Below are 143,070 nucleotides of genomic sequence, written 5' to 3' on the forward strand. Positions count from 1 at the left end.
TTTTTCATAATGGTGGCCACCTCCTATTAAAGCCCCAAACAAAACAAAACACAGTCTTTACTTGATTTAACAGGGCCCACATGCTTAGTAAGTTTAGTCGTGTTAAGACTGTGCCAAAATACTCTGGATTTTACATGTTACATAAGTAGCTTCTAGGCGTGGGTAATTAGAGACAGGCCTTTCACCCACCTGTGTGTCCAGTGGGTCATTCAGCATCATGTGCTGGTCCATCCAGCAGGATGTTGGACACCCAGCTTCCTGCCCCCCCGCCCACCAACCCCAGGCAAATGCCAGTTGACACCCCATTATTGTCCTAACCCAGAAAAGTCCCCGTCAATTTCCAAAATGTCACCTACAGGGCAGTACCAGCCACACTGCAGAGCATCGCCTACCCCTTGCCATCTACACACACAGGCCACAGGAATTCAAACAGAACTGTTGCTCAAAGGTGAAACCCCAGAGGCTCAGTGGGGCCAGCTCTCCATCCCCAGAGCTAATGCTCTCTGGCAGTAGGCTTGGCCAAGGAGCTGACCAAGGTGCTGGAGCTGAAGCATTAAAAGCAAGAGAGGATAAACATGCTGTCCTTGAGAGCTGGGAACATCTGCCACGGAGGGCAGCATGGCCATAATTATCAACATTTTAAATGTTCCCACCCTTTAACCAAGCAAGTCCACTTCTAGGAATTCATCCCATAGGTAACCTGTGCATGTGCAGAATGATGGATAGTCCAAGAGCCTCAGTTATTACTAAAAAGTATTGGAAACTATTTCAACTTTTATCAATAGGGCACTGGCTAGATGAATGAAGGCACACCCATTCACTGGAGTATTCTAAAGATATTGAGGCAGAGTGGTGCCAATAATGCAGGATGACCTCAACTGTGTGTGTATGTGTGTGTGTGTGTGTGTGAGAGAGAGAGAGAGACGGGGCGGGGGGGGGGGGGTGGAGAGAGACTTCTTTGATTTGCTTGTATGTGCGTAGACTCTCTTTGGAAGAATTTACCAGAAACTAGAGGCCCTCCTGGCCTCGAGGGAGGAGAAACTGGATGGTGGAAGGACAGGGATGAGAGGAGACTTGGTTTTCACTCTATACCACTCCTACCCTTTCCATTTTGAATTCTTTGCATTTACTACCAATTCAAGCCGTTTTAATTTCATTGTTAAGACAAAGCGTCTTCCTGATAAGGCTGTTTTGGAACAGCTGTGTCCTCAAGCCTTAACTCAAAGGAGAGGAAATGGAGGCCATCCAGCACCTGGTGGGCGGGTAGGTGGGACGTGTCTCTGCTGGAGGCTGGCACAGGGCAGGAACACACACCTGTCCCCTGCTGCAAGGGGCCAGCTCCCAAGGGAAGCTGTGACAGCAGGACCACAAAGACCCAGACTGCCCCTCAAGGACTTGCTCCCCCTCCATTCACTTTCCCCAAGTACGACCAGGGGGCTTCCCCTAAAATTTCTACAAAGGAAAGTGAGCCAGAGGACAGGTCTGAGGACACTGGCTGTCCGTTACCCCGGCAACCATCGCTGGAGGGCTTTCCAGCATTAGTTTGAAAAGCGAAGGTTCGTTCTGCATGGAGATCGATTGGCGGGGAGCTGACCTCTTCCCACTCCTGTCACCTATTCATAATGGGACTTCTCATTTCCAGTAGCTCTTACATCCCTGGCTGTAAGAAATCGTGCTAAAAACAGTTTACTAGGTAGCTATTTGGGAGTCAGTGACCCAGAGGAAGGCCAGCAAATGGCTTTTTATTCACCACTGTATGCCTTGTCAATGCAGTCAACTAAACCAAGAGTTGCTTATCATTATTATTGTTTATATTATTAATACTATTTATTCATCACTAAACATGTGTCCAGCATAATCCTTGCCCTGAGTGAATAAGTCACAGTGACTGGATATGTTCATATAAATGAAGGGTTCAGTCAACAAATATTTATTGGGTAACTGCTATGTACCAAGGAAATTAAGGTAAAATATGGTAGCTCTAACACTGAGTACCTACAAAGGATTAGCAGCAGGCCTGAGGTGCTAGGGAATTAATGACCCCTCCCTGGAACTGTTCTCAACCAGTGACTGACCAGAGTTGATGTACACATGCCTCAGCTCCCTTGGCCCCGAAGGTGACATAACTCTGGCGAAGATGTTCCACGCTGGCCCCACATGCCCCCCGGTGGGATTAAGTACCGCCCACCCGTGTCACGGGACATTTGTCATTGTGATGTCGCTCCTGCCTTTCTTAAGCCAGCCTGCTTCACTCCACCCGGTGGCGTTGGGATTTGTGACCCTGGAATGACAGTCTCCAAGGTCCTCCGCAGATTTAAGATTCCTTGAGTCCACCCACCTTTTAGAAACGCCAGTGAAAGAATGAGATACTCTTCCAAATCCCGGCAGGGTGCAGTCTGTCATGGACTAAATGTTCATGACCTCCCAAAATTCGTATGTTGAAGCCCCGACCCTCAAAGGAGGTGTGACCTTTGGCTGGTAATTAGGGTTGGCTAAGATCCAGGAGGGTGGGGTCCTCATGAGGGAACCAGTGCCCTTGTGAGAAGAAAAGCAGGGAGCTTGCTTTCTCTCTCCACCACGTGAGGACGCAGCGAGGAGACAGGCATCTGTAGGCCAGGAGGAGAGATCTCAGCAGGACCTGACTGTGCACCCCTCTCCCCATCTTGGTCGGGGCTTTTTGTGGCGCCACAGGAACAGGGAGGCATATTTGGAGGTGAAGGGAGGCTAACACCCTTGTAGCAGCTAGCGGCCAGTCAACATGCATGGGAGTTGGTGGGTAGAGGCCCCAGGCTCTCCACCCGGCCTCAGGTGGGCTTGTTATGGGGCAAGTTCCAAGAGGTACCTCACTGAGTCCCCAGGGGATTGAGGCCACAGCAGTGACCTGCCACTAACATGCACGGGGTTTGCTCCTCTCTCCCTGCACCCTCGCCCCTGCTCCATGAGATCACTCCCAAAGGCAGTTCCGGCAGCCACGTGCCGTCTCAGCCCTGCTTTTGTGAGCACGCAAACTAAGACAAGAGACTCTGAAGGAACTCATCCTTGCGAAGAGGAAGTGCTGTTCACCACAACCACCGTGACTTCTTTCCTTCCAGCCAATCAGTCCCTATATCGGGAGATGCCCCTGGCTGCGTGGGCCTTTGAAAACTTCTAAGACAAATAATGGCGTTTCTCACACGTGTCCAAGAGAAAAAAACTCAAGGCCCAAAATAGATGTTCTCAAACGAATCCGTCTCTAATGACAGCAAACAGTCCCCTGACCTCCTTTAAATGGGGATCACTTGTAACAAGTTTAAATTCTATGAATAATAAATTCGGAGGCTCTGGTATGTCCCTGGAAATTCCACTCAGTTCTCGACAAAGGTGAAATTCCTTTTACCCACAATCAGATGGAAACGTCTAGATTCCAAAGCCAGTCAACAGTCACAAGTTTCCTCTCACTGCTCCTCTCTCTCAAATGCCGCATGTGGAGGTGGTTCCCATGCCGTGGGTCCCCTGGGTGAAGGCAGGGACCCTCCACATCAGGGCCCCAGCCAGCCCGGCTCACTCAGCGAGAAGGAGGTGGGGTGGAGGGGACAGAGGGACAACGCCCTATCTAGTCCTTTTTCTGAGACAAGAGGACGGCGTGGGGTGAAATTGAATTACCATCTCCCCCTTGGTGAAATACAGAACCTCCAAGCCAGGTAGGTAAAAGCCCGTAGTAAGGCCCTGTCTTCATTTGCACAGAAAAGCAAACTTGTTCTTAGCAGTGAGGTCTGCATATCCACGAGCCTAACAGGGGCCTCAGGCAGGGCTGGCGCGTGTTCATGCCAATCCCATGCCCCTGCTCCACCTTCTCCCTGCCAAGCTTGGGGGGGGGGCACCAGGACCCCAGGAGAGCGTCCCCACAGTCCCACCATCCCGGACCCAAGGCTGAGCACAGATTCGGATTTTGAAAGAAATTCTCCAAATCTTTCTCCACGAGGCAGAGGAGGGGCAGGAAGGAGCTGAGGGCCCCGGGTGGATCGTGGATCGGATGGATCGCGGGATTAGTAGTGACCTCCAGGACCCAGGCTGGGGCGGCTGAGGACCTGTGTGCCATCGGTGAAATGGGGTTGGCAGAGCCCTTGCAGGGTCGCTGAACTCTGGCACCAGGTAGCAGATGTCAAAGGGGAGATGGGTGTGGCCCCCCCGCGGCTGGCTAGCTCGGGTCGCCCCGCTTCCGAGCCAGGGGCGCGATGCGCAGGGAAGGGCACACCAGCGCCTCGGGGTCTCCCCTCCCCGCTTGCTCAAAGCCAAAGCCGAGCAACCTGAGCCAGGCGAGCCTGGGGTGCGAGTGCTCGGGTCCTGGGGAAGGGGGGGAAGGGCGGATGCCGAGGGCAGCGGGGACAGAGAGGGGGGCTCTCAGAGGCGCTCGCTGGCGCCACTTGGCGACCAGAAGCCGCGAGCGCTGCAGGCGGGAGCCCCGGCCAGGAGGCAACTGGGTCCCGAAGAGAACCCAGGCCTTTCCCCAACTCTGAGCCAAGCCCGAAGGTGCCCCCTCCTGCTACAGCTGTGGGAACAGAGCCCCCGCGGTGGCGCCGCCCCCACTGACCCAGCGCCTCGGTCTCGGGGTCCAGGAGGCCTGCGGGGGCCTTTCCCGGGCTGAGAAGAAAGTGAAGACCCTCCTCCCTGCCCCCAGGAGACAGCTCCCTGATTCAGAGACCAGCAGCAGCCAGGGGTGCTCAGAGGGGCGACACACCCTCACGCTCAGCACTGCACTTTGCTGACACCCAGCCCTGGCCAGTGTCCCCCCAGTTTCCTTTCCAGCCCCTCGCGTCTAAAGGCGGGCAGTTTCTCATCCGGGACGAGATCCGAGTCTTAGGCTTCCCACCCTGGAGAGCCGGGTGCTGGACCAGGCAGGGGAGAGGGAGCAGGACCGAGCTGGGGGGGCAAGGGGCGGCGGGGCGGGCAGCTTCTCGGACCGAGCGGGGGCTGGGCACCGGACACCCGTCGGGGAGAGGTTCACCCGATGTCACGGGGCCACGGCCCCCTCTCTTCCAGGAGCCACTTCAATGGGCCGTCGCCCCCGCAGCCGCCCTCCGAGCACGTGCGCCGCGGGGCTGCGTCAGCGCGGGGCGGACCGCTGACTGGCCCGCGGCGCCGGGCGGGGCTATTTAAGCGGCTGCCTCGCTCGGCCCCTGAACTTGGCTGGGCTCCCCGCCGCTCCCTGCACAACTGCGAAGCCGGCGACTCCTCCTCCGCAGGTAGGTTCCCGCTCTCGCTCTCCAAGGGGAGCCCGCGCGGCGAGCCCCCTGGAGAGCGCTGTCTGCCCTCGGTGCCCCTCGCATTCCATGGTCCTGTTTTCTGTGCCGTCTCTCCTGCAACGGGAAGGACGTGTCTTACAGTCAGGAAAGCCGGTGAGGGCTGGGGGGGCGGGGGCCGGCGGGGGGGGGGGGCGCTGAGCAGCTGCGTGCTTCTGCAGGCGAGGCGCGGGGACGTCCGTTTGCTGGGATTAGCGGGCGCATGGGGGTTTGTCTGCGGGATGGAGCGCTACGTTACGGTCTATTCGGACGCACCACCGAGAGGGCTTCGAGTTAAGTTCATCCTGCTAAACGCTGCGGCGCAGGTCTTGGGTTTTTTATTTGTGTTTTATTTGCTCGCGGATCTGAAATACAGCGGAGCCGAACCCACCCCCCGGGACGGAGCCCATAGTTCAGACTTGTCTCAAACCCTGCCTGTGCCCATCCCCTAGAAACTTTATAAATATGGCTTTTACTTATCACTCCTACCTTTTAAACGGTGCTTCTCTCCCCTCCCCCCGCCCCCCATATACTCCCCTAGCAAAAGCTTCTTAGCTGTGTGGGAAGGTGCTACCTTCTTCCAGGGTCTGGATCTCCCGTCCGGCTTCCCTGTAGGAGATGCCCCCGCTGTCTTTCATCTCCTGCTTTGGCAGTTAGAAGAGAGACCTCTGCAAACACTTCCTCAAAGTAGAAGAAAACAGGACATTCCTTCTGCTAAACAGGGCGGAAGACGGGGTCTCTGTCCGCCCCCAGACAGCGGGGTCGTTCACCCAAAAGATAAGCCGGATGCGCCCAGACGCGCGTCCCGTGGCCGCCCGGCTCCGTGCGCTTGGCGAGCCCTGGCGCTTGTACCCGCCCGGAAAGTCTGTGGCGCCGCAGGTTTGACCTGAGCCCTCTTCTCCGTTCCCGGGGTGCCCCGACCCTCCGCGAAAGCATACAGCTGCCTCATCTTTTCGTTCACAGCTCCCCTTTGCTCTGGCAACCATGAAAAGCGGCGTGTGCCTGTGCGTGCTGGTGGCGGCGCTGGCGGTGGGCACCCTGGCGCAGCCCGTGCCTCCCCCGGACCCCGAGGGCCCTGGGGCGCAGCGGGACGAGGAGGCGCCCCGGAGACAGCTGAGGGCGGTGCAGAGGGTGGACGACGAGTCCCCAGCGCACCTGGGCGCGCTGCTGGCCAGATACATCCAACAGGCCCGGAAAGGTACGCTGCCTCCCCTGCCCCTCCTCACCTCCGCCCCTGCCCCTGCGCGGGCCTCCCCAAGCGGACCCTCTCTAGCGTCTGCCTCATCCAGGCGGGCAAACCTCCCAGAGCAAACACAGGCGACACCAAAAGGTTTTTCTCTTTTCTTTTCTCTCTCGAGGTAAACTGTCCGGCAGTGCAGTTTCCTGGACGTCCTTTGTGGCAAACAGTTATTAGTAAGGGAAACTTTTTAAAAAGAGCTTTCTTTAAACTAATTTTTGGCACGGTGTTGCTTAAAGTGCTGCACCATATTATGGAGACATGAAAAGAGAATTCCTGAACAAACTGCTGACTCAAAAAGGGCGCACAGATCCACTCAATAGCCTCTTCTGTAAATGCAGAGGAAGTGGGGGGGGGGGGCAGATCCTGGCACTCGGAAACCCCCAGCAGGAAGTGATCCCTGCTGCGGACTCCTGAGCACCGACTGCAGCAGTTTAAAAAGGAGTGCCAATGTGTCCGTTTCCGCCAAAGTCTGTAACTGGAGGAAAGAATCAGTAGCAGTTTTGAGTGCTTGGCGGTGATGGAACAGAATTACCCAACTAAGAGCCCCGCTTGTGATGTTGCTCTTGGAGAGATGTTCCCAAGTGCAGCCTCAGCAAAGTCCTTCTCCAGGAATCAGGTGGTCCAGGGGCTCGCTAGCTGAGTGGCTTACAGGACCCCCTGCCCCCCCCCCCCTTTGCTGGACCTGTCTCAGCTGTAAAGAGGGAGGAGGCTAGAGTGCCACCTTTGGTGCGTTTCAGAGGGAAGCGTGTCCATCTCTAGGGTCCTAAGGAATCGTGACTGCGACCGAGGCAAGTTTTTTCCATCAACTTCATCCACACGATGGTGACCACAGCGATCTGTGGGGCAGTCTGGACAATAAAACCACAGCAAACACTGTGGGAGGGCAAGGGTGGGGTCCCTCTCAGGAGGCTCACTTGACCCACTGGTGTGCCCAGGGCCTTGAATTGAACCCTGACTCCTGTCTCGATTAGACTGGGGGTGGGGAACTGGAGGGCTTCTCTCCCCAGAGTCTCCTATGGCCATCTCTCTCTGCCCATCCTCCTCCGATGCTACTGATGTGCTGAGTTTTGAGGTGCGACGGTGCCTTCTTCTTAATAGCACTTTAAAAAAAGAAGGTAGCTTTCAAATTAATAATTTTTAAACAGTATTTCTCTAGGTAGCTTTCAAATTAATAATTTTTAAACAGTATTTCCTGCGAGGGTGAGACCAGGGCCTTTTAGAGCAGGCGATTTCAGAAGGAAGGAACAGATGATTTGTTCTATTTCTTCCTCTCTTTGGGAAATTGTCCCAACTACCATCTTCTTTTTTTAAAAAAAAATGTTTTTATTGATTTTTAGAGAGAGAGGAAAGGAGAGGGAGAGAGTGATAGAAACATCAAGGAGAGAGAAACATCCCTGATTGGCTGCCTCCTGCACGCCCCCTACTGAGGATGGAGCCTACAAACTGGGCATGTGCCCCGGCTGGGAATCCAACCAGGGACCTCTTGGTTCGTGGGTCGACACTCATCCACTGAACCACACCGGCTGGGCCCAACTACCATCTTCTGCTTTACTTCCCTGCTAATTAAATGGAAAGAGGTGGACTACCAATCAGAAGTCAGAAAGTCTGAACACTTTGGAGGTTCCTAGTGATTGGAAGTTATTGAGATATCTGTCCTTAGATGTGGGCTGCATTTCAGCAGGGCCCATCTGGTATATCCTTGGCTTTTCACTGAGCCGTAATCTGGAGTGTCCTCCCCACTTTCAGGAAAGATGCCCAAGGAACAGTTCTGAGAAGGAAGTTAGTCACCACACCACTTCCCGAGAACTGACCTTGACTTTCTCCCACACATCTTAGCCTGGAGTCACGCTCTTCTATCTGAAGAATATGAACACAGAACAGATATTTACTAACATAAATACTATACAGTTCCTTTGATGATTTGGCATATTTTGAGATCAAATCAGATTTTTTTACTCAACTGTGGTCTATATTATGCTGAAAGATTCTAAAGAGATAATGCTCTCTTTGGGCGGCGCTGAGAAGCTTGGCATTAGGAATTGTCTGCAGACGTTTCAAAGACCTGAGGAGAAGCGGGTCCCTTGGGGAGAGAGGGGGCGTAACGTACACCGGCCCCATGCCCAGCAAGGCCCCGGTGCCACAAAGAGTGGGGACAGTGTTCCCCAATACAGTGGAACCACTGAGTGGTCCTTTGTCCCTCGACTCTCGAAGCCACCTTGGCTTTGCCCATTGAGGCCCCTGAGGGGCGTTTCGTGCCCCTTAGTTTGTACAGGAGAAGGCTTTATGCGGACTTCCCAGCAGGAGGCCACTGTCTGTGAACTCTGGGTGAGGACTGTGTCACATGCATCCGAAGAAGCCACCTCTTCGAGCCTCTGCCCCCTCCCTGTGCTGAGACACAACGAGACTCATTCTCTTCCTAAGGACTTAACTGCCATCCCAAAGGGCCCATTTCAGGTTCAGCTATTGCATTGTGGTCAAAATGACTGAATTAAATCATCTCTTTATTGCCTCTCTCTCTGCCCATCCTCCTCCAATGCTACTGATGTGCTGAGTTTTGAGGTGCGACGGTGCCTTCTTCTTAATAGCACTTTTAAAAAAGAAGGTAGCTTTCAAATGAATAATTTTTAAACAGTATTTCTCTAGCAACAGGACCTGACTCCGTTCTTTTTAACTATTCCAACAACATAATATTGTCATCGCATTATCTTGACAGGAGCCAGGGACGCTCAGGAATAGAAAGGGGTGAGGACAGACATGGGGGAGGACCGGGGAAGGCTTGGTGGGCGTCTGCTGAGGGCCAGCTGCATGAGGGGAAACACCCCTCGGGCGAGGAACAGCTAGGCAGGTCCCAGCTGGGAGAGGCTGGAGTCAAGAAGCCACCTGATCCTTGCCGATCAAGAACCTCGCCCATGACTAGTACATTCTGCCCTCCATCCAGTTACACAGATGTGGGTCCTTCTCTTCTCGTAGATTCTGGTCCAGCAATTTCACGGTCTCCATAGCTCTGTGATACCTTTAAGAGGGTGCACCCACCTATTGCCTGGCTCATTCCATCGTTCTCCTTTGCAAACGGAACTAGTGATGTTCTCGGTATAATGGCCCTGTTTCCTCCCCCCACTGCCCCTGCAGCTCCCTCTGGCCGCACGTCCATGATCAAGAACCTGCAGAGCCGGGACCCCAGCCACCGCATAAGCGACCGGGACTACATGGGCTGGATGGACTTTGGCAGGCGCAGCGCCGAGGAGTATGAGTACCCCTCCTAGGCCCCAGCCCTCGCCAGCACCCTCCTGGCCCCCAGGAGGCAGAATAACAAAACAATCACACTCACAGCTCGTCGTGTCTGAAGTCTGGCATTTTAAATGTCTATTTATTAAGTTCTCAATGTGAAAACCCTGTAAGATTGTCGGGCGCAGCCACGCACCTCAGCAGAATTGTACAAACGGGAAGGCGAATGTCTCCCTCCCCCGTGACCCCTGGTCCCCCAGTGTGGCTATGCTATTAAAGTGATTTCATTCAGTGTCCTTGCTCCCTGTGTCTCCCGAGGGCAGAGGGCCCCCCCAGAAGGTGGGGAAAGGGAAGGCTGATTCCATCTGCTGCAGATGGTCCCAGACAGGGCGAGAGAAATGGGGGGGGGGGGGGGGGCGGGGGGGGCAGGGAGCTGACTTCGATGCTGCAGGTGGGGGGTGGGGGGACATGTGTGTGTGTGTGTGTATGTGTGTGTGTGTGTGTGTGTGTGTGTGTGTGTAAGGACCGCTGCACCAGCTGCACAGCTCAGCCCTGCACCCCGGTTTCCGGGCTGCAGCTGGGCACCACTGCAGGAAGACAACCCGCCCTGCTGGGAGCGAGCCCCACGTGTCTGGGTGAAGCCCAGAGTGGCAGTGGGAAGCGGAGCCACAGCAGCGTGCGTGGGAATTTGAGGTGGCTTTGAGGGGACCTGGTGGAGCTTACTGGGCAGAGGTGGAAGGGAGCCTAAAGACCCGGCCCCCTAAGCCTCACTCAACGCCACCCCTGAATTCAGGATGGGCCCCTCCTAACTGCCCCGCCCTGCTCTGGTCTCTATGCCATGTGCCACCACAGGGACCAGGAACCAGGGCGTTTAGCCTGGCTCTCCCTCAGCCCTTTCTCAGGATTCTGGCCAGACTTCTGCAGCTAAGCTAGTAAGTCTCACAGCAGCTCACGAGCTCTGCTTTCAGGGAGCCTGGGGACCCCCACGGTCCCCTACCTCCCCCTTTTCCTCCTCTCTTCCACCCTCCCCCGCTCACTCCTCCCCCTCCCACCCCCCTCTGCCAGCTGCCCCTCTTGAATCCCTCCAGCTGGCAGGGCCTCCACCCCAGGCCCCTCCTCCTCCAGCTGTTCTGGCCATTTGCACCCCTGGCTCTGCCCATTAGGGCTGCTCTACAGGCTCCTTGTTGCTGATCCATTGAGATTTACAAGTTGAAAAAAACAACAGCTATCATTCTAGCCCAACACACACCCTTTCCCGACCCCCACTCCCGTTTTATAGGTAATAAACTGGCCTAAGACCCCGCAATGCACTGAGGATAGAGCCTGCAGCCCTCTGGGGAGTCAGCTCCTGGCCAGGCTGAGGCATCAAGCTGCCGGCGGTCCCTGCACTTGCGGAGGGATAGCTCTGAACCTCAGCTCTGAGAGGCCCAGCCTGTCCTGACTGGTGACCGCTCAAGTCTCAACGCGGTCAGCAGCTAGAGCGGGGACAGAACTCACTTTCCCAAGAGTTGCTTTTTCCTAACCCGACTGTAACACATCTCTCCTCTAAAGTGAGGGGGTCTTTACACCCCAACCTCCGGCCCCCAACGGCACCTTTGTGCTCAGGTTGTCGAAGGGAAGGGAGGGTGGGAGACATCTATGTTTATTCTTTTAACAAACAACACAAAAACACCATTTTTTTTTCTTGTCTCAGGGTTTAAGAGATAAAGGAAAGAATCTTGACCACTTAGCTAGACTTCCAGATTGAGATGGAGCCACACGAGCATATTGGTGTATTTTATCAGCATCTTCAAATTATTGCTAGTCCTGAAGATAAGTCAACCAGAAGTCAAGCCAAAAGAGAAAAAAAAAAATACTGCCTTGCTAATTTCCCCTGAGACGTCAGAGCAGGGTTAGCCAAAACCTTGGGTATTTCTTAGGGTGACTAAGTACCGCTGAGTAGACACCTCCCCCGACCCTGGGCTCCATCAGTGTGCTGTGGCCGTGTGGAGCTTGGGAGGTACGGGCTAGCAGGGTTCCTCAAACTTTTAAACAGGGAGCCAGTTCACTGTCCCTCAGACCGTTGGAGGGCCGGACTATAGTTTAAAAAAAAAAAAACTATGAACAAATTCCTATGCGCACTGCGGGCCCGGGACGAGTCGGCTGCTAAGCAGGACAGGCAGCAGCCCCCGGCGGGCCGGATAAATGTCCTCGGTGGGCCGCATGTGGCCCGCGGGCCGTAGTTTGAGGACCCCTGGGCTAAAGTATTAAAGAGTAAGGCGCCATGCAATCTACAGCCCACTTTCTCTGGGAAAAGCAAAGAGTAAAGTTATGCAAGGAAGAAGCGTTAAAATGGGGTGGACTGATTTCCACAGGTGAGGACACCCTAGTACAGAACATGTGTTGTAAACTATGTTTTGCTTTCCTGTGTTTCCTCCCCATTTTGTGCTCGATTTCTTCACGTATACCCCAAGCCTGTGCGTACGCTGCCCGTTGGCCTGGAGTGCCTTCATCAAGGCAAACTTGGCTCGTGCCTCATGACTTTCCTCAGCATCTCCGTGAGGCACAGCCACCTGCCTGAATCGCTTTCCAGGGAAAAGCCCACACACCTGATTGCAGGCTTCGAGGCTCAGGGCCCATTCCTTCCCGTGTTCTGCTGTCTCCAAGCGCCCTCTACTGGCCACAGAAAATACATTCTCTCAGGATATGATGTTTCCCAGCCGTGAGCCCAAATGTGCAACACACGAATTTTATATTTTTCTAAATCTTGACTTAATCCCTCTAATGAGCATCCAGTCCATTCAGATAATCCAGAATAACTTCCCCACTGCCACCAACTTCTCCCCAGGTGGCATCTATGTCCCAGTGCCCGCACTCGTTTGTTTCTCCTTCAGATCACATCAAATGGGGGCTGGCGCTGAGTCTGGTCCACAAGGTTCCTCGCAGACCCAGAAGGATGGGTCTCCGCCAACGTGTGACACCACCATTTCAACACGTGGCTTCAGGGGCAGGAAGCAGCATGGATTCTTCTCTGCTCACAGCCCACTGGCCAGAACACTCATGTGCCGTTGCCCACTACATGGCTGGGAAACAAGTAGACCAGATGGCCCGTTTGGTGAACACCCTGGTTTCTCAGCCACAACCGGGATTCATTTCTTTACTGGTGCCTTTCTCTCGGCTTTCCAAACACACCAAGTGCTTTCCGACCTTTGCGCCTTGGCACCCACTGCTCTCTGTGCGAATGCTCTTGTGCTACATCTCACAGGGTTGGCCCAAATGCCACCTCCCTCAGAGGCCTTCCCTGATATCCCAAGGTAGCCACCCACTCCCTCACACCACCCTGTTGTAATCCCCTGCTCGCCCTCATCATGCCACGTTTCCGTGTCTAGTGTTGCCTCTCTCCAGTGGCCTGATGGCAGGCACACTCCACGAGAGAAGCTGCTCGCTGGTTCATCACCAGATCCCCACTACCAACAACCGGGCACGTGGTGGATGTTCAAAATATACTTACTCAGCCGATTCATCCTAAGGATTCCTGTGCCCGTTTTCCAGGTTAACAAATGGAGGACCCAAAGAAGTGGCTGGCCCAAGGTCACACCACTACTCAATGGTAGCACCTGGTATAAAATCCACGCTGAGACCACCCACTGTTTGCGGGCATCATTTCACTGCTTCCCAACGTGGAGGTGGCAGAATAAGTTCTATGGGATCCTTTTCTCACAGTTCTCTGGCGATCCGCCACTGTGTTTGGTTTTTTAAATTCTCTTCACACAACTCTACAGCAATTTGGTAATATCAAGGAACCTGTCTCGCAGATGTGCTCACATATGCGGAAAATTACATATATGCGAGGTTTTTTCATGACCGTGCTGCGGTAGCAAAAAATTAGAATTAACTCAATGCCCAACCATAGAATACTGGTCTATACTGTTCATATTGGGTATGTGCACATGGTGGGGTAGTATACAGCCCTGAAAAGTAGGGAAGAGCTTCAGGTTATGATTGGAAAGTTGTCTAAGATATTGTATTATCCTATATGATAAAAGGCCAATATGCAAATTGACTGAATGGTTGAGTGACCTGATGTGCACTGACCACCAGGGGGCAGATGCTCAACGCAGGAGCTGCCCCCTGGTGGTCAGTGCGCTCCCACAGCGAGAGCACTGCTCAGCCAGAAGCCGGGCTCACGGCTGGTGAGCATAGAGGCTGTGGCAAACAGCCTCTCCCACCTCCACGGCAGCACTAAGGATGTCCAACTGAGGGCTTAGGCCAGGGGTGGGCAAACTTTTTGACTCGAGGGCCACAATGGGTTCTTAAACTGGACCGGAGGGCTGGAACAAAAGCATGGATGGAGTGTTTGTGTGAACTAATATAAATTCAAAGTAAAGGAGCGGAGGGGAGAGCAAGAGAACCCTCCGATCTTTCGGCTCCGTGGGCCGGATAGAACAGCCGAACGGGCCGGATCCAGCCCGCGGGCCGTAATTTGCCCACGGCTGGCTTAGGCCATCCCATAGGGAGTGGGCCTAAGCCGTTGGTCAGACATCCCTCAAGGGGTCCCGGACTGTGAGAGGGCGCAGGCCGAGCTGAGGGACCTCCCCGCACCCGGAGTGCACGAATTTCGTGCACCAGGCCTCTAGACTATATATATAAAAGCCAAGTGACCAGAACAGTGGAACAACTGGAACGACCAGTTGCTATGACGTGCAATGTGGCGGCCAACCGGCCTGATCTGGGCCCCGATCGGTCCCCCCAAACCTTCAGTGGCCCCTCCCCCTGGCCAGCCCGGCCCCTGATCGGCCCCACCCCCACTCCAATTAGGGGCGGGGCCAGCCAACTACCCACAGCCCCTTCCCCCCTCTGGCCCGGCCCTGATCAGCTCCCATGGGGCGGGCTGGCTGGACCCCACCTGTGTACGAATTCGTGCACCAGGCCTCTAGTGTTAAAATAAAGGGCAGGTATAACAGTATGTAAAGAACTGCATGGCTTTGCTTTCATTTCCCCAAAGAGCTGAAAACCTTCAAGTCTTACCTAAAGAGGTCATCATCTACCCAAGAAAAAGATTTTAAAAAATGCAAATCGGAATATCCTTGTGGTTTCCATCATTTAACTTATTTTATTGATATTCATTAGCAAAGAAAATCTTATTATTGATTTTTGATGCATTACAACACACTTTTTGAGAGTGGTTGCCCAATGTTGATTTACTACACTAAATACTGCAACCTCCGAATTGCTAATTTTCCCTTTGTGGTGATGGGTGGCTCCTCTCTCTGAATACATAAAGTGGTCCGTTCAAGGCATGGTTCTCATGTTCCTTTGTTATTCTACCTACTGCTTTAAAATACATTCAGATAAGAAGATATAACGTTCCTTGCATTGGGTGCACGCATACAGCCACGAGGGGTGTTGAAAACTGACCAACACCTTCGTGTTCACAGAATAAATAGTCTGAAATAATGGGACCGGGGTTTGCTCCTGGGGACTTTCTTACAGTGTCTCCGGGGGACATAAGGTTACACTCCTTCACCTGAATGACACATCCTTTGCCAAGTAGAGAGGGGAGTGTGTTGGGCGGGGGGGGGGGGGGGGGGTGCAAAATGGCAATTTCATTTGCATGTGATGTTATCCCTGCATAAATGTCGGGGACAAATGGCCACGGGACACCATGAGGTACGCTGTAGTCTTCAGAGTAGGATAAATAAATGACCTGCTTAGACGAGAGTGCCAGGCACTCTGTGACTGGGACAGGAGCGAGGGTGCTTGTTTGCTGTAGTCTTCAGAGTAGAATAAATAAATGACCTGCTTAGACGAGAGTGCCAGGCACTCTGTGACTGGGGCAGGAGCGAGGGTGCTTGTTTAGAGTACAGCACACATACGTCATAAATACAAGTTCCAGGCCCAGTCAGCAACAGCAACGGGACGGGGCCCCTTGCTCACTCATGTTTGTGTCACGAGCACCTTTATCTTTTCCTAAGGATAAAAAAGTGGCACCGGGAGGCAGAGGGCTTTCGGGGGGCAAAATGTGTGGGCCTCGAATGGCTGCCACGAAAGACCACAGGAGTGAAGGCGCCTGGACCAGACTCGGGCTTCAGAGTAAGGAGTGGACCCAGCCACAGAGGCCAAAGGCTCGCTTCTCCCGTGAACCAGTTTGGTATTACGTTTGCTTCTGGTTCTTTTTCCTTTGTTGGTATATTTCATTCATCACCTTTCCCCCTGTCCCCTTTCCTTGCAATGCTATTGTTGAGGTTGGGTCTGATCTTATTCAATTGGTTTGTGCCACTTGGGTCCCAGAAATAAACTGTCTCCTGAGCAGCTTGGTGTGTCTGCCACTCGTGTTTTGGTGTCGTAGAACCACAGAGAGAACGTACCCTGGGACTTCCCACCTGGGACCACTACTTCCCTGCCTATAAAACGTAGAAAAATGGAATAGGACACGCACAGCGGAGTGTAAACACGTTCTCTTTCGGGTCAGGTGTCTGGCCTGACAGCTGATCGCAAGACATTGAAGGATGACTTCAGGTTGAAGGCGTGGAAAGCAAAAGTCACGCCTCAAAAAGGAAGCGACCGTCCACTGAGGCAGAGTATGAAGGTCTTGAAGGAGCTGGATCACCCAGAAAAGAAAGAACAGCTCTCCCTCCGGTCCTGAAGGCCACGCCAGCTGCATGTGGCTGTGGATGGAGGCTCCTTACCCTCTTACAGGGTGAGCGAGGCAAGGCGCCCAACGACACGGGGTGGGGGGGGGGAGGAGTGGGGGCAGGGCCATTGTGCCCTGTGCCGTGTGACAGCTCATGACGGGCACACTGGCAGCCAGCCCCAAGTTCCCTGGTTCCCTATCCATGGGATAAGAACGCCCTGGGGAGTTTCAGTGCTTCTCAAAGGACAGAAGGAGGAAAGGACACAGGCCTGCCCCGCCCCCAGGCCAGCACGGGTGAAGTCCTCATGAGAGCAATGACAGTGCGGGGGCACTGCCCGTGGGATCTGAAGGAGGGGCAGGTCGGATACTGGTCTCCAAGTCCTATGTACACATTTTACAAAGTCTCCACTCTTCCCCCATTAGGCACGAGGTTGATTTGTCTAGCTCAGGAGGGGATGGGCAAGGAGGGAAGAGGGAGAGAGCGCAGTTCAGGGGGGAAAGCGAGGGAGGAAGGACAAGACTGGTCTCCTCCGAGGAAGGGCCCCCCTGCCACCCTCACCGCAAGCTAGTTTGTTTGGGGAGCTTAGCACCCATCAAGATGCCCGAGGTGAGCGTCCCGGGGGCCTTCATCTGCATGCTGGACCCCACCATGGTGGGGAAGCTGCGGTTCCGCCGGATGCCACTGTTGAGCTGCAGCCCGCTGATGGCACTCGTGACGGTGGAGCATCCGAGAGGCAGGCCCTCGGGTCCCAGGCCTCCAGGGACAAGGGCCTGTGCGGGGCCCGGGGGCCCGCAGAGGAGAGGCCCCTGATCCTCAGTCAAGATGGGGATGGGGGCTCGCCCTGAGTTCACCACCTTGGCCATGCCCAACCTCCTGACTTTGTCCACAAGGTTGAGGTTGGAGACAGACACGTCCGTCTGACTCTCGCTGCTGCGGACGGGCTGCTTCCCCCTCACCTCCCTCAGGATGGAGCTGGCCGGCTTGGAAGCCAGGAAGTTGTCGTAGGGCGGGCTCGTGCACTTGAACTCAAAAGAGGGTGGGGAAGACGTGGGAGTCTGCAGGGGCGAGTTGGGCGGGGTGGAGGGGATCGCGGCCATCCTGGGGGTGTAGGCGTGCAGGAGGGAGCCCCGGCCAGCCCGGTCCCAGCTCTGGGGGTCGTACACGGCCGCCGAGATGCCCCGCTCCTTCAGCAGCCACACCAGCCCCAGCGACGTGCTCATGGTGGTCGTGGACTCGCGGGTGTTGGTGAAGGACTCGGCCAGGCTCAGCCTCCGGGGCGTGCACGGTGTGGCCACCGGCGTGGACTTTAAGTGGCTGGCGCTGCCAGAAGCTGGAGTCGGGGCCGAGTTAAGGCTGAAAGGAAGAGACAAGCGGTCGTCCATCAGAAAATGCCCCCGAGCGCCAGGGGAAGGGGCAGTTTCCTGCAGGGGCGCAGGGCGGGCCTAGGACACGGTGAGAGGATGCCCCTTTCCTTCCCTGTCTGCGCCCCCCTCACCCAGGGGGCTCGGATTCCCTTCGGGGGTTTCAGTTCACAGGAAGCTGCGCAGGGTGCGCATAACTGTCCCCTTTGCCGGTGAGGAAACAGGCTCAAGGTCAGGTGGCTCACTCAAGGTCACACTTAGCTAGAAAGGGGAAGACCCTGGATCGAACCCAAGTATAGTGACCCCCAAATGGGGGAGGAAGCCCTTTGACAGAGAGGGTTTCTTTCTCTCAAAATTGGCTCAAACTCAGGAGTTCCTCCCCACTACCCACTTCCCTGAGGGCAGAAGTTCCTCAAGACTACGGGCTATGAGTTTATCTTGGAATGGCCAGAGCAGGCGGGACATCCAGGTGGGGGCGGGGACACAGAGGCTGAAGGTGCACATCAAGTCAGCGGCAGACCCCGCCCCCTGACTCCCAGGACAGTGCTCTTTCCTCTGCACGGAGCGGCACCTAGTCCTCCCTGTGGCCGCCCAAATCCATAACTCGACGAGAGCAGCTACGGGGTTGGAGGAAGCCGTGCTGTGTTAGCAGATCTGCATCTATGGAGCCACACAGACAAGGGCCGAGTGGGTGTCAGCCCTGTTACTGAAGGACAGCGAAGGTTCCTACGTCCACTCGTGTCAAGCTGGCTAAGGACCCACTATGTTCCAGAAGCCGGGGCCAGGAAGGAGGACAGACAGTGTAGAGGCCCAGCAGGGGGAATGCCTAGCTGGCTGCAGGTACCCCCGGGAGCAGGCCAGCAAGGTGGTCCCTGGGAGCTGGGGGCAGGGCCCTCTCTCCTCAGCCTGACGGGGGGAAGGACCAGATACCTTGGCCAAAGCACCAACGCAAGGAAAGGAAAGGAAGGGGACACGCTCCGGAGCCGGTTCCTGGAATGACCACAGCAGGGGCCCGGCCCCCTCGGGCGAGACCATCACAGGCAGGTCCAAGCTGCGGCATCAGCCGGCTCCACGCTCAGGTGACCTCGCTGCTGACTGGTCAGCACAGGGAGAGGCACGTGGAGCAGGCCCACCCCCACAAGCTCAGGCAGGGATGCTGGTGGTCAGGGGGCACTCGGGGACACACGAGATTAGAGACCACAGCGATTCCTAAGGTTAAAGGTGGGCTCTTCAAATGGTGCAGGTGGAATTCTACAAAATACTGATCTACAAGCAACGGAGGGCGAAGAGGCTCCAGGCGGGACATCTTGTTCCCAGGGCCGTTCCTAGGGAGAGTTTCCTCCTCCTCCGAGCTGCCATTCTTTCAAACTCAGGCAGAAGCCTTCTCTTGCTCCTGACTACCCAGGCTTCCCCATCCCCGACACGGCCCTGGGGATGCAGACGGGTGTGCAGGCCGGGCACCAGCCTCCCCCTGGGGGAAGCCCTGTCCCACGGTTTGAAACACAATCGCATCCTAAGAGGATGGGGAGAGCCAGGTTGTCCGGAGGCAGGAAGGGAGATGGGGAAGATAAGCTACAATGTGGAGATCCCTTCCGGTGAGAACTTCGGTTAGGCCTGTATTAGTGCTGGCGCTCGGCTCGACTGGGGGGTTTAGATGGTTAGGAGTATCCACCGTCAAAGCCGAGTTAGCCAGGCGCAACCACAGAGACACATCCACGCCTAAGTCCCGGGTTAGTGGCGGCCACGCGTGCACACACAGCCCTTTCCACGTGGGCCTGCCGGGGCAGGCACGGCTGGCGTGTGCTCACCCCCTGCCTGGCCCGTGGGCTCACTGTCTGCCCTACATCTCCTCTCAGCTCAACGGGGCATGGGGCTGCTTCGCCGTCCTCCTCACATGACCTGCGGAGAGTTATTCAGAGTTGAGGGTGCGCCTCGGGGCGACTGTTCCCTCCACGCTGGCCCTGCTCGCCTCCCTCCTTCTCGGCTTTACCTTCATTCCCCTGGCATCTTGCACCACAGAGAAAATGGGCCACTCCCTTTCACTGGAAGCTGCGGAAGGCCTGAAATCAGACCACGCAGACCACCCCAGGCCATACAAGTCCCCTCGCCAGCAGGTGTCAACTTCTATTGCTTCTTGGAGGCACCAGAGGGAAATGGACCACACTGGGCACATGGCCCGGTCTCCAGATTTGATCATTTCAATCTGTGGAGCTGTGGGGCATGGTTCCTGCGGTCTATTGCAGGGGCACAAGGGTTTGGGGGGCTCAGGGAAGAAACTCGGGGCTCTACTGGCAAACCTTAGGGTAAAACGCCAGTAGACATGGGCTTTGGGCCTGGGAATCTTCCGTGACCAACTGAAAGGGCAACAGAAGGTGGTCCAGCCTCTATCTGCACGGATCTGAATTAACAGGGACCGCAGGTCGGACGGAAACACGGGACCCAGTACAGGAGCCTGCAGGCGCTTACGAGATGGCTTCAGCTGGGCAAGGCAGTGTGGAGTGAGCCTCTCTACTTGGGCTTTCCTTGGCATTACGTCTCGCAGGGAGAGCCCCCACCTCACCCCACCCCTGCCCTGCTCACCCCCAGGCCTGGGGTCCCTTACCTTGGCGTGACTCGCGTGAGCTCGTCTGAAGGGTGCAGGATGCGACAGGTGGTGAAGGTGAAGGTGGAGTTGGTCTGTGACATGCACTTCCCAGGGTGGTGTGCTAGATTGGAGGAGGGGGGAGGGACAAAACATATTTCTTGCATCCAAGTACACCCACGAGAAAAGGAGAATCCAGCTCGGCCCTCAACAGATGCAAGAAGCGATGAGCTACCTTGTGAACCGGATCTGGGCCAGGAAGGCGAAACGCAAATGTTCTGGATCGAAGGTGGTCCCTCAAAAGCAGCCACACTTTTGAGCACTGGCGTGCAGGGCACGGACCCCAGCTTCCGACCCAGTCCGGACAGGGCTGCGCATCGCGTTCTCGGGTCAGTAGTGGATCCAGTGTGAGGGGCCAAGAGGCCCGTGGGGGTCAATTTGGTTTCCCTCTTCAGAGGTCAGAATCGGCTTCTGTCTTTGTGGCTTGGCTTTGCTTTGGGTGCCAAACTCTGCCAAAGGGAGGGGCGGGGCGCGGAGTGGGGAGAGGCTCACAGGGCTCCCTTTTCTGTTTGCACAAAAAGGGGCGTGGTGCGGGGAGGCTGGTTCCACTACTGCCTGTCTGTGGTCTGCAGGGGGGACATGAGCTCAGCTGCCTCAGCAACAACGTGGCTGAGACCAGCCCCGGGGCTGTCTGTGGTGCTGCCCGACACGGCAATGCGGGCAGCACCAGCCCCACCCCGGGGCCGCTTTCCTGCGTCTCCAGGATGTCTGATTTTCATGAAAATGAGACGGCAACAAGTTTCCTCCAATTTATTTCCTTTTGAAGGTCTCCAGAGTTATTGCTAAGGCGGCTGGAGGCTGTGAGCTGGAGCAGAGTAAATCACAGAAGCGTAAGGACCATGCAGCAGCGGGCGGGTGAGTGATGGGTAGTGAGGTCTACGGGAGACATCATGATTGTAGAGGTCATCCTCGTTCATAACTCAAACATTAAAAAAATAAAACAAAAAAGGAAAAAATGCTGCTCCAACTAGCATGCACGATGAAGGACCGGGGTCCCCCCGCCCGCCCCGCCCCCCGCCCTGCAGCAGCTCAGCCCCCAGAGACCTCCTGGGAGAAAACGGATTCGAGCATCAGAGGCCATGAGCGCCCTGAAGATTCAAAAGGCAGCGAACGAGAATCTTCCAGCTCTTTATGGCAAGTTTTCTCTTGGATTTGACCAAAAGGAAGGCAAAACAGAAGAGATTGGTGCTCCAGACCCAGATCCACACATGAGTGATGGTGTCTTTAAAAACACAAAAACAAAAACCAAAAAAAAAAAAACACCCCAACTGGAAACCAGATGAAACAAATAAACAAAAAATGTTGGAGACACGCAAACTGAAGGCAGGCAGGACAGAGCCAGAGCACAAAAATGGCGGCGGTGACTCAAGGAGCAACGCGGGGCTGGTTTGTCCTGATTATTATGGTCCGACCCGTCTCTCTGGGTCAAGGGAGGCTCCCGTGGCCCCTGGCGTGGCAGCCAGCGAGCCCCACGGCCACGGAAGCGAACTCTCAACCACAGGGAGCTCCAGGCCGCATTGGGGGGTGAGCGGGGAGGCACATAAAAATAGCCTTTATGAATCTGTGCTTCTCAACCAATAGATGGGATGGCTTAGGAGCTCGGATAACCGAGGAACTGCTGCGAGCAAAACAAAAATGGAATAAGCTGCGGAAAAAGGCAACCGAACAATCACGAGTCTTGGACTGCCATGAGGTCTAGAAACAAGAGCAACAGAACGGCTGAGAAAGGCACCCAAATAACGCAGGGGGTTGTCCAGGCGGGAGGGAAGGAAAAAGCGGTACACAGGAGTTACTAAGGCGAAAGAAGTGAGAGACAGGTGACGTGTGAAAAAGAAATCAAACAAAAGCAAGGCTGGATGTGAAACCAGAAGCGCGCCCCATTTAAACGCATGGCCAGAACATCAAATCAAGGGGACTCCAGGCCCACCTCCTCCTCCCCCATCACTTCTGGACCTTCGATTGCAACAGGGGGTGTAAGATGGACATTTCAGAGACACAGTTGCATCAGCAGAAGCAAAACCCATCGAATGCAAATGGATTTTGGGGAGAGGAAAAGGCTGCTAAAATTCAGAAGTCATTGTCCCCCAGAAGTAAGAGTTGGCTTTAGAAGACCAAGGAAGATCAACCCGCATCAAGAGTGCCAAAGCCAGAGTTTGGACCCCTCGGAAATACCGCTGGGACACCTGGACCCGTCAGCTCTCTCCGAACACGTCATCGCCTGCCTGGCCGCTGCAGCACCTCCCTTCCTTGGGACACAACACAGGGACAGTGAGTGAGTCGCTCAGGGCTCCCTGTGCGGCCACGGAGCAGCTCCGGATCGATTCCTACCACCCTGGGTGCAGGAAGAACACAGGGCAGGGGCGGGGCCGGCTCACTGCTGAAGTCCCCTGTCCCCACCGCACAGGGCCCTGCCGCAGTGCTGCTCACTCAGGGCTCTGAGGACACGGGTTCTTGGACTCAAGACATCCTACTTAAACCCTCATTCTTCTTCTCAGCCTGACTTTTTCTCAGAGTTGTACGGAGAGAGTAAATGGGCTTCATCAGGATTTTATTCAATAAACTCCTAATCCTTCATTAGTTTTATGAGTTCCTCCTTCCCCAGGTTCTGACACTGGCACAATATCCTCATCGAGCAGAGATCACCTTTACACTTAATTAGTCCTGGATTATTTGAGGTCTACGCTGGTGAATTACATACTGGTGGTAAGTGTGCGGATTTCTGTTCTGAAAGCCTGGCACGTGCAAGCACACACCCTTCAGGCAGCGGCCGTGGGCACTGGAGGGCTTGTAAGGGCGACAGGCACCCTGCTCACCACTCTCTGATCCAGCCAGCGTGTCTCTTTCTGCCTGGAGAGGTGCACTTGTGAAAGAGTTCTGAGTGCTAGGCTCCTCTGGGGGCTGTGAAACCTGGTACCAACTGGAAAACTGGGTGCTTGGGATCCTGCTGCTGCACCAGTCATGGGGGTGCTTGGCACACTACCCCTATCCCATCTCCAGCGATGGCCTAGAGGCCCCTGCAGACTGTGCTGGGGGTTATCTGCAAGTACACTACGTAGACCTGGTGATTGCTATTAGACCTGGTGACTGCTCCTAGACCTGGTGACTGCTAGTAGACCTGGTGATTGCTACTAGACCTGGTGATTGCTACTAGACCTGGTGATTGCTAGCAGACCTGGTGATTGCTAGTAGACCTGGTGATTGCTACTAGACCTGGTGATTGCTACTAGACCTGTTGACTGCTACTAGACCTGGTGATTGCTACTAGACCTGGTGATTGCTAGTAGACCTGGTGATTGCTACTAGACCTGGTGATTGCTACTATACCTGGTGATTGCTAGTAGACCTGGTGATTGCTAGTAGACCTGGTGATTGCTACTAGACCTGGTGATTGCTAGTAGACCTGGTGATTGCTAGTAGACCTGGTGATTGCTACTAGACCTGATGATTGCTAGCAGACCTGGTGATTGCTACTAGACCTGGTGATTGCTAGTAGACCTGGTGATTGCTAGCAGACCTGGTGATTGCTAGTAGACCTGGTGATTGCTACTAGACCTGGTGATTGCTACTAGACCTGGTGATTGCTAGTAGACCTGGTGATTGCTAGTAGACCTGGTGATTGCTAGCAGACCTGGTGATTGCTAGTAGACCTGGTGATTGCTAGCAGACCTGGTGATTGCTACTAGACCTGGTGATTGCTAGTAGACCTGGTGATTGCTACTAGACCTGGTGATTGCTAGTAGACCTGGTGATTGCTACTAGACCTGGTGATTGCTAGTAGACCTGGTGATTGCTAGTAGACCTGGTGATTGCTATAGACTCAGTGATTGCTACGTAGACCTGGTGACTGATACGGAGACCTGGTGATTGCTGCTGGTGAGACTCGGGCTTCCAGGGGGGATGGGCAAGAAAGCCCACCTTCTCCCCACGGCCCATGGCACTAATGGTGAGAAGAGGAAGGAAGCAGGGACAAGGCAAGAACACTGGTGGGGACCTGAGGACGCCTGGAACTCTTCAGTCTGGCCAGCCATGAGGTCAGATGTGTACACACCGGCTCATGCACGTCAGTCCTTTTGAATGGTGCCCGTCCACCCTCATCCACAGGGAGGACAGGCTGGTAAGGTGCTGGGAGAGCAGACACTTTCCTCTCTAAAGTCCATTGTGGCATCCGGTCCTTAAACGACCCCTCACATGAGCCCACACAGCTGTCAGATAGAAAATGCTACCAGAGATGAGGTACAGCCCCGCATGGCCGCTGTCCGAAGGCTGCCATGATCTGTCTATCTGTATGAGCCTATTTTAGGGTATCCCCTTCCCCTTTAAATGGACTCCACATGTCTGAGTATTAACATAAACTGATCTTCACTTTCTTCTATCTCTGTGGCTTTAATCCCACCTCCTTCTTTCCTTTAAAGATCAAGGCATTCAAGAAAATTCAACTGAACTGTCTGTCCAAACATCTGCCATCATAGCTGCATACTTTAAAAACTCTGATCTAATCCTTTACCACACGCAGGCTCTTCCCTGCTCATGAACACATAAAACTCAGAGCACAAGCAATACAAGAAGACTCCTTCTTCTGATAAGGTGCCCTTTCTCGATGAATTAAATGATAAAATGTCACTGAAATAAAGTAAAACTATAATCTAAAGTTGTTTTAAACAATCCACTTTAATTATCTAAATTATTTACAAATATGAAAACAAGGACTCATCGTTTTCAAGACATGTGATTATTAAAAAAAAACAACCAGCAAATAATGATACAAAAATAACACATGAAAACACGTTAATAATTTTTTTTCAATATGCACTCAAAACTTTTCCTCCATGAGACAGCAGACTCTAGACAAAAGTGCCTGATACACAAGACTTCCCAATTTCCTTCCATCATCAAGTTGCAAGAAAAAAAGGTGAATCACCTTTGCCTTCTAAGTTTCTCCCTACTCAGTCTTCCCAGGCAGGTGGGAAGAGCCCGAGCATGGAGGGTGGGCCAGGGCGAGGACCAGACCAGCCTGGATACAAACGCCAGGACGGGGAAGATGCCCAGGCCTTCCTGACGAAGCTCAGGGGCCACCCTTGACTCCAAGATTGTGTGCCTCGTGCCCCTCGGGGCCTCTGGGGTCAGTACTCAGAGTGACCTGCTTCTTTCATTCCAAGAATTGGAAGGGTCTTGTCCTTCCCATTAATAGAAGAAAAAAAAAAAAAAGAGCCAAACCATTGCGTGTGCCTTTCCTTTCTGCACTGCGCTTTTCACGAGTCTCACCCAGAAAACAAGCCCCTGAAAACTCTGGTCTAAACAATCAGACCTTCCCTAAAGTCCCTTCTGCAATCCACACACTTCTGTTGGGTCGCTCACTTCCAACCGCTCCTCCGAGGTGCTGGGATGGATCTGCTGCCGGGTTTGAGTATGGAGGGAAGAAGCAAGAACTACATCTCTGTTTTGGTAAGAAAAGCCGTCAGGACTCAGGTCCTCATCCTTGGTCCCCTCTCCCCCTCCATCTTCTGAGAGGAGTTCTCAGCTGACTTGCTAAGCTGTACTCCTTCTGTACAACTTAAAGGTGCTTCTTTAAACTTCCAGCTAAACCTCTGCTCCAGGTGTAGGGCTGCAGGGAGGGGCCATCACACGGGACATGATTCCCTCCCGCTTCAGCCACAAGGATCAGCAGGCCGCTGTGTTTCCGGAACTATTATCTGCCTTCCTGGTGCCCCTCACAAAGGGAGGTAACAACACCCTGGGCTCCCTCTCTGAGGTGTGAAGAAACTACACAGTAAGCATTGTCATCCCCTCCACGCTTAACCTGGTCACTTAATTGCTACGGAAAAGAAAATAAGCCATAAATAAACCCGTTTGCCAAACAAACCCTTTGAACTCGATGAGACCTCTAAAGTTTATGTTAAAGAAAAGAAGAAAAGTTGGTCCCCCCTAATGTCCCTTGGCCATAGGCCTCTGAACTCAGCCAGGGGCTGGGAGATGCTGCCAAGAACCTCGGCTCTGTCGGGCCTTGCACTGCATAGGGAATGTGGCGGCCTTCACGAATGAAAATCAAGACCCACCAAGATGAGTGAACTGTCATGAGAATGAAGACATTGGTTGACCCATCCTTTTCTGGGTCTCTCCCCTTATCGTATCAAAGCTTCCCTGCCTTCCTAGCGCAAGCAGCCAGGAGGTCCTGGAGGTCTGGCCCCTGGACCCAGGCCCCGAGCACGAAGCTGTTCAAGCCAGTGCACCTGGGACGTGGGCAGTTCTATCAACTCACGGCCACGGCTTGCATGCTTGTTGGGACAGTGTGAGAGGTTTAGAGGGGAGACGGGCCATGAGCTTTTCAGATTCATCCTGCGCTTCTCTCTGGAACAGCTTCCTGCCATCCTTCGGGCTTGGTGTGGTTCAGGAGCATTGCTACACTTCTTAAAAATCTACTCTGAGCAAGCACGCTGGGAAGGGGCACGGATACCTGCATTCAAGTGAGAAAAGGACCAATGCTGACCGAGTGGCGCCTAAAATCCCGCACACTTTCTGGGCTCTCTCCTACTCCAATGCAGCATGCAGGTAACGGGGTCTCCTTCACCTTCGGAATGATCCAGAACTCATCATTTCCCCTGAAACTGCCCAGCTCAGCTCAGCGTGGAAATGGCCAGGGGACTCAAGGATCTGTCCCTCAGACACGGGGAGAGACCCATAGCAGGAGCGGGGGGAATGAGGGGAAGGAGGGGGAGGTGTTCTGGGGGGGATGGGGAGGTGTTCTGGGGGGAGGGGACAAGAATCCACTTCCTTTTAGCAGCCTTTCCTGCTCCGGTGTCCAGAGCCCCGCTGGGCGTGTACCTCCAAGATGGGCAGGGAGCTGGACCCATGTGTTACGAAAGGAGGCATCCGACTGTGCGTTAGGAACAGAACTGCGCAATGGGAATGCTTCCATCATCACCCACACGGACGCGCGGAAGCTACAGACAGAGAGCCACTACGGATGGTGCTCGGGACAGAGGTGAGAATGGCCCAGAACGCTGCCTCCGGTAAATGTGCCGGGTGTACAGGACTTATCTCGGTGCCCTCACCAGACCCCTCCTCCTCCTCCTCCTCCTCCTCCGCGGCCGCTGGCTCCTGCATCTCTTCTGGGAAAGCCTGAGGCCGGCTCGGGGAGCTTCTGCCGCCTGCGACAGTCACGTGCGCTCGGGACCTCTCACCTGAGGTCTCTGGGTGCTGTGCTGGCGTGGAGGTAGCTAGGCCCGGGGGGGAAATGTGGTCACCTGTGTCATCTTCTTCAAAGTCGTTAAGGCAGTACACTTCGTCCACGTCTACATCCAGCGTCCGGAAGCCCTTGGTGACCACACCGGGCCGGGGGTCCAGGATGCCCCCGAGGTGAGGCTGGGCCAACTGCTGCCAGTGGTGAAGGGTGGCAGAACCTTGCAGGAGAGAAGGCGGACAACGGGGCAGGGAGAAGAGGGTTAGGAGGCAAGTCTAAGCCGACGGCCGCTCACCACCCTCGGGGCCCCAGCAGGACCTGCCCCGCAGCAGGTGGACTCTGGGAGGGACACAGGGGCACTGCCTCCCCCTCCCTCTGCAACAGCAGCTAAGACACCCAACCCCACCCCCACCGCCTTAGGGGCACTGATTTAAGGAATAAAAAAAATTTTTTTAAGTAAAATTCATGCCATACTGTGTTTGGGACAAGCACTTTATTTTAAATCAACTGATGTTAACCCCCAAATCCAACACAGAATCACTTTAGAAATAGAAGTGGTAAAAAATAAGCCAAAATGACACAGAAGGGGGTTGGGGGCGGGGACAGCCTGTCTGACCGGGGAGCACACACTGCGGGGGGCAGGAGGACACAGCAGAGCAGGCTGGGACAATGTCAAGCCGAGCCCAGGCGCCACAAGGAGAGAAAGGCAGAAAGAAACAGAAGCAGCACACGATGGGGGGTGGGGGGGGGGCGGGGGGCACCGCCATGGCCTCCTTTACTTAGTTGTTCTGTATCTGCCGGCGACCTCTGGTTTAGGGACGGGGACCAGCCTAAAGGGTTGTGATGGAAGGACTTGGCCAGTCCTCACAGAGGCCTGAGGCCGAGGAGCCGATCTCCTCAGTGACACCGGAGCCCGGGACTCAGATGACACCATGCAAGGTCTGTAATAACACCGGCGTGTGTCCCTAAGGACCTAGCCTCGTCACAGGTGCTACAAGGAGAAGCGTTCCAAGACCAAGTGTGCTTGGGATGCCTGGGTTCAGACGTGCATCTACGGAGGATCATCCCAGAACCTTTAGTACGTTGCTCTGGGCTGCGATTCTGCCCCCTGGGAACGCCTGCTACACCTGGTGTGGCCCTGGTACGCCGGGTGCACGGCCCGTGAGGCTGGGCGGTCCAGCCCCATTCTCCAGATGTAGTTAACCACACAAATACATATTCTACACGCCGGACAGACTTTGAGAGGGTCTCGGGCACGGGCAAGCAAGAGCCTTCCGCACACATGGCCTCCTGGACGGTCACTGCTGGGTCACCAATGGTGTCCTCTGTTGGGGGGGCAAGAACCCCTCCAGGCCACCTGGCTGCCCCATCAGAAAGGGGAGCGGAGGACGCAGGAGCCAGCAGCTCAGGAAGTCAGGATGGAACGGAAGGGACAGGCGGGCGGTGAGGTCAGGAAGCCAACCAGGAATGTGACCGAGAAGCAGAGAACCCTCGCTCATCCATCAGGAGCTCCAGATCTGGGGGGGAGGGGGAGGCAGCGAGGGCCCCACCTCTCATCACAGCTGGAACGTAACTTCCCGTGGGGCAATCTCAACCACGGAGCCATGAAGAAATTTCGTCAATGGGCCATTTCAAATCCACGTAAGAGCACAACACGGGCCCACACTGCCTGCACATGTTTAGAAGACTTCCGGGACCCGCTTTGAGGTCTGTCTCATTTGCACAAGAACAGTAGCAACCTACTTACCCAGAATCTATTGGCCTCTGATAGGAAATATTCCAAATGCAAGGAAGAGAAGTAGTATCGTAAAAAAGAGGTGACTATCGTGCCAGAGGGCACCACACACCTGTTCTCTCTCTTAGAGCAGTGGTTCTCCACAGGGACATCTGGAAATGCCTGGAGGCATTGTCATTGCCACAGCTGTGGAGGGAAATGCTAATGGCATCCAGTGGGCAAAGCCGGGGATGCTGATGTCCATCCTACACACACAGGACAGCCCCCACGACAGAGGATGACCTGGCCCCCAAGGCCAGCAGTGCCGATGGGAAACCCTGGCCTCTGGCGGTGGGCCCCATTCTCAGATGCTTTGGGAACCTCTCCAAAGGCATCTCACATAGAAGCGTCGCTGTGTGCACACGGCCAGGGCTTTGCACACACGCTGAGACCCATTTGCGGGATCCTGAGTCCCAGGGGCCGCAGCACCACATTTACAAAGAGCTCCCCTGTACTGAGCACGCCTGCATGACAGCTGGCTTTATAGGTGTTACATCAACTCACTCCTCAAAGCTGCCCTGCCCTACGAGGTAAGTATTATTACCCATTGAGGCTCAAGGAAGTGACATGACTTTGCAAAGTCACTGAACTAGTGGTGGCACAGCCAGGGTTCAGTGCTAAAGGCCAGGTTCTTTCTGCAATCTCTGCCCCTTCCCCCAACACCCCAATCCACAGGTCTGAAAACAAGCAAGGACATCAGCGCTCCAGCCAGCGAGATGCATAAATGGTGGGCAGTAACCCTTCCAGGTGGGTGTCCAGTGCCTGCCAGGAGACACACTTCTGCTGATGGATTTCTCATGCCCCGCCCCCGGGGCCCCCATTCATCACCCACAATGGCCCCCTGCTTATGTGTTTGCTGGAGGCACAGACACATTCCTGCAGCAAAGCACATGGGGAATACGGTCTCCAGCTCGGACTGCACGTATGGGTCTTAGAAGGATGATGAGACACCCCCAGGAGCGACGTGGCCACGTCACCTCTACTTGTGGAAGGGGAAGAACGGGAAAGTCGACATTGTGTCGAGAAAGGGGCTCGAGATGTTTGCCATGTTCTGGGGAAGAACTCGGTGAGGCTGGAGGATGGGCACAGAGTCCATGCAGCTCGATCTTCCTATCCAACGGACTGGCCCCATCTCCCCCTCCCACCACAATATATGGGCTACCGAGAGAAATGAAGCTGCAAAGAGCCTGCTTTTGGAGCTACGGAGGCTATGGAAGTGCAAGGGGTTACCTGCATTCCCTGACAATACACAGCCCAGGAAAGGTGGTGAGATTACAAATGAAACATGATGCTGCAAAATGATGCATGGACTTAGATTTTTACCCCAAGACTCAGGCCGCCCTTACTCATCAAGCAGCTAACTTCTACTAAGTGCCAGGCACTCTCCTTAGAGGTCTACACTGATGAACTCACTTAATCGTCACGATAACCCTGCTGTCCCCATTTTACAGACGAGGAAACTGAGCACAGGGAGGTAAGTTGCCAGAGGCTGCACAGCTGGCCAAGGGCCGATCTGGGATTCAAACCCAGGCTGGCTCCAGTGCCCACCCTCTGAACCACACAGACTGCCTCTCGGCCAGCAGCCCAGAGGCCTCCCAGAGGCGAGTCTCGGGAGTCAGGTCGACAACACACCGGCTCGGCAGTTCCAAGAACCTACGGACCACGTGAAGGGAGGACTGACCGCGCTCTCAGCTACCTCCCACTACCACCCCCTCCTCCTGCCCCATGAGAATGCGGCTGCGGCCAGGCAACAGGGCAGGGGGAGAGAGGAACCTTCGTGCTTCTAGTCGGCACCCAGATGAAATCCTATGAAACAAGGGCATGGGCAGTACAGAAAACATCATATGGTCACCGCGCCCTCCCCCCGTTTGCCTTCCTTTCACACCCCACTGTTGGAACTAAAACAAGTATTCACGTCCTCGAAGAAGAAGAAAAGCAAACCCATTTATGTCAGAGAGCACCCGGGGCCTAAAAGTTAGAACTAAATCCGCTGGGTAATGTACCGCTTAGAAGTGTGTGCTTTTCCCTAATGCCATAGTATCTTGTTTATTTGGAAATACTATCTTGGTTATAATTAATCCGAAAGGAAGAGCAAAATTCAGGGAGGGAAAAACACTGCCGACTCATCTTTGCAACGCACATGGATCTCTTCTAGTCCGAATGTTCTGTCTGTCACCTGTTTAAGACACGTAAGGTCAGTGCGGAAACAAGAGTGCCCGCGTGCTTCTACACCGAGCCCGGCACGTTGGCCGACTCCCACAAGCGGACAGCCAGATGAATGAAGCAGCCAGGGAGACAGCGATGGAAGACGCAGATCGGCTATCTGCTGTGATCCCAGCCACTGTCTCCAGGGGCCTCCCCGCAGGTACAGTTACCTGGGTCACTGGAGGTCACGGGAATCCTACCAGCGTCTGAGTGGGCCAGTGGAAAGAGGTGATGTCAGAGCGTGGCCCCAGCACAACACGGGTCCAGGTCTCAACACTGGTAAGGCCACCGTTAGACCTGAGCTGCTAGAACGGGGATCAGTTTGGGGAGCCTAAGCTTTGATGAGCACCAAGTAGGGTGCTGGGCGTAATACAAAACACATCACGTTTACTCTTCATGGCAATACCGTGTGGCAGATGCGAGCCCTACTTCACAAATAAGGGAAAGCGGGCTCAAAAAGGTGAGGTGACTGATCCACGGTCACAGTTACAGCCGCGTTGAACTCACTGTCGGGCAGATTTCCATGCCAGCCATACACCTGGGCAAAGTCAACTTAATAACACAAAACGTAATTGTGGGGGGGAGGGAAGGAAGAAATAAAATATCAGTTGTGTTTTCAACAACAAAGAAGTCCGAGAACTACCGAATGGAGCCAGAGGGACTTCTATTGTGAGGATGTATTACAGGCCATAGCGATAAGAGATGACTTCTTAATGGTAGTGGTTTTAGCGTTTGGACGAGCAGGGTACTATAGATGAAATTTATCTTGCAAGTCTAAAGGGATTTCCTCTTATTCCATTAACTTATCACAAAAAGACTGCTGCCTAAGTCACAAGACTAAAAGAAAAAAAAAAGATGTATTGGTCAAAATAAATTAAAAAAAAAAAAATCTCTTCCTGCAATAATGCTTGGAAAATGGATCCAAAAACATATTCTTCGATGAGCTAATGAAACACAAAGTCAAATATAGAAAGCAGACAAGATAGAGATGATACACTCCAATGATCTTTGAGCAACAAAAGAGAAAAATAAATAAATAAAAGATAGGCAGAAAGCAAAATTGCAGAAATGGAAGGTTTTATTGAAAGAAAAACAGACATAATCATGGATCAGAAAACAATCACCAAGCTTACAACTGAATAAACATGAAAAGAAGAAAAAAAAAAAAGAGCCATCCCTTTTTTGAAATCTAAGAAGGACCTCACTTATACAATTAAAAAATAAGCATGGTAAAAAGAACATAACCCACCCTCCTCCTTCCTTCGGAGAATATGGAACCCCGCTTATCTTGGGTCTTCAACAAGCACAACCTCAGCTTATGGCAGGAATCCCCAACAGGGGAGATACTGCCCCCAAGGGGCTGAAGACGGGTTCTTGTGGGGTGAAAAGAATCTACTCTTTTTAGGCACAGAGCACAGATATACATGTAGCACATAAACGTTGTATCTGTGGTATTACATTCTCAGGGGGAATAGACATCTACATCGGCTCCTTAAAGAGGGGAATTTTTTTTTAAAAGTTGAGAAATACTGCCTCACAGAAATTCTGATTTGACTTTTCAACAGAAATGTAATACAGAATTCTAAGACACCTTCTCAAACTCACACGGGTTTCCAAACCACAGGGGTAAAAAAATGAAAAATACAAAGATGTGGCAGGGAAAGGGTAGTGGCAGGGAAAGGGCAGACAATGTATAATGCTTAGAGGAAACAGAAAGAAAAACAGGTGCGTTTTTCCAGGAGTTTCATCATCTGGGGTGTCCCTGGTAGCAAAAAGGGAATTGCCCCAGGAAAAGGCAGGATGAAGAAGGCACAGAACTCACAGGCCTCACAGCCACCCCGTCCTGGCCCCCAGAGAGTGGTGGTCTGGGAGCCTTGCTCAGAACAGGAAGAGAGCCACACTATTTGAAGATCGAAGCAGAACATGAGCTGACAAATTGCAAAGACAAACTGCAAATCGCTTTCCTGTGGTTACTGAGAAAACTTAGAGCGTTGGCTTTGCACCCCTCCCTCCCTCCCTCCCTGACACCAACATTTCTGAGAAGCCAAAGCATGAATTCTCCACGCTGCTCAGACCTAGGGGGCAGGGCCCAAGGAGTTTCTGAGCCCGTGAGCAGTGCCTCTGGCTCTCAGAAATATTTGTATTTCTAAGGATCTAAATGCAAAAGCGAAGAGAACTAGAGAGCCAACACGGGCACGTTCTTTTCGCTGGCTTCCTGGCCAGGGTTAGACGTGGGTGCCTGTGTGTGTGCGTTTCTCCAAACCTGCACGGGGGCTGGGGGCCTGGGCCAGAGTCCCTCAGAGGAACTCAAACCAGCAGCGCGGGTGGCTGTCCCTGAAGAAAAAGGAGTAGGCGTGACAGATACTCCCCGAGGGCCGGTGGTGGATCAGAGACCACAGGGAGTCCCCGAGCAGGACAGAGAGGGGCCGGGGGCCCTGGTGATCACCTTCCAGCGGCTTGACGATCTGGAGTTTCTCGGGCAGGTAGGAGCGGCTGCTGAAGGACATGCCCGAGAAGCCGGTGAACTCGGAGAAGCGGGAGTGCGTGCCCAGGGACATGATGCTCTCGGTGGGCGTGAGGGAGCCGCTGAGCAGCTCGCCCTTCTCCGCCAGCTCCCTGAGCTTCCTCTCCTGCTCCTCCTCGAAGAACCTCCTCTCCGACAGGTAGTTTTCCCGGCGGAGGGACAGCCGCCTCAGCGCCGTCTCCAGGTCGTGGGAACCTGGGGTGCCCGGTGTCCCCGGCTTCTTACTCTGCTCGTTGTTTCTGGAAGGAGGGGAGACGGGTGAGCGTGGCACACCCAGCAGGGGGCGCTGCACAACACACAATGAGGCCTTCCTGCTGAATGTGTAAGGGTGACGACGGGCATTCTAAGGAAACCAGAGCGAGCCGCTGAGATGGAGGCAAAAATGGGGGAACAGCCCTGGCGGGTGTGCTCCGTGGTTAGAGCGTCGGCCTGTGCACTGAAGGATCTGGGGTTTGATTCCCAGTCCCGGGCACGTACCTGGATTGCGGGTTCGTTCCCCAGCCCCTACCGGGCACGTGCAGGAGACAACCAATCAGTGTCTCTCTCTCACATAGATGTTTTTCTCTCTTCCCCCTCTCCCTCCCTTCAACTCTCTGGCAATGGAAAAAAGATCCTCTGGTGAGGATTAACCCCCAAAAAGGGAAACAATGCCTATCCTGAAGAACTAATTCCCTCTGTTGGTTTTTTGGGGGGCTGGGGGAAGGGGGAGCAGAGGAAGAAAGCACTCAGGCAGAATGAAAATTTGCACACACTACGTAAAATCCAATCCCCGCAACACCTCCCTGGGGAAGAAGCCTTCTTCCGCTGCGGTTCCCAGTTACAGGAAGGGCAGCGGGCTCAAGGGACTCCCCTCTTTCTTCCTGAATGTAAGGAGCTGAAAGCTCAAAGCTGTCCTGACCGAGCAGTTTCCCAACCGTCTGACCCAACTGGTCAGAAAAACCAATGTTACGAAGTCACAGGAATCGTGTGCACACAGCAGACAATGTGTGGGGGGCGGGGTTCTGAATGGCTGGAGAGAGGCGAACCCTGCAGAGGCAGGGCCACCCAGGGAAACAAACCAGATTCTGGTCATGAGCTAGAACAGCCTTGGGCAAACTACAGCCCGCGGGCCGGATCCGGCTGTTCTATCCGGTTCTCTTGCTCTCCCCTCCGCTCCTTTACTTTGAATTTGTATTAGTTCACACAAACACTCCATCCATGCTTTTGTTCCGGCCCTCCGGTCCAGTTTAAGAACCCATGGTGGCCCTCGAGTCAAAAAGTTTGCCCACCCCTGAGCTAGAGCCTGAGTGCTCCTCAACCTTTCGAACGCCCCAGCCACAAAAGGGTCCATGAAACACATGTCTAGGCTGTAGCCTTCCCAGTGAAGACGAACAGAAACACACATTCACTTATCCTGCCCGTCCGTCGGTCGGCACTTTACAGAGCAGCAGACTTCCTGCCGCATCCCGTCTACCCCCTTAGACCGGTGAAAAGATCGGCGTCCAGGCTAAGCAGGGGCTCAGCGGGTCGGTGAAACACATCTGAGAACTGAAGCGCCCGTAATTTTCAGGCGATTCCTATCGGTCTCCTTCCTCTGATGACGGAACCTGCGTTCACTCCACACCCATCTGTCTCCAAAACACAGAAACACCAGCTCCTGCTGCTCACCCCAGGTTGGCCGACTCCGCTTCCAGGATGATGCTGTTGGTCTTGTTGTCCAGGACGACGTTGCCGACGTCGCTGCCGTAGAAGCTGGACCGGGGGGTGCTGACGCAGCTGGACAGGAGGGAGTTCATGGCCGAGGACTGGTTGGAGCCGGGGATGTTCATGGGGGAGGGCGTCAGAGACCTCTGCTTGACCACCTGGTTGATGTTTCTCACCGTCTCGAAGACTCGCTTCTGGTGACTGGGGAGAATGCACAACATCATCCGTGAACGAGCAAGTGTAGGAGCGACCCTGGAGTTAAACCCTCCCAAAACGATCAACGGAGAAGCCGAGAAGGTAGCTGGCCCACGTGAGCGCCCAAGCAACCTGCCATCCCGCGCCTTCCAGGTGTTTCTCAGGGTGTTGGCTGGAATGCAGGAGACTCGCCACCCACTGATGTCAAGGCTCTAAACAGGGGTCCTCAAACTACAGCCCGCGGGCCACATGCGGCCCGCCGAGGACATTTATCCGGCCCGCCGGGGGCCGCTGCCTGTCCTGCTTAGCAGCCGACTCGTCCCGGGCCCACAGTGCGCATAGGAATTTGTTCATAGTTTATTTTTTAAACTATAGTCCAGCCCTCCAACGGTCTGAGGGACAGTGAACTGGCCCCATTTAAAAAGTTTGAGGGCCGAAACCGGTTTGGCTCAGTGGATAGAGCGTCGGCCTGCGGACTGAAGGGTCCCGGGTTCGATTCCGGTCAAGGGCATGTACCTTGGTTGCGGGCACATCCCCAGTAGGGGGTGTGCAGGAGGCAGCTGATCGATGTTTCTCTCATCGATGTTTCTAACTCTCTATCCCTCTCCCTTCCTCTCTGTAAAAAATCAATAAAATATATTTAAAAAAAAAAAAAAAGTTTGAGGACCCCTGCTCTAACACATGCTTGTGTCCTAACAGGGATGCTAGCAGGAGAGATACTGCTTCCATCCCCCGTAAGCTTGCCTACAAATAAAAACACATAAGTAGTGCTGTTTCCCGCCTAGTTCTCTTCTTTCATGAGCGCCGCTAGAATGCAAACCCCAGGGGGCAGTGTTTACTGCTCTGCACCTAACAGGGCTCAGCAAGTATCTGTAGAGTGAGCACGTCCTGACTATTCACACACAGTCATGTGCCGCTCAATGACAGGGCCACATTCTGAGAAATGCTTCATTACGCCATTTGGTCATTGTGCGAACATTGCAGAGTGCACTTACACACACCTGGATGGTGGAGCCTATTGCTCCTCGGCTGCAAACCTGTCCCGCCGGCTGCTGTACAAAACAACAGGAGGTTAAATCAAACCATGCAATCAAGGGATGCGGTAAAACGGGGGCATGTGAGGCTGCTGTCGGCGTGACCTGGCACGCCGTTTAACAGCGAACTTGTTTTTTTTAAGTAGAGAGAGGACAGTCTAAAAAATGATAAAAAGTCTAATAAATACAGAAAACCAGTAACCAAGTCACCTACTGTCATTGTCCAGTATAAAATATAACTGTATGTGATACTTTTATACGAGAGGCAGTGCAGTAGGTCTGTTTACACCAGCACCGCCACAATGGTAATGCGTTGTGCTGTGACGTTATGACAGCTATGATGTCACTAGTGGTAGGCATTTTCAGCTCTTTTTTAATCTTATGGGACCCTCGTCGTATGTGTGGTCAGTCATGGACTGAATGTCATTAAGTGGCACATGACTGTATAAAAAAGCAAGACTTCAAGTTAGCCAGACTTCTGAGATGATAAACATCAGATGAGTCTGTTTTTAGAAACTGCTATTTCTAAGAGCAGGGCCACACATTTTAATGCCCATTTGTCCCCTTTTAAGGAGAAAAAGGCACATTTCCATAACGGATGCATCTTTCTGGGATGGGGCCGAGGCTCTGGATCAGGGGTCCTCAAACTTTTTAAACAGGGGGCCAGTTCACTGTCCCTCAGACCATTGGAGGGCTGGACTATAGTTTAAAAAAAACAACTATGAACAAATTCCTATGCGCACTGCGGGCCCGGGACGAGTCGGCTGTTAAGCAGGACAGGCAGCGGCACCCGGCGGGCCGGATAAATGTCCTCGGTGGGCTGCATGTGGCCCGCGGGCTGTAGTTTGAGGACGCCTGCTCTGGACACTAGGCACGCCCAGGATCCATCCCTCTTCGGTTCTGCCTCTGGGGTTTCGGTACAGAGAAAACACGATGAAATCGGACCCACGGGTTCCTCATCGCACCTCAGGGCAGGCCAGGCAGGAGGTCACGAGTTAGGGAGAGAGATGGCAGAGGCCAACATCCCTAAACGGATCCAGAAGGGAACAGACGTCTTGCTCACACCCCTGAAGGCCCTCTGTATCTCACATCCTACTTTTCCTCTTCCTAAAAGATGTTAACATTTTTTAAATAATGGTCTTCACTGAGAGTAAAGATGAAAATGAGTGGAGGTGTCAAGACGGCACTTGTGTGGAGATGTTAAATACATCTCTCCGGTCCCAACCTCCTGGAAGTTCATAATCTATCTTTAAACGTCACAAGAGGAGCTGGGGGGTGATGTCAGCTGTGTCCTCTCATTTCCCTTAGTCTGTGGAGGGACCACAGTGATCACTGTTGGTGCCTGAGGCCCAAACATTGCTCGTTTTGACCACCACAGGCCGCCAGGCGGTCCCTTAGGGAAGCTCAGAAGTAAGGCCGTACGCGATGTCCGGTGACTCGGGCTCTTCCAACTGTAGCTCCTTCCGCATCGTCCCCTCGATCTCGGCTGCCAGAGAGTCCTGGGAAAAGCCAGAAGACACGCGTGTGAACTGCAACCCCAACGCTCTATCTCTAAAAGAGGCTCGTGCTCAGGCTAGCCACAGAAGGGTAAACTGAGGCCTCAGAGCCCGCAGATGTCCCACAGGCAAGGTTGAGAACATTTGCATGGTCAGAAGCCCTGGCTGAGCAATCCCCAGGCAGGTTCTGAACACGGCAGGCACCGAACGGCACCGGGTATAAAGCTCCTTCGCTTCCACGCGGCTGAGGGTCTGAAAGCAAACCCTACGCTCCCTTGGCCAAACCACAGAGCCCCAACTGTGGCCACAGGAGAGGGGGAGAACTTAGGGAGGGAGAGCGGGCTGTTCAGAATGACACGGATGGGCAAGTTCCCATGGACCGCCACGCTTCTGAGCAGTCAGATGAGGTCATGCCCACAGGGGCTGCTCTAAGCTATTGTCCTCCCCATCTGGGGGCTGCTAACTGGTCAGCTCACACAGGTTCTGAACCGCCCACTGCTTCTCACTGTGTGAGGTGGAGCCTTACAGACAATCCCACACATGGATACAGGGAGGCGCCCACAGAACCAGGTGCGGGCAGAAGAGCACCTGCGAAGGCCTCAGAGGAGGTCAACCTAAGGGCTAAAGCCGTGCTAACCACCAGCATCCCCGCGACGCCGGGAATGCTCCCTTTCTGACCAGCATGGGCCACCAGCCACCGGGGCTGCTGAGCCCTGGAGATGGGGCCCGTGTGTCTGAGGAACTGAATTCATGATTGCATTTAACTTCAATGGATTGACGTTAAATTGATTTAAGTACCTTTAATGCATCATGCACTTTAAAAATAGACCTCTTCAAACACAGAGCTGTGCCATCAGCTACAGAAAGAGACAAACAAAAGCTTCATCTCAGCAAATAGGAACGCCGAGACTCTCTCCAGAGGAAACCCAGCCACAGATTTCCAATCCCACTTTCCTCAGGCAATGGTTTCAACCTGAAAAAATACAGGTCTGTCCTGGAGGGTGGGGAGTGCAAGGAGTGAATCCTAGGGCCTGGAGACCATGCGTCCTGGTGAGAAGCCAGGAAGGAGGGAAACTGAGGCGAGAAGTGTGCAAAGCTACGCAGGCGAGTCTGGGAGCCGGTGTGGTCAGCTCTAGTCGAGGAACTGGGGTCAGAACGCTCATCACGGGGACACCTGGAATCCTGGATCGCCGGCCTGCTCCTTGGGGAGCTGACTATGTTGTGTGCTTTTCTTTTTGGTCTCGGTAGATTTCAATCAGGTCGAGAGAAGACGGGAAAGAGTGCTAGCCTGATTTGGATGTGTGAAAGCAACAAGGAAAAAGAGGTCATGATCTAGGACAGGGGTGGGGAACGTCCACCCACAGGCCGTGGAAGGCCCTCGAAATCATTTGGTCTGGCCCTGCCCAGGCAACTGCAAGAGGGACTCGAAATTCAATAAATTTAGAAGCTTTTTTTTCATAGCAACATAAATTTATATTAAGTGAATGATAGTAAGTGAATGAGTTATAAACATCCAAATGGCCCTTGGCAGGAAAAAGGTTCCCCCACCCCTGATTTAGGAGGAGTGGGCCAGACAACAAGGGGTGGGTGAAGGGAAAGAGCCCCAAGGAAAGCCAAATTCGGAAGGGACCGAGCTCCACAAACACACGGCCATCCACTGCCACCACGTTCAGGGGAATTTCTCCCAAAAGTTCACCACGTGTCACGTGTCACGGGACGTGACCAGCCAGGGCGACGGCCCAACCACGAGAGGGCGAGCTGACCTCCTGCCAAACTCCTTCTCGGCCTTGCTCCCTACAGCCCGACGGGAAACAAGTCAGGCCAGGGCTGAACAATGAGACGGTGGGGAAATATGGAAAACATAAAAATGCCCCCCCTCACACAGAGAGAAAGATCTCTTCAGATCACAGATACTGATGCCACCAGCATAATGATTAACCAGCGGACAAAGAGCCAGCAGCACCGCGCGGGCAACTCAGGGATTCTGGGATGTACTGGCGAAGCCGAAGTAGCACAGACTCTCATAAGATCAGAAAAAAATAATGTATAAATAACATCTTCCCAATAGCTGAGGTTCCTACTCCATCTAGTTCCTACTAAAATCTCTCTCGTCAAAGCAGGTGGAGAAAAGATGAGAGTGCGAGGGATGGAAAATGAAGAACCCGTCTGTCTCGCGTAGCTAAGAGGCCGCCGGCTGGGCTCAGGAGCCCGCGGCTCGAACCCGATCCACGCTGCAAAATGAGAGGACGCCCCCACAGACTCAACCCCAGCCCGCCTCTGGGTGGGAACGGGGTGTCCCGCACAGCAGCAGCAGCAGCAGCAGCAGCAGCAGCAGCATTAGCACGCACCATGGGGAACAGGCCCAGCGAGTGGTAGCGCCGGGACGTGGTGTTGGGCACCGTCTTGTTCCGGAGGTTCTTGAGCTCCTCCTGCGCCTCGTGGAGCATCTCCATGCACTCGGCGTACTTGTCCTCCAGTTCGCGCAGCTGCAGGGGACCAGGGAGGCATCTTGTGAGCACTGGGCACCTGCCCGCGCACCCGCACAGCCAGAAAGACAAGTGCGCTCCTTAAGTTTCTGTTTTTCTTTCACGTGGAACATGCTTACCGACTCCGAAATCTCCTAAAACTCTAACCAGGGGCAACTGAGATTAGGAACATCCATAACCGAATGGGAGAGCTCACTGTGACACCCTGGTCTCAAGGGTCTTTGAATGGACGCCCTTCACGGGTGTGCTCTGTGTCATCTCTTACTGGACTGTTTATCAAGCACCCGGGCGTGCCTGGCCCCCAGCAGGTATAGAGCCCAGCCTCCCAGGCGCTCACAACCAGTAAGTGCATCAGCGGGAACCAGCTTAGGAGTAAAAACCACCTTCCATTCGATATAAAAATGGCTGTTGAGGGGAACACAACCCCCATCCCATCAGGGGGGCTGATGCCCCCGACCTGGCATGGGGGGCCCTGATGAGATGAGGGGGGGCCGCTTACCTCGGCCGTGAGCTGCCGCTGGGCATCCTTGGCCGCCCCCAGGTGCTGCACGAGCTCTTCATTCTCCACTGCGCACTGAAACGCACAGGCAGTCAGCTCCTCCTGCTCCTGCAGGCTGCTCGGAAACGCCCTGCTCCCCCAGCGACCCGATCCCGTAGGACCCCGGGCCCTTCCACAGGGGCCCTCATCTTACACTGGACGACATGTCGTCTGCTATAATTTTGAAGGCAGTCTTTCCTACATCCATGCTCATTCTCTGTGGCCCACCCCACCCCTGCCCCCACCCACCCCACCCCCACAGACAGCTGATCTCTGGAAGCATTTCACCCCACGCTTCTAGCAAAGGCCAAACACGGGAAACCGGATTGTCTTCTGGCTGCTTCATCTTCCACCTGAAGGGGACACTGACTGCCGCAGAACACACAGGTGCGGGTGTAAAAACAACTACTAGACTAGATGATTCAGTTCCCAAACTCCTTGCTACAGCAGCTTTCGTAGTGAATCCTATAAATTTGAAGATATTCTGAGGAGGAAAGTGGTGGTGAGGAGTATAGTGTTAAAGCTGCTAAGCTCTTTCTCCAAAAGGCAGCCACCACTCCTAAGATATGAAAGGAAGGGCACTGTCTCCCGGGTCACATGCCCCTCTCGATCGCAGAGCGGCCCCTCGGTGTCGGCCAGAACAACAGCTTACCGCTTTGGCCTTCTTCTGCAGGTCAACGATCTGAGACAGCAGGTGCGTGATCTCCTCCTGCTGGCGGGCAGCGTCCTCGGTCTTCTTGGCCAGTTCCTCCGAGATGCTGGCGATCTGCACGTTGGCGTCCCCTTTGACCAAGAAACAACAATCGCGAGGTGGAGTCAGAAAACCCCACGTGCACACCAAGAGAGGATGGTTTCTTTGTGGTTTGTACAAGGGAAAGCACCTCTGTTCTGAGATGGGGGTGCAGTGGGGGAGATGGGGAGCCAAGAGGACATAGGAAGAAGGGACTTGGAGTGCCCGTTGTGCTCGATGGTGACGTAAAGCAGAGCGGCTCCCCTGGCTCCTTCTGCCTTGAGGAGGAACCTGGCTCCCAGCTGTGGCTCCTGGGCTCATTGTGAGGGCCCAACCGCTGACCCAGGCTGCCTCCCCAGAGGAAATCAGGTAGCTCCCAGAGCCAGCCAGGAGGTGCCACACCCCTACCAAGGTGCATCTGGCCAAAACCCACTCTCCACCCATGAACAAGTCCATATATTCCCAGGAACTCTTGTTCACCCTGCTCTGGAAAGGAAATCCTGCCGTGCACAGCGCAATTCCCTTGGGTGTTTTCCACCCACATTCAGAGCCATAACTCATTTTACTAGGTTTGAACATAGGGTGTGTTTCATTTACTTAGTATGTTGCCAAAACTCAGAATATTCTGTTTACCGCTTTGTCTAATCTTAACTTACAATGGAGAGGGCAAAAAGAACTCTCACCTCAACTTTCACCGATCAGATGACTAGAAAGCAGTTTTTCCCTATCTTCAACACACGACTCTGAAGCTATACCGTACTGAGCCGTAAAATAATTCCAACATTCCAGTAGAAAACAAAATTAAAATTAAATACCAGGGAGAAATTGAGACAATGTATGACTGACGATCTAGCCCCCAATTTCTCATAAGTAGGGGCAAGGGGTGCCCCAAAAGACCTGGGGGACCTCTAGTTTTAAGGAAAATGCTACTGAGCCCCAGCTGGCAGGGAGACTGTACTTGGTCGGGGGATGTGAACCTGGGTGCTCATAATGAGGGCAGGTGCCGAACGAAAAAAGAGGGAACAGGAGTGGGGCGGGGCCAGGGACATACTCAGCTCCTTCACGCAGTCGTTGACCAGTTGCTGCTCCTTCTCTTCGTAGGTGATGGTCTCCGTCTTCAGCTGGCAGGCCTGTGTGTGGACAAGGCCCAGGTGAGAGGCCCGTATTCACACCTGCACTGCTGGGGCACCCTTCAGCACTTCCCCACCTGTCACCTGCTGCACCCTCAACTACAGAAAGTCAATCTGAATCCCCTCCTTAGTGGGTGCATCTCAGGTTCTCAAAGCTGGAAAATGTACCACTAGAAGGCGCCCCTCAAGGCCATGTGCACAAGAGCTGTACACCCTGCTTCACTAAAACTCTGCGAGCCATCCTTGCGCCCAGTCTGTCTGTCTGTTCATCTGTGTCTGTCCTGGCTCACAGCCTGAACCCCTTTGTGACTCAAAAAGTGCCTAGGACACAGCTCTGCCTCCCCTGGGCATTCTAAGGATAGCCACAAGGAGAATGGCTACAGGGGTGGGCAAACTTTTTGACTCGAGGGCCACAATGGGTTCTTAAACTGGACTGGAGGGCCGGAACAAAAGCATGGATGTAGTGTTTGTGTGAACTAATATAAATTCAAAGTAAAGGAGCAGAGGGGAGAGCAAGAGAACCAGATAGAACAGCCGGATCCGGCCCACGGGCCGTAGTTTGCCCACGGCTGGAACACATTCTCCTACAATGTGCTGGGCACTGTCCTATGAAGTTCTAAGTTGGAGTTAAACCTCTTGCATTCAGCTGAGCAAAAACAAGGTACAAGATGGAAGCATTAAAATTCAGAGGCCCGAGAGCCATCCCACGACTCTGTATAGCTTGCTCCTGGCTAACAAGGTGGGAGGCGAGAGATCTGAGCACCCCAGTTAGACAGAAGGGCCTGGCCCCAGAGACACCACCCTCCTGAAAGCCGAGGGGGGGCAGCAGACTCTCTGGCTGGGATCAAATTCCCTGGGCAGCTGCCCGCGCACCTGCCCGCTTTAGGTGAAGACTTAGACGGAGGGGCCATTGCTATGTGCCCAGGACTAGAGTGTCTACCTGGGGCAGACAACACTGGGAGGGGAGCACCAGACTCAGAATGGGGAACATTGGGCTAGTCTTGGCTGGGCCACTGGCTGGCAGAGAGAGTTCAGACAACCGCTCAGTAAACGTGGGGCTGGAAGAGGTGAGTTCTGAGACAGCATGACCCTTTCCTCATGCCTCAGTGTCCCGTTCAGCCCAGACGTGAGGTTGTTTCCAACGTGTGGGCAAGTTCAAGGTGACAAGTGGTCTGCCCTATTGGATGAGCTTTGGGGGCGGGGGCGGGGGGAGGATGTGAGGAGCCAGCTCAGGTGGGAAGCAGCCCCAATTTGACAAACAAGGGCCTGATAAACAGGCTGTACCACACCTCTGGCTAGAGAGCAAAAACACTGATACTTAAGACAAAAAAAAAAAAAATACTAAATTTGCAGTGTTTCTAGATAGAGACAGGGGGTGATGGGAAACAGTGTGGGGTCTGAAGTCACGGAGACTTGCAAATCCTGGCTTTGTCATCCACTGGCATGCATGGCCTTGGGAAATCAAAACTCCATGAGACAGAGTCACCCGCTTCCAGCCTGTGGTGAAGATTTTTTTTATTTATTTATTTTAAAATATATTTTATTGATTTTTTACAGAGAGGAAGGGAGAGGGATAGAGAGTTAGAAACATCGATGAGAGAGAAACACCAATCAGCTGCCTCCTGCACGCCGCCTACTGGGGATGTGCCCGCAACCAAGGTACATGCCCTTGCCCGGAATCGAACCCGGGACCCTTCAGTCCCCAGGCCGACGCTCCATCCACTGAGCCAAACGGGTCAGGGCTGTGGTGAAGATTTTAAAAAGCAATGCAGCTCTGGCCAGCGTGGCTCAGTCGGCTGGGCATTGTCTCGCGCACTGAAAGGTTGCCAGTTCCATTCCCGTTCAGGGCACATGCCCAGGAGGCTTAGGGCTCAGTCCCTGGCAGGGGGTGTGCAGGAGGCAGCCAATCAATGTTTCGCTCTCCCATCGCTGTTTCTCTCTCTCCCTCTCCCTTCCTCTCTGTCTAAAAAAATCAATAAAAAACACTGTTTCCTGTCACCTGCGGGGACATGAAAATGAGGCCTTCACACGGGGCCTCCGCGTCATGCCCGTAGAGCTGGAGAACACCATGGAAAGACCCCCTTCTTCCCTGTGGAGGGGGACGGGTGGCCACCCTTGCCCCTTCATGCGCTGCATAATTCACCAGTGGGTCCGCCCCAGCCCTGGGAGGCAACAGCCAGCACAGGAATGAGCCAAGGTTTGGTGGTTCTTACAGAGAACCTTTGAGAAGGGCACATAAGGTGAACAGGGCCGCCACCCTCCAGAGCGGACAAGAGCAGGGTGCGCACATCACCTCGGATCGCAGTACAACGTTCTCCTCTTCCAGGTCCTTCAGCTTCTTCTGAAGAGAATCCAGATGGAAGTAATTCTGGACGGAGGACGACGACTCATTCCTCTTCAACCTGGGGAGAAGGGAAGATCACGTTCTAGGGAGAGACACACTCCCCCCGCCGCCGGGTGCACCACGGGGAGGCACACGGCCCTTCTGCAGGGGCGTCGGGACACACGCAGGCGTGACCATGGCCCATCCGGCTGCTCCCGCACCCCCAGGACACACAGGCTCGCTCCTGCTTCAGATGTACAACCCAACCCTTGTCCATAATTTGCAGTTGTCACGTGGCCTCAGAATTCCAGGAAACCAGCTCTATCTGAAGCCTACACCATTCTGAATGCCTGGGAGTTTAATATGTATAATGCGCTTCTGGGTGCCAACCGCTGTTTTAAATGCTTGTTTTAACTCATTTAATGCTCACAGCCCTATGAACTCAGTGCTGTTCTTATTATTCCCATTTTACAAACTAGGAAACAAGCACAGAGAGTTTAAGTAACTTAGCCAAGAACACACCGCTAAGAAGCCACAGAGCCGAGCCGTGAACTCAGACCATCAGGCTTTTGAGTTCATGCCACTAACATGAGGCTCTGCAGGCTCTCAGAGAAGCGCCCACACCTCCTGTCCCCAAGGTCCCCCCACAGCACCTCAGACTTCAGAGCCCTAACAGCAGAGCCCACCCTGTCACCTTCTCACAAGCCAGGCCATGCCCGTCTCAACTGATAAACGAACAAGAAGACCCAGTAAGAGGAAGGCAAAAATCCTGTCCCTCCACGTCTCGCTGAAATGGTGCAACGGTCTGTGCCAGGCACTGGGAGGTGCCTGGTTGGGAAAGGCCGGAGCGGCTGACCTGCGCTGCTGGAGGAGGTGGCCGACCCTGCCTAGGCAGCTCCAAGGACATGGACGGCGGCCAGCCCATGCTGTGACCCCAGACGCCAGGGACTTACGGGGTTGAGCACACGGACTCAGGCTCGCTCTCCTCCGCGGCACTGGTGTAGAACTGGAGTAGCTCATCCTTCATGGACAGCTCATGCCGGAGCTGAGACACCTGCACAGACAGAGCCGGGGCCCGTCGTTCACGCCCCACACAGGACCGTGACCCCACTTGTGCTCAAACACCTGCTGCTCAGTGACAGGTTTGAAACATTCCTCCTTAGCCTGGCCGGAGTGGCGCGGTGGTTGAGGGTCAACCTGAACCAGGAGGTCACGGCTTGATTCCAGGTCAGGGCACATGCCCAGGTTGCAGGCTCGATCCCCAGTAAGGTGCGTGCAGGAGGCAGCCGATCAATGATTCTCCCTCATCATTGATGTTTCTATCTCTCTCTCCCTCTCCCTTCCTCTCTGATATCAATAAAGAAAATATTTTAAAAATCATTGATCCTCCTTAAAAGTGAAGGCCTGTAAATGATTTTGTTCTATTCATAGAAAACGAACAGTTAAGTTTCATCCTCTCTGAGAAAAATACAATGAATTACTCTTTGGCAAAAAAAATCCCTCTGCCTCAATTTACAATTTTTACTTTGGTATGGAGAAGAGGTGAGAGGGGGCGAGAAGTTTCTAGAATGATGTCTGGGGGCACAAGATAGCTTAGCAAGTAAGTAGCTGGGCAAATGCCCAGAGACATGGGTCATCTTACCAAATGGGAGACAAGGCCCCGCTGTGGGCAGGAGGCACAGTGAACAGGAGCTGCAGGAAGGCAGCGTTCTGTGTCCAGGTGGCCACTCGAGAGCAGGCAGCTCTGGGCTCAGGGCTTGGGCGAGCCTCGACGGCCTTTCCGAAGGGGGCCCTTTCCATCACCCCGCCAGCTCCTCACCTCCTCCCGGATGTGCTCCACCTGCTCCTCCAGCAGCTCGTTCCTCTCGGTCAGGGTCTTGTTCTTCTTCAACAACGACTGGCCAATCCGAGCAGCCAATTCTAAATCCCGCTCTTTCTGGGAAAGGCGGAGGGAGAGCAGAGATTTAAAAAACAACTCAGGCTTCCTGAAGGAGCCCGCGGAGGAAAACAAGGGCATTTAGAAATAACCAAGGGGTTAATAATTCACCATCCGTTCACCGGCATCGGACACCTGTTCAAAGAGGTGTACACTCTGCCCACGTAACCTCAGGAGTTACGCAGACCCCAGCCCTGGAAGGACACCTTGACATCAGATGAAAACAAGTGTCTGTTCCAACAGGAAAAACCTGCTTCCAAAACAGTTCTCTGCAGCTGCTTTTGGTATTCGTGTAGTCATTGGATAACCATCTCTCCGGGAGGCCTGAGGGCTGGGCTACCTGCATTGCCAGGTACCAACACATGGAAACACCCAGTGACCAGCTGCTGGATGAATGAACGAACGCAGAAATTACAAAGTGTTTCTATGAGAGAGCCACGTAGAGACGCCGGGAGGCAGTCTCTTCGGCACATGTTAAGCTGGAATTGACCCAGTGCCTTGTATCTGCCTCCTATGACACAAAAATGTTTCCGGACACCCCGAAATACAGCAACATTTCTTTTACTTAATGGAAAGCTACTTGGGCTTTGTTTTATACATATAATTATTTCAGAGAGGAAGGGAGAGGGAGAGATAGAGAGAGAAACATCAATGATGAGAGAGAATCATTGATCGGCTGCCTCCTGCACATCTACTGGGGATGGAGCCAGAAACCTGGGTATCAAACCATGACCTCCTAAATCGTAGGTCGATGCTCAACCACCACTGAGCCACACTGGCTGGGCGAGGCTTTATTTTTCTAAAATACTTTCAGAATGGAGCAACAAAGCATAAAGGTTGCCCTACTTCAGAGTCAGAGGTGTGTCCCTGACACAGACGTTTCTGTTGGTTCAGCTGGTGACATCTCTCAGAGCAGAGCAGGGCACCGAGGAAAACCTTGTGGGGCCTGTCAAGGGGCACCTCCCTTTCTGGGAGGAAGCTGTCCCCCAACAGTGGAGACAGTGGGCGGCCGCCATCGCCAGATGCAGACTCCCTGAGCCCGCCGGAGGGGCTGTTTGCCACGGGGTTAGACTCAACTTGCTCACGTTTAGGTGGCAGTTGGCAAGGGGAGGAGACCTCTGGGAACTAAATTATTCCAGAAGCCTGTGCTAATGATCCTGTTCACCTGGCGTGAAAAGCAGAGGAATGGGAGCATGTAGAGTGGCAACATAAACGGAGCCACTCTAAAATGGAGCCGGAGCTGCCACCCCAGAGGAACTACTGATGGAACTGTCCCCATTTCTCATAAATACCCCTAAACTGGAACATTATTTAGGTTTCTGCCTAAATCAGTGCTTCCCGAATAGCTATTCTTCTTTGTTGGTTTGTTTTTTTAATCTCAAATAAATGCTTGTTGCCTCTCACTTTGAAAAGCCTTTTATTTTTAGGTTCATGTAGTTAAGATCGGGGCGGGGGCGGGGGAGGGGAAGCTGGGCAGGAGTCAGTCGTAGCTTCTGATCGGCTATTAGCTAACTACGCAGCCTCAGGTCAATGTCCCTGCTCTGCGAGGATCAGGCACCCTCCAGGTTAGCTTTCTCCAAAGACAGGCAATAACCCTTGAGCAGGTCGAAAATCATTGTCGTAGTGGCAGCCCATGATTCGGTTTAAAGAAGTTCAACAGCACACAAATGAAATACCAAAGTGCCTTCCACGTAATAAGGGTACGATTTCACACATAAACTTTTGCTTGTCATGTATTTACTTATGTGAGTACTGGGTCACAACCTAAGACGCATTTCTTACAGCAGGTACGGGTCCAAAGTTTACCTGCTGCAGGTGAACTGTTCAACTCTGAAACTGTGAGAGTTCGGGTTCTGATGGAACATCCCTGGGCCTGGGTGTCTGTCAGATGGAGGAGGGCAGAGGGGCAGACTAGCTGAGATACCCTTGAAAAAATCTTCCAGCTTAATGATTCACTGATTTGTATCATTAAAAAAATCTATATATACTGCCCTAACCGGTTTGGCTCAGTGGATAGAGCGTCAGCCTGCGGACTGAAAGGTCCCAGGTTCGATTCTGGTCAAGGGCATGTACCTTGGTTGTGGGCACATCCCCAGTAAGGGGTGTGCAGAAGGCAGCTGATCGATGTTTCTCTCTCATCGATGTTTCTAACTCTCTATCCCTCTCCCTTCCTCTCTGTAAAAAATCAATAAAATATATTTTTAAAAAATCTATATATATAAAAGCCTAAGTGACCGTCCGATTGGCCAGTAGCTATGATGTGCACTGACCACCAGGGGGCAGACACTCAACGCAGGAGCGGAAACCACAGGCATGGAAACATGGAACAGACTGATGAATCTCAGAGGAAAGGCAGGGAGAGGAAAGAGGGAGGGTGGGAAGAGAGTAACCAAAGATCTTAAATGCATACTAGAGGCCCAGTGCATGGATTTGAGCACCGATGGGGGTCCCTTGGCCTGGACTGCACCCTCTTGCAATCCGGGACCCCTTGAGGGATGTTGGACTGCTGGTTTCAGCCTGATCCTTGCAGGCCAAGCCGAGGGACCCACTGGTGCACGAATCCGTGCACCGGGCCTCTACTAAATAAATAAAAATCAGTAGCTTTTATTTCTAACTTCTTACACATTCACCAAACTTCTCTGTGCAACAGCAGCACATTTTCCCTTGGTTTATCACAGGCGTTCCACTGAATGACTGGAGGTCAGAGTGTAATTTGGAAAGACTCTGGATTGACAGGGATTTGGCCCGCCCCTGCCCCCCTCCCCTCCGCCCCCCCTGGTCTTTGACAGTGCTAAAGCCCATAACTGCTGTCTCCACTGTCCCAGAAGCCAGCTGGGTGTCACGTCAAGTGAGCCGTAAATACCCCCAGCTCATTCCCACAATTTGTGTCTCCCCAGCACTCCCTCCCATGGAACAAAGGTGGCCAGTGAGTCTGCCCACTCAGCCAAGATGCTCATCTCTGTGTAGGCATCCACGCCAGCTACAGTGTCTACCAAGGAGGGTCGTAGCTCAATGGCCCTGGATCACTTCTCAGACACAACGGTGGTGCCTGTTTGGTACCAGGAGAAAAGGACCCAGAGGGATTGTGTGAGGGAACTTGCACACCTACCTACCTGTCTAGAGGCTGTAGTCCAAGTGGTTTCCGCCGGCTAACACTCAGCTAAAACTGCAACGCAAAGTCCATTTCCCTTTGGAAGTGTGTTCTCCACCAAGGTCACTCAAGTCCACTCGATTTCACTCCTAGAGCAAGTCCTCAGACTTGTATCCAACAGGTGCTTAATGCCCACTGGCTCACTGCCTCACTGTTCAGCATCTCCATCTTGCCACTCTAGGGGTTCAGAACGAGTCACCCCAAGGTGTGCCTTTGCAGTATGCAGATTGTTTTGTGCTAAAGGCAACTCCTGCCCCTCCCTTAACTATCTAGAACTTACATTAGAGGCATTGCCCACAGTAAATGATTAGGAGCGATAACCTCTTTTGACGTAACTAAGTGCAGGACCAACTTCTATTTACTAGGCATCTGCTCTTCTTCTCATCCTACAATGAACCTTGGAAGCACCAAGGCCCCCTATCTCATCCTAGCTCAGGATGTCTTATATGTCCACGGTCCCTTTCTGTCTCCGATCCTCTCCTGCATGTGGGGTCTCGGACTCTCTCGTGTATGTGGGGTTCCCATACGTGTGTCGGATATTCGCTTTGGTTATTTTCTCTTGCTGATCAGTCTCACGTCTATTTGGTTACTAGGCCAGCCAGAAGAACCCTGAGTGGGGAGGGAAGTTTGTTCCTTCCCCACACCTCCGAGCTGCGGAGTTCCAACAGGCACAGGCATTGGCTGAGCCTCAGCCGCATTTTGTACGCACATTCCACTGCAAACAAGTCAAGCAGAAATGATAACAAGGAAGACCGGCTGGGAAAGGCAGCGCTAGAGCAGGGGGAGGCCAGAGCCCAGGAAGACCAGGAAACAGGAAGGGGAAGAAGAGCAAGTGGGCGGGAGCTCAACAACCACGCCCCTCGACTTCCTCATTACATCCCAGTCCCCACCCAGCCCTGCCCCACTGACCCAGCTCTCACCTCCTCTGCACCAAAAACCTAATCCATATAGGAACATAAAGAAAACTCTGCCGGGGGTGGGGGGGGCGGTGGGAGGGGGCGGGATAAAAGGCCAAGACACTATAGTAAAAATAGTTACGGATGAAATGAATACAACAACAAAAAAGTTACTGTCCGTAGTGCCTCCGGCTTCTCTTTACTAAGGTGGCAGGCTGGCTGAGTGTCTCGTGGAGAATTTTAAGAATGAAAAAACTCCCATTTCTTACTACCAGCCAACCATGTTTACTTCTGAATACAGGGAAGCAGCTAGGAAATGAGCACTGGATTCAAATATGGTGAGAAGACAAGACTACAAGTAAGTAACTTGGGCCCTTCGACATAAGCTATTAAAGAATGGGTTCTTTCAGTCCCCGGGAAAGGTAGCTGGGTGGACTCATTCTAACTGCTCGCTCCCTCTTCCCAGACAGGCTTTGTTTAAAAACACTGTGACTTGTGTCTCAGCCCCTTTAACCAATGAACACAACCCTGGAGCTGGGGAGCACCCTGCCCCCCACCCCAGGCAGCTAACCCATCTCATTCACCAATTTTAGGATAAACAGCGTGACTAAGGAGCCCTCGGAATAACCCTCTGGGGAGGAGGCAAGCTTTGCCCAGAGGTAAATTCCGAACAGCAGCAAGCCAGGGCAAGCTGCGAATCCGGTTCCCCACAAACCCACACGCAAACGCTCCACACTGGCCGTGCTTGGGGCCCTGTGCACCCTCCTCCCCACCCCCCTCCCAGCACCCCATCTGCATGGGGCAGGCGTGCAAACCAAAGCAAGCGATCAGGGTGGGAGGGAACGGAACCAAAGCCAAGACGAGCACACACAGTACAAGGGTCACATGCCTGGGGCAGTGAGGCGTTCACCAGGAAACACGCCCCTTCCAAAGAAAGGCAGCGACTCAGCTGTGATTCTTATCCTGATTCTTATCGGGACCAGGGGAAGAACAGCAGACTCAAAACACACCGATAACACACGTCCACGCAGCCAGCCACGAGCCACTACCGATGAGACCAAGGTGGCACGACACAGCCACCTGAAAAACGGCCCCAGGGCATTCTCTTCAGGAACTGGGTGATTACACCAGACAACAGCGCGATCTCCACGCACTGACACACAGTTAGGAAATTCGCTGGGGGAAGTGAACTACTTTTGACCAGCATCTGCATAAAGGGCTGGAGCCCCAGGCTCCTTGGGAAGAGAGCCTCGCTGGGCTGGTCGCTGGTCGGAGCAGAGCGGATGTCACCGATGAAGGCCCCCAGCACTGCCAGCTCAAACTCCCCCAGAGCCAAGCCTGCGGGCAGGGGCCACCCCCTAAAACACACCACTCGGCTCATGGTTTTAAAGCAAAAATGTCCCAGTGACATTCAACTAACCATGTTCCCCAGAGCACTGGACCTGCCACAGCCAAAGCAACAGTCACGCCCCCTGTGGGAGGGGCCTGGGCTGGAAAGCAGCCGGGCCAGTGCCATCCGGGTACCTCTGCGCCCTCAGAATCAGGTTCCTAACTGAACAGACTTGGAAACTCACTGGGAATGGGGCGAGGAGCAGTGGCTGGGAACACCCCGCATCTGGAGAGGATCCCAGAGAGCTGGCATTCTTGGGGAAATGGACACAGCAGAGAGGGGTCCGTAACAAACCATTTCCAAAAGTCAGTGGTGGCGCCACGCTAGCCTCCCACTTGGCTAACGCCAGCCACCAAGATGGCGGTGACTGGAGCACCCGCAGAAGGCCTATGCCCTACAATGCCTCACCGCCAGCCCTGTCACAGCCAAAACACCTAGTATCACTCATTTGGGGCTGAGTTTGTATCTTCTCTGCCATGCAGGTGGCCAAGCAGGTCTCGGCTCCTGCCCCCACTCCACTCACCTGGGCCTGTTAGTGGGTGGCCCTCAGGAGAATGGGGGAGAGGGGTCGCAGGGCAGGTGAGCCCTCAGGAACCCAGAGGAAATCAATCTCAGACCCTCAGAGCAGATAGGAGATGCTGGATGTGCAGAAGGGAAAAACACGGGAAAGGAGAGACAAAAACTGGGGTAAAAAGATGCCCCCCCCCCAAAAAAAAAAAACACATACAAAACTCTGGTTCTCACTACTGCTGCTTGGTCTTGTGTCTCAACTTTGTCCTCTAGTGGCTGAAAATGACGACAAAGATTCCTGTGCCTCCCACATCCTTCTATTCTTTTCCTGGAGAAGGGCTAAGGAGTGGTCACATGACCCCAACTCAGTCTCGATTCCAGAGCAGAAACAGGGTCTAAAGGTGCCTGAAAGGCCTGATTTGGGGGTTGGGGGTAGGGGTGATAATATTTAAAGATGGGCACTTACTCAACAAATACATCCTAAGCACCTACCATGTTCTGGCCTGTTCTAGGCATGGGAATACACACATTATACTCATCTGTTTCTAGAGGCGTCCCTTCATAGCGCCACAATTCTCAGATGCAAACAGAGTGCCAAGAAGAAACTGACGAGACCATGTCTCTAACATGCCAGCAGCTCGTGTGAAATTACGCAAGTTTCCTAAGTTCTTCCTGCCATGCTCATTTTGGTTATCTCCCCGTGACACTACCTAATAATATTCCCTTAACCTGATGTAAGTAAAAAAGAATACGTTACAAAGAGATGGGTAATGATAGATCTTTTCTGATATTTTTTGGACACACTGAAAACATATTGTGGGAACATATTTTAAGGGTTTTTAAAAATCTGACACTGGGTATTCTAGCAAGTATTTCAATGCTTACCCAATTCTGTATCATTAATACTAGCACATTCATTGTAAAACCTAAAATACCATAAGTAAACTTACAGCCACAAAGAACTACAAAGCTATCGATACAAAAAATAAAGCTACTAAGTGATTTCCCGAGAAGGCCCCATTTCGGAGATTCTGCACCGAGACTTATAATAATGCATGCTTTAATCAATATAAATTATAACCGGTCAATTATAAGTGACCCTTTCCCTTCTCCCGAAACACTTACCTCCTCAAGAAGCCGAGTGACAGCATCAATGTCATTGTATGTCTTAGTCATCTGGCCAACTCTTTCAGCACATAAAACTGCAAGAAATAAAAATGACAATGATCAGACAAGAAATAAGAAGTGTTAGTGAGGATGTAGAGAAAAGGGAACTCGGGTGGGAATGTAAATTGGTGCAGCCACTACAGAAATGCAGGTTCCTTAAAAAATTAAGACTATAGCTTCCATATGACTTTAGCAATCCCTCTTCTGAGTATCTGACTGAAAAACCTGATAACACTTATCTGTAAAGATATATGTACCCTCTGTTCGTTATTTACAGTAGCCAAGACATGGAAAAAAACTGAATGTCCTTCGACACATGACTGAATAAAGAAGCTGTGGTACATATATACAATGGAATACTACTCAGCCATGAAAAAGGTAAAATGCTGCCATTTGTGACAACATGGGTGGGTCTTCAGAGTATCACTCCAGGTGAATTAAGTCAGACAGAAAAGGACAAGAACCATTTCACTCTTATGTGAAATATAAAACAAAAAGCAACAAATGAACAAATAAAACAAACTCACAGATACAGAAAACAGAATGGTGACTACCAGAGGGGAAAGGGAGTGAGGGGAGGATGAAGAGGGTAAAGGGTGTCAAATACATGGTGACAGGAGACTGGACTTCAGGTGGTGAGCATATAATGGAATATACAGATATCCTATCTAATAAAAGAGTAATGCAAATTGACCGTACCTCTGCTATACCCACAAGCCATGCCCATCAGCCAATCAGGAGCGAGTATGCAAATTAACCCACCAAGATGGCTGCAGTCACAGAGCGAGCAGGAGGCTTGGGTTTCCCCAGCAATGGAGGAAGCCAAGCTTCCGCAGCCCTGGCCTGCCTTGGCCTCCGCTCAAGGCTACAAAGTTTTGATTATAGAAGATAAATAAATCCCAACAAAAATGGCTGTGGCCACGGAGCAAGCAGGAGGCTTGGCTCTGCTCAAGGCTACAAAGTTTGAATTATAGAAGATAAATAAATCCCAGATAAAAGGGCCTCTGCTTGGGTCGCCGGGGGGCGTGGCCGGCCTGCAAACCACCACAGGCCACCCCACACCCCAAGGGAACCCCCACCCTGATCTGGGACACCCTTCAGGGCAAACCAGCTGGCCCCTACCCGTGCACCAGGCCTCTATCCTATCTAATAAAAGAGTAATATGCAAATTGACCATCACTCCAACACACAAGAAGGCTGCCCCCAGGTGATCAAAGATGGCTGCCCCCATGTGGACACAAGATGGCCACCACAAGATGGCCAGCAAGGGAGGGCAGTTGGGAGGGATCAGGCCTGCAGGGGAGGGCAGTTATGGGCAATCAGGCCAGCAGTGGAGGGCAGTTGGGAGGGACCAGGCCTGCAAGGGAGGGCAGTTGGAGGTGATCAAGCCTGTATGGGAGGGCAGTTAGAAGTGACCAGGCCAGCAGAGGAGGGAAGTTGGGGGCGATCAAACCTGCAGGGGAGGGCAGTTAGGGGTGACCAGGCTGGAAGGGGAGAGCAGTTGGGGGGGACCAGGCCTGCAGGGGAGGGCAGTTAGGGGTGACCAGGCCAGCAGGGGAGGGCAGTTAGGGGCAAACAGGCTGGCAGGGGAGCAGTTAGGCATCAATCAGGCTGGCAGGGGAGTGGTTAGGGGGTGATCAGGCTGGCAGGCAGAAGCGGTTAGGGACAATCAGGAAGGTAGGCAGGCGAGCAGTTGGGAGCCAGCAGTCCTGGATTGTGAGAGGGATGTCCAACTTCCTGGTAGGATCGGGCCTAAATGGGCAGTTGGACATCCCTTGAGGGGTCCCAAATTGGAGAGGGTGCAGGCTGGGCTGAGGGACACTGCCCCCTCTCCCGTGCACGAATTTCGTGCACTGGGCCTCTAGTTGTGTTATAAAGCTGTAACCTGAAATTTATATCATGTTATTAACCAATGATATCCCAATAAATTTAATTTTAAAAAAGAAAACAAATGACCATGAAACTACCAATGACCCATCTGAAAAAGCAGTTTCAAAACTGTGCTGTGTATCAGGCACAAAGGGACGTTGGTTTTACCAAGTTCAACCCACACAGCACTCAGCACCACCCGGTTTCATTTCGCAGTTCCAGGGAAGAGCCTGAAGCTCTGAGGAGGTAAGGGGGTGGGGGGATGATCTCAAATTTCTGCAAGGCCTTGACACTGTGTGTGACATATTTAGAGGTGGTGCCAGGGAAGAGGCACTAGGTGGACAGGGATCTGCCTCATACAAACTGAGCAAACTAAAATGGGTCAGCAGCACAGCCACCAAGTTATCACCAAGACCAACAGGAATCACAAACCATAGAGACCTCACAAGCTATAGAGACCCAGCCCCAGGGACAGAAAGGGACCCTTCAGAAAGCAGCTATTGGTACAATCATTAAACAATAGTCTTAGCTGGTAATTTCATGATGACACAGCCCTCCCCCTCTCCAAATGGCCTAAATTCTAAGGCTTTGCAACCAGATTCCATACCATGAAAACTAGGGTGACAGAGGTTTTTAACCCATGCCCAAAGGACCTCTACTATTACTGAGGCACATGTGACAGAGTGAAATGCTCCCTCTATTTGACTCTATCTTAATTCTAGCCTGCATTTCTCCCAGGGCCTTCAGGGAAGTAGCTCCTGCTATGGATGTGCTAATTACAGAGGAATTCTGCTTGAGGCTGAGCTTTCTGCAAAGATTTGCAGGAGCCTCAAGACCAGACACAGATCAGCAGGGGTCAAGGGACCATGGAACTAGGAGATTTACAAATTTCACACTCTTCCTTGGATCCCTGCTGGTGCCTAGGTGTCACACACTCTTGCCCTGCCCATTCTCCCTTCCCTTGACATAAAAGAAGCCTGAATTCTGGGCTCTCTTAAGATGGATTTGCGGACATTTTAAGGCAACTCCCTCCCATCTTCTCAAGCTGGAGCCTTCTTGATCAACAAACTTTTCCTAAACCCAAACTCTGATGTTGTGAATATTGGCGTTTATGAAATGCCAGGCACACGATCCTTGAATCGGTAACACACACGCACACAGCAATATTTCATAACATGTATAATTTACGGGGCTCATAAGAGGCTGCATGCAGGCCACTTTGGGACGGTGTACCTTTGTTCTCCCTTCCACTGGAGAAAAAGCTCGTGCAATGACAGAAGACTTTCGTCTGCTGAAAAATCTCAGGGTTGTTTTATTTTAAATCCACGGCAAGGAACTGGTTTGCAGTTCGACAAACACCAAGAAGGTAGCACGGGCTTTATTCGGTGGAGGAAGGAGTGAATGCAAATGGATTTAGGGCCCAAGTATGAACTTTTTTGAAACCTGCCACTTTCGGGCTAAACAATAACTTCTGAGTTAACGCTTCTTGACTAGGATGCTCGAGAGTTCGGCTTTGTGACAGCCCACGCGAGGCATCTGGGGACTGTGTTACCTGCCAACCTCAGGAGCATCGCTAACGGCCGCTGCAAGTGAAATGCAATCGGTCTCTAAATATTTTATTAAACCCGAGTGGAGATCATCTTAGGGAAGGTGCTCAGAGAAATCTGACCCGCTGGAATGATTTTCTAGCTTTAAGAAGGTGACCTAAAATCTGGTTCCAAATCTGAAACCCAAGCAAACACAGAGCCCTAGCGGCCAGGAGAGGGGGCTCCCCTTCCCCGCCTCTCCCCTACGCAGCCTCTCCCCCACCCAGTGCTTCAGGGCAGGAGCCCTCACCCTCACCCCTGCTGCAGGGATGGCCCAGCCTCAGGCACTTTCCTTCCCCTCACCTCCCTTGGAGCTGCCAGGTTGGAAAAGGCAAGGAGAATGTGTAAGGGTTGGTTTAAACCAGAATTGAACGGGATGGAGGTGGAGTCCAGCTCAAATTGCTGTGAAAAGTTCATCAGTTCGAGGTCCTGAGAAATCTTTAAGTGGAGACTCCTAGGCTGCCGACAAGAGTTAATTTTCCCGCCGAAGGGCTGCCATGCTCTGCCCAGAGCAGATAAGGTACACGGAGCCCTCCAGCCAGCGGGCGGTGGGCAGCATCATGGAAACAGACCACAGCAGTCACCGAAGGCCCAGAGAGGTTAAACAACTCATCCAACACCACGCAGCTAGCAAATGGTGAACTTGCACATCGAAAGGGCCTCCTAACAGGGAAGCAGACATCATTCATGAAGTCCCTGACGGCCCTGGAATTTAATGTGCTTTCTCGGTTGATCCCCACAACTCAGCCGCACTGACTTTACTTATAGGTTATTTTATATTGATTAGAACATTGTTTTTCCACTTTTTAGAACCCGACCCCCCGTTTCCCCTCCCCAGTCATTTCTCTGCTTATCTTCTATGCCTCAGCATCCGTGTTTATTTTTTAAAGTACTTTTTATTTTCTACACTCTTTGTTGTAAAAAGTATAGGAATGTTGAATAACTTTCAGAATAGGCGTGTGCCCCCTAGAAATTCTGATGAGTCTGCTCGAGACAGGAGCTGGGACCTGGGTGTCAGAGCAAAGCAGGGTCCACAGATCCGTGAACTGTCCCTTCTCACTCTGACCAGCAGCAGCAGGTGTCAGGAAAAAAAGCACCCCTAAATCTGGCCCCTGATCCCGTGGGAAATAAACCTCGTAAAAACTGTCTGCCCTGTTCAAAGGAACAAGGGGTGGCAGGCTCCCAACCTTAGAGCCACAGCTAGAGAGCTTCCCATAAATTCTAAATGAGCCGCCCCGATGCCAAGTTTCCAGGCGTTACGAGATGTCCTTCAAAGCTGTGTCCACGCTCTTGAACCGAATGTGTCAATGCTCTGCTTACAGACCTTCTCCAGCTCTGCCACTGCCTACCAGCGGCAGCCTCAACCTCTAAGACACGGGGACCACCCTCACCTGGCCCCGGTCTACCTTTCTCGCCTCCACACTGGCCACCTGTGCCCATTTTCCACCACAGCTCATCAACCCCCAATGATACCTCTCAGGTGTCTGGCCTGGCACTGCTGTTTCCTTCTGTGGGGACTTTCTCCCACGTCTCCGTCTGGGGACTTCCTGCCCCTCCCCACGGCCCAGCAGGAAGGTGGTAGCTGACCCCTATCCAAGTCTCACCTCTTGGGTCCACTATTATAAAACCCGTGGCTTTTACAGGCCTCTTCCCTTGGAAGTGTGAGAATAAACAAATCATCTTTTCCAAATAACAGTTTAGAGTAGACAGTCGCCATTTTGGACTGTCTGACTTGGCAGCCACCATGTTGGCCGCATGGCTTGCAGCTCCCCTGGGGGCTGCCATCTTGAAACAGGAAAGGCCAACCCCTCCTTTTGAATTAGCCAATCATGAAAGACTGTGTGCCTGAGCTCCAATCAAGAGCAAAGGGCAGGTCACGTGCATAAGGGATTATAAACCCAAGCAGCCCTCCTGCTTGGTGTGCACGTGCTTCCAGACCATGTGTGTGCACCATTCTACGTAGAAGTAAATGTGTTTGCCTTGCTGCCTGGCTCCCGAGTGTTTAATATTCTACCAGAACCCCCGACTTGGGGGCTAGTCTTGTTTCTAACAGAAGCCATCTGCAGACATCTAGACGGGGCCCAATTGGCAAAGTGCTTTCGAGGGGCCATCACCCAACTGCACGGCAGCCAGGCCCCCTTATCCTGGTCAGACACGTGCTGGTGGGTGGGACACGTGTCTCCCAAACTTGATGGCAGGGAAACTCGGGCTCTGAGAGGTCAGATGACTCAGCTAAGGTTCCAAAAACTTTAGAAGTCTCCTGGGCGCCTACCCTAGAGAAACAAAAACATATGTCCGTACAAAAACCTGTACACGAATGTCACAGCAGCATTCCTCATTATAGCCAGAAAGTGGAACCCACCCACATGACCCCCAAGTGCTGAGTGAATAAACAAATCTGGTATAGCCACACAGTGGAATATTACTTGGCCACAAAAAGGATGAAGTACCCATTCATTCCATAACACGGGGGGTGGGGGGGGACCTCAAACACCTCCTGCTCATAAGGCTGACACAAAAGACTGTACATTGTACAAGGTAGCCAGTCTAGGCAAATTAGAGGGACAGAATGAGGATCCGTGGTTGCCTAGATTGGGAGTGGGAACGGGATGGACTATAAACAGGCTTGAGGGATCTCATGGGAGGAGGGGGATACAAATGCCCTAAAACTGAATTAAAGCGGTGATGGTGGCACAACTCAGTGAATTTATTAAAAATCATCAACTTGTCCACTTTAAAATGGGCGACTTTTATGGTAGTAAATTGTGCCTCGATGTTTTAAGTTATCAAATAACACGCCAACAAGCAACCCTGAACTGCATACGCCATATCCCAGCCACTTCCCCATTACACAACAGTGTAAAAGCGTTCTTTATTGTCTCAAGCCCGACCGAGCCCTCCTCAGCGGTGTTCTCAGGTAACTGTTAGGAAGAGCCCATCAGCCAATGAAATACACGTAAGGTACTAGTCTGACCCAAAGACACCGGGCTATTGTTAACGAGATAACTGTCATTAAAACGTGCTCAGACGGCAGAACCATTTCATGACGGACCCAGAAGGAAACCAAGGCCGACGCTCTCGGCTTTCTGAGAAGAGCCTGACTTTGGACTTTCTTCTGAGGCACAACACTCGCCTGCCTTCTCCCAAGTCAGGGCCACCTCTGGGAGGTTCAGCCAATCCCTCGCTTAGCTGTTGTCCTCCAATATCTACAAAAGAATTTAGACTTGACCCAACAGCCCAAGTAACCTACTAAGACCCATAAGACCTACATGATTTGGTTTAGAAAACAAACGAAATATAACTATTTTCATAGGGCCCTTGAAATAGCGACAGCTGCAATGAACCTAATTCTTACCAGAGTCCCGTGTCCCTTCCCACCTGATACTTTAAAAAAAGGGGGAAGGGGGGAAAATTTTGTTTTGCTCTCAGACCAGTTTTTGCAAGGAAAGGCTCACTTCTAACCAACACCCCAGAGAGGGGTGTATTTCTTATCACCCCGAGATAAGCACGTGTCCTGGAGAGTCCTGAGAAAAAAAGAAAGGGGCAACGTCAGGTCCAAGGAGACACAGCGAGACAGGGAGGCAGAACGTTGCTAAGAAAGAAGCTGCATCAACGAGAAAGGCACCAACGGGTGAGCACCTGTGGTCTGAAGCCAGCAGCCAACAGGCCGAGGGAAGGTGCTGGTTTTTCAGGGCAGCCTCTGGGGTGCCCAGGTGGCAGAGCCAGCCCCCAGGCCAGCCCACTACCAAGAGCAGTCTGCTGGGCCCTCGCCAGCATCTGCACGGTGCCTGGTCTATGAGAGAGGCGTCACACGCCAAGAGAAGTGACCTGACAATAACGCTCTGGCTACATCTTCCTGCTCATGAGCATCATTGACTGAAATCTCGGGGTGAGGATTTCATTGAGAAGGTAAGACACATGCACAAATTAGCATAATTCACAGGCACTGGCCTGCGTGCCAGGGCCCCAAGGCAAGTCACTGAAGAAGCAGAGAGAAGCAATGAAATGACCATTGAGTACCTACAACGTGCCAACTGCCACCCTGGGCATTTTACAAATATTATTTCACTTAAAACCCAGAACAACCCCATTATATAAATATGGTCCCCACTGAACACACCAGACAGAGAGAGAGGCCAAATGGCTCGTCCAAGGTCAGGCAGGACATAGCCATGGACTTGAACCTGGTCTACTAGATGCCCCAATCATTTCCTCCCCCTACCCCCCAGGCTGGAACACTAATTGTTGATCTAAGGCGGCCATTCACCACCAGGGTAGTTAACAAGGGCCTGCGGGTGATAACCAAAGGGCTCTTGTTTACATTCATCCTGGGAGCAAAGTGTTACTATTGTCCACCTTGGAGACTTGAAGAAAGTGCCCAAGGTCACAGAGCTGTTAGGGAAGGGCCCTGATCCGTTTGACCCCCAAGCTGACACTCTAAACTGCTGAGTAAATAAATGAATCCTACCCTCAACCAGTTCTTGGCCTAGTTGAGAAGGTAAACATGCATAAATTAGCATAATTCAGAGGCACTAGCAGGAAGTGCATGGTGAGAGGTGCTCTCACCATGGGGAGTTTCAGAGAAGGCTGGGAATGGCAGGGGGTCAGGGGGCAGGTGCCAGACGTGGGCAGAGCAGCAAGAGGACCCAACATACACAGATCATGGGTGAGCTTTGCTCATGGCCAGCCCTGGGGTGACGCTGGTACCCGCACCTCAGGAAGAGGACCACCCTGAGCAACGGACATCATTGGGAGCCTGCGTGGGGTTGCCATGGACACTAACAACGAAACCCCAGGCTGGACCCAGGTGATAAACACCATCAGCAAAGAGACCTTTCAGCAAAGAGACCTTTGGAATAGTGCTGAGGGCTGAACTGATAATCGGGGTCAGCTCCCTCCTCATCTGTGACCCAAGGGGAGAGAGTCCTGCATGGCACCCACATGTGCTGCTGGCCACACTGTCTACACAGCCACAGGGCGGGAGGTGTCACCTCTGGGACTCAGCACACCCGCAGGCAGCCACACCAGTGAGGCCAGGGCTGCCCTCCAAACAGGAGGATGGACTCCATGTGTGCAGTTTCTCGTGCTGGGCTTTGGAACCCACTGGAGAGCGTGGATGGCCCAGCAGGTGCAGCTGCAGCTGCGGCTGCGGACAGAGACTTGTGGGACTGGACCCAGGCAGGCCCTCAGGCTCTGGGTTCCCACCGCCAACTGACGTTTGTTCATCTCTGCTTCTCTTGACGATGTCTGGCTAGTACTCACCACCTGAGAGCTACCCTTTGTGCAAAGGGCTGATGCTGCCCCCTGTTCTCTGTCACCCCTAAGGACCGGGCCCACTCTCTCCTGCAGCCAGGGCGCTCCGAAAACCTAACCCTGCGATCGGGGCGCTTGGGAAGCGCAGACCATCCGCGGGCTCTTCCCCAGTCCTGCCAGGGACGGAGTGACTGCTCTTGCCCCTGGGACGCAGCCTCAGAAGTGCCCCGGTGAGGAAAAATCACCAAGCTGCTGCTTTAAGCATTTCCTTCAGAAAGCCACGGGGATCTGCCACGCGGCAAACCACAGGAACGGAGGGCCGAACTTCACTGGCCTCCAGTGTTCCGCTGGCGCCAGGGGTGGGGCTGGGACCAGGGGTGTGACCTGCAGCTTCCCTCCCAGCAGCCCAGCTGGAGCACAGGGGCCTGGGAAGCAGAGCAAGGCCGCCCCCCTGGGCGCCACTCCGCATGACCCTGCCTGGGGCCAATTCCAGTTCTGCACCTGCCAGCCTTCGGGGAAGACACGGAGGCGAAGACACGGAGCGGATCGGATCGTCTCTCTCCCTGAAGACTGAGCTACGGGGAGGGAAGGGACTCCATTCGCGTAGGGCCTGGGTGTGGCGGGAGGCAGGGCGAGGGCCTGCCCTGTGCCTCTGGGACTCTGGACAGGGACAACCTACCAAACCTCAGTTGCTTTGACTGCAAAGGGGAATGGCTTGATCTCAAAGGCTGTTCTGAAGATGACACTGGGCGACATTAAAAAGTGCCTATCACCCCACGAGGTGAGCGGGAGAGGACGGGTGTCTGCTGCATCCGTCGCTATCAGAGCAACCCAAATACTAATTGGGCCCTTTGGCTTTCAACCAAGAGCATCTCTTTGAAACCAGTTAGTGTAGAAAGCCACCTGAGAACACGGCATGTCCACACCCCACACACGTTTTCATTGTTCACAGAGCACTTCTCTCCCACACATGGCATTTGCTTCCCATGAACAAAGGGGGGTGTGACGGTGTCAGAGGAAAACGGGTTGCTCGGGTTTCCCCGGAACGCTGGCCACAGAAACCGACCCTTCCCAACCAAACCTCTACCTTCCCGGTCCACGCCACGACTTCCCTCCGACCAGGAGCAAGCCTGGCGAATTTCACTTTACCAAGAGAGCTAAGCAGGTTGGCACTGAAGTGTCTTTTTTGTTTTGTTAAGGTTACTGTCCTGAAAATATTATTAACTCTTCAGAACCACAGCCTTTAGTGCAGACCCAGCAGGTCCAATGACAGGTGTTGTAAAAATCATCTTAGTATCTTTTAAGGCAGCTGCGCATCATCTCATGCTTTCACATACACAAGAACCCGCTCAAGGTCCTGTTAAAAGGCAGGGAGGGGTCCGCGTGGGGCCCAGGAGTCTGCATTTCCAGCAAGCTCGCGGGTGATGCGGGTACACAGGCGGCACGCGAGGCAGCCTGGCTCTGAGGGACAGAGCTGATCCGTGCCACGGGGCTGGCCCTGGCTCCGCGGGAGCAGATGGGCGCCTTTCCCTAGAGCGCCTCCAGGAACCGGGCAAATGCACAGTCCCCCTCCGTCTGTCACTCCTCCCTTCTCCCCGTCTCCCTGTCTTTCAGGAAGAGGCCCGGCGGGGTGCCAGCCCTCAGCAAGGTGCCCCCTTGCTCGCTTCTGGCTGTTCGCCTCGCTTCCCCCCTTTTTCCAATTCAATCCGTTTAACTGTCCTGAAGCATTTATATTTTCAAAATATATACCTTTTGTATGTGGCCAATTATAAATAATTCCAAAAGGAAAAGTTATGCGGAGACATGAAAAGAGGCCACCCCCGTGCAGAATTCTGAAAGGGAATTCCAACTGTGTCTACTCCAGACCTAAAGAACATCCATGCAGTCACTGTTAAAGGTCCTGTTTTAGCCCCAGATCCCTTCCTCCGGGCTGTGGGTTAAAGCCCCACAAACCCACTTAGGAAACTGACACCCAGCACATGGGCACACCTTTATTTAACTAACACCTTCCCTCTTCGCCAAAAGCAGCACCCCAATACAGCACAGCACCCCAATACAGCACAGCACCCCAATATAGAACAGCACCCCAATACAGAACAGCACCCCAATACAGCACAGCACCCCAATACAGAACAGCACCCCAATACAGAACAGCACCCCAATACAGCCTGTGGTGGGCTCCCAGGTGATGTTAGTGTCAGCCTTGGACTTTTGTACCTGAAATATTTCTAAACTTCTTTTGAAATCCCCATTTCAAATTAGTCATTAATAATATTTTAAAATAACGCCAGCTTTATTTATAATGACTCAGCCTCTTGCCCATTAACTTACTATAACTTGTTCGGACCCAAGAAAACAATTAAAACTCTTAAAACAGAGTATTGGAATGCCACAAAGGGGAAAAAAAAAAAAAAAGGTAACCACTGATATTTGCAACAACCAATATGAATTTCAAAGACCTTGGTTAAGCCACAGCAGCCTGATAAAATTACACACGGTTTGATTCCATTTACATGGATCCCAAAACAAGCAAAACAAATCTCAGGTGACCCAAGTGCGACGTGGGTGGTCTCCCAGGAGGCAGTGAGCCAGGGGACTCGCCAGGGGGCTGGGAATGCGTCTCCCATGGTGGCTTCACAGGAGTGTCCCCGAGCCCCTTTCCGCGGGAGATCCCTGGTGCTTGACGTTACAGCTCAGTAAGAAAAGGAAAGAGCGCTGTGAGCTCCGTGAAGCAGCCAGGCCACCTGGACACTAACAGCAAAAAATTACCCTCTTCCGCCAGATCCAGGGTGTCCTGCTGCTCCGGAACCAGCTCCCTCTCTTCATCTTGGCCGTCGTTGCACTCAAAACATTCTTCTTCCCCTCCCTCGTCTCTCAGGGACATTGCCAAAGTCGCCCCAAAGCCAACACATCGCCCTAAGGGGCTGTGGTTGAGGGAGCTCCTGGCTGCCCGCCCACGGGAGCCATGGGGGCGCAGGTCCCCCGGGGCACTCGCTGGGCCCCAGCTGGGGCCTGGGAAATGCCCCGGCTGGGCTGGAGTGAAGGGTGTGCACAGGGCCTTTGGCCCAGCATCGCCCAGGCCAGACCCGGAAGGGGGTGGCTCCCCTGAGCTGGGAGGAGGGGCGAGGCAGGGTGGGGCAAAGCACCTGCCTGGAATGGAAATGCCCTGCCCGCCCTGGGGCGACCCTGCCAGGTGCTGTGTTTTCAGAGGGGAGGCAGGCAGGCTGGTGAGGCCCTCAGAGCAAGCTCTCCGCCTTGAGGTTTGTCCCCATCCCCCCTCCCAGACACAGGGACGAATAGTAGCCTCCAGGAAGTCTCATAGCAACTGCGCAGGGCAACACCAACGGGGCCGTAGGCAGGTGCACCTGTACCAAGGTGGGGCTCTGGCGAGCAGGTGCCAGTGAGGGACTGTCCAACGCCCTCGGAGGAGGGCTTTCCCGTGGTCTGCTTCGGAAGCAGATATAAACCTGACTCTGACGACAGCCTGACTCAGTGCTGAACAGAGAAGGAAGCGATCCTTCTGAATTCTAGCAGAAGGAAAAGGAAATTGCAGTAACCATTGCCCGTGCTAAGCTTAATTCATCCCAGTCTTTCTTTGGTAATAATAGATTGCGTGTGCTCTTTTTTAAAGTGCATCTAATAAATCTCACCCTCCACTGGTGTATTCACAGCGCTTTAATTGCTGGGATAAGGAAAAAAACACAAACACACACAAAAATCTATAGCCTATCAGCTTGCAACATTGCCTGGAAAAGGAACCCGCCGTGTCAGCGCATTTCTCATTGCCGATTCCTCAGCACCGTCTGGCTTGGTCGGTGACAGTGAAGATGGCAGGTTCCTCCATCAAACCCGCTAAAACGTGGCCCAGGGCGCTCGTGTCTCAGAGCATCACGGCACATTCTGCAGTTTCGGGGCTTCTGCCGCCTCCCGGCTGCACGATGGCAGGTCTCCCGGCTCCTGACAGCCACACGGAGACACCTACCCGGCCTCTCTGCCCACTCACCGCCCTCACCCTGAGGAATTCTCTGCACAAGGTCAGCAGCTAGGTCTCGTTCACGCACGAGTCCCCTGCCCAGGCAGCTAGAAACGCCTGCTAAATTGCCTTGCTACCGCCATAAACATGAACGGAAGACCCCCAACGAGGGCCTCTCCCTAGAGAGCCAGAAAGTAATACAGATTTTATTTAAAGATGAAAACCCAGAGAACCTGCTACCTTTTATAACATTGAAGACACATTCTTTGTGGGGAAAAAAAAAAAGGAGCTTTTAGTAGAAACCCAGCCATCGCATTTGACAACACCTGCGTCAGTTTTAGACACAATGTTTATAAAGATACACATTCAGGAAAAAACGATCTCTCTTTGATCTCAATAAATGCTATCAAACTGGACCTGTTCATTCAATTCAAACGACAGTGAGTGTGGAGCCCTGGGAGGGGAGGAGGGAGCGTTTGGCGGCACGCATTACTCATTCAGCGAGGAGCAGACCGATAAGATACACAGGATACTGGGCTGGGCCTCGTGTAGGTTAATGAAAACAAAGGCTGGTTTCATATCTTAGGAAACAGTGTTAGCTGATATGACTCATAACCAAGTTGGTTATATTCACCCTTTCACTGAAATCCAGGCTACCCTTAACAAATGGTGTCCAAGCCTCTACATATTATTACATAATATACATTAAATATATCACATTTTTTTAAAAAACATTTGGGATGTGGCATTTTGAACACAAGACCACCCTAGACTCTCCACGCCACCTCATTTCTCTAGGTTTTATCATTTTTCAGGCTATCCATCCCTCCGCCACTCGAATCTCCCCTCCTTCCCTCCCTCCCTCCCTGTGGGATGTGAGGGAAGTCTCAAACCTCATCTATAACTGCATTCACTTCAAGGTTAAAGGCAGGGATGGGCCAAAGAGCGTCCTCTCCGACAGAGCGGTCTGTCCAAAAGCCAAAGCCAAACGTGACCCCTAAGGACCAGTGAGAAAGCCTGGGACTCTGTGCCAAGCGGAGGCAGTGACAGGGCATGCGGGCCCGGCCCAGGCCTGGGAGGGTCAAACAGCAGGTGTGACTGTTGCCCCAGAGGCAAGGACCAGCCGGGGGCCCAGAGCAGGGAGGCAGGGAGTGAGCTCCTGACCGCCTCCCATGGGAAGGGCCGAGGCGGAAGGTGCCACCTGCCTCCTGCAGGGCCAAGGGATGTCCTTCTGTGCGTGTCCCTCTCCGGATCCCCTCGGCCCTGTGCTGTCCAAAGAGCAGCCACAAGCCACTGGGGCCATTCGTGTTTCCGTGTAAACAAAATCCAAAATGCAGTCACACCGGCTACATTGCAAGCGCCCCACAGCCACTCTGAATAGCACAGGAGAGAACATTTCTATCGTCACAAAGAGGGCCCTGCTTTTCGAGAGGTGAGCTCTGCACTCCTTGGCCTCCCTGCCTGGGTCTCCCCGCGGCCTTTGCTCCCACCTGACACCCCCCCTCACACACACACACACCTGTCCTCTACAGAAACACAGCTCTAAAACCGTGGCTTCACTCTACCAGGGGTCCTCAAACTTTTTAAACAGGGGCCAGGTCACTGGCCCTCAGACCATTGGAGGGCCGGACTATAGTTTTAAAAAAAAAAACTATGAACAAATTCCTATGTGCACTGCGGGCCCGGGACGCGTCGGCTGCTAAGCAGGACAGGCAGCGGCACCTGGCGGGCCGGATACATGTCCTCGGCGGGCCGCATGTGGCCCGCGGGCCGTAGTTTGAGGACACCTGCTCTAGACCTCCGCTTCTACATCTGCGGGAAAACACCCCTTCCACTTTAGCAGAGCTAGTAACGAAAAACTCAGTTACATTTTACAGTTACACTTCATTCCCTTTCAAAAATTTTACCTTAACAGCCATCGGAAGAGTGCTGTCCGGGAAGGGAGACGTGAACCCCTTCCTCCAAAGGCACCTCCACAGAGCACAGATGGAAAGAGGGAGGCGAGGCCTACGGACACTGTTGGTCACAGAGTGCGGGGAAATGAGAAAAATCATCTCAGAGACCCCGTCACAGCTTCCCAATGAATGCTGACAATACCTCTGACACAACTTCACTCACACGCCAGCCACCCTCACCTTGGGGTGGCATTTTAGAGGTCACTGCCATCTAGGGAGCAACAAGCACGCCTGACTGCTCAGTGTAAAGTCCGAAGTCCTGTACAGGACCGGCTCCAACCACCTACCTGAGTTTCCCCATTTATAAAATCACTATTAGCGACACCATCTCCTGCCCCGACATTCAAATCTCTAACATGTGAGAGGAGGAAAGGAGGCTGGATTAATGCAAAAAAAATAACTGCCACCCTGGCCCGCCTGGCTCGGTGGGTTGGGCTCCGTCCTGCGCCCCGAAAGGTTGCTGTTCGATTCCCGGTCAGGGCACATGCCCGCGTTACAGGCTCGATCCCTGGAAGGGGGCATGCAGGAGGCAGCCCATCACATTTTCTCTCTCACATCAATGCTTCTCTCTCTCCCCCTTCCTCTTTCTCTAAAAATCCATTTAAAGGGTTAAAATAACTGCAGCAAGGAACGGGTAGTCAAAATACTATACCTTGTTCCATCGACCCTGTGCCTTTCCAAAGGGATTTTTAAAAGGAACTTAATAGCTAGTACTATTTCTGAGGAAATGCCACTATGCGCTGGCCCGGCATGCCACTGTTTACAAAGAGCTCTTGCTTCATGGACATGCTCTCCCCTCTTCGCAACATCTACGCCGCAGGCGTCCTCAAACTACGGCCCGCGGGCCACATGCGGCCCGCCGAGGACATGTATCCGGCCCGCCGGGTGCCGCTGCCTGTCCTGCTTAGCAGCCGACTCGTCCCAGGCCTGCAGTGCGCATAGGAATTTGTTCATAGTTTTTTTTAAAACCATAGTCGGGCCCTCCAACGGTCTGAGGGACAGTGAACTGGCCCCCTGTTTAAAAAGTTTGAGGACCTCTGACTACGGTCTGTGTGCTTCTCCCCGTTTTCCAGGTGGAGCATCTGGGTTGACAGAGGCTCCCTGAGGTCCTGGGAGGCGCCCCCCATGCCGCCACCGAGAGCACAAAACAGACCTCAAATGAAACGCCAGGCCAGTGCTCTGCCATCCCATCTCTTTCTCGAACAGCGACAGAAGCGCGCCTCGCTTCTTTAAGAGCGGACGCTTAAACCCAAGCCTTTTTGAAAATTAAAAAGCCCTCCCTCTCTTTATAAGAATACATTTTTTTTTTTTTTGAGTGGCCAGTGTCGCCAAGCAACAACATAAGATCCTGCAGCAGACCCGCGCAATTATTTCCAGACCCCCGTGCCCGGGGCTGGTCTCCACTGACAATGGCCCCACGATTCCTCAACAAGCCTGCTGGAAGCATCCCTGAAAGCAGGTGCTAAAGATTCAGATTTCCCGGAGCCTCTCGGCTCTGGCGTGGGTCAGAGAACCTGCTTTCTTATTGAGCGGGTGATGTTCATGATCTGCCAGGCTTTCGAGGTTCTGCCATTAGAGACGGGACACGTGCCGTGTCCTGAACCATAACCCTGCTTGACACCAGAGTTTACACTGTACACGGTGGACATTCTGTGACGGCGTCGGCCGGCTAATTCCAATCTCTAAAAATCACCTAAGGTACTGGGCAGCCAGCCCCTCCGATTTCTTATTATCCTAAGTCCCGGCCCTTCGTGTCCCTCTGGGGTCGTCCTGTGTGTTTGACGGGTGGGGGATGGGGTGTAAGATGCCACAGCCGACACTGGGCAGGGAGGAGAATGCAGCCATCCCACAGGGAGCAAAACACCCCTAAAGCTCAGAGGTAAAAAACAAACAAACAGCAGCAGCCACTTCTCCTGTCAACTTTCAAGGAGGGGCCATAATTGTCCTGCGGTTCTGTGTCCCACCCACCCACCCACGCTGCTTTTTTCAGTACTGACCCTGCGATTTAAGTACGAGTCAGTAACTGGGACATATATGATGATGTTGCATCTTTTCCTAAATATTTGACTCAGCCTTTGGTATTCGTATGGAAAGTTCCCTAGAAGTCTTCCTCATTAAGTACTCAGATGCCAAAGGATAAGAGAGGCCCCGCCAAGCTGTGTGTCTGCTCCCACCCGGCCTGCTCCCGGGGAAGGTGAGGACTGGGAGGTGAAGGCTGATTCGCAATTTCCAAGCAGCACACAGACAGAGGCAAACTGCATTTCCAGACAAACCCGCCGGGAAGGAGTCCAACCAGTTAGAACCATGGAAACAACGACAAAATCAGTGTGTACTTGAAAGCCACCCCCTTTTTCTGTGTGGGTTTCCTGAACTATGTATTTCTGGGCTTTTGTTCTCCTTCCATCCCTATTTGCTATCGTTTTCTCTCTTTTTAATTGACTTTTAGAGAGAGACGAAGGGAGAGGGAGAGGGAGAAACATCCATCGCCCGCCTCCTGCAAACCCCCTCCCAGAGGGGAAGCCCACAGCCCTGGCATGTGTCCTGACCGAGAATCAAAACCAGCAACACTTGGGTGCACAGGATGACGTCCAATAAACTCTGGTGTTACTGGCTAACGCTCTTCACAATGGGATTGTGAAAATGCCCAGGAAATTCCGTCCCAATGGCTCTCTCCCTTCATCCAAATGGAGATGGAGGGTGAAGGCCAGGCATTTTGCTCCACGCACATCCACACCATCACTACAATCGACATGTATTTACCCGTCAACAGGTGAGCCACCTCTTCTTCCATTTTCCTTTCCTGTTGCAAGAAGAGAGACCCGGCCGCCTCGGGGCCAAACGACTCAACGGAGAAACGACTGGGTAAGAAAATCCTTCCGACGGCCGCGCAGATAAAGCAGCCTCCTCTCGCCTCCAGATTCACCGGCACGGGGACCGGCTTTATCTCCACAGACAAGGGTGTAAAGAGAGCTGGGCAGCATAGCAACTGGGTCAAGACTGTAAGGAACCTTCCTCCCCCGCTTCTAGGATGGATCCGTATGAGCCATGGCCACACCCAACGCACCCACAGGCCCAGGGACAGGTGCTCGGCTGTAGCCAATGGCCCACACGTTAAAGAGTTAGGGAGCCCCGCCAGTGTGGCTCAGCAGGTGAGCATCAATCTATGAACCAGGAGGTCAAGGTTCAATTCCCGGTCAGGGCACATGCCCTGGTTGTGAGCTCAAACTCCAGTAGGGGGCGTGCAGGAGGCAGCTGATCAATGATTCTCTTTCATCATTGATGTTTCTCTCTCCCTCTCTCTCTTCCTTTCTGAAATCAATAAAAATATATTTAAAAATAAAATTAAAAAGTTATGGAGCCCAGCCAGTGTGGTTCAGTGATTGAGTGTTGACCTATGAACCAGGAGGTCACGGTTTAATTCCTGCTCAGGGTACATGCCCAGGTTGTGGGCTCTATAGGTCATAGGATGGGAACTTGCTTCCAGAATAATATATGCAAAAGAAAACAAGAATCCAGTCACCTTATCCCCCCGCCGCGACCTCGAGAGCTGCCCACCACCATCATGACTCAAGATACTTAAAGACATACACAGACTCAACATGACACTGTCTTCATCTAACGCTGGGGGCCGGTGGGGCTCAACTGGGGAGGCTGCTTGGCACATTTCAAACCACCCCCCAGCACCCCAGGAGAGCCTCTGGGCCCCTCTGCTTTGGCCACGGTCAGGGCAGACATCAGCAGATCAGAGATAATTATGCAATTGCTCAGCTTCCTAACGAGGCCAGCTCCCGGCCTGTTACATCATTCAGGTTAACCAAAGGTACCACCGTGCGAGCCATCTGCAACTCCCTCTTCAATTAAACAGCAGCCACCTTACCTATGCAGGACTCACGTGGGGATGGGAACAGGTCCTCCCTGGGAGACAGACCCTCAATGTGAACATGTGCATTGTGTCCTTTTTGTGTGTTGCGTGTGCATGTGAAGGCATGTGGTTTGAGGGTCATTTTAAAGACGACGGATGAGCTATGACAGACATGATTTCAATCCCCAACACCACAGGAGCCTGGGACCCCTCCCCTGTGGCCTGAAACCTCCAGAGTCCGGCCACAGAAGCTCCACCCAGCGTCCTCTGGAATGTGCCACGCCCTCCATGCACAAACTGAGACCTGGCAGAAGGATGCAGGCTCTCCCTGCCCCTCCCATGACGCCCCCCCCCATCTCTGTGGATCCCATAAGCAAATTCCTCTGAACCACCTGCTACATGGGAGCTGCTGCCGCATCCTCTCGGGTCTCCCTGGGCGGCAGGTCTGAGCTCAGGAAAGGGCAGGTTCCCCCGGGCCTGCTGCAGCTGGTCCAGAAAGCCACCTCTTAAACACACGGTCCCCTGGCCGGCCCCTCTGACAGCGCGGAGCACAGCAAACACATCTCCGCTTGCACACACACGCACCAACGCCACACTCACACCTCGCCCCGGAGACAATCCAATGCAACTCACAATGCTCGCGAGCCCAGCACCGCAACACCATCTCCCCTTCCAAGCCAAGACCGGGCCACCGCAAAGGAGCCTCCCCCGGGCGTGAGCCCTGCCCACCTGCCATCCCCCACCGTGCCCGGGAGACAGTCAGAGCCACGCATGTCTGCTGGCGGCGCTGCTTCCAGGGCCCCCTCCTTCTGCCCTCCCCCCTCCCGGGAGACAATGCCCCTACACATCCCTGCTGTGCTGTGCTGGGCAGGGGCCGTCATTACCGTCCGAGCATTCTTCATAATACCAGTCTAGTTCATAATAATCCGCCTCGATGAATTTCTGCATAGTCAGTATTCTTGCCGAGAAAAGGGTGGACTTCACCGCGCCATCCACGTCAAGGAGAGCGCTGCCATGCCGCCCTGCCCTTCCAGAGCCCGGGGCGGGAGAGCGTCCCGGAACGCACCCCGATTAAGCTGTGCATGCTCAGTGACAGTCTGCAGCCCAAACAGAAGAGGGGCGATGGAAAGAAAAATCCGCGGGAGGGTGGTCGGAGGAGCAGGCAGGGAGGCACTGTGCAGGGCTAACGGAGACCCTGGCAGCCCTGAATGGGAGTAGCCAGAGTCATCCTATCCAGGCGCATGGAGGGTGACGTCAGGGACACACACCACCACCTCGCGTCCCGCTCACCGCTCATCTTTCAATCTCTCTGTTGCCATAGAAACCGGCCGGCTCTGAAAAATGATGTGGAGATGGAGACAATGTCTCCCAAGGATGCTGAGAGCAGGGGCTGAGAGGTGCCACTCAGGGAGGAGGAGGGTGCAGGCGGGGGTGGGGGGGCCGGGGCTTCACCGCAGCCCTCACCTCCAACAATGCCAGGACAAGTGTGCGTGCTCCATTCTGGGCCACCACAGAGGCTGCATTGGAAAAGGGCCACCTTTTAAAATCTGCAACCGTTCCTGCCCGCTTTCTTTCCTCAATCTGAACTCAAAGGTGAAGCATCTCTCCAGATGTTTGACTGCCGCTGAAGAAAATGCCAATCACGTAGGAAAGGGAAACACTTCCATTTGGACACCGTCCTGCTCTCTGCTCACGCCTTTGCTCAAACTTCTGGAAAACCAGCCTGCCGCATAAAGGGGGCCGTGCCCCAGGACACACGATGTCACAGACACTCACGCGTGGAGTCAAAGTACAAAAACACACACCCGAGGGGACGGTTTGCCTTCAGAAAGGTGGTTGCCTTCAGGGAGGGAGGGAGGGAATGGGGCTGTGAAACTGTCCTTATAAATACACCCATAATGTTTTATTTCCTTTTAAAAAATGGAGTTAACAGTTACTAGTTCTTGGTGTTTGGCATATTTGAAATATCTCATTAGAAAGAGCTACTGGATAGGCAGACAGACTTTAGAGCCACTGCAGGTCAAACCCTCCCCACAGCAGGATCTCTGAAGCTCAGCACCACTCACGTTTAGGGTCGGATCCTTCTGTGCGGGAGAGGAGAGGGAGAGGGATAAGGGGGAAAGGGGGGGCTGTCCTGGGCATCGTAGGGTGTTTAACAGCAGCCCCGCTCCACCCACTTAGATGCCAAGGAGCACCATCCTCTCTCCTCCAAGAGTGACACCCAAAAATGTCTCCAGATGCTGCCAAATGTCCCCCAGGGGCAAAAACGTCTGGGTTGAAAACCATTGCCCTAAAACAAATCTGTCACAGACCCCCACTGCCTGTTGGCCATCACAGACCCCCACTGCCTGTTGGCCATCACAGACCCCCACTGCCTGTTGGCCATCACAGACCCCCACTCCTGTTGAATATCACAGACCCCCACTCCTGTTGAACATCACAGACCCCCACTGCCTGTTGGCCAAGTACGGTCACTACGTGTTGGGCCAATGACAGCAGTGTGGCCTTGGTGCCGTTTCCCTCTTAATTTCCCACTACGGACTGTGTAACGTGCAAAGGAGCCGTAGTACGTGGTCCCTACACCACGCCCGGGAGGGGTGCTTCTTTTCTCCCACAGTGACCGTATGGACCACTTCCCTCTATTCTTCCCAAGGCATTGAGTGCCTCGAGGAATAAACTTCTAGGGAGAGACACCCACCTAGGGCAGTGGTCGGCAGACTCATTAGTCCACAGAGCCAAATACCAACAGTACAACGATTGAAATTTCTTTTGAGAGCCAAATTTTTTAAACTTAAACTTCTTCTAACGCCACTTCTTCAAAATAGACTCGCCCAGGCCGTGGTATTTTGTGGAAGAGCCACACTCAAGGGGCCAAAGAGCCGCATGTGGCTCACGAGCCGCAGTTTGCGGACCACGGCCCCACAGGAAGGCACTGCTGCTGGTCTCCAGACCCCTCTGTGAACGGGAAGGCTCTTCAAAGGTTGGCTGAACGAATGGGGAGAGGGAGAGGAGGAGGGGAAGGGCGGGAGAGAGATAGTGATTGTGTGTGTGTGTGTGTGTGTGTGTGTGTGTGTGTGTGTGTGTGAAGAGGAAATGTTCTAGTCATACTGTACCACCATAAAAACAAAAAATAATGGATGGACAGATGAAAGGATGGACTGAAGGACAGATGGACAGATGGAAGGACGGACTGAAGGATAGATGGACAGATGGAAGGACAGACTGAAGGATAGATGGACAGATGGAAGGACGGACTGAAGGACAGATGGACAGATGGAAGGATGGACTGAAGGATAGATGGACAGATGGAAGGACGGACTGAAGGATAGATGGACAGATGGAAGGACGGACTGAAGGATAGATGGACAGATGGAAGGACGGACTGAAGGACAGATGGAAGGACGGACTGAAGGATAGATGGACAGATGGAAGGACAGACTGAAGGACAGATGGACAGACTAATGGCAGGTGATCTAACGTCATAGTTAAGAGCATGGGCTTTTGGAGTCAGATGACCTGTTTGGTCCAAGCTCCTCGTTCACCTTCTCTGTGACCTTCTTAGACCCTGAGTCTTATCTGCTGATTGGGGTGATCACAGTGCCCGCAGCACACGGCGAGGCTTTCATGAATGCACGCACGGCACAGCGCTCAGCACAGTGCCTGGGACACGGCGAGTTTGCGATCATCTTCCTCACTAGTTCTTTAAAACAGGAAACAAGCCAGCGCGAGCTATTAAAGAGAGAGTACAATTTTCTAAGCTATAATTAGGGAAATGAAGTGTAAACATTATTTATTAGATTTTCCCAGCATAATTAGTTCAATGGCACCGAGTTCGCAGTGATGAGCAGGAGTGACTGTGGGGTGGGGAGGGGCGGCATTTCTCAACAGCAATGTGCTATGGAACAAAACCTACATCAAGTCCAGAGCCTGCACAGATCCCATGGACTTTTTAAGAAAACGAGAAAGAAAGAAAACAGAGCGTGTATCAATAAGAGGGGACAGGAGGTCACCGGTTGATTCCCGGTCAGGGCACACGCCTCAGTTGCGAGCTCGATCCCCAGTAGGGAGCGTGCAGGGGGCAGCTGACGATGTTTCTCTCTCATAGATGTTTCTATCTCTCTCCCTCTCCCTTCTCTCTCTGAATAAATAAAAACATATTAAAAAAGAAAATGTCAATGTGGCTTTGTGGTTTTAAAAAGAAATGTGACTTCCAGCTCCATCAAGAAAGTAGCCCAACAAGGAAGCATTACTGTCGATTCCATGCTCAGGGCGGGGAAAATCAAGACGGGGCCTGCAACACCTCCTCGCAAGGAGGCAAAGACTGCTTGCTCCCCAAGGCCTGCGATAGAAGAGAGAAGGCACCAGAAGCCAGCTTAAAAGGACAACCAAGGGCCAGGGAGTGGCAATTCGAACATCGAGAAGAAAATACAGTTAGTAACAGTTAGAGGAAACAAGCTGAGTCTGTAAAGGCCGTGAATATCAATGAACATCAAAACGAAAAGGGCAAGTGACATAGAAAGGGAAAGGGAATAGAACAGAAGATATTTTTCATCCACTTTAAGAAGCAGGGGAGGGTGGGTGGGTGTGACTCTTGTCTCTGCCACTGTCTGTTTGACACGGCACTGTCTGCCATTTCCGTACCCGGGGAGGCTGCCGGATAGGGAATGAGGAGGCCGGGAAGAGACAGAGAGCCGGAGGCTGTGGGCACAAACCACACCAGGTGGGAGGAGGGCCTGCCCCTGCCACGGGGCAGCCTGGTAAAGTCTATGCTCTCTTTTGTCAGAGAATCTGATCGATCCTGTCTGCGAGCTTAAGGGGAATCTAGTTAAATACATTTGTAATCAAATTTAAAGGTTTAAAAGACTTCAATAAAATTTCCAAGTTTCTAATTATTAGTTGTGGGAGCATCGGAATTAAAGTCATATACATATGTACAATTTTATACATATAGTTGTATGCATGCAACAATTTTCAATAGTTTGTCATTCAATACAGTTGAAAGGTGAGTAGACTACTAACAACTGAGGATCGAAGTTATGAATTAGGAGTTTGCCCCAAAGGGTCCCAGACGTGACAGATCTTGCCGCAGGCCACCTTCCTCCGTGGCCCCTGGTGATCAGCACAGGCCACACCGAGGCCCTAGCTGCCCAGTGAACAGCGGGTGGTTCAAGGCCGGCTCCCTCGGCCTCTCCCTCCTGCTTGAAGCTGAGCCCCTCGGGCCCCAACCCCCTCTGGAACGTGCTCCCAGTCTCCAGAGCTTTCCCCTCCAGGAAACAGTACGGCCGGCCTTCCATCCGTAGCAGAGGACAGACAGCCAGGAGCCTAAGACAGAGCGTAAGCCCCAAAGGGCCCTGGCCTTCCATTCCAGAGGGGGCGGCGGGGCCCTCATGAAACACGGCCTTCCACGCAGGCCTTCTCTCCACGTGCTACAGAAAATCACCTAACAGGATGCTCCTGCAGCATTCTTCTGATTTTTAAAAACATTGCGGCTGCCAGTCACGGAGCGCCCGCGGCAGAAGGAAGGCAGGCTGCTAACGAACAGCTTGCTGTCAACCACCTCCCAAACTGTCTCCACTTCATTTCGGGTGCCCGTCCCACCTCCGGGGGGAGGGGTGGGGGGGGGGGTGGCGGTGCTGGGGAGAACAAAGCCTGGCTTTCAGAGAAGACACCCCAAAGCAGGGACACAGCATTCGGTGGAGCACCGCGCAGCCAAGTGCCCCTGGCCTCGGGGTGGTTACTAAGTTCACCGTGTCGGAGAAGGGGCAGAGAAGGAACGGGGTTTGGACGGGCCGCACACCCAAGTCTGCTGCCTGCAGCCTGGGAGGGCCACTTGGGCACCTCACTCCTGGGACCCGCAGGTCACGTAGCAGATGTCACAGGCTCCCGAACACCAACGCCAAGGGTCCCCGATCATGCGCCTGCTGTGACTCTGGACGGCGGTGGCCTGAGCCCAGTGCCCAGGAGCAGTGGACGGGGTGCAAGCTGAGCCGTCATGTCAATTTCCCAGCTGGGCCCGTTCCAGCTTCGTCTTAAAGATGCTGGATGAACATGAAAAGGAAAACGGTCAATCTGTACGGAATCACTTGCCAAGCATTTTTGTTTTTAAAAGGAAGAGAAAAAAATAATGTTGGAATCGGGTTTGATGAGAAAGAATGAAAGCTGCCAGGTGGCAGGTGATGAAGTAAGTCTAGAGACCACGTGGATAAATCTGGCACCATGACCATGTGAGGCACCATGACCATGTGTGGCACCGTGACCATGTGTGGCACCGTGACCACGTGTGGCACCATGACTATGTGTGGCACCATGACCACGTGTGGCACCATGACCATGTGTGGCACCATGAGCATATGTGGCACCATGACCACGTGTGGCACCATGGCCAGGTGAGCACCATGACCACATGAGGTACCACGATCATGTGAGGTACCGTGACCATATGAGGCACGGTGACCACGTGAGGCACCAGGACCACGTGTGGAACCATGACCACATGTGGCATCATGACCACGTGGGACACGAGGACCATGTACAGCACCATGACCACATGAGGCACCGTGACCACATGTGGCACCATGATCACATGTGGCACAAGACCACATGAGGCACCATGACCACATGAGGCACCATGACCACATGAGGCACCGTGACCACGTGTGGCTCACATGTGGGAAATGACTGTGCAGCCAGGGCTCCTCTGCTCCCACCTTCAGCTCTGCAGACATCTGTGCAGCTAAAAGTAGCCAATTCAACACCGCAGTCGGGCCCAGCCTTTTCCCTGGCATCGCACGGACGTTTGCTGAGGCTGTGACCGTCCTGGTGCTGAGAGGGATGCACTCCTATGACTGGTCTTCAGTCCAGCTCACCAGCCACTTCCCAGTGTCGGATGTGGGCTCTTCTCAAATCCCCATTGGTCTCGTTGCCCTCAGTGAAGCAGACCTTTCACCAGCTCCCCTGTCTTTGTTCTTGCTCTTCAAGGTCATAGCCTTGGTGACAATTTGTACTTAATTTCATGTCATGGGGATGTCAAGTACAACGTTAGGGACACAGTCAATAATCCTATCTAATAAAAGAGTAATATGCAAATTGACTGTCACTCCAACACACAAGATGGCCACCCCCATGTGGTCAAAGATGGCTGCCACAAGATGGCCTGCAGGGGAGGGCAGTTGTGGCCAGTTAGGGGTGACCAGGCCAGCAGAGAAGGGCAGTTGGGGGAGACCAGGCCAGCAAGGGAGGGCAGTTGGGGGGGGACCCAGGCCTGCAGGGGAGGGCAGTTGTGGGCGATCAGGCAAGCAGGGAGGGCAGTTGGGGGAGACCAGGTCAGCAGGGGAGGGCAGTTGGGGGGGACCAGGCCTGCAGGGGAGGGCAGTTGTGGGTGATCAGGCAAGCAGGGAGGGCAGTTGGGGGTGACTCGGCCGGCAGAGGAGGGCAGTTGGGGGAGACCAGGTCAGCAGGGGAGGGCAGTTGGGGAGAACCAGGCCTGCAGTGGAGGACAGGTGAGAGGGACTCAGGCCTGCAGGGGAGGGCAGTTGCGGGGGACCAGGCCTGCAAGGGAGGGCAGTTGGGGGGGGCAGGCCTGCAGAGGAGGACAGTTGGGAGGGGGACCCAGGCCTGCAGGGGAGGGCAGTTGGGGGGCACCAGGCCAGCAGGGGAGGGCTGTTCAGTGACCGGGCCAGCAGGGGAGGACAGTTAGGGGCAACCAGGCTGGCAGGGGAGTGGTTAGGGGGTGATCAGGTTGGCAAGCAGAAGCGGTTAGGGGCAATCCGGCAGAGGCAGGTGAGTGGTTGGGAGCCAGCAGTCCTGGATTGTGAGAGGGACATCCCTCAAGGGGTCCCAGATTGGAGAGGGTGCAGGCTGGGCTGAGGCACACAGCCCCCTGTGCACAAATTTTGTGCACTGGGCCTCTAGTATTGTATTAACTATGTATGGTACCAGATGGGTACTGGACTGGTCAGGGATGATCACTGCATAAGTTATATATTAATAATACAGATCAAAGAGACTTAGAAATTGTCACCTCTTCAATCCCAGTAAACCAATTCTAGAAATACACCTTAAAGAAATCATGAATTGGGTGGACAAATGCATATGTAGAAGGATGTTCATATATGTGTTATTGACAAAAAATTAGAAACAACCAAGGTTCCTTATAATAGACCAAATAGTTAGATATAAATGATGGAATATTAAGCAACAGTGATTTTCAAGAATTTAAATGCCATGGGGAAATGGTCAAAATACACCATTAAGTAAAAAAAGCCTTATGTTCCCAAATATGTGATATGTTTGTTAGAAAGGAAAAAGCAACAACAAAAATCTCAAAAAAATGTAAGTAGTGGTTGCTAAATTAGTCATCTTTTTGTCTTTATTTTCCAAGTTATCTACAATCAGTGTGCTGTTATGACCAGTGTGCTGTTATGTTATTTCTAAAACCTAACTCTTTTAAAAACCACGTTCATTAAAAGGCCAAGCACTAAGGCTGAGATATGGGGTAGGCTCCATAAATCCATAAAGTAGTACCAAGCACCCCTGGTTTCTGACTGTGGAAATCAGAAACAGACACTGACGGATGAATGGGTGAACTTGTGGTGTGTGTGTGTGTGTGTGTGTGTGCGTGTGTGTGTGTGTTGTGTGTGTGTGTGGTGTGTAATGGAATATTATTCAGCCATAAAAAATTAGGCAGTCCCACCATTTCCAACAACACGGCTGGACCTTGAGAGCATTACGCTAAGTGAAATAAGTCAGACAGAGAAAGACAAATACTGCTATGATCTCATTTATATTTGGGGGGAAGAATTAAAACCCAAAACCAAACTCATAGAAAAAGAAATCAGACCCATGGTTATCAGAGGCAGAGGGTAGAGAGGGCGAATTGGAGGAAGGTGGTTATAAGGTACAAACTTCTAACCAAAGGCCTGGAGACCTTCCTGCGTTGACCCAACCCAGTGCAAAGTCCCTGGTTAGATAAGAAAAGAAAGTCAATAGTCCAGAAGACGATTTCACTCCCTTCGCCAGAAAACCTCAGCTGGAACTCAAACAAATCAAGTTCACAAAAGATCACGGGTGCATACCAGGCACTCGATAAATACTTGGCTGATTCATTCCGGCAAAAGCAAACAACGCAATGATGTCTCATAACCCTTATTTGCTTCATAACCTTCTCTTCTCCTTAGGAAAAGAACTGTTTGGGTGCCCTCATAGGCGAGTGGTCAGCAGATCATAGGCACCTGAGACATAGAGAAATTTCTTTTCTTGATCCATGTTCCTCAAACAAGAGTTACATAGCATGGCCCATGGAAAGAGGAACCAGAAGGAGCCGCAGCCACCTATACATCAACACGGCGACCTTCATGCCTGCTGTCTGCTGAATGTCACATGACTGAAGGTCTACAGCACAGCGTCATGCCCACCTGAGGTCAGGGGAGCGTGACCTACAGACCACAGGAGGGAGGCAAACTTCACAGGGAAGAAGGAAACCTCCCCGTGAATCCAAGCTACGTCAGGCTGGGCCTCCCTTGGAACACTGACCTTGAATGAAAAGTAAATTTTGGCCCGAACTGTGTCGCTCAGCGGTTGAGCGTTGACCTACAAACCAAGAGGTCACGGGTTTGATTTCTGGCCAGGGCACATGCCCTCGATCGCCAGTAGGGGCCGATCGATGTTTCTCTCTCATCGATGTTTCTATCTCTCTATCCCTCTCCCTTCTTCTATCTCAAAAATCAATAAAAAAATATTTTAAAAATAAATGTTTACTATATTGGATATATAGTTTATAAATTAATAAGCTACTGACATATTCAGAAACTGAGGGTGTGTTTTTTTCCATTTTTTCAAAATGAGCTTTATGCTTAAACTAGAATTTTTTTTCTCGTGTAGCTACTTGGAGAGTGGTTAAGAGACGGAGTCACACCAGTCAACCTAGGTTTGAAGCTCAGCACCCACCTTGCTGTGTGACTGAGCAAGAGCCTCAGTCTCCCCATATGTGGAATGGGGACAGCGAGACAACTCAAATCAAGGCCACTGTGAGGATTAAATGAGCGACACGTAAAGCACTAAAAGAAAGTCCCGGCCTACAGTAAGCACTAAACGCCGACTGTCATTTTTGCTTCCTGTTGGACCATCTAACTCTAACCGCCCCACCTCTATGGGCACATTTGTGCTGTGGGTCATGTTCACCTTCTGTGTGTCTCAGACTCATCAGGAGCCAAAACATCCACCTGACTGCGGAAGTGTTGAAATTTTTCTAAAAAGGCCATTCTACCGTATGGTCACATGGACACCCGAAGCTTCTTGCCTCTTCTCAACAAGCCAGGTGAGGGCCAGATTTCAAAGGCAAAGTGTCGTTTCTCCTCTCTGGAGGATGACAGGTAGGGAAGGGGATTGAGTTTTATCCCTGCTCTGATGTGTGTAGAAACAGCATAGGTGACTCGTTCATTCGTGGTCCACACCTGGGGAAGCTACTAGAACCCCCGGGGAGCCCCCTCATCGCCACTCACACCCACCACATAGAACCACGGCCCCAATCAGTGCAGAAAAATCTAAATTGAGGGAAGGGTGCTGTTATCTTCTCACACACCTCACAAATGACTTAACACACCTGTGAGTCACAGGGCTGTGAGTCACGGCATCTCCTGGGTTACACACGTGTAAACAAACAAACCCCAAACAGCCACCACAGACAGAGCATGGCTAGCCTGTGCCTCCCAGCGACCCTCGGCCAGGTTGGCAAGGCTCACGGGCCCTCCTCAGAAGAAAGGTGTGAAGACGAAACGTGGAGGACTGCAAGGAAACTAGCTGCGTTGTGGGCAGGTACTGAGACTGGAAGAAAGCCTGTGATTGATGTGCTTCTTTGTCAGCCCAAGAAATACCAACACTAACAACGAAGATATTTTCAAAGCAACGATGAGTAAGGTGATCGGTCAATGTGTCAGCTTCTCCTTCAGCACAACATGAAAATATCCGTGATTCCTACTGGCGGCCAAGTCACAGATTCTGCTAATACCCTTGTGCCATTTTCTACGCTCATAATGAAAGGAAACACTGCATTTCAGTTAGAAGCTAATGAAACTAAAGATGTACCTTTTCCCTTTACAAGTTCGCAGAACCCCTCCTCTGTCTCTCCAGACACTCTGGGGGTCCCAGAACTTGCCTTGAAAGCCTTGCTCTCGGGAGTGCTATGTTTAAGTTAACACCTGATCACTCGTGTCATCGGTATCTAGCAAATCCCTCTTTCGCTCTAAGCACGGGTACCACAGAGGAAAATACAGGATGACAGTAAGACTTGGATGCAACTGTACTCCAAGAACTTTCAGAGTCGCTGCTCAGTGCTGATCTTGGTTCCTCTGGTTTTATTACCATCTGTGTTGTCCCCTGCCAAATCTACCAAGATTTCTTCTATTGTTCTCTCTTAAAGATAACTAAAAGCAAAGCAAACTAACCACAAATAAGACGCAGGGTCTGGTCAAGTCTGCTGCTCATGGATTTTAGAAGCTGCGGATGGGTGCTCCGGGAGAGATACGGCGAGTCCCCCACGCTTCCACCTCCCCTAGAATAAAACCAGCCCCACCAAACGGTAGACACTTGACAGGATGACATGAGGCAATTCGTGGGAAAGTTCTCTGGAGAGAGTGAGACCGTGCCCACGACGGTGGTCCAATGACACCGTGAACATCGTGATGACTGATCAGCACGTCTGAGGGGGGACTCGGGAGCCTCCTGCGGCAGAAACAGCAGTGAAGCTCCTGCAGAATCTCAAGGTAGAGAAAGTAACACGCAGGAAATCTGCAAAAAAAATAATTCCGCTGTGAATTCTCCTGTGAGGCAGTCTGAAGGAACCAAATCCAAGCCTACCAAGGAGGTTGCTCTTGTCCCCCAGGTCCCTGTCAGCACAGACACTGGGAGTCACTTGCAAAGAGACGCCTGTATCTCCGAGACACACCGCAAGGCCCACCGCGCCAACCTGAACATGAGCACAAGCCCAGCATGCTTCCTCTCTGCCTTGCTGTGGATTGGCCTATTTTTATTCCCATTGAAACTGGCGATCCGCAGTGCCCACAGACAGACCGGGGGGCGTGTGTTAGTAGGAAAACTCAGGTCGGTTTAAGCAGCATTCCTTTCCTATGAACCTCTGATGAGAGAATGTGAACACGGCCTGAGAGACACTAACGGAGACACTGCCCGTTCTGACGTGTTGATTATAAATGATTTCACAAATTCACGAAAACTGAAGACCCGTCTATGGAGGAAATGACAGGAAACTTGACAGGTGCCGTGTAAGCCCGCTTTGAACCACGTTATCTCCAGGTAGAAGCAGGATCGCCATGCTTTTGAAGGTGACACAAGGATACACAGGGAGGTCCATGATGTCACTTTGAAAGGAGACTGGTCAAAGCCAAGGAGACTGGTCTGCCCCAGCAATGTCAGAGGGCTGCCGCAACTCTCTCAAGAGTGAAATGTTTCTACCAAGGCACCTCGTGAATGAACGTCAGGAAGATCACTGGAATGCATTTTTTAAATCGTGACTTTTTTTCAAGCCTGTAAAATCAGGCTCCATGCCCTCGTCATCACAAACACACTGAAAACCCCACCTAGTGTACTGCCCACCCTCCCAGGTGGGGCTCTGCAGCCCCCGCAGGCCTGGCTCACAGCCCCAGGGGCATTGTGGGTCTCCTGAAGGACCAGCTTCTGACACGGAAACCATCAGCCTTGGTCTTGCTATGTCATATAAGTACAGAGTGGCCAAGATGTTCCCCATATCTTGGGTTTAAATGCTGACACCCTCCTTCCCAGTAAGAGTTTCTAAGGACTCAGTGGTACTTTTGGTTTGGAGGGGTAATGGGAGCACTTTCAAATTCTTCTGTACAGTTAAGAGAAAGTCGGTTCAAATGGAAATTTGGGCCTGGCCGGTTTGGCTCAGTGGATAGGGCGTGGGCCCACAGACTGAAGGGTCCTGGGTTCGATTTTGGTCAAGGGCACATACCTCAGTCACAGACTCATTCCCCAGCCCAGGTCAGGGTACATGTGGGAGGCAACCAGTTGGTGTGTCTCTCTCACATCCGTGTTTTTCTCTCTCTGTCTCTCCCCCTCCCTACCACTCTCTCTAAAAATCAATGGAAAAATATCCTTGGGTGAGGAATAACTAAAAAAAAAAAAAGGAAATTCGTATTTGTTCCCCATAACTCTAAAATTTCTCATCAGAACACTCAAACTCCAGGCCTTTTATGGGACTAAACCAGGGGTGGGCAAACTTTTTGACTCGAGGGCCACAATGGGTTCTTAAACTGGACCGGAGGGCCGGAACAAAAGCATGGATGGAGTGTTTGTGTGAACTAATATAAATTCAAAGTAAAGGAGCGGAGGGGAGAGCAAGAGAACCGGATAGAACAGCCGGATCCGGCCCGCGGGCCGTAGTTTGCCCACGGCTGGACTAAACCTTACAGCCATGCTTCCTGACCACCTTTCATGCCAGCTAGGCTGGCACAGGCCTTGTAACCAGGAGGACCTCAGGTGAGGCTGGCTAAGAAGAACTGGTCGTCATGGTGCCCCGCGAGTGGATCGACTTACGGAAGTACTTCAGCGTCTCTTCAATTTGCTCGGTCGTGAGGTCAATGTTGGCGTCTGGAGAGATGAGGGGGGTGTGGAGCCAGTCGTCGTGGTCATAGCCGTAGATGGTGTCGGCCCTCAGCTTGTAGTGGGGCAGCTGCTCCTCCAGCAGGCTGATGATCTCGACTTCCGGCAGGTCGGTGCTGTTGCACACGTCTAGAGGGAAGACGGAGAAGTGAGAGCCCACACCTGGCGACGTCCTTGCTGCTGCTCGTTAGCTAACCTTGTGGCTGAGAGCAGGTACCTCTGGCTATTTCCCCCCGGCACGGAGTGGCCAGACAGGGCCACATCAAGGGTCTTTATCAACTCTAAATTCCACTCTCACAACTTAGAATTGTGCACGTTTAGTGCCAAACACTGCCTGCAACAGTTCCTGCCCCTTAGCTGCCCACTTCCTGTGAAGAAAAGGCAAAATCCTGTGCCTTCAGCGTCTGGGCCAAGGCTTTCTTTCCAAGCCTTCCTCTGGCCACTCTCTCTCCATCACTCCTAGCTTAAGCCAAACCAGTTATAATTTCACCAAGATGCCTACCTCCTTTCTGCCGCTCTCTTACCATTCAAGCTGTCCCCTCCACATAGGGTCTCGCTTTCACTTCACTCATTCATTCATTCATTCATTCATCTGTTCACCCACCTACATTTCCTTCCATGCATCCATCCAAACATGTCCTGGGTACCAGAGACACAGGAGATACAATGGTACATGCAACAGCCATGGGCCTGCCCTTGCAAAGCTTGGGTGCTCATGGCCTTCCCACCAGGAGAGCACTGGGTGGCTCTCCATCAAGGCACAGCTCGAATACCACCTCTCCTCTGGCACACTGGTGCTCTGAGCACTGTGGGCAGAATTCAACTGTCTTCCCGCTTCCATACAATCAGCCCTCCACAGCCACAGGTTCTGCATCCGCGGATTCGGCCAACCACAATGGAAAATATTTGGGGCGGGGGGAGGGGAGTAGTTACACTATTGCTGATGTGTACTCTGTGGTTAGGCCTACAAAGGTTGTATCTGTACTGAACAGGCATGGACTTTTCCCCCTTATCATTATTCCCTAAACAACAGAGTGTAACAAGTACCTCCATAGCATTTATACTGTATTAGGTATTAGGTATTATAAGTAATCTAGGGATGACTTAAAAGTATAAGGGAGGATGTGCGTAGGTTATCTGCAAGTACTATGCCATTTCCTATAAGGGACATGAGCATCTCTGGACTTTGGTATCTGAGGGGGTCCTGGAATCAATCTCCCACAGATACCAAGGGACCATTGTATTCACAGCGTTTTATCAGAATGTCCACAGCTGCACTTATGAAGTTCTGTCTTCTTCTAGGTATTTTAGTATCTGACTCATCTCCCTGTGAGATGGCAAACATCTCACATTCATCGCACCATCACACTCAACATCTCACATCATCACATTCCATACAGGGTTGTCCTCAATCCACCCCACTTTCCTGGCCCAGACTCTGCTCAGTGGCTGCGAGATACTGCCTATGACGGTGATTCAATCCATACAAAGCATATGAATGCAGGCCTTTCATTAAATCATAAACAACCTCAAGATGTTCCCAGGACCAGCCTTACACAACTTCCTACCCCCCCGGAGGAATGAATTAAATAAATGCTAATGGGTAGCTATCAACTGATTCTGGCATCAATCACTGTATCGGCCCATTTCACAGAAAGTACTTGGGATCCATGACGGTAAATGACCCATGTGAGCAGCGGTGGTTTTGTCGGCCCATAAAAATTAAGGTGCCCACGGCGCACACAGCTGGACCAGAGAGAAGAGCTAACTGGGGCTAGAAATGAGCCTTCAATGAGAAAAGCCATTCACAAGAGAAGAATACAATGGGGTCAATTCTTAAGAAGGTGGTTGCACCAAGTTCCTGTCTTGAAGCAGAAAACAAAGATGGTGGATCCGGGTGGAGACCAGTTCAGTCTCCCATTCCTCTTGAAAATGTATGAAAGGATGGGAAAAACAAAAACAAAACAAAAACACTCTCAAGAGAAATAAAACCCAATAGCAAGGGAAAATAAAGAGGAGATGCCGACAAGAGATCAAAATTATGGGGTATTTCTAAAAGATGGAGGTTGGCATCAAATTAAAGGAGAAAGGACCAGCCCTGACGAAGCGCACAGAGGAAGCACACGCAAAGGCTGGGTAAGTCCCGGGTGCTCCAGGCCGGGGAGCCGAGAGAGGGAGCAGGAAGGCCTGGGCCCCAAAGCAGCACAGCAGGGAGGCCCAGTCCCTGTGCTCCTCTCCTGGCTCGAACCCAGGCAAAGAGGGCAGCAGGGCAGTGACCGCAGGGCTGCTCATGCTCACTTGACTGTGGAGACACCTGTGCCCAGAAGAACAGCTAGCCAAAGGCTTCCCCCAAACCCCTGTCTCTTTCCTGTTCAATAAGACAGCCACACAGCCGGCTGGTGTGGCTCAGTGCTTGAGCATCAACCTATGAACCAGAAGGTCGTGGTTCAATTCCTGGTCAAGGCACATGCCCGGATTGAGGGCTTGATCCTCAGTGGTGGGGGCGGGGTGGGGGGGCGTGCAGGAGGCAGCCGATCAATGATTCTCTCTCATCATCAGTGTTTCTATCTCTCTATCCCTCTCCCTTCCTCTCCCTCTCAAATAAAAATCAATAAAGACATGTTAAAAAAAAAAAAAAAGACAGCCACCGAGCAGGCAAAAAATATATGGGATCACAGGTGGAGAGACCAATGGTTTCCCTTTGGGCAGGAGCCCAGTGAGGTCACCTGGGGGCTCCCCCCCCCCACTACCTTCTCACTCAATTCACATGCAAAGCTTCACTGCAGAACACTTCAGCTAAGGAAGCCCGTGGTTTGTCAAGAGCCTAGGACAGTGGTCGGCAAACGCATTAGTCAACAGAGCCAAATATCAACAGGACAACGATTGAAATTTCTTTTGAGAGCCACATTTTTTAAACTTAAACTTCTTCTAACGCCACTTCTTCAACATAGACTCGCCCAGGCCGTGGTATTTTGTGGAAGAGCCACACTCAAGGGGCCAAGGAGCCGCATGTGGCTCGCGAGCCGCAGTTTGCCCACCACTGGCCTAGGAGAAGGGCTTTAAGTAGGAAGTGAAGACATTCAGAGGTTTAGCTGGAGCTTCAGGGCAGCTCTTCCCTCCTGGAAGACAACAGCTGGACGCTTGGGATTCTCTGCCTCCCGTGGGAAATGTCCCAGCGGGCACACCTGGCATTTCGGCCAACGCTGCCCCTGGGCGGAGTTCTATGTCCTCCCCTCGGCCACAGCCAACAGCCCCACCTCAAGACGGAAGGTATCTCCTACTTCTTCTCATCTCCCACTCACATCAAGCACCATCTGCAAGGTTCCAGACGGACCCATCGTTACGTTTCCTCCTCTCACCATCCCGGGCGAGGCCTCGTGGCTAGAAGGCGGCTGCCAGCTGACGGAGGGGACTCGGGGGCATGGGAGGCTGATGCCTAACTGGTGGCACCTCCGCGATAAACACGGACCTGCTCCCTGGCAGGCAGTGCCAGCCCCTCCTAGAATGGGGAGTAGACCCACCTATTCCTGCACGGCACACCCACACACCAGACTGGAACCTTCTGGTGTCACTGCTACTTGCTGGTGGGGAAGGCAACGGTTCCAAAAAAAAAAAAAATCCCTTCTAAGAATAACGTGTCACTTGTGAGCACGCTGGCAGCTGCTCAAACGCCGAGACTTGACCTTCCCTTCCATGTCTCCAGGGCTGAAGGTCAACCTGTTTACAGTGTGGGTCCCCGTGCCCAGGGGATATTGCTTTCCTGAAAGCATATGATGACGACTGAGATAAAGTGTCAAAAGGTGAGGCTGTGCCAAAATGCCTTTTAAAAAACCCTGTATATTTTATTTTTCTATAACGTGACCAGCCACATAAACACTGGCAAGTTTGCAGCTGCCTGGAAGGTCCAGAGAACTAGGGCATAGGAGAGGGTTACAGAGACCGCTCAGGGAGCTGCCCTTGGCCTTGGCCACTGGGCCAGAACCCCAGGACCTCCTGTAGACGGGACGCCACAATTGGCTCATGGAGAAGACACATCCGAGGCCTGAGATTGGGTAAACATGGGATGAAAGCCTTCCAGAAGCCCCTGAATCCTGCTTCCCCCGCACCAAACACCGGCCAGGGGCCTTCAGAGTGTCCTCCCCTCACCCCGCTCCCCGCAGTTTGACACATAGATGTCTGTGCTGTTTCACAGATGAGGAAGCTGAGATTCATAGGGACTGTGGAGGACCTGCTTGCTGGTCAAGGTCACATAGCTGAATAGGGGACAGATCCTGTAGGAGAACCCTCAGCTGTCAGGAGAAAGGCTGTATCCTCCCCTCTGCCACCTGCTGCCCATCTCCTGGGCGGGCAGACCAGAAACGCCGGGGGATTCCCAGGGTATTCTGAGCTGGAAGTGTCTATGCCAGACATGCGCGTTCCATGGATACGGTAAGGATGTTCAGTCACACACACGGACGACTGAGGGGGTGTCGTGATGATTTCCCTTCCAGAACCAAGAACTGAGGTGCCGTGTCTGCAGGACCACGAAGGATGGGGCCTGAGTAGGACAGCCCTGCCCCCCGCCCCCGGGAGCTTTCTCAAGTCCCAGGTGGAAGGACCAACCTGGAGGAAAGGAGCCCTCTGTGCTCCTGACGGCCATCACTTCCCAGAGCCCCACCTCACGTTATTAACAAGCGACAGAAACATGTTCTCAGCCCTGACCGGTTTGGCTCAGTGGATAGAGCGTCGGCCTGCGGACTGAATGGTCCCGGGTTGGATTCCAGTCAAGGGTGTGTACCTTGGTTGCAGGCACATCCCCAGTGGGGGGTGTGCAGGAGGCAGCTGATCGATGTTTCTAACTCTCTATCCCTCTCCCTTCCTCTCTGTAAAAAAAAATCAATAAAATATATAGATATTTTAAAAAAATGTGTTCTCAGCTAGGTCTCCAATGAAGGGCATCGGCCTCCTGGCTGAACCTGGTCCCAACAGGTTCTTGGCTCTGGCAGACCTGCAGCAACAACCTGGAATCCACTAACCGCCCACCCCCACCCCAGCCTGTCCGACCCATCAAAAGGCCAGGCTTGCCCGGCCAGCATGGCTCAGTCGTTGAGCATCAACCTATGAACCAGGAGGTCACGGTTCAATTCCCAGTCAGGGCACATGCCCAGGTTGCAGGCTTGATCACCAGTGTGGGGCATGCAGGAGGCAGCCGATCAATGATTCTCTCTCATCATTGATGTTTCTCTCTCTCCCCCTCTCCCTCTCCCTTCCTCTCTTAAATCAATCAAAAATATATACATATTTTAAAAAGATACTTTTTACATCACAGTACTGTCCTACTTTATGAAAAAAAAAAAAAGTGTTTCATGATTCAGCCCACACCTCCTTCCTAGCAGAGGTTTTCCAATATCCAATTCCTGCTCCTCCCTTTTGATCATGGATCCCACGCGGTATGGCTGGGCACATGGCCACCCCAGCTAAAAACTACATTTCCCAGCTTTCCTTGCAGTAAGGTATGTCCATATGCCCATAGGTAAACAGAACGTCCAACTCATGCCCTTTCCAACTGTGGAATTGGGGAGATGGGCTGGCCCTGGAGCCATCTTCAACTGCAGCAGTAAAGGCATCACCCAGGGGATGACCAGAAGGACTCTGGGTGCTGGAGCAACCTGGTGGGGCAGAGCACGCCTGGGCTCCTTTCCACGTGGCCTTTTCAGAGAGGAAGAAACATCTACTGTATGAAGGCCACTCCCATGTCAGTCTCTGTTAAAGCAGCCGAGTCAATACCCAAACAGCCTTCCTTCTCCAGCTCAGCCTCCGCGATTTTCTCCAATACCGCTTCTGTTAGCCCACAGCAACTCCTCACCATTCCCCAAACACGCTTTTGCAGAAATATTGGGTTTTGCGCCAGCTGTTCTAGCTGCCTAGAATGCCCTTCACTGCTCAGCAAACTCCATCCCAAAGTATCCCTCAAATGTCACCCTGCATTCCAAGCTGCCTTTGCCCTCTGTTCTCCGGCTACAGACTGAGTACATTATTGCACTGCAATGTTAGGTTTCCTACGGTCTCCCCTCCACTAAGCGTGAGCCCCTTGGGAGAAAGAGCTGTGGATCACCCACCTGACATCCAGCCCTTAGCACTGTGCCGGCCAAGGGAGTCAGCGAGTGTTGGATGAGTCATGGAACAAAGGGAGAAAGAGTCAGCAGTGGGTGACAGGTCTGGTCTGTCAACCCCCTGTCCAGGATGGGCACACGCCAGCCTTCAGCGGGGGGAAGTGGAATTATGGAGTGTCAAGGTCTCCCCAGGCCCCTGGCAGAATCACCCTCGGCCTTCGTCCAGCATGGAGGGAAGTCCAGTGCAAAGCGAGAGTCCCCTCGACCACTCAGCAGACACTGATCTGACCCAAAGCCCGCCATGCTTGTGGCACCACGTTGAGAGCAGCACATAGTGGGTCTCTTCACCTCTTCAGAGCTATGCCCCTTCCTAGGCTTTCTCCCAGGCAGAAAGTTTGGAGTGGATCCTCCTACCCGAGGATGAGAGCTCCCTGCAGGGCTGCCCTGGAGGTGGGAGAGGGCGCTGGGCCTGCTCAGCACCCACTGGGACTGTGTCCACTCTCTGCCCGACTTGGACTAGACCCTCGCCCCCAGGGAGGGGTAGAAGAAGGCCCTCCATCTGACGATTTGCACTGATGCCCAGGAGACCTGCCAGCTTCGTGACGCTTGCCAGGTGCCCAAGACGATGCTTCCTTTTTACAGCAGAAACGGCAGCTCTAAATTAGTGTCAGACATTTAAAAATCAGAGTCTCTTGTGTAAAAAGACAGGCCCCTGGCCCCCAAGGCCACACAGTTACACGCCCTGAGTGGTGGTCGTCCCCGGTGGGGTGGGGTAGCTCTATGGGGTCTCTGGGCTTGCGGTCTGCATGCTGGAGAGCAGAGAGCTGTGTAGCTGCAAGGGAGCAGAGTGGGTATAAGGGGGTCTCGGCGGACAGTGTCCTAAACAGCCACCCAGGCCCCAGGAGATCCTGGGGGAAACATCGGGGGAGAGGGAAGAATAACGAGAGAGAGAGAGAGAGAGAGAGAGAGAGAGAGAGCGAGCCATGTTAACAGGAAAACTTAGTGAGAGAAAACTGGCAAAATCAGAGGAAGACAGAGAACAGAAGGGCTCAGAGGAAAGAAAGGGACAAGGAAGTCAGGGAGGAGACATGAGGCCAGGCAGCCCCACACTGCCACCTGCTGGCAGGTGCCAGGCCTGCGCGCAGCAAGAGCACTGCTCCAAGACTTGGGAGCAGGGGACCCAACTTCACCCCAGCAAGCCACATCTTGGTCTGCCTGGGACTCCGTTTCCTCATCGTAGAACAAAGGGGTCAGGTTGCAGAAAAGCTCTCTTTCTACCCTAAATGTCTGTGAGCGGCTAGACCAGGGCTGTGTCTGGGGGTAGCCACTGCTCGGCACACCCTGCTCCACCGAGGAGAAGCCCCGGGGCCCTAGGTGAGTGCCTTCTCCCGAGAGGCCAGGGGTCTGTATTCTTACGAGATTCTCTGGCTTTTAAATGTTGGACACGAATTCTGAACTTTGCAAACATCTGAGGGCCGAAGGGAACAGGTGTGCCTGCAGTGTGCATGCTGGGGTCTCCCGTCCTGGGGTCTCACTCTGGGCCTCAGGAGAAGGTTCTAGACCCTGTTACAGGTGACAACACAAGAAACCTTAACTCATTGCAACTGGCCACATTCCAAAAGCCCACCGTTTCCTCTTTCTTCCTCCCCATCCCAGCCCAACCCCATTTCTTTCTTTTTTTTAAATATATTTTATTGATTTTTTTACAGAGAGGAAGAGAGAGGGATAGAGAATTAGAAACATCGATGAGAGAGAAACATCAATCAGCTGCCTCCTGTACGCCCCCTACTGGGGATGGGCCCGCAACCAAGGTACATGCCCTTGACCGGAATCGAACCCGGGACCCTTCAGTCCGCAGGCCGACGCTCTATCCACTGAGCCAAACCGGTTTCGGCCAAACCCACGGTTTTAAAGACAAGACCTCACAAGACAAGACCCTTCTCCTACTCGGCCACACACAAACCATCCTGTACAGACTTGGAAGCAATTCCTTTTTTATTGAATTATTAAGATGAAAGGGCACAAAGACTCACACACAGACCATGCTGGTGCTGGGAATACACATGATATTTTGTGTTTTTGTGTTGTTGTTGTTTAATCCTCACCAAGGATGTATTTTTATTGATTTTAGAGGGAGCAGAAGAGAGAGAGAGACATCGATGTAAGAGAGAAACAGATCAGTTGCTTCCTGCATGCTCCCTGACTGGGACCGAACCCACAACCTTTTGGTGTACGGGACGACACGCCAACCAGCCGAGCCACCCAGCCAGGGCCACGAGTGATCTATAATAATAAAAGCGTAATATGCTAATTAGACCAGACAGCCGAACGACCTTCCAGACGTCCTTCCAGACGTCCTTCCAGATGTCCTTCCGGATGAAGCCGCAGCTGTGAGGACCTAGGTCCTAGCCCCTTGCACGAATTTCGTGCATCGAGCCTCTAGTCCTTTGTAACTGGTGTCCGACAGGCGTCCTTCTGGAAAATTCCTTCCTATCGTAAAGTCCCATGTTTAGAGCCTTACCTAAGGGAACTCTGTGTAAATGCTCTCTCCCCCAGAAAAGCTGTGGTTTCACAATCCACAAAGGGACCATTAGAGCTAAAAATTCTGGCTCAACCACCTCATTTGATGGCAGAGGACAATGCACTCAGAGAGGCTGGGGAGGTGGCCACACGTCACCGAGCAGCCAGCAGCAGACCCAGGAACGGTGCGCGGCCCGCTGCTCAGCCCACCGCTCAGCCCATCCCCCGAGGGGCCTCGGAAAGCAGCAGGGCCACCCCAACACGGGTTCCTCAGTGCTCAGCCGGCACCTGCCCGGTACCCGGTCAGGGCTCAACAAACACTCGCTGAAGGAAGCAAAGCACTGGGATCCATTCCCGCGTTTCATCATCTCATGAACCGGCCAGCAGAGCAGGGTGAGGACTGGGGACACATTTCACAAACAAGAAACCAAGGCCCCGAAGATGACCTGAGGCTGGGCCGGACCCCACCCCGGCCCGCATCCTCCCAAGCCTAATTCGCCGACTCACTGCCACCATCCCTGGCCGCCTCCGAGGACCCCGCAGGGAAGGGGCCTGCAAGGAGGCATTTCTCCGCCCTTCGTTCATCTGTAGGGATTTCAGCAGAACTGAGGGCCCTGCCGGGGATGGGCCTGGGTGACGGTGACATCGGGCGGTCGCCGCGCAGTGCAAACCCCGGCTTCTCCACTCCTTCAATGGCTCCTGCGGCTCCACCTGACCCCTGACCCAGGATCTATGCGGCGGGACCGGAACTGGCTTTTCTATTCGGCCTCTGAGGGGCACTTGCACAATGACACGAGTGTTGCCAGTTTGCCCTTTGATGTTTTAATTAACCAAATTGGCTTAATTTTTAAAAATCTGTAAGTAAAGCACGTGGCTCAACGTTAAACAGTACAAAAGGGTGAGGTGGTCTCCTGGCCAGCTGCCCCCCCCCCATCCGCCCTCTCCCAACTTCCACACAAGGCTTCTCAGACTCCCCACAGAGCCCACCGCTCAGCCAGTCCTCTTCCACCCCTTACGGAAGGGGAAACTGAGGCCTGGGAGGTCAGGGACGTGGGCGTGGTCTTGCGGCTAAGCAGCGGCAGGAACAGACCTAGGACCCCCGATTGTCCTGTCCCACGTCCATCCCTCAGATCCTCAGGTACCACCTCCCAGCTCACATCCCAGCCCCGAGGGGCCGGGCACAGTCACTTGCTGTGAGCAGCAAAGGGGTGGGGGTGTCCCCAGGAGAGGGGGGGCCAAGCAGAGAAACCTGCATGGCACGAACAGGAAAGAGAAGGCCCACTGTGCTTCAGGGGCAGAAACAGACGCCCACACGGCACGAGGTGTTCTCAGGGATCGCGGTGGCCTTACTTGCCACCAGAAGCGACTCTTTCTAAGAAAACCGATCAACAATGACACCGGCTCGATGCCACGGAGGCTGGGTGTCAGGTTCTGGGCGAGCGCCTCGTCGCACAGGACACCAGCTCCAAGGACACTCACCCGAAAGGAGCGGACGGGAGCACGGAGCCACTCCGCGGCGTCCCCTTCCCGAGCAGGGTCTCCGGCGAGAGGCTAAAGTGCAAGCTTATGCAACGGAACGAGCCAGGCCGTGTCCGCTGGGGCAGGCCAGCGTGTTGTGCAACGCAGGGGCGAGAAGAGGCAGGGCCACGCAGAGGAGGAGGGCCCTGCCAGGGAGGCCCCCAAAGGTCAACCCCAAGGTCAGCGGCCTTCAGAAATGGTGGCTCCCATGGACGTGGTGTGGAAATCTCCAAAAGCAGATGATGCTCCCGTCCAGATCAGATGGGCTCTAATCGTAAGACATGCAGCTGGAACTGCACAGATACCTCTTTGCTTTGCATGTGTATAAATCCAGAGGTACACCTCTAGAGAAATGCTCAAAAAACGGAAGGTGTTACTGTCCCTTTGAAGCTGTTTTACTAGGAGATAAACAGAAAAAAAATACTTTGGTTTTCCAATTTTCTTTTTTTTTTTTAAATATATTTTATTGATTTTTTTACAGAGAGGAAGGGAGAGGGATAGAGAGTTAGAAACATCGATGAGAGAGGAACATCGATCATCTGCTTCCTGCACACTCCCTACTGGGGATGTGCCTGCAACCAAGGTACATGCCCTTGACCGGAATCGAACCCGGGACCCTTCAGTCCGCAGGCCGACGCTCTATCCACTGAGCCAAACCGGTTAGGGCCGTTTTCCAATTTTCTTGATAATTTCTCTTTGAAGTGCATATGCTTGATCATCTTGTGATTATAACGTTGCCGGGGGAAACGTTTTTACGGAAAAATAGCCGTGCCGGGCTGGTTGTCATGAAAGTGCTCACAGCTGAACTCATATTCGCTGTAGGAAACAGTGCGACGGCATCTTTGGAAAACCAAAAATTGGTCCTGACCCTCCGACCAGGAGTCTCACACGTGGGAGTAAATCTAAGGAGGGGCTCCCCACACTCTAACGCACAAAATACAGAAGCGTGTTTACCGTGCAGCTGATAAAGCAAAAAAAAGGTGCATCTGCAGGCTCCTCAAAAAACTAAACACAGAATTACCTTAAGACCCAGCAAGTCCACTTCCGGGTATATGCCCAAAAGAAGTCAATGCAGGGCACGAACAGATATTTGTACATCCTTGTTCATCACAGCATTAGTCACACTAGTCCAGGGGTGGGCAAACTTTTTGACTCGAGGGCCACAATGGGTTCTTAAACTGGACCGGAGGGCCGGAACAAAAGCATGGATGCAGTGTTTGTGTGAACTAATATAAATTCAAAGTAAAGGAGCGGAGGGGAGAGCAAGAGAACCGGCCAGAACAGCCGGATCCGGCCCGCGGGCCATAGTTTGCCCACGGCTGCACTAGTCAAAGGCAGAAGCAACCCAAGAGTCCATCAGTGGAGGAGTGGATAACAACATGTAGGATATACATGCCATGGAATACTATTCAGCCCTAAAAAAGGAAGGGCGTTCTAACACATGCTACAGCATGGATGAACCCTGAAGCCATTGCGCTGAGTGAAAAAAGCCAGACACAAAAGGACAAACACTGCCTGCCTCCACTTCCACGAGGTCCCTACCGCAGTCCAATCCCCAGAAAGCGGAAGGGTGGTTGCCACTGATTAAATAATTCCTCCTCGTGACTCTCCTTTCTCTCAATGTTCCTCCTACTTCCAAGTCCCACCTCCCCTCTTGAGCACTTTGCTTTGAGACTTCCCTAAACACAGCACACTGCGGAAGCTTCACGTTCCGACCCATTCTGAGACTCTGTCTTCCAGCAGGAGCATTACTGTCAGGTGCGACTGATCTTCCTTCTGTCTCGCCTCCTGGTGGTTCCGCTTTCTCGGGGTGCCGTTGCTCGGCAGTCTTTTGTTTCGTAGAATAAGTGCCACCAGATTCCGTGTCTTTTAGTGCTTTAGGACAGCGGTGCTGGGAATGGAGGGGGCCAGGCAGTGTCCAGGGTGGTCTCCAGCTGTGAGCTACCATCACTTCGCCCTCCGGCTATGCAAATAAGAGCACTGTTTCGTGTGGGCCATATGTGAAAGAGGAGGAAACACGGGTTTGGAAGGTCCCTGTCAGGTCTTTAATGCTGGTCCAGGAGACATGGCATGCACCCCTAGTGGCTGCCCACTATTCATACTTACCCCTTTCCTTAGCATCAAAGCCCTAAGCCCCATGGGAAGGTTACATTGCTGCAGGAGGTGTGACCACGGGGCTAAGTTCTGGCCAATGGGGTAGCAGTAGTAGCATGTGAGGCTTTCCAAAAGGCTGCCTTCCTGAGGCCTGGAATGTAACCACCGTGGCCGGAGCTTCAGCAGCCTTTTTAGACCAAGGCGACCTCAAGAATGAAAACCACAGCTGGTATGGGAGAATTCAAGGACAGGGCTGCACCAGCATTGCAGAGCTTCCCTCTGAACTGCTTTTTTTTTTTTTTTTTTTTAATATATTTTATTGATTTTTTTACAGAGAGGAAGGAAGAGGGATAGAGAGCTAGAAACATCGATGAGAGAGAAACATTGATCAGCTGCCTCTTGCACACCTCCTACTGGGGATGTGCCTGCAACCAAGGTACATGCCCTTGACCGGAATCGAACCTGGGACCTTTCAGTCTGCAGGCTGACGCTCTATCCACTGAGCCAAACCGGTTTTGGCTGAACTGCTTTTATTGAGAGAAAAATCAATCCTAGGAAGCGAAGCCACTGCTCTATGCAGCCAAACCTGATCCTTACTGAGACAGGTAGTTAACTGACCATTATTACTAGTAGGTAAATCTGTACTTCTCTCGTTATCCATAGCAAAAATGGGATAACTTGCCTGTACCCCATCTCATCAATCTCCCTCCCATTTCATGGATTTTGTCGCTCCAATCTGGGGGTTCTGATCCAGTTTCTTGTTTTCACATATTGACTTTTTACACCTACCTACAACTGCTTTCTATTTCCCAAAAACACTTATACCCAAAATTTACAGTTAGACCCTCTAAGGCCTCAGAAGCTGCCCGGCCGGGTTCAGGACACACATCCTTCCATCTGTCCTCTTCTCCCCAAAGTTAGTCCTTACTGGGGGACAATGGAAGGCAGTTAGCATCAAAGGGTAAACTCTGAGATAAAGAGTGAAGTGCCCAATCAGGAAAACTTAATTGTATTAATAGAACAACGTTTTGTGAAACCACAGTACCTACTGTGCCACCATTCAATGCAGTCAACTGTCTTATTGTTCATCGAAATGATTTCCTGAACAGGAAATTCTGCTTATAAATGAACAATGGTTACTTTTTCAAAACATCAAGTGAGATCATCTGGATATTAAAAGACTTCAAACTCATCCTCTCCAAAAGGCTACAGAGAGATGACAATAAACAGTTAAACAGCAGGGACAGGGAAACCCTGGCAGGGAAATGATTCCATGTTATTTGAGCCAGGTTTCAAAGCCACACAGACTGAAATTCAAAGTGTGGAACGTTACAGAGAACAACCTCCTACAAAGAATACAAATGAGCCCTAGTGGTTTGGCTCAATGGATAGAGTGTCTATTGGCCTGTAGACTGAAGGGTCCCAGGTTCGTTTCCCGTCAAGGGCACGTACCTCGGTTGCAGGCTCAAACCTGGCCCTGGTCAGGCGAGTGTGGGAGGCAACCAATGGATGTGTCTCTCTCACATGGATGTCTCTCTCTCTCTGTCTCTCCCTTTCCCTTCCACTCTCTCTCAAAATCAATGGGAAAATATTCCGGCGTGAGGACTAACAAAAACAAAGAAACGAAGAATACAAATGAAAAGTATAACATAGGGGACATGTTAGACTTAGCAGGTGACGCAGTTACAATGTGCAAACGTCAGAAGCAATGCAAGGGTCTTGCAGGCGTGCGCTTGAATAGCACGACAGGGTGTTCACAAGGCACGGCTGGGCCTTGTGTCAAGAAAACAAGGGCAGCAGAAACCAGGAGCTGACTTTCTGAAAACGTATTCTAACTGCAGCCACACTGGGGCACCTGGAGCAGATGGGGAATGGGGGAGGGGGAGAGAGTGACAGCTAAAGAATCTAGAGTTTCTTTTTGGGATGATGAAAATGTTCCAAAATTGATTGTGGTGATGACTGTACAACCCTAGGAACATACTAAAATCCATCAAGTGATATAGTTTATGTGGGTGAATTATACGGTGTATGAATTACATCGCAAGGAAGCAGACACACACACACACATGCACGCACGCACACATGCAACCAGAGGAATGGAAGGCAGGGTCCCTGGGGCTACTCACTTCACTTAATAACAGGGCCCCTCCTCCATCCAAAAACAGAAACGCCGCTCATGGGTTTGCCTTCCACAGCAATGGAGAGCCCACGAAGCTTGTAATGCCTTTTGCAGGCATTTCTACTGAAAATGGTTTAAGCGAAATGAGATTTCATGCTCAGGAACAATAGGGTTGGCTGTGGAGGGAATTCAATGCTATAGAGCAACCATTTACAATGCTGAGTGGGTGGGGCTCTATTGGACTCACCGACAGTCCTTTAGGTCTTTTGTTTTTGGGTTTTGGTGGGGGTTTTTTTGGCTTCCCGACCACAAAGGGCTATTTTTCTCCTGTTGTTAAGTTGATGCCCCGATACAGGTCAGGCCGAAAAGGTCTCGGCCAGGAGTCCACACACCATGGCCCACAGTGACCCCAGCCCCTGCCTGTTTTTAGAAAGGAAATGTTACTGGAACACAGCTACACCTGCTCCTCAAGGTGCTGCCTATGGCTGCTTTCAGCTACAACAGCAGAGATGAATAGCTGTGACCAAGATCACGGGACCCACAGACCTACTAGTAAAATAGTTACACTCTGGGCCTTTACGGAAAAGTCTGCCAACCCCTGCTCCAGGCCACAGGAGCCCACATCCCTCCTTCCCTCCCCATGCCCACCGCGGTCCTCTGGTCCAGCAGAGCTAAGAATAAGCAAAGGGCCCGGAGGTCGCTGACACCAAGGGACTTCCCTAAAGACCACCTGTGCACCCCTGCCATTCAAGGCCGCTCCTTCGTTCCCTGAGGATCTTCTAAAATTCAGCTGTTCACTTTGCTCACAATTCTTCCTTCACTCCCAGCCTTGCTATGGTTTGCTGAGATGGAATATCATTTCGCAGCTCTGTGACTTTGAGCCAGGCCACAGAACTTGCTCAGGCCAGTGACATGTGAGTGGATAGAATGACTGCATGTCTAACCAGAGGCTCTGACTGTGCCTGTGTGGTTGAGTGTGTCCCCTGGAGCTCCTTGTCCTCTGCCAGGAGAGGGTGGCCCCACACAGCTGCTGCCCCTTTAGCCCAAAGCCTCCAATGAGTGACAAGTGGAACAGACCTGAAGCAAAGGCCAGGCCATCCTCCTCAGGTGACCTTCAATTGGGATCAGGGAATAAATGTTGCCACTGTGGATCTGGGGACTGTTTGTTACCCAGCATTTCTACAGCAAACCTGACTGATACACACCCAATTTAAAATCATGGAAGTAAGGCACAATCACTGAGAACTAGAAGAAGAGAGTTCACCACACAGGACTGGAATTATACCACCATCAGGATCGCCAGAGAAGTCTAACAAGAAAGACATGGCCACACGCAGCTCTCATCACATGCTCTCTTAGAAACAACTAGGATTAGCTCCAGCAAAAGGCAGATGAGGGGCGAACAAAATAAAGGTAGAAGGCCCAGCCAGGTGTAGCTCAGCGGTTGAGTTGTTGACCCAGGAACCAAGAGGTCACCGGTTCGATTCCCAGTCAAAGCATATGCCCAGGTTGCAGGCTTGATCCCCAGTGGGGGGCGTGCAGGAGGCAGCCAATGATTCTCTCTCATCATTGATGCTTCTATCTCTCTCTCCCTCTCCCTTCCTCTCTGAAATCAATAAAAATATATATCTACACTAATAAAAGAGAAACATGCAAATTAACTATCACTCTGCTACACCCACAAGCCACGCCCACCAGCCAATCAGGAGCGAGTATGCAAATTAACCCAACCAAGATGGCGGCCGGCCACGGAGCGAGCAGGAGGCTTGGGTTTCTCTGGTGATGGAGGAAGCCAAGCTTTCCACCCGCTCTGGCAGGCCCTGGCCTGGCTCAAGGCTGCAAAGTTTCAATTATACAAAATAAATAAATCCCAACAAAAATGGCTGCAGCCATGGAGCGAGCAGGAGGCTTGGGTTTCCCCAGTGATGGAGGAAGCCAAGCTTCCTGGCCTGCCCTGGCCTCCGCTCAAGGCTACAAAATTTCAATTATAGAAGATAAATAAATCCCAGATCCCAGGGCCTCCGCTTGGGTTGCCGGGTGGCGTGGCTGGCCTGCAAACCACCACAGGCCCCTTGCCCAGGCCACCCCACACCCCAAGGGAACCCCCACCTTGATCCGGGACACCCTTCAGGGGAAACCTGCCAGCCCCCACCCATGCACCAGGCCTCTATCCTATCTAATAAAAGAGTAATATGCAAATTGACCATCACTCCAACACACAAGATGGCTGCCCCCATGTGGTCAAAGATCCTGCCCCCATGTGGGCACAAGATGGCTGCCACAAGATGGCCAGCAGGGGAGGGCAGTTGGGAGGGACCAGGCCTGCAAGGGAGGCCAGTTGTGGGTGATCAAGCCTGTAGGGGAGGGCAGTTAGGGGTGACCAGGCTGGCAGAGGAGGGAAGTAGGGGGTGACCAAGCCTGCAGGGAAGGGCAGTTGGGGGGGAACCCAGGCCTGCAGGGGAGAGCAGTTGGGGGGACCAGGCCTGCAGGGGAGGGCAGTTAAGGGTGACCAGGCCGGCAGGGGAAGGCAGTTAGGGGCAAACAGGCTGGCAGGGGAGTAGTTAGGCATCAATCAGGCTGTCAGGGGAGTGGTTAGGGGGTGATCAGGCTGGCAGGCAGAAGTGGTTAGGGGCAATAAGGAAGGCAGGCAGGCGAGCAGTTGGGAGCCAACAGTCCTGGATTGTGAGAGGGCAGTTGGACATCCCTTGAGGGGTCCCAGATTGGAGAGGGTGCAGGTTGGGCTGAGGGACACACCCCCTGTGAACAAATTTCGTGCACCGGGCCTCTAGTGTGTGTGTGCGTGTGTGCGTGTGTGTGTGTGTGTGTGTGTGTGTGTGTGTGTGTGTGTGTGTATGGTGTAATATATATACACTAGAGGCCCGGTGCATGAAATTCATGCACAGGGGGTTGGGAGGGGGGGCCTCAGCCCAGCCTGCACCCTCTCCAATCCAGAACCCTTCGGGGGATATTTGACTCCCTGTGGATTGGGCTTAAACCGGCAGTCACACATCCCTCTCGCAATCCAGGACTGCAGGCTCCTAACTGCCCACCTGCCTACTGGCCTGATTGCCCCTAACTGCCATCCCCGACTGGCTTGGTTGCCCCTAACCACCACTGCCTCGGCCCCCACCACCGTGGCTTTGTGTGGAAGGACATCCAGATGGTCTAATTAGCATATTACCCTTTTATTAGTATAGATATAAATATATATAGTAAAGGTAGATGGATCGAAACCAGAGAAGGGGTTGGGTTGGGAAGGGAGGGTTTCTTTTGTTCCATCCACACAACCAAAGTTGCCTGCCTTACCTGTCGGGCTCTCTGGATACTGCAGGCCTCTGGTCTCAAGGTTAAGGCTGCCATTCCTGTTGCTAGTGCTTCCTGGGCCCACTAGGTGGTGCTGCACCCGCACCTGGGCAGGCCCGCTCCCTCCCTCCTGGTCCCACAAAGGAAGGAGAGCTGGCACCAGATCTGCAGGCCCTTCCTCACACTCAGGCTGGCCCCTCCCCCATTTCTACTCACCACAAACCCCCACACAACTAGGGAGAGACAGAGGCAAAGCAACCCTGAGCAGCACTGGCTGGGCTCTTTTTCCTTCTTAATAAAATGTCGCCGCCAACGTAGATCTGGGCTGGCACAGACCTCGGGCGCTTTGCCACATTCAAGCAGAACTCCCAGGTGAAGACAGGAGGTGTCAGGCCACGCTGGGCGGATGTTCCTCGGTGCTTTCCCCGCACACGGCCCGGGGGAGCTGGCCTTGCAAACAGGCCTCTCCCCTCCGTGTGTGTGTGTGTGTGTGTGTGTGTGTGTGTGTGTGTGTGTGTGTATGTGTGTGTCAGGCACCCTCTCATGCTGACACACATTCTGTGATGACAGAGGGGCTTCCTGCCATTCGGGACACACTGGTGTGGAGCCAGAGGCAGCAAGACGAGAAAGGGGTCAGCAGACAGCGAGAGTGAACTCGCAGGTGAGCTCATGGGGAATGAAGCCGAGGGGAGGTCTGACGGCTGAATTCTGTGGGAGGCAAACTGAAGGGATCAGGGGGTGGGGGTCGTGGTCAGGGAGGGGGCATCTGAAGTTCCGATTTTGAGCATCGACCCATGAACCAGGACATCAGGGTTCGATTCCGGTCAAGGGCACATGCCCGGGTTGCAGGCTTGATCGCCAGTGGTGGTGGGGGCGGGGGGTGCAGGAGGTAGCCGATCAATGATTCTCTCTCATCATTGATGTTTCTCTCTCTCTCCCTCTCCCTTCCTCTTTATGAAATCAATAAAAATTATATATATTTTTTAAAAGCTAAAGAAATTGTTTCTCTTATTAGGTGGGGGAAGGGAAGCACAGAGAGAGGAGGGGGGAGAGGAGGAGGGGGAGAAAGAAGAGGGGAAATAGGTACCAAGGAAGAAAGAAGTGAAAGGAAAAGGGGAGCGGGGGGAAGAAGACAAGGTCAGGGGAAGAAAAAGAGAAAGAAAAGGAAGGAAAACTAAAGATAAAAGTTCGAGAAATGCCCGCTGGCCCCTGGTGCTGGGACAGTTGCAGAGGTGACAGCAGCTTAGAGTGGGACCCTGAGGTGCCCCAGGGCACATGATGGCCACAGCATGGCCCGCTCATCCTGTTTCCAGGACAGAAGTCTGGGAAATCTGGAAATCTGTGGGATCCTGCTTACATAAGGCACGGGGTGCACCCGGGGTGATCCAAAGTGTGGCTCCTCACGGCTGGAATTCAAGGTCCAAGCCATCAGACAACGCCGTGCCAGGGGGGGCGGGGGGGGGGGCCAACGGGCAAGGGCTGTGCTGGGAGATTCCATTGCAAACTGGCTGGCTGGAGGCAGCTTGGCAGAAACTGGGAGCGAAGCTGAGACGAAGTAAGAGAAATTATTAAGAGGATGGAACTCCCTCCTCACACCACTGCACCAGGCGCTCGGCAGGAACGAACTCACCAAGGACCAAGGACAGCCCCTGTTGTCACACCCATTTTAGAGATGCAGAAACAGGTTCTGGGGCTCCAGGACTTGCCCGAGGCCACACCGTAAGTGCTGCAGCCTGTCACACCCTGACCTCTCCGCCCCAAAGCCAACATTCTAGGCCCCAACCATAGGGGCCACAGGACAGTCTGGGCTGAACTATGGGGGTAGGGCAGCCGCCCACAAGAGCAAGCCCATGGCCCCTTGAGAAACTGCAGTGGGCCGCCACCCATTTATTTCCTCTTAAACCCACGCGTGCCCCATAGGATTTCAACAGAACCTTCAGAATAAGCACAAAAGAGCAACCTGTATGTTTATGAAAGAGAGAGAGGGAGGAGGGAGTTGGCAAAGGACAGGTTTTAGCAGAATAGTTCCTCAATGAAAACCTCAGGCAATTGAGCTTCCTAGAAGCCAAAGCAAAAAAGACACACACACACACACACACACACACACACACACACACACACGACATGCCTCATCATCTAATGAAAAGAGAAGAGAGAACAGATCCAGCAGGAACCTCGAGAGTTCATCAGGGCACCTTTGAGACAAATGCTCCAGGGCAGTGAGGGCGTTTTCATCGAGAGGAGCTGCATTCTCGCAGAAGAAGGGTCTGCTGGGCTTCCGACAGCGCTTCCGGCTTTTCTAAGTATTTTCACGAAAAATGTGTCCCTTGCTCCCCCCCCCAATAAACCCACGATTCCCATTAGATGAACAGAGATGCGAATTCTGCCTCCCCAGCAGGTTCAGAAGCTGGCCGGCCAGCCAGCCTGTGCTCCTGGAGGCCACACCCCGCGGCCTCGGCTGCAGCGTCCCACAAAGGTGAGCCAGCCTCTGACGAAGAGGATGAAGAGGACGGCAAAGAGCCCCATGGGCAGGGAAGACGGAAGGAGGGAAGAGTCACCAGTGAGTAAAGGTGAGCACATCTCTGAGACACGGGTCGGGGGTGTTGATGGAAGAAAGAACAGAATACGCCTGGGCCCAGAACATGGAGGCGGGGGCCGTGGGGTCCAGGCTCAGAGACAAGAAAGACAGCCGATGGGGAAGGGCCGGTAAGCAGGGGAGTGGGGGGAGGAGGGAGACTGAAGGGCAACATTAAGTCTACGCCCGCTGCCAGCCCTCCCCACCCCCGCCACCCACAACCCAGCAGCAGGAATGCCAGGATTTCCCTGCAGGCCACACAGATGGATGATGACAGACAGACAACGAGGCAGGCAGCGAGATGACAGGCAGGAAGGTAGACAGACAGACAGACTGATGATAGACAGAGAGAGAGACAGACAATCGTGACAAAGAAAGCTGATAAGTGAGCACTTACTACGTGCCAACAGCATGCTGAGGGCTCTGCAAGGAGGAACTAATTTAATCTTCACAGCCATCCAGTGAGGCACCTCCATGAGCCCGCACTCTCGTTGGTAACTAAAGTATAAATAGTAACCATCTTGTTTAGGATGATGGAGGTAAGTACTCCATGAACTAAAAACAGAAACGATCAAGAGGCATCTATCTCAAGTCATAGCAAAACACAAAAAAATTCCTCTAGGAAACACCAAAAGATGCTCAACGTCCACACTCTGGGAGGAATGCAAACCTGAGACCAGAGGCGAGGCCGTTTTCTGCATCTGGGCCGGCAAAGAGCAAGATGGTCTGCTAATGCCCGGGGTGCGGGCCCAGACGCTCTCCCGCGTTTTCTGAACGATACAAAAAGGACGACTTCTCCGGCAACATCCATCACAACTCAGGTCCCGACGCGAGGAATTCCCACCGTGCGCTCATCACCTATTTGCTCAACTGTGTGGGAACAGACATCCCCTGCAGCCCTCTGTTTTTGCAAACTGCCGGTCAGTACTCCATGGTAGGTCAGTACCCACGGTAGGTCAGTACCCACGGTAGGTTAGTACCCACGGTAGGTCAGTATCCACGGTAGGTCAGTATCCACGGTAGGTCAGTACCCACGGTAGGTCAGTACCCATGGTAGGTCAGTACCCATGGTAGGTCAGTATCCACGGTAGGTCAGTATCCACGGTAGGTCAGTATCCATGGTAGGTCAGTAGCCATGGTAGGTCAGTATCCATGGTAGGTCAGTATCCACGGTAGGTCAGTACCCACGGTAGGTCAGTATCCACGGTAGGTCAGTACCCACGGTAGGTCAGTATCCACGGTAGGTCAGTACCCACGGTAGGTCAGTACCCACGGTAGGTCAGTACCCACGGTAGGTCAGTACCCACGGTAGGTCAGTATCCACGGTAGGTCAGTATCCACGGTAGGTCAGTATCCACGGTAGGTCAGTACCCACGGTAGGTCAGTATCCACGGTAGGTCAGTATCCACGGTAGGTCAGTACCCACGGTAGGTCAGTATCCACGGTAGGTCAGTACCCACGGTAGGTCAGTACCCACGGTAGGTCAGTACCCATGGTAGGTCAGTATCCATGGTAGGTCAGTACCCATGGTAGGTCAGTATCCACGGTAGGTCAGTATCCATGGTATGCGTAGCCCACATTTTGTTTAGCCACTCCTCAACTGATGGGCACCTGGGCTGCTTCTACCTTTTGGCAATTACTGGGCATTAGTCTGCTTGCAACACCTGCATACAAGGTCTGGTGTGAACTTACGTTTTCATTTCTTGCGTCTATAACAAGGAGTGAATTGGCAGGTCACACAGTCACTACGGGTAACCTTTGCGGAACTGCCAGACTGTTTTCCACAGAGGCCGGTGTTGTTTTAAAACAGCCATGAACAAACTACGGCCCGCGGGCCGGATCCGGCTGTTCTATCCGGTTCTCTTGCTCTCCCCTCCGCTCCTTTACTTTGAATTTATATTAGTTCACACAAACACTCCATCCATGCTTTTGTTCCGGCCCTCCGGTCCAGTTTAAGAGCCCATTGTGGCTCTCGAGTCAAAAAGTTTGCCCACCCCTGTTTTAAAAGCTGCCAAATTTGAGGAAAAATTGTTACACAGCCATAGAGAACTAAGATAAGAGAATTAAACAAAGTTAGATATAAAGGGCATTTAGGACAATATCTAGTAAGTGCTCTATCAATGTTAGCTATTACTATCATGATCAGTATCTCTCTACCACAGGGCCTTTGCTCATGCTGCTTCAAATGCTCTTTCCCTCCCTCCCTATCCCACTAACTCTTACATATCCTCCCGACTTCTGCTTAACTGCTGCTTTTCCACTGAAGCCTCCTTGGAAATGCCAATTCAGAAATCCCCTTTACACAATCTCTTAGCACCCTGCACTTCTCCTATGACTACCAAACAGAGTCATAGTTAAAGAGAAATTTGTGTAACTATTTTTAAGACAGTTCCCTCTTCTGAAATAGAAAAGAATCTCAAGCTGGCACAACGCCCTACCCTCTGTACACACAATAGAAATGCAATTCTACCTCTTAAAGGCCAACAACCCACTAGAAAAATGAGCAAAGACAAAAACAGGCTGTTTGCAGAAAATGAAACACAACACAATGGGGGCACAGACGCATTCATAATGTAAAAGTAGGAAATAAGATGAAATGCCATTTCTCATGACTATCTGATTAGCCAAGGGGAAAAGGACTGATACCCAGATTTGCCAAGAAATTGCCAGAAACTGCCATTGCCTCGCACGAGGGCTCGGCACTTACCGGGCAGGCTCCCATGGGGCCGTGTTGTGACGTATGTGTACCAAATCCTAAATGCACATCCACCCCTCTGTCAGCTTACAGATAGGTGACCCAACAGATACACACGCAAGAATGTTCCCTAGAGCCAACCGTTCGGTCCTCACGGACCACCAGTGGTCTGCGGGCCACCGGTTGGCGATCGCTGCCTTAGAGCACAGTCAACAAGCAAACACCAGAAACTAAAAGCATCCCTCAAGCGGGGCCTGCCGGAAACAGTGCCAGCTTCTTGGACCTTGAATGGCCAAGTATAATTAGTTGCCTTTAGGGCTGCCACCTTCACAGCAATTGTGCCTGCAGGGGCTGCTCCGTATGCTTCCCAATGAGGCCCTGGGCAGGTCCTCGCAATTACAACTGAACCCCAGGCTCCATCCTCCTCCTTTAGTGTCTCGTTTGCATTACAGTGAGGCATTGCATTGGTTCTTGTGAAAGCTTGTGTTTCGGAGGGCTGGGTATCTATTCATTTCAGATTAATAAAGAAGAAGTTACAAAACGTCAGCCTCATAAGCAGGTGAGCCAATTCTTTATAATAAAAGTGTGTGCGTGTGTGCGTGCGTGCGTGCGTGCGTGCGTGTGTGTGTGTGTGTCTTGTTGGTTCTGTTTCTCTGGGCAACCCTAATAAAGGATTTATGAAATCTGATTCATTCCAGGTCTAATTACAGCTATAAAGTTTCAGTTCATGACAGTTTCAGCTTGGCGTGCTCACCTACCAGTGTTCACACGAGAGCGCAGGGTTCAGAGAACACGGACAAGTTTCTGACTCAAAGTTCCTCGCGGGGCCACGAGTCCGAGTCACCAGTGAACCGTGTGGCCAGGGGCCCGTCCAGACCCACCTGGGAGGCCTGATCCCGGCAGAGGCGCCCCCGCACCCTCCCCGGGAAGCCCCGGGAAGCCCCGAGGCAGAGCTCCGTTGTGTGGGGAGAACAGGGTGCTACATAAAGGCCGAGGCCCGTGCCTGGCCCCTTGCCCAGCAACTGCCTCTGGACCCTGATCTGGTCACATCGAGAAGAGAGCCCTTGACACAGCGAGCGTGCTTCCGGGGTGACCCTCACTCCCATACTTGCAAATCAAATGAATGTCAATCCATTCTGAAACTCAGCGTCTTAAGGAACACCATCAGGAATGCTACATACAGTATTTGTGGTTGGGGTCAGTGTTCTGAAGTCCTGCAAAGCACTCCCGATTAGTTCTTTAATCAGACGACTCTCTAATGTTTTTATTAGCATGTATTATTTGTCAGCTTCCCAAAATGGTTTGAAGGGAGCGAAGGTTAACACCAATACATTAGATACATTCAAGACTTGTTTCAAATCCAGAACAAAAACTAATTAGGAGGAAGACAATGTATCAAACGCCTGGAAATGTAGGACCCTCCCCCCCATCCAAGGTCCAGGATCTCACGAATACATTTTAACTAAATGTTACATTTTATGTCAAAAACCCCGTGTGGCAATGTCCCACTCACTTACCTCACGAAGAGGAACTGAGAGAGGGAAAAAGCTGGTAGGCGCCAAAATCACTTAGAGCACGTTTAAAAGACGTGTTTTGCGTTTTTGCTAAAGATTAGTTAGCTCTAGAAATCCACCTAATAGGGCCCCACTCCAGCATTACAACTGCAGAAAGGAATCAACTGTTAAGTAGGGGTCATTCCACGAGAGAAGAAGCAAAACACAGGTCTAAGTTACATTTGTAACATTTCTCAGTTACAAATTTAGAACGAGGTTTTTCCGCCCTAAACTCTAATTCACATCTTCTCCCGCTGTGAAAAGGAGGGACCTTGCAGCTGTCCACTCTTTCCTGTTTCAATTTAGTCGAGTAAGTAGCAATTAGATGGTAAATTTTCAATGGAAAACACATTAAGAATTTTGTTCCAGGCAGGAATTGATGAGCAAGACCTTCAATTCAACTCTTAAAAGAAGTCCATAATATTATATTTGCGCATGTTGGCAGACAATAAATCCTCGAGTTGGATGGCTTAACGTATGAGAGACAGGGAACAAATCCTAAACAGTGGCCCTGTGAACAAGAGGGTGTCCCAGAGGCACTCGAAGCCATTTTCATCGGGTCACAGCTAGTCATTCATACCTGTGCCCACCTCCAGGGCTTCAGGACCCAGACAAGCTCTCCATGGCCCCCAGAAAAAGCTGGCCTTGAACAGACGCTGGCTGAACAGAACCACAGAACACACCTGAAGCCATGCTCACACAGACGCAGACATTCACAGCATCTCCACAAGCTCCTTTCGTGCAACGTCTCGTAGGTCTTGACACCGAAAACTACTACACGGGGCCGAGAGGAGCTCACCCCTCCTAGGGATTCACTGCTCTGCGGCCCAGACAGCCTGGGGGGACGGCATCGAGACAGGACAGAAGCCAGATGGCTCGGCAGCAGACTGATCAGCTCCGAGGAATAGAGGAGGAACGTCAGCCCCACCGCCACCGCCGGGAGACGAGCCAGAGCAGAACGGCTCAGCAAGCTCTCCATCACTGGGGGTGGGTCAGAGGTCCAGGGCCAAGCACATGTAGTTTAAAAAAAAAAAAAAAAGGTGAGGGCGGAAGAGGGAAGGAGAGAGGCATAGTCTAATGCTCTTCTCCACCTTTTGGAGACTTCCTTGGTGCCCCAGACACCAGCCAAGGCTCTTAGAAACCAGGATAAAGACACAGGATTCAGGAAAATTGCGGGGACCTTGGAGACCCCGTTCAGCCGTTGCAAAGACTGTCGAGGGAGCATAGTGGGAGTCCGGCAGGCCTGGTCCCAATTCAGACCTGGTCCCCTGGCCCCTCGCCTCCCGAGCCTGGAGGAGAGGATGAGAGTGAGCAGCCACTGAGGCCCCTCTGCTCTGCACGTCCATGATTCAACCTTGCAGTTTCCCCGTCACATGTTCGAGGACAACCCGGCCAGCACACAGCAGGAGAGAAACAATGGCCCCCGTGGTCCTTTCTCCTTTCCGGCCACATCACAGCGAAAACAAACAGCGGCCAAACAGGCAAACACACACACACACACACACACACACACACACTTACCCCCCGCGTCTGTCCGCACGGGCTCGTCCTGGCACAGGCCTGGCCGAGGCTGGGCCCCCACGGGCTGCCTGTACGGAAACACCAAGGCCATGTGCAGAAATGCCCTCCAAAGGCGACTCGGAGAGGGTAGGGCTGCTTCTCCGCGGGAGCCCGGCCGGGCAGCCTCGGCACCGCCACTCCCACGCTCCCTCTGGCTTTTCCCAGGCTGCTTGTTGGGGCGAACCCTGAGACCGGGACCTGCCCCGGGCGCACAATGGGTTACGTAACTCCCGGCGGCCCGGGCACCTTATCGGCTCATCTTGTAAAACCGCCCCACACCGAAGATGACGCACCCGAAAATGTGATACCCCCAGGTAGGGGGTAGAAGGGTGCTGGGCACGGGGCTCTGCCTGAAAATCAAAGAGGAACAAAACGTCTCCTGTCCAGCTCAGCGCTCCCTAGGAACAGGGGGCGGAGTGCACGCAGCGGAGGCCAGACGCCAAGGGGTCTCCCCGGCCCGGCCTTGGCCAAGCCCTTGGCATCCACCCGTGCATCCTCGGGGACGCTCCCTCCCGCGGCTCCCAGAATGTCTTCCGTTTCGTGTCTTCCTCTCAATGAGCATCTACTGAGACTTGAACCTGAGCGTGATCTGCAGGGTCTGGCTGCCGGCACCTTCCACGGGTAACACCGCCCGTGTTCCCCCTCCTGTTTACCGAGCCGCCGCCAAACGTGACTGCAGAGCTGGCCACAGGAGTCTCGGCGAGGCACCCCCAGTCACCACGCCCTGCCCGGTTTGAGGTTTCAGCTCTGCGTTCTGCCATGTCTTTGCCCTCGCTTGTCACGTTCGGAGAAAGCGAACCTGCCCAATAGGCTGGATTTCACCGGCACAGACGCCGCACGAATCCCAGGGATTAGTTCACATGTTTGGGCAAACGAAGACGCAGCTGGGACACCGCCTCCTCCAGGAAGCCCTCCTGGTCTTCCCCCTCTTTTCCCCTCTGCGGCTTGGCCAGGCACCCTTCTTGGTGCTCTCCCGTGTGCCCGTGCCCATCACTGTACTAACCACAGTGCACAGCCAGTGTCCACTCCAACTAGACTAAACTCCTGGATGACACAGGACACGTGCCCCAGGGTTGTGACCTGGATGCCTGTCCCACCCCCTCAGAGCTCAGGGATCTTGGGCAGGATGCTGAACCTTTCGTAATTTAGTCTTTACCTGTAAAAAGGGGACAATGCTCCCCCCCCACCCCCCTGCTTCACAGGGATGCAGTAATAATTAAATGACAATTTATCTACCCAACGAATGTTTACTGAGCACTGGCCCATGCAGGCACTATTGCAGCGGCACACCAGTCCTTGCCCTGAGGTTGGTTTATATTCTATTTACATTCTGCGAGTGCAGCTCACGGCTAAGTCTGGGGAGAAAGAGAAAGTGGAAAGGGAGATGGGAAAAGGTCGGGGGACCACTTTTCCGGCAGGGTGGCCACATTTCTATGAAATGCCGTTCAGAGAAAGGGAAGTGGGAATCATGGGGACGTGGGGCGTTGGCGGGGGGTGGGGGGCGCGAGGGTAGGGCGACCCAGATGCCGGGCAGCTGCCAGAACAGGGGCCCTGAGGAGGGAGGCTCCTGGGGTCTGAGGACTAGCGAGGAGGCCAGTGCGCCCCGAGTGGGGAGGGCACAGAGGAGCCAGGTCACGGGGTCAGGGCACCTGCCACTTAGACCCTGGCAGGCCACAAACCTGCCTACGTTAAACTGTCACTGGGCTTTATTTCAAACAGGAGGACAGAGCAAACGCCGCGGACAAAACTGAGGAACAAAGCAAACGGCAATGCGCACATGACTGGGCTTAACCATAACCACGCCCGGCTGCCACTCCACACACCAACCCACGCCGCTGCCACCGGAGGCCTCTGGCGCGGGCTCCAAGCACCTCCCAGGAGCGCTGGCATGATGTGCTGACCGCGACGCTGCCTGCGCGGGGAGGGATCACCCTGTTCCCGGGGCACGGGAAGGCGTGACTGACAGGCACCTGTAAGAACTGATGTGGGCAAATCTGGCCAGTGTACACAGGGTCCTGCGTGCAGTTCCCATTCCTGCATCCGACAGTGCCATGTGTCTCATCCCATGACACCCACCGTGTGTCTGAGGCCCTGAGCCTCGGAGAGAGGGCACGGGTCACCCTGCACCGAGCATCGCCATGGACAAGTCTTTGAGGGGCTGTCTCCAGCTCAGACAGGCCGGTTCCCGATGGCCCGTCTCACCATCCCGAAGCTCAGAGTCTAGTGGTCCCTCCCCACCCCCCATGCTCCTCGCCCAGTCCCGTGGCCGCACCCTTCCCAGGCCTCCCCCCTCCCTCCCTGCCTGCCTCCCGGCAGGAAAAGGCCCCCTACCTGTGATGGTGCAGGCATCCCGGTACCCTCTGTAGCTGGGAGCATCTTCCGCAGCCTCGCTCACATAGTGCTCCTCGGGGAGGCCCGGGCTGCAGGCTAGGACTGCATGCTGGCACGCCTCCGGAGAGGGCACAGAGTTGGCCAAAGTGTCGGCGTGCAGAGCTGTGGCGTCCAGCTTGGCAGGTTTCACGGGGAGGTGCCCACTGCCATCGGGGGTCCGGCTGCCGGAGTCTGGCGCAGTCGGGCGGACGGCCCCCGGTGGGTCCGGCTCACCAGCGGGGCTTCCTCACGGGGAGTCTACGGACAGTGCAGAGAGAAGTGCAGTTACTCGGAGTCTGAAAAAATGGACAAAACCCTCAGAACACAAGGGCCCCGAGATGCTGTGCATTCAGGTTGCAAATTCTGACAACTGCGTCCTGCGAGCCGGGCTCCTGTCAATCAAATGCCTCGGTTTTGGCAACAGGGCTGCAGTGACGTTCCATCCGAGTGACCAGGTGCCGAGGCCGCGCACGGCTTCATCCACTGCCTGTCTTGAAACCCGCCCGGAAGCGGAGCTGAGCAAATAAACACACGACCACAGCTCGAAGGATGACAGCTCCCCCGAAAGGAAGACACTCAGGACCCCTGGCGCCACGCCGAGCGCAGGAAGGGCTGCGCGTGCCCAGCCTGTGGAAGACCCCCATCGACCCATCGCGACGGGATGCACCAACGTGCTGTGTAAGGACTGAATTATGTGTAACGCCATGTTCCTCTTAAACCCTTTCCGCCTCGACACCTTCTCAACGCTCCAGGACCTTTAAGGATGCCCCACCTTAAGCTACGGCGAGAAATTGGCGGACTCCTTTAAGACCATGATGACAACTACAGACCTTATTCTGCATGATTTGTGGATTTTAATTCCCACGTGACTTTCTTCTGTCAAAGTTGTATTTTTGTTTTATGATTTTTGGAACATAACATTAAAAAGTGCCATCTTAAGCATCATTAAGGGTACAGCTTGGTAGTGTTAACCCCCTCCCTCCCTCCCGTGTTAATCCTCACTCGAGGATATTTTTCCATTGATTTTTAGAGACTGGAAGGGAGGGAGAGGGAGGGGGGAGAGACAGAGAGAGAAACATTGATGTGAAAGAGACACATCGATTGCTTGCCTCCTGCACACACCCTGACCAGGGCCGGGGATCGAGCCTGCAACCGAGGTACGTGCCCTTGACCAGAATCAAACCCGGGACCCTTCAATCTGTGGGCCGACACTCTATCCACCAGGCGTCCTCAAACTACGACCGTGGGCCACATGCGGCCCGCCGAGGACATTTATCCGGCCCGCCGGGTGCCGCTGCCTGTCCTGCTTAGCAGCCAACTCATCCCGGGCCCGTAGTGCACATAGGAATTTGTTCATAGTTTTTTTTTAAACTATAGTCCGGCCCTCCAACGGTCTGAGGGACAGTGAACTGGCCCCGTTTAAAACGTTTGAGGACCCCTGCACTGAACCAAAACGGCGAGGGCCAGCCTACTTTCTACCTCTATGAATCCACCACTCTACGCGCCGCATTCGAATGGGATCGTATGGCATTTGTCATCCTCGGACTGGCTCATTCACATGGCAGAATGTCCTCAGGGTTCCTTCACCTGGTAGCACGTGTCAGACGCCCCTCCTCTTTACGGCTGAATAATAGTCCGTTGTCCTGAGGAGCCCCCCTTGAAGTGAAAAGACCAACCTTCAGCCCCTCCAAATCAACAGAGAAACAACCTAAATGTCCATCCATAGCAACACGGTTACAAAGAACGGCGTACTCCGGCGACGGAATTCTGCAGAATGAGAGAGTCCACGGGAGGCACTCACCTCCGCGCCAGGTACCCAATACCTCCTCAGGACAATCACTGCCATCGGCGAGAGCATGTCCAGATCCTGAGAGTCTGGCCTCGCTCTGTGCTCCAGCGTACTATTCCTACGCCGGCATTTCCAAGCCTCCCTCACCGTGAAACCTTGCTCCGCAGACACCTAGCCCGTGGCGTTTATTTCCCGGGGTGCACCTTGGGAGAGCCCCTCGGTATCTAACCCCCCAGCACCACCCCCCCCCATACACACACACCTCCATCAGCACCTGCCCGGCACTCAGCTCTCACAGGTGGCGTGGTGAGCTCCAGGAAAGCATGGGCTGGTCCTGGCACCTGGCACCTGGCACCTGGCACCTGGCAGGCACTAAGTGAACCTGCAGAATAAGCAGTCGGGAAGGCAACAGGGGGTTTGGTGCGAAGACGTGGAGGCTCTCCTGAGGCTAGGCAGCTGTCCAGCGCTTTGGGACTGTAACTGCTGCCACCTGCTGCCACTCCCCGTCTCAGCTGGGTACTGTTACCAGCCCCACTGTACAGCGGAGGACAAGAATGCTCAGAGAGGTGTGGTAACTTTCCGAAGGCCACACAGCCAGCCAAAGGGGGAATCCAGGCCTGGATGGAGCCAAGTGGGGACACCCCAATGGGAAAAGGAATCTGGGCACCTGGCCGCCTGCCGTGCCTCCTGCCTTCCCTCACTCTCGCCCACGCAGGCGTTTCTGAGGCTCCACGCGGGGCTCAGGAACGAAGCAGCCGCGGCCCGGCGCGCTCTGGCGCCAGCAAACCCTGGCACGCCGAGCCCGTGCTCCTTCCAGGCATGGCACAAAGGAGGCTCGAGCACAGTGAGGGTGGCCGGCCGGAGCAATGAAAGCGCCTCTGTTCCACCTGCTGGATTCTGCCGGGGAGCCCGCAGGCAGGAGGGCTGTTTCCTAGCAGAGGAGTGAGAAATTCTGCAACCTGGTCCATGTTCCAGCAACGAGAGGGGCGGGAAAGCAGTGGGAGGAAGTACACACAGGGGCAGCTCTGCATTCAGCTGAGAATCCCTCCTGGCGCCCGGGGGGGGGGGGCTTGGCCAGGGCCCCCCGACCTCACTCTCCCAGCCCCTGGCCAAGCATCCCAGCCCCCGGTGGGCAGAGGGCGGGGCAGGCTGCTCAGGCTGGTTCCAGTCAGTTGCCGAATTCAACTTTGCTGAGAGTCCACGTGTGCTAGCCCCCGCCCCGCCCTCCCCCCCCGCCCCCCCCCCCCCACACACACACACACTCCGGCATGCGATTTTTGTGGCTTGGAAAACTAAACTCAAACCCAAAGAACTGTGTGACACGGGAGGTGGTGCCACTCCTCTGGGCTTCCGATGCCTCATCAACAGGCCAGCCGCCTTGCAGCTAAACCACGCCAGGCACCCCCAAATCGGGGAAGGCAGAGCGGTGGGGGGCCTTCTGCGTCAGCCCTTCCCCCATGTCCTGGCTGCTGTTAGCACGAACCCTCTCCCACCCACACACAGGCGACCGACTCCCGGCAGGAGAGCCACGTGGTACTGCGTAGACCAGGGGTGGGCAAACTTTTTGACTCGAGGGCCACAATGGGTTCTTAAACTGGACCGGAGGGCCGGAACAAAAGCATGGATGGAGTGTTTGTGTGAACTAATATAAATTCAAAGTAAAGGAGCGGAGGGGAGAGCAAGAGAACCGGATAGAACAGCCGGATCCGGCCCGCGGGCCGTAGTTTGCCCACGGCTGGCGTAGACAGAGTTGAACACAGATCACCTCCTTCTTACGGGCTACAAAGGAGCTACCTCGGGGACCAACGCAGAGGCCGTCAGGAGAAAGCCAGACCCGAGCTCCAGGCCGCAGGCCCCACAGGTGACAAGGAGAAGCCGGAGTGACCCTCCCTGGCCAGCAAGGTGCCTGAGCTCAAGGGTTCCTTTCTCGGCGCAGGGGCATCCAAGAAACCCACGGGCTGTGACGAGCTGTCACAGTTCAGCAATTCTGCACAAACAGGTCCGACTACAGCAAAAAGTTTCCAGAACAGGACAAATTGTTCACCCAGATCCTATCAGCCCTCTATGGCTACTGTGACAAATGGACACACGTGTGGCTTGAAATCACTTATCCATTCACAGCCCTATAGGTGAGCAGGCTGTGTCCCTCCCTGGAGCTCTGGGGAAGAACCTGTATTCAGGCTTATTCAGGATGTCTGCAAACAATCCGTGTGCAAACAATCGGTTTCTTGTGGTTGCAGGACTGAGATGCCTGTTTCCTGCGGTGGGGGGCAGGGGGGGGAAGGGGAGGGAGGAGGCTGGTCTTTGTTCCCAGAAACTGCCATGTTCCTTCCCACACTTTCCATGAGCTCCCAGAGGCCTCTCTCCACTCCCTGCTTGTGCCCCCACATCTCAGAGCAACGGTGCCTCGAATCCTTCTTACACTTGGGACCTACCTTCCCTCCTGCCACAGCTTTCTAGCCACCTCTTCTGCCTTCCTTGTCTGCTTTTAAGGGCTCATCTGCTTACACTCAGATAATCCCGGATAACCCCCCATCTTAAAGCCAGGTAATCAATAACCTTGATTCCATCTTAAGGCCCTTGTCGCCGTCCCTAGAGTAGTGCTTGACTGATTAACCAGGGGACAGGTATCGTGAGGGAAGGACCTCAGAAGTTTGCCTCCCACAGTGGCCTTTGGTTCTGCAGACACAGTATGCTTCAGAAGTCCCCGTGTCACCCCAAACCCCGTGAGAGAGCAGCCCAGGGCAACCCACAGCCCCCCAGCCCCTTTCTGCCCCAGCAGAAACTATTTCGATCCAACGCTGGGCAAGCCTGGGCTCAGTACCAGCTCAGCCCCAGCTCAGCCACCACCTACTGACTGCAGCCCCTGGTCAGGTTCCAAGATGTCTCTCTTCTAGAAAACGCGGGTCCCGCCACCTGGTTGTCAAGTTGCTCGCTGAAGCGGACATGATGAACGCAGATGGCCTGCCAGGCCTAGGACGCAGGCCTGAGACTAATCAAAACTACTGAGACTCGCCCTGGCTGATTTGGCTCAGTGGATAGAGCATCAGCCTGCGGACTGAAGGGTTCCAGGTTCGATTCCGGTCAAGGGCACATGCCCGGGCTGCGGGCTCCATCCCCAGTAGGGGGCGTGCAGGAGGCAGCCAATCAATGATTCTCATCATTGATGTTTCTAATTCTCTCTCCCTCTACCTTCCTCTCTGAAATCAATAAAATTATATGTATATTAAAAACAAAAAAACTACTGAGACTTGCTCTAAGGACCATGAGCATTCAGCACCACAACATACAATGGGAGAATGTTTTCAACACATTATCTTAGGAACAGCCCCAGGCCACTGCAGGTTGTGGGTGGGCCCCAAGGGAAAGGAGCCACGTGGAATCATGGGAAGCACTCCGGGACCTGGATGCTCGCTTGAGGCACTGCTCACCAAGGGCCTTGACTCGGGTAAGACCAGTGCTGGGGATTCCTGCTCTCTGGCCAGGAGGTTCTTTTTCTTGCCATCCTCTAGCTACGTGTCTGAGCCCGCTGCGGCCTGCGGGGACGGTGATGAGACATGTGCCGTATGAAAGTACGGGCAGCCCGGCACTCCTATAGCTGAGAAATGAGCTGGGCTCAGCCATGTACATGCGTGACCTCGTTTAGGGTTCACCACCTATAAATACTATCACTGTCTGCTTCTCACAGGAGAGCAAAGAGGCTCGGGGAGATGGAAGAACTGGCCCAGGACGTGAACCTTGGTTTGAATGGATGCTGCTCTCTCTGTGAGTCACATTCTACTTACAGATGCTCACACCGCCTAGTCCTGGCCGCTGTGGCTCAGTTGGTTGGAGCGTTGCCCCACACACCTAAAGGTTGTGGGTTCGATTCCTGGTCAGAGCACATACCTAGGTTGCAGGTGTAATCCCCATTCAGGGAGCATCCAGGAAGCAACTGATCAGTGTTTCTCTCTGTCCCTCTCCCTTCCTCTCTCTCTAAAAATCAATTTAAAAATATTTTTAAAAGATGTTTCTCACCTCTCTCTCTCTCTTTCTCTCTCTCTCTTCTTCTCTCTCAAATTAGTAAAAAAAAATATCCTCAGGTGAGGATAAAAAAAGATACTCACAGTGTAGCGGCGAACCAGACATTCCACGGAATCCTTGACCACTGACCATTCTCCTACATCTGTCCACTGTCTCTCAAAACAGCCATCTTGCCATAACAGGGGCAAAGGAACTCAATGCAAAGACCCCAAGTGACCACTCGGGTCCCCGGGAGAACACGCACATCCAGCCGGCCTAGAGCTGGGGTCCGACCTCCAGGGCCCTGCGGGGCTGGCGGACACCTGAGGGGCGGCCCTGCAGGTCTGCTCCTCCTCTTCCGTCTTACCGCTCTCCTACCTCATCTGACCTTTCCGGCAGTCCCCACAGTCCAGGCCAGCTCCCTAAATAACTGGGCAAGTGGCTACATAGTGCAAAATAGCGCGGCAGAGGCGGGCAGCAGCGGGCGAGCGGGAGATGAGCTGCAGGTCTGCGGGAGGCGCCAGCTGGGAGAAAGAGCAAGGCCGCCCAGGAGCCAACACAGCTCCCTGCGCGTTCGCACGCCTCATGCCACGTGTCCCGGGAAAGCAAGTCCACGCCAGAGCTGGGTAGAACGGCCCTGGCTTGGGGAGGCAGGGTGAGCAAAGGTTAGGTGACTGGCTCAAATTTTATCTCAGCTCATGATGGAAGCGGGACTGGGAAGCATCTCTCGTTTACTCGAACGATGTTAACGCCTGCGCACAGGGAAGGCGCATCTTGGGAGAGGGCAGGCAGAACGGGAAGAGGATGTGGAGGAGCCAGTAGCAGCCACTACGGCCGGCAAGGGAGAGCCACACTGGGGTAACCGAGGCACAGGGAAGGAGATGCCATATGGTCTCCAGGAGGGCTGTCAGGGCCTCTGTGAACTCCTGTGAGAGCTCGGGGGGCCCCTCGGAGAGGAGAGGCAGGACGGCTGGACCCTGCAGGCAGATGCCGTCACGGTTCCCACCAGAACGACTTAAGGCGTGGAATGGGGACTGCACTCATGGGCCTGTCATACATGCCTTTCCTCCCTTGCTATCCCTTTCCACACCCTCATGCCCTCCCACACACATACCCCCACACACATGCATGTGCACACAGACATGCACACATGTGCAACATGTACACACACCAAAAAAAGGGCCCTTTTTTTTCTGTTAATCCTCATCTGAGGGTATTTTTCCATCGATTTTTAGAGAGTGGGAGGGAGGGGGAGAGGCAGAGAGAAACATCGATGTGAGAGAGACACATCAATTGGTTGCCTTCCGTACACGCGCCAGAGCTGGGGATCAAGCCTGCAACTGAGGTATGTGCCCTTGACAACAATCGAACCTGGGACCCTGCAGTCCATGGGCCGACGCTCTAACCACTGAACAACCGACTAAAGCAGTAAATGCCATTTTTTTACATTTAAAAATATGTTTTTATTGATTTGAGAGAGAGAGAGGAAGGGAGAGAGAGGAAGGGAGAGGAAGAGAGAGAGAGAAAAGAGAGAGAGATAGAAACATCAACATCAATCAGCTGCCTCCTGCACGCCCCCTGCAGGGGTCAAGCCCACAACGCAGGCAGGTGCCCTGACCAAGAATAGAACTAGCGACCTCTTGGTGCCTGGGATGATGCTCAACCATTGAGCCACACCGGTCAGGCTCTAAATGCCATTTTTAAGGCTATACCATTCTCTGGCTCTGAAGAAAGTGAATCCTCCTAACAGTTTTTTTTTTTTTTAATCAAGAATCCCTCAAAGAAAATACCCATAACTTAAGGCAACGAGAGAAAAATGATGCCCACCCAGCTTACTCCCAGGACTCAGGCTTCTCTTTCCTAAGCCTTGCTGAGGGCAGAAGCAAGCCCACCCCCACGCCCTGGCCCCAGTGAATGCCAAGTCCATTCCCTCCACCAGATCTCATGAATGAACACTGCAGTCACGTGACCAAATTCCCCAGTTCCCCAAAATAATCCTGCTGCCACAGGCCCGCTACCTTCTGCAAGCCCATCCCTGCCCCTCAGACGGAGGAAGGAGAGAGAATAAAGAGGCAGCAGCTCCCACAGCCTTACGTAACCGCCCCAGCTGGCGGCGGCAGGTTGGTCACCGCCAGGAAAAGCTCCCTCTCCCGCCAGAGCCCAGGCTGGGGGCTGAGCTGCACGGCCTCCCGCACAGCCTGCCTCTCCTCCTGCGTCCCCAGCGGAACCTTCCAGCCCAAAGCGAGTTGAGTGCGACCAGCTGGCCCAGCACAGACATGTGGTACCTGAGAGACCCCCAAAGCTGGGCCAGACACTCAGAGCCAGGCTGTGGGTCCTGAGACCCGGCGTCCCCGGGCCAGCGTAGAGATGGTAGCGTGCCAGGTTGCGGGCTTGCTCTGTGCGCCCACACCAACGCAGGACAAAGCCTCTGGACACTTCACCAGCCCGGGAGGGTGGGGCTGGCCTGGCAGGGGCAGGCAGGAGGGAGGCAGGTCTCAGCTGCATCCCAGCTGTACCTGTACGTCCCCTGCCCCACGTCACACCCCAACCAGAACCTGGGTGGAGCTCTCTTCACATTCCCAGGACCCCGGGAGGAAATCGGGGGGCTGGCCAGGGCCGGAGACGCTGGCAAGAGCGGTGACCTCACGCCTCGTCCCTGAGGGCGGCCTGTTGGAAATCTCTGCGATGCCGGCTGGAAGGCTGCAGCTGGAAGAGAGAAGCTCCCCTTGAGAAAAGCCAGATGTCCTGAGTTAGGAAGCCCAGGGCCCACACTGCATGTGTCAGCACTTTGGAGAGCCCACGGGGTCTCTGGGGAGCGAGAAATGGGGAGAAAGGCAGCTGAGAGCCGGGGGGGGGGGGGGGGCGGGAGACAGTGAGGCCTGGCCCGCCCTCCCCACGCGCAGGCCTGAGTGGCTCAGCAGCCGCTCCCGGGACAGTGGCTGCTGAGCTGTCACACTCTAGGATAAAGGTAATGTAATAACCGAAGAAAAAGGGGCCAGGGAATGTGGGGTGAGGATAGAATGGGGTCGGGGGGAGAGGCAGAGAGCTCTCTGTCCGTGACCCCTCGCGAGGGCCTGGCTTTTACTGCACTCACTCCCTGGGAGGAGTCAGCCTCTTGAAAATCATGACTCCAGCCCGGCCAGTGTTGCTCGATGGTTAGAGCGTCAGCCTGCACACCGAAGGGTAGTGGGTTCGATTGTCGATCAAGGGTATATACCTGGGTTGCAGGTCCCATCCCCGGCTCCAGTGGGGGCACATGCAGGAGGCAAGCAATCAACATTGTCCCTTACCCCCCGCTTTCTCTTCTCTCCCTCCCTCCCTCCCTTTCACTCTCTAGAAGTCAATGGAAAAAATATCCTTGGGTGAGGATTAACAACACAACATTTTTAAAGAGAAAATAAAAAGAACGACAGCTAACAGCGCCGTTACCCTCCGTATCAGGTCCCTGGCTGTCCTCCAGCGCGACAGTCCAGCCCTCCCTCTGGATGGCCGGGTGAGTGCAAGACCACTGCGCCATCCTGCCCGCCCACACCGTCAAACAGCCTGGATCTGAGCACATGTCCTCAACACGGCCACACAGGCACGCATGCATCTCCCAGAGGAAGCAATGCCACTCCAAGCTCAGCCCTCTGGGGACAGAAAGACACAGTCACCATTAGTCACTGCGTGATGTTGGGCAAGTCAGTTCACAGCCTCTGCAAGCCTCGACGTTCTCATCCATAAAATGGGGAAGTGATAGCCGCGCCTGAGAGCGCCGGGCTGCCTGACCTAAGGCTGAAATGAGATCATGTACGAAAAGCAAAACGCACTCGGAGCACTTAGCAAGTGCTCCGGGAACAACGGCTTCGCTCAGGCCTCTGAGAAAACGCCCCACAGTGGGAATGAATCTGCTGGGGAAACGGGAACCCTATGTGAACAGGCGTTTTCCTCTAATCGGGCTAGAGAGGAAGTTCAAGTGCACTCGGTTCATATCCCATGCTGCAGGCTGCATGGGCAGCCACTGACTAAAATACTCATCGTTTCTGCATATGCTGTTCGCTGTTCTGTCCTCGGGGTCGGATGAATTAAATGACTCCCCCTTGATGCCCTAGCCCAGTAGTCGGAAAACCGCGGCTCGCGAGCCGCATGCGGCTCTTTGGCCCCTTGAGTGTGGCTCTTCCACAAGATACCACGTACCCTAATTAAGTGAATAACAATGCATCTACCTATATAGTTTAAGTTTAAAAAAATTTGGCTCTCAAGAGAAATTTCAATCGTTGTACTATTGATATTTGGCTCTGTTGGCTAATGAGTTTGCCAACAAGCCAACTCGGTCTGAATGACATCTACACGATCGCTCAGTCACAACTGTGGGGACCGCAAGAACGACGGATTTGCACCGCGCCATCTGTCGTTTAAGAAAAGGAGAAGGAACTGTTTGAGGGGCCTCCTGAGTGACAGAACCGGGGTCACCCTCTGAAGTCAGCCTGCAAAACCGGAGAGCTTGCAAGAGAGAAATGAGTCTCATCCAAACATCGGAGGAGGGAGGGCAGGACTTTCTGTGTGTGATGGTCATCCTGAGTCAAGCTTCGTTTCTATTTCCATGTCAGCACCTCGGTGGGCATGACACCACAGGGCCCGTGTGTTGCTGGAAACAGATCCCACAGCTATGGTAACAGGAGTGGCCGCTGTACCCTGACTTCACTGCAGGATCGGGCGAGAAGAAACATCCTCAGCTCGGACAGGGCTACTTGGCTACCTAGATTGTTCTTTCCCATAAACTGTGCTTGACCGGGATCCTTAAACCAAGCCACTGCAATTTTAATTCTCTAGACCCGTGGTCGGCAAACTGCGGCTCGCGAGCCACGTGCGGCTCTTTGGCCCCTTGAATGTGGCTCTTCCACAAAATACCATGGCCTGGATGAGTCTATTTTGAAGAAGTGGCGTTAGAAGAAGTTTCAGTTTAAAAAATTTGGCTCTCAAAAGAAATTTCTATCATTGTACTGTTGATATTTGGCTCTGTTGACTGATGAGTTTGCCGACCACTGCTCTAGACAGACTGTCCCACGTAAAAGTTCCTTCAGCTAACAACTCATACTTCCGGCACGTGCGGAAATAAAGTACCCGACTCCTGATTTTATTCGTTGGAAATAAGCCCCCAAGAGGACAGTCGGTTTCATTAGGTCCACATAAAAATCAGACTCTGGGCTTAAACCAGCTTGAGGGCAAAAGAAGAGACTCTCTACAAAGCACTAAGGCAGGCATCTGCGGGGAGGGACGAAGGGAATGGGAAACCATCGCTTCATTTTTATCAGCCGCGTTAAGTAAGTAATCCGAAGCAGCCCTCAGGATGACTTAAGAAGCAGCACAAATAATTCGGAATGTGTGGTATTGAGGGTAGAAGCCAAACGTCTCCAAATATCTTAGGAAGCCATGAGGTCAGAGCCCTGAGCCACTGCGGGCGGAAGGGAGCACGATTTCCCCCCAGGAAGAGGCACTCAATGAGTCTTCCCCGCTGAAATGAACAGGGCCGTTACTAGGGAACTGGTCAACACAGCCATGTACACACCAGATAAATATTGACAGCTGGGCCTTCGGCCACATAGTTTCGCAGATGGCAAGATCCTCTCGGGATGAGCGGGCCGTGACGAGCACAAAGCACAAAGACGGTAAGGAGACTGGACAAGAAAGGGGGAAACATGCCACCTGGGAACTGGACGGTGGAGGGCAGAGGACTGAGTCCCGCCCCCCCCCACCCCGTCCCTTCCCCCCTAGCCCCTCCCTCCACCCCACCCCCCCGCCTCGGGCACCACTTCTGCACTGTCGGACCCTTGCTGGGGGGATCAGTACACACACTCGGCTTTCCCGAGCTGGGCTCTCTCGTTGCCTGGCCCTCCCCATTCCAGTACAGAGCACGCGGTGTCTCTCTCCACGGCCCCGGTGGGCCTAACACACCTCAGAGCTTCCTCTTCGCGACAGAAAGTGGGACAGCAGACCCAACCGAGGCGGCTTGCTCACAGCTTCCAAACTGCACCACCTGCACGGCCTCCGGAGAGCGGACGGGGTCACATGTTTCAGACTCTGTTATGTTTGGCCTACGGCATGTTTTTAATTTTGGAATTAACTGACAATCTTAAAAGTCAAAAAGCTTTCACATAAAAAAATGTGGAGCTCTCAACGTTGGAGATCTGGCAACGTCGGGCTCACATTCCTAAGATGTTGCTGAGATGTCACCCTCGGTTAGCAGCGGGGAGGCAGCTGCCCTCCAATTTGCCAGTCCCCACTGCTCCCTAGTACCTGACACCCAGGTAGCTGGTCCCATCCCTTTGTGTTATATGCCTGGCTTTTATTAGCAAGTTATATCGGGAAAAGGCAAAGCTCCGGAATAGCTTTGCTTCAACTAATACAGAATGATTCCAATCTTTTTTTTTTTAATATATTTTATTGATTTTTTACAGAGAGGAAGGGAGAGGGATAGAGAGTTAGAAACATCGATGAGAGAGAAACATCGATCAGCTGCCTCCTGCACACCCCCCACTGGGGATGTGCCCGCAACCAAGGTACATGCCCTTGACCGGAATCGAACCTGGGACCCTTCAGTCCGTAGGCCGACGCTCTATCCACTGAGCCAAACCGGTCAGGGCCAGAATGATTCCAATCTTGACAGGCCCTACCTTTTTTATATCAATGTCATTTTGCAAAATTCCAGTTAAAAGGAATCTCTGGAAATGACATGGGTGTTGGATAAATGTCTGGTTAGTGTATTGTTTTATATTTAAAATTGTGAACATATAACCTGTGGTGAAAAAAATTTTTTAATCCTTAAAGTTTCACATAATCAGTTTTCTCCATCAAATGCCACTATTCAATTTTATTAGAATTTCACAGAGGACTTCTATTAGACCTTCAAAGACCTGATCGTTCCAATGACACTAAATGGTTCCAGAGTGCAGGAAATTAAAAAAAAAAATCCATTTCTTTTTATGAAGCAAATATAACACTGACACCTAAACTAGGTAAATATAGCACACAAAAACATAAGGACTAATCTCACTCATGAATATCAACCAAAAAATCTTAATATAACATAAGCAAAACAGATCAACTGCCATATTAAAGAAGAAAACCCACATCATGGGACCTATTCCAGAAATGTAAAAACATTTTAGAATCCATGAATATAATCCAGCATATTACTAGATCTCAGGAGAAAATCGTAATCATTGCCAAAGAAATACTAAAAACCTTCAATAAAATTAAACAACCTACTTCTAATATAAACACTCCACGAAACAGGAATGGATGGATGCTGCCTCAACAAAAATACACAGACCACAGAGTCCTAAAGCCTAACATCTGAGCCCACAGGGAAACACCAGCAGCATCCTCAATAAGGTTAGGCACCCACTCTCTCCACTACGATGTAACAATGTGATGGGGGGCGGGGGTCCCCAGTGGGTACAATTAGATTTAAAAAAAGCAATCAGCAGCATAAGAATGGGAAAAGAAGCAAAAGATCTCTGCTGATATGATCATATGCCTGGAAAACCACGAGAAATGATCTCAAAACTAAAACAACCAAGAACTCAGTAAAGTAGCAGGATTTATTAACACAACAATCAACGGCTTTCAAAACCATGAACAACAGCCAGTTAGCAGACAAAATTCCATATGTGAGAGCAAAACACTCAGAAATAAACTTAACAAGAAACACAGAAAACTGGAAAAAATCACACGAAGTTACTCAACATGACATGACTTATAATAGTAAATTATTAGAAGCAGCTGAAGTATTTATATATAGGAGTTTGTTCAACCAAACAATGGAATATTACACTGCAATTAATCCTATCCTATCTAATAAAAGAGAAACATGCAAATTAACCATCACTCCGCTACACCCACAGCCAATCAGAGCGAGTATGCAAATTAACCCAACTAAGATGGCGGCAGCCACAGAGCTGGAGCGAGCAGGAGGCTTGGGTTGCCCCCAACGATGGAGGAAGCCAAGCTTCCTGCCCGCCCTGGCCTGCCTTGGCCTCCACTCAAGGCTACAAAGTTTCAATTATAGAAGATAAATAAATCCCAGATACCTGCTTCCAGCCAGCCCTGGCCTCCGCTTGGGTCACCAGGGGACATGGCCAGCCTGCAAACCACCACAGGAAACCTCACCCAGGCCACCCCACGCCCCAAGGGAACCCCCACCCTGATCTGGACACCCTTCAGGGCAAACCAGCCGGCCCCCACCCGTGCACCAGGCCTCTATCCTATCTAATAAAAGAATAATATGCAAATTGACCATCACTCCAACACACAAGATGGCTGCCCCATGTGGTCAAAGATAGCTGCCCCCATGTGAACACAAAATGGCCACCACAAGAAGACCAGCAGGGGAGGGCAGTTGGGAGGGACCAGGCCTGCAGGGGAGGGCAGTTGGGGGGGACCAGGCCGGCAGGGGAGGGCAGTTAGGGGCAATCGGGCTGGCAGGGGAGGGCAGTTAGGGGTAATCGGGCTGGCAGGGGAGCAGTTAGGCATCAATCAGGCTAGCAGGGGAGTGGTTAGGGGGTGACCAGGCTGGCAGGCAGAACCGGTTAGGGGCAATCAGGAAGGCAGGCAGGCGATCAGTTGGGAGCCAGCAGTCCTGGATTGTGAGAGAGATGTCCGACTGCCCGTTTAAGCCCGATCCGGTAGGGCAGTCGGACATCCCTCGAGGGGTCCCCGATTGGAGAGGGTACAGGCTGGGCTGAGGGACACACACACACCACCCCCCCCCCGTGCACGAATTTCGTGCACAGGGCCTCTAGTATATATATGAAGAAAATCTCCTGCCCTAGCCGAATTGGTTCAGTGGATAGAGCTTGGCCTGCAAACTGAAGGGTCCCAGGTTCAATTCTGATCAAGGGCACATGCCCAGGATGCAAGCTTGATCCCCAGTGTGGGGCATGCAGGAGGCAGCCAATCGATGATTCTCTCTCATCATTGATGTTTCTATCTCTCTCTCCCTCTCCCTTCCTCTCTGAAATCAATAAAAATATATTTTTAAAAAAGATCTCCCTAAACTGATTATAGAACAGTCTCCATAATATCCTACTAAATGAAAAAAAAAAAGGCATAAAAAGATTACTGCTTTTTGTATAAGAAAGAAGGGGGAATTAAATATTCACACATAAGTAGCTGTTTAGTTTTATACAAAACGTGGGATGAACAAACAACTGGAAACTGATTACCTTTGCAGGTCGGTAGAAAAAGGTTGAGAGAATTAAGATGGTAATAAGCCATCTCTGGCTACACCTTCTTCTACACTTTGGACTTTGAATCGTGTTAGTGTTTTACATAATCTGGGAATTCAATTGCATCAGTGAAGATGGGGACTCTAACGCTGCATGCAAACAGAAAGAAGTCAGCGTCATCACAGGGCAGACTAGTAACATTACCCTGGGAAGAGGAAAAGAAGGCACCAAAGTCGCTCCTGCACACCATACTCCGCACACACGCAAGGCGATACATTCTAAAGAAGAAAAAAAAAAGAACTGCCAAAAGTAAATCTTGAATATTATTTAATAGTTTTGTTCATGGCGGTGGTATGGGTACACCCAATTTTAAAATTATTTGGGCCCCGATGTGTAAATATATTGTTGCTGTTCACAGGCAGGTGTTTATATAACAGGGGTCTGGGTTTGTTCGTGTGCTCAGTTGGAAGGGCAGGGAGGGCATTTTCGGCAGAAGGAGCAAGGAAACCCTAAAAAAGTTCCATGTGGGTGAAACTTGAGATTCAAGGGAAGAAGCTGGGGCGGAGGCAGGTCTCTTCCTCCCACGCTCCAGGGGTACCTCTCACACTGGAGCCTGTGTAACTGTACACCACGCTGGCCCTGGCCTCGCACTCCAGGCTGAGGAGAGCTTGGCCTCTATCCAGGACGCAGAGAATCCCCCGTGGCCGATGTTCCCGGGACACAGGGCTCATTTCAAGACGCTCCATGAGTTAAGGGAAACCCTGGGCTTGCACAGGAGGGAGCTGCATGGCCGGGGGGTCAGGAATGTGCAGCACAAACAAGCACCCCGATTCAGGCCTGCAGAAATGCGTGCCAGCACCCCCCACCCCCCGCCATTCTCTGACCCCTGACGGGAAATCAAGCCACATGCACTTGGACAGCCTTTACCCACCCTAACTATTGGGGGGTGGGGGGAGGGCGGGCAGAGGCATAGCTACTTAACTCACTGAACACATACGCTTCGTATTCTAAGGCAGAACCGTTCATAAATCATCTTCAGAAAAGCTCCTCGTTTCCAAGAAGAAGCCAGCACAAATATTTTCACCTCACTATTTTAGGAAACATTCTGTAAGCTGCTTTCAATGTTTACCATTTGCTCGCTTTTCCATGACAAGTTCACAATAAAGCAACGTGCATTCTATTCTTTCTAGTCTAGAATCACAAGATAGCTCCCCGGGTCCTAGTTGAGAATATTTCTAAGGGTTCTTAGAAATGACCTTGGGGGAACTCGTCAAGTTCAAATATCTGCTTCACACGCCCAAGTCCGCCCGGCCCTGACGTTTTGGGGATGTGTCAGCCCTGGGCAATCCAGAGGCCCGAGTGACATTGGCTCCATCTCACCTTGCTCTGGGAGGCATCTACTGTTACCTATCAAACCCATCGGAGACACAGTTGCCAAAAACAATCATGATTTACTATCTCACGATTCTGTGGGGGGTGGCAGAGGCTCAGCTGGGTGGTCCTGCTGTTCCCACTCAGGGTCTCCCATGAAGGGTAGCAAGGGCTGGCGCATCTCACACGGGTTCCCTCACACGTCTAGCTCCTGGCAGCGGTGGCTGAAAGACGGGACCCTCTCTCCCCGGTGGAAACATACTGTTTCCATTGGGGTCCTCAGGCTTCTCAGGTGAGGGCTGGGCCCCAAGGGGTGGCGTTCACAGTACGAGGCAGAAAGGGCAAAGATTTACACTCAATCTTTTTCTTTTTAATTTAAATTTTTTAAAAATATATTTTATTGATTTTTTACAGAGAGGAAGAGAGAGGGAGAGTCAGAAACATCGATGAGAGAGAAACATCGATCAGCTGCCTCCTGCACACCCCCCACTGGGGATGTGCCCACAACCAAGGTACATGCCCTTGACCGGAATCGAACCTGGGACCTTTCAGTCCGCAGGCCGACACTCTATCCACTGAGCCAGACCAGCTAGGGCTCTTTTTAATTTTAAATTTTATTTTTTTCCATCATTTATTCCCTCTATGCCCTCTTCCACCTCCACCAATCCCCTCTACCCCTGCAATCACCATGACTTGTCTCTCTCTTTTTTCTTTTTTGCTCTACTCTCCCCAACCCCACCCCACCTCAGACTCGGTCTTGAGACTTGCACAGTGTCATCTCTGCTACAATCTATTGGTAAAAATAGGTCACAAGGCCAGCCTTGATTCCAGGGGGGACAGATAGAGATCCCAGCTCTCCACGGGCGTGTGGCAGGAATGTGTGGCCCAGGGCATGGCCAGCCGGTCTCGGGCGCCTTAGACAAAAAGGCACAGCCCTGCTCCCCTGCCCTGCGTGGTTCACACCGTTCCAAAGGAGCAAGGACTCCGTCACAAAGGCTGGCCTGCAAGAAAGAGCTGGTAACACAACCCTACCGCTCTGCACAGGGCAGGACAGGAAACCTTTCACGCTGTGAGGGCAATACGGTCTCTATGGCAACCATTCAACCTGGACTCTGTAGGGGGGCGGGGGTGGGAAGCCGCCATAGATAATATGTGAGCAAATGGATGTGGCTGCGTTTCAATAAAACTTTATTTACAACAACAGGTGGTGGGGCAGCGTCACGTGCTGAGCCCTGGTCTAGGAGGAGGAGCGCTGGATTTGAGAATGGAAAGTCAGGCCTGGGATTCTGACTTCACTGCTCATGTGACTCGGCTTGGGTTTCTTACACTTTGCGGTTTGTCTTCCACATCTAAAACACAAGGGTGATGTCATCCACGGCCCAAGGTGGTTGGAGAGAGTGACACGTGAAAGGACCCGGCACACCCCTCAGCAAAACAAACTGACTCCCCAGAGGAGGTCACAGGAAAAGGGAGAGGGACTGTCTGGCACTGTTTCCCAATGAAATGGAAGCTTCGCCAGTGAAAATTATATTTTTCCGAGGACTGACCAGTCTTTGTGAAAGACCTGGCACTGCTTTGTTCTTTCTCGATAACAAAATGTCTTGTTTTAAGGCATACAGATGGCATTGACATAACTGGTATTTCACAGACAAGTAGCGTATGTGGACATCTGAACAGAAAAAGACCCAAACAAGCAAGCCTCAGAAGGGTTATTACTCAAACACAGAGTTCCTGCAGAGGTATGGCCGTATAATCTACTGATTTGAAGCCGGTTTTGTAGCTTCTGAAAGGTTAAAAAATTAGTCTCTGGGACAAGTGTATAAATTTTTAAATACTAAAAGCATAATGGGAATTTTTGAACAGGTGAGTACAAGCTTGATTTTTCTGAAATTGGCCTTTGTAGAAAAAAATATTGAAAAAAAAATTTTTAATATATATTTTATTGATTTTCTACAGAGAGGAAGGGAGAGGGATAGAGAGTTAGAAACATCGATCAGCTGCCTCCTGCACACCTCCTGCTGGGGATGTGCCCGCAACCAAGGTACATGCCCTTGACCGGAATCGAACCTGGGACCTTTCAGTCCGCAGGCCGACGCTCTATCCACTGAGCCCAACTGGTTAGGGCGAAAAAACTTTTTTAATCTATCCTTAGTCAAAAGGAATTAAAGTCCTGTGTTTGCACTAAGAGGGACGCCCTTCCGTGTACCAACAGTCCTCCAAGAGTATTCCACGTAAATAACTGGAATTCTACTCCTGCTTTCGGAAAGTTCCACTCCGTCCTCAGGAAAGTGGATATATCAGAAGCTGAGTGACTTTGCCCAAGGTCAAAACCTTGTCCACTGTAGGCTTTTCCTGATGCAGACACCTGAGCCGCCTCTTAGCCAATAACACCTACTTACAACTTCAACATCCCTGTCTCCCACAGCTGGGCAGCCCCGGCCAGAGCAGCTGGCCCCAGCCTCCTGGGAGACAGCTGGTGTCCTGGAGCCATGGCGTCAGCAGCATCCTAGAAGGGTGTGGGTTCCCTCCTAAGCCCCAGAGTGAGTGCCGACGGCTGTCACCGTTTGGCTCGAATGTCCCCTTCCAAAGCAGCATGGACCGCTTCCAGAGAAAGTACGACTGCATGAAGTCAACATCCAGGTAAACGCATGGCTGGGTGGCCCTGCTGCTCCCGATTCGTCAATTAACACATCGGTAGGCACTGTCGGTCGCCTGCTTCAGAAATTAGATGGGAAGGAAGTCAGGTGACTTAGCATCCAGGGAAGCAGAAGCGAACACTCCCCCATTCCCTCGTATCTGTACTTGAGCAGAATGGAATTCTCACATGATGGCTGGGATGTCTATATTAAGTATCGCAGGCCAATCTTCTACTAAATAAAGTTCAAGTGGCACCGAGTTCACATGACACTGGAGCCTTCCAGACAGCTGATTGTCCTCCCCATATCTCCGGCTTTAGAACTTGAGCTTCAAAGTAGCTCCATGCCTGCTTTGGCCATGGCCAGCGTCCATTCTGCGCCCGGGGTCGATGCGTGTGATGAGCTACCGAAGAACCAACAGACAACAGACCTGCCTCTCTCACGCAGTGTGCGTGTGCGTGTGCGTGTGAGTTCAAGAGTGCGTGTGTAATCTGCGTGGGTAAGTACACACAAACCCATCACTTAAGGTCAATGGTCACGTATGACATTAACATGAGGGGAAGCTGGGTCAAGAGTGCATGAGAACTCTGTATTCTCTTTGCAACTTTTGTGTAAATCTAAAATTATACCATAATAAACAGTTCTTGTTTTGTTCTTTAAAAACAAACTTCTGGTCAACTTCAAGGCCTGAAGCCCATGACCCTCGTTTTCACAGGCTCTGTTTGCCTAAGTCATTAGATCCCTCGGAAAGGCGCTTTGTGTAGCCCTGAAACGAAGCTGATAAGATCCCCTTGGGTCTGCAAAATGCACCTGACAAACGCGGTCTGAGCGTTCAATGTGAAGACCAGGGCTGTTTTCCCCGTGACGGGCTGTAACTCGAAACCATGAAATGGCTGAGAGCGGCCACGCTGGGAACAGGCGGTCACCCACTCCCCCAGTTACCATGCCATCCCAATTCTCAATACGGCCAAGGCCAAGGGGCAGCAAACACTGAAGCATGCACCTCTGGCGGCCCTTTATTGTTGTAGGTGCACCGAAAACGATATTTATTCCATTCTCATGGAGTTGCCTATTCAATATTGAAGCAAATATTTCCAAAGAAGTGATTAAACACTGGCCTCCTCGGTTTTTCAAAACTTTGGGTCTCTGTACTTGTTCCCTCTCCAGGGAATCCACTTCTCAGGGATCCTCATGACCTTTCCTCTCATTCCCCCTCCCCCCCCAGATGTTACAGACACATCAACCCCTCAGCAAGCCCTTTCCTGACCACACTGGTTTTTTTTAATATATTTTATTGATATTTTACAGAGGAAGGGAGAGGGACAGAGAGCTAGAAACATCGATGAGAGAGAAACATCGATCAGCTGCCTCCTGCACACCTCCCACTGGGGATGTGCCCACAACCAAGGTACATGCCCTTGACCGGAATCGAACCCGGGACCCTTCAGTCTGCAGGCCGATGCTCTATCCACTGAGCCAAACCGGTTTCAGCATGACCACCCTGTTTTAAAACTGCACTCGGCATCCTAGAAATTATTCCTCCTAATATTCTGTCATTTTCTTGTTTGTTTGGTGTCCATCTTCCCCAAGTAGAAATGAAGCTCTATATGGGTGTGGTTTTTCTATGTTCTGCTCACTGCTAATGGGATTTCTTTAAAACCCTCTATGGAGAGACATTCCATGTTCATGGACAGGAAGACTCAATATTGTCAAGATGTCAGTCTTCATGACATGGTTCTCTGGCATCAATGCAACCAGAAGAGAATATTTTAAATTAGGAATGGGCATTTCTTATGCAGAAAAAAAAGTGGTTAACATCAATCGAGGGCTTTCTCATTCACTGCTATGGGCATGTTATACTGTCCCTTCATGCTTTTAGATATTACATTATCTATATTAGCTATACTAAGTATATGTCACTTTTATGTAAATTATATCTCATTCATTCCTCACAAAACTGTGAAGTAGAAGGAGCAGATATTATCATTCACTTTGAAATTTTTCCCATAAGATATTTCTGAGTTGAATAATTTTTAAATAAAACATAAATATCCAAGAAAATTATACATGACCTATCACATATATTCTTGTAGGAAAATGTCTACAAAAGGAAAGATGATAAACCGACTTAAGAGCCAGCCTCGCTGAGAGGCACACGGTTGTTACCAAGCCACTATATTCAAAATTTTGTTAGAATTCATCAAGACCTCCAGAGAGCCTGCCAGTCAAGACAAGTATAAATCTTTTTAAGCAACGGCCAACTCAGTTCCCATCCTGGGGTGGCGAGTGAGGGTGGGGATCTCAAAATCTATACATAAACAGAAGCACATGTAAAAGTTCCTGAAGCCTAAAACCTACTTACATTTCATATATACATGCATGTGTATACATATATGTGTGTGTATGTATATGTATATGCATACACACACCTGGATTCACATTTTTTTTAAATCACAGCACAAAAGGGCAGTTGTTAGAGTAACTCTCCTAAGATGCACATTTTTTACATTTTTAAAATCTCTGAAATTGAGGTGTGTCTTACAGCCACTGGTACCTTACAACTACTCTGTAGCATTTTTTTCTTTCTTAGAGATACATAAAGCAATAGTGTGTCTTATGACCTTAACTTCTGGTGACATATGGTAGATCCACATTTCTTTAATTAGCACACTATAGTGGGCCTGTGGGCTTGTGTATACTTACCCACTGTGTCCGTATACACGCAGTCCTGCACTTTGCTTTTCTTGTTTAGCAGTGTATCTTGGATGATTCCTTATCAATGTCTACACAGATGTCTCTTTGACTTCTGCAGAGGCACAGTAATCCAATGAACGGACAAACCATAACTGAACCAGTAGCCTAGCAGTGGGGATTTAGACGGGTTTCAATCTTTTGCATATACTATAGTGAATATCCCTGGACCACAGGTAACAGGTGTATGTGTTTTGAAAGCAGAGAATAGGCTACTAGATATAAAATGGCTGAGTCAAATGGACTCATTTCAATGCACGTAAGTCACTTCGCCAGATATTGGAGGTGAAGATTAGCTCAACAAAAGTGCCCCCCCCCAAAAAAAAGAGGGGCAAAGACACACTGGATGTTCGGGGACATCCTTGCATCAGGTAGGACAGAGGACAGGGTCACTTTAAGGGTTCCTCCAATGTTCAGTTACCAGGAGAGCTCAAAGGTGCCACACTACCCCCAACCTGGGCAACCAGCAGGTGTGGGGAGGAGTAAAGGAGGAAGTAAAGTTTGAGCTCGGCCTTCAATGACATGTTCAGGCAGCAGACACAGCGTCCCCTGCAGACACGACAATGTCCAAGGAAAGAGGAGGAGGAGTCTCTTCACATGCGTCCCTCTTACCCCCGAGGAGAACCTTCCTCAGGAGACTGAAACAGACGTGTCCTAATCGCAATGGCTCCTGTCAAAACCATGGCAGGGGGAGTGGGACCACTGTGCTGGGTCTGGACCAATCAACAACACCTGCCTGCTGCCTCCCACCCTCCTCCCACCCTCACATGCTGCAAAGAGTGGAATATAATCAAATTCTGTTAAGAAAGAGGAAAGCCTGGCAAAATAGGGCTTTTTGAGTTGGCAATCAGTTTCGGCTACTGCCATCATTCATTCATTCATTTGTTCATTCATTCATTCATTCAAGCAGTACCACTGGGAGCCAGATGCCAGTCTACATGGAGAAAACACTTGCCCAAAATTCTAGCCCTCCAAGAGCTCATAGTGCACGAGAATAGTCACCTAAGAATATTCCATTTCCTGTACATGCAAAGGAGCACGGGATATCCCAGGTGACCTAAGTACCAAAGAGTAATTCACCCGCTTTAGGAGTGACTGTCATGACTGTACTTAGAACACACAGGTGCCCCCTCCCCATCTTCTCAATCACAGCCGGGTAGGAAGGTGCTGGGTCGGAATCGGTCGAGGCCGCAGAAGGTGCCCTTCACCAGGCCCCTGTTCCGTGAATAGCAGCTGTGTGTGACTCAGGTTACGGATTGCTTCCAATCCGTATAACACTGGCTCCTGTGCCTGGGGCAACGTGGGTCCTTTGTCTCTCATGCGAGATTTTTATTTTTAAAACTCTGGTATTAGAAATGGAAATGTCAGTGTTGAAGGTATTAGAAGGGATGCAGAGCGGCCTATTATTACACTTAGGGCCAGAAAAAAGGAAGGCCTTACAAGAATTTTTTTTTAAATCCCAAGTACTCGCCCTAACTGGTTTGGCTCAGTGGATGGAGCATCAGCCTGCAACTGAAGGGTCCCGGGGTTTGATTCCGGTCGGGGGCACATGCCTGGGTTGTGGGCTAGATCCCCAGTGGGGGGTGTGCAGAAGGCAGCTGATCAATGATTCTCTCTCATCATGGATGTTTCTATCTCTCTCTTCCTCTCCCTTCCTCACTGAAAATCAATAAAAATATATTAAAAAATAAATAAAATAAAATCCCAAGTACTCAATATTATATCCTCACATGGTACACATTGGGAGGTTAAGATATGAAAAAGGCCTACTTTTACGTTGCATTTGGGACATTAAAAACCCTTACCTTATTTCTATAAGATTTCTGAGTGAACAAAATAGATAATGATTTCAATCTTACAATTTCTAATAGTCATCTGGGTGAAATGATCTATTTAATCAAGTTAATATGTACTCTAAATACCATTTAAAAATCAATGAGGGTGCCGAAACCGGTTTGGCTCAGTGGATAGAGCGTCGGCCTGCGGACTCAAGGGTCCCAGGTTCGATTCCGGTCAAGGGCATGTACCTTGGTTGCGGGCACATCCCCAGTGGGAGGTGTGCAGGAGGCAGCTGATCGATGTTTCTCTCTCATCGATGTTTCTAGCTCTCTATCCCTCTCCCTTCCTCTCTGTAAAATATCAATAAAATATATTTAAAAAAAAAATTTTAAAATCAATGAGGGGATGCCCTGCCAGTGTTGGAGGGATGCTGCCCCATCCATGAATCGCTTACTAAAGGTAATCAGATCTTTAAAAAATAAAATAAAACCGATGATGTAGGGGAAAAGAGTGTACTGCTGCTAATGTCGAAATATTTTAAGCATTTATTCAAGGATACTTATTCCAATATATATTTCAATTAAATAAAACAATTTCAAAATCTGTGTGACAAATGGCCCATTAGCACATGAAAAGATGCTCAACATCAGTGGTCCTCAAGGAAATGCAAATCAAAACCCCAAGTAGACACCACGCCATACCCATAGGATGGCTACAACCAAAGGTTACCATGTGACCTAGCAATTCCACTCATCGAAATCTACCCAAGAGAAATGAAAACATGTGGCCATACAAAATCTTGTCAGTGACTGTTCGGAGCAGCGTTATTCATAACAGCCCCAAAGTGGAAACAATCCGAAAGTTCATCCACAGGATGAGTGGATAAACAAACCGTGGTACCGCCATACAATGGAATCTTATTTGACAAGGGCCACACGTGAACATCAAAAACATCAAGCTAAGTGAAAGAAGCCAGACACAAAGGACCAAATGTTGTATAATTCCACTTATGTGAAATATCCAGAACAGGCAAATCCAAAGAAAGAGGAAGTAGATTAGAGGTTGCCCGGGGCTGGAGGATTGGGGGTACTGTGGGATAACTGCTGACGGGCATGGGGTTTCTTTCCGGGGTGATGAAAGTGTTCAAAATGGATTGAAGTGATGGTTGCCAAAAGTTTATTTCCCTGATGACGATATAAAAAAAATAAAAATGTTCACAAGTCCATGGCTTTGGACACCCACAGCTGATATGTTATGATGAGTGTTCAAAGATAATCATGTCAATGATTAATCTGGAAAACGGAGAATGATTCACCCCCTGCGGACGTGGCTGTATCTGTGTCAGTGAATAAAATAACCAAGTCACCCGCACTTCCCACCATACGTAAATGGTACCACACCTCCAAATGCTTTAGCTGCACTGGGCACAAGTATGATGGTGGTAAAACAGCAGGCCATTTTTAGAAGAAATAACGGAATCTCCCAATATTGCTGCTTCTTCCAGGTCAGGAGTGGGAAGTCCTTGGTCTGGCTATTCGACTGGTGAGCTGGTGAGCCGGTGACCTGGGCCGAGTTACTTCTGATCCTCCTGCTTAAAACCCACTCATTGAGAAAACAGAGGCCACGTTCCTGATCCTGGCCTGCTGGCTTTCGCTATGCTGCATGGATCTGCCTCCCTGTACAGGGCCAGGGGCCAGGGCAAAGCAGGACAGCAGGGTGGGCCGGGACGCCAGCCAGGCTTAGCTCTCCAGCCAAAGGGAGGACGGAGGGAGGCCATCACGCCATAAGTATTTATGGATCGTGTTGATTACGTACTTGGCACATATTAGCCCTCAATAAATGGTAATGGTAGCTATTTTTCCTGTTACAGACATACACAATCCTACACCCATAAACATACACATACATACATACATACATACATACACACAGGCTTGGTAAGGACAGGTCCCTGCGTACACTGCATCCTCAACACACACACGGCAACAACAGCAGATGCTCAATGAACACGCTGATTCTGTGAAGCTGGTCTCCGAGAACAGAGAGAAGGTGCTGCAGGAAGAGCCCGAGTATTTAGAAAAAGTTCTACTAACACGGAAGGCAGGTCCCTTTCCTCCAAAGGAGGACCCCATGAGAAGGTGTCATCGATGCACCAGAAAGCGAACCCTCACCAGGCATCAAGTCTGCTGGCACCTTGATCTTGGCCTTCCAGCCTGCAGGACTGTAAGAAATACACTTCTGTTTATAAGCTAAAAAAAAAAAAAAAAAAAAAAAATGAAAGCAGAGCTTTGTGCATCCCAGTATCTCGTGTCACAGCGTAAGTAAGCGTCAGAGTGGCCTGGGCTGTCTCAGGGACCGAGAGTTCTGTTCCCAGCTGTGTGGGATAAGCAGGAAATCCATCACCGGCCCTGACCAGTTTGGCTCAGTGGATAGAGCATCGGACTGCGGACTGAAGGGTCCCAAGTTCGATTCCAGTCAAGGGCACATCCCCAGTAGCGGGTGTGCAGGAGGCAGCTGATTGATGTTTCTCTCTCATCGATGTTTCTAACTCTCTATCCCTCTCCCTTCCTCTCTGTAAAAAAAAAAATCAAAAAATATATTTTTAAAAATCCATCACCGGTCCTGAAAAAGCCGACTGGGGTCTGGGCTCACAGGAAAGACGAATCAAGGAGGGAGGACAGGCAGTGTCGCAGACTCAGGATACCCCTCTGCTGGGCCAGTTCAGGCCGCCACTGCCTGACCAGCGGGTCAGGTAGGGTCAGTGTGAACTTGGCTCAGAGCAGGCCTTTGGCACAGGGGCCAACCTGGCCTCTGCTGACTCCTCTGGGCCTGGACCTCAGGTCACTGGCTCCTTTGACAAGGGTTTCTCCAGTCGTCACCTGGGTCCAGGAGGAGAGGAGACCACACACCAGAGTGGGGAGCCCCAGCAGAGGGTACCCAGCTCCCCCACTGAGAGGAGATACTCCCCCTACCCCAAAGCAGCCACCTGCCCCAAGGGTCCTCTTTTACTCTCTTTCTTTGCTACGAATTTGATCCCTAACTCTCAATGGAACCATGGAATTTTCTCTCATAAAGGGTCTTTTTTTTTTTTCCTGGGAATGGGGGCGGGGGGTGAGGGGGAGGAGAGTCATCATCTACCTTTTCTTTTTCTTCATGCAAAGAATGAGCTGAGCTATCACACTACACTGACGGTAAACATCAGATAAAAGTCCACCAGACAGTGTCCATAAGGCCCACCAGCTTAAACTAATGGCAAAGAAAGGATTTCATTGTGTGGGGCATTGCCTGCGAGCAGCAAGAACTCATCAAAACAGCCATTGTTCGGGAGGAGAGGATCAGACAGCCCCATTCCACGCAGCACATGAAAAAGCAACATTCAGCAGCCTGCAGCGTCAGGGACTCTAAATGTCAGTGGAGTGGTCGGGCCTGTGAGCTCCCCTGCCTGTCCCCCATCACAGAGGCTCAAGCCAGGAGCCCCAACAACTCCAAAAGCCATGGAAAAATGACTCCTTGGGGCCCCAGTGCGCCCTGCTCCCAATTTCCTCAAGGCACAGGGACCTCTGACAACTGGAACTCAAATCCTGGGGCCCCTCACCACCTTGGTCCTTGGTCCTAAGGCTCTCGCATGAAGGGGGAGGGGGATGCACAGTGTGATGTCAAGTAGGTTAAAGACACATCCCCTACCCATATGCACACAGAATAAGGACTGGAAACAGCCCAGCCAGCATGGCTCAGTGGCAGAGCATCGACCTATGAACCAGGAGGTCATGGTTCAATTCCAAGTCAGGGCACATGCCCGGGTGGTGGCCTCAATCCCAGTGGGGGGTGTGCAAGAGGCAGCTAGCTAATCAATGATTCTCTCTCATCATTGATGTTTATATATCTCTCTCCCTCTGCTATACTCTCTGAAATCAATAAAAATATATTTTTTTAAAAAAAAGACTGTCGCCAACCGGTTTGGCTCAGTGGATAGAGCGTTGGCCTGCGGACTCAAGGGTCCCAGGTTCGATTCCGGTCAAGAGCATGTACCTTGGTTGTGGGCACATACCCAGTGGGGAGTGTGCAGGAGGCAGCTGATCGATGTTTCTCTCTCATTGATGTTTCTAGCTCTCTATCCCTCTCCCTTCCTCTCTGTAAAAAATCAATAAAATAAAAAATAAAAAAAAATAAAAAGACTGGAGCCCTAGCTGGTTTGGCTCAGTGGACAGAGCATCAGCCTGTGGACTGAAGGGTCCCAGGTTCAATTCCGGTCAAGGGCACATGCCCGGGTTGCAGCCTCGATCCCAAGTAGGGGGCGTGCAAGAGGCAGCCGATCAACGA

At 52.4% G+C, this 143,070-nt stretch overlaps 2 protein-coding genes across 11 annotated transcripts; one reads left to right on the forward strand and one right to left on the reverse strand.

Moving 5' to 3' along the window:
* Positions 1–5,091: 5,091 nt before the first annotated feature.
* On the forward strand, positions 5,092–10,017 carry CCK (cholecystokinin). Of its 2 annotated transcripts, none has more exons than XM_080672799.1 (3): positions 5,092–5,222; positions 6,222–6,456; positions 9,628–10,017. In XM_080672799.1, the coding sequence occupies exons 2-3, from the start codon at positions 6,243–6,245 to the stop codon at positions 9,759–9,761; spliced, it is 348 nt and encodes a 115-aa protein (XP_080528925.1). In that variant the 5' UTR covers positions 5,092–5,222; positions 6,222–6,242; the 3' UTR covers positions 9,762–10,017. The 2 variants fall into 2 exon arrangements, with proteins under 2 accessions (XP_080528925.1, XP_080528926.1); XM_080672800.1 differs by lacking the exon at positions 5,092–5,222 and adding an exon at positions 5,566–5,584.
* Positions 10,018–14,797: 4,780 nt separating this feature from the next.
* On the reverse strand, positions 14,798–115,455 carry TRAK1 (trafficking kinesin protein 1; the record flags this gene model as incomplete). Of its 9 annotated transcripts, none has more annotated exons than XM_080672616.1 (16): positions 14,798–17,690; positions 20,301–20,403; positions 27,518–27,736; positions 33,942–34,258; positions 35,667–35,903; positions 38,354–38,430; positions 40,776–40,913; positions 41,413–41,487; positions 42,104–42,234; positions 43,233–43,311; positions 45,605–45,713; positions 46,588–46,688; positions 47,454–47,570; positions 54,643–54,719; positions 86,749–86,943; positions 115,175–115,455. In XM_080672616.1, 14 exons carry the CDS (start codon positions 54,691–54,693, stop codon positions 16,892–16,894), a joined length of 2,553 nt encoding a protein of 850 aa, XP_080528742.1. In that variant the 3' UTR covers positions 14,798–16,891. The 9 variants fall into 9 exon arrangements, with proteins under 9 accessions (XP_080528742.1, XP_080528740.1, XP_080528741.1 ...); XM_080672614.1 differs by having other exon boundaries at positions 27,389–27,736; XM_080672615.1 differs by lacking the exons at positions 86,749–86,943; positions 115,175–115,455 and adding an exon at positions 74,067–74,261 and having other exon boundaries at positions 27,581–27,736.
* Positions 115,456–143,070: the final 27,615 nt, after the last annotated feature.

The sequence above is a fragment of the Plecotus auritus genome (assembly GCF_963455305.1).
Source record: "Plecotus auritus genome assembly, chromosome: 6".
NCBI classification, from domain to species: Eukaryota; Metazoa; Chordata; class Mammalia; order Chiroptera; family Vespertilionidae; genus Plecotus; species Plecotus auritus.

Bases quoted from the DNA above. Each gene is read 5' to 3' on its own strand.
- CCK (XM_080672799.1), top strand. From the start codon at position 6,243: ATGAAAAGCGGCGTGTGCCTGTGCGTGCTGGTGGCGGCGCTGGCGGTG. The intron at 6,457-9,627 runs GTACGCTGCCTC...CTGCCCCTGCAG, and splicing joins CATCCAACAGGCCCGGAAAG to CTCCCTCTGGCCGCACGTCC.